The sequence below is a fragment of the Pteropus medius genome, unplaced genomic scaffold (assembly GCF_902729225.1).
Source record: "Pteropus medius unplaced genomic scaffold, Ma_sr-lr_union100, whole genome shotgun sequence".
Classification (NCBI taxonomy): Eukaryota; Metazoa; Chordata; class Mammalia; order Chiroptera; family Pteropodidae; genus Pteropus; species Pteropus medius.
Genome location: NW_024349799.1, coordinates 4019129 through 4160760, shown reverse-complemented (window position 1 = coordinate 4160760; position 141632 = coordinate 4019129). Strand labels below are relative to the sequence as shown.

At 45.7% G+C, this 141632-nt stretch overlaps 3 protein-coding genes, 2 long non-coding RNA genes and 1 pseudogene across 13 annotated transcripts in view; 4 read left to right on the top strand and 2 right to left on the bottom strand.

Annotated features, from left to right (window-relative positions):
- LOC120620799 (uncharacterized) overlaps positions 1-15861 on the bottom strand; it is a 33302-nt gene extending 17441 nt beyond the window's left edge. Inside the window, exon 1 of the long non-coding RNA XR_005657985.1 lies at positions 13304-15861. This is a non-coding gene — a long non-coding RNA (uncharacterized LOC120620799). The remainder of the gene's footprint in view (positions 1-13303) is intronic.
- On the bottom strand, positions 1311-1429 carry LOC120621240 (uncharacterized; annotated as a pseudogene).
- Positions 15862-15977: 116 nt separating the features above from the next.
- Positions 15978-19765, top strand: SRSF1 (serine and arginine rich splicing factor 1). 2 transcript variants are annotated; one of them, XR_005657984.1, is made up of 5 exons: positions 15978-16326; positions 16739-16923; positions 17269-17441; positions 17641-18321; positions 19242-19765. XR_005657984.1 is itself a non-coding variant. In XM_039885737.1 (4 exons), exons 1-4 carry the CDS (start codon positions 16133-16135, stop codon positions 17833-17835), a joined length of 747 nt encoding a protein of 248 aa, XP_039741671.1. In that variant the 5' UTR covers positions 15978-16132; the 3' UTR covers positions 17836-19765. The 2 variants fall into 2 exon arrangements, 1 of the variants encoding a protein (XP_039741671.1); XM_039885737.1 differs by having other exon boundaries at positions 17641-19765.
- Positions 19766-33961: 14196 nt separating this feature from the next.
- VEZF1 (vascular endothelial zinc finger 1) lies at positions 33962-49132 on the top strand. Of its 4 annotated transcripts, none has more exons than XM_039885736.1 (7): positions 33977-34150; positions 36724-36944; positions 38641-39335; positions 40107-40170; positions 41244-41427; positions 42645-42785; positions 45804-49132. In XM_039885736.1, exons 2-7 carry the CDS (start codon positions 36939-36941, stop codon positions 46229-46231), a joined length of 1518 nt encoding a protein of 505 aa, XP_039741670.1. In that variant the 5' UTR covers positions 33977-34150; positions 36724-36938; the 3' UTR covers positions 46232-49132. The 4 variants fall into 4 exon arrangements, with proteins under 4 accessions (XP_039741668.1, XP_039741667.1, XP_039741670.1 ...); XM_039885735.1 differs by having other exon boundaries at positions 34012-34150; positions 41226-41427; XM_039885734.1 differs by lacking the exon at positions 36724-36944 and having other exon boundaries at positions 33962-34150.
- Positions 49133-62248: 13116 nt separating this feature from the next.
- Positions 62249-136958, top strand: CUEDC1 (CUE domain containing 1). 5 transcript variants are annotated; one of them, XR_005657982.1, is made up of 13 exons: positions 62250-62339; positions 116848-117492; positions 121545-121672; positions 126596-126722; positions 126849-126953; positions 127433-127625; positions 128539-128622; positions 130459-130530; positions 131384-131477; positions 132220-132278; positions 133092-133162; positions 133778-133865; positions 135433-136958. XR_005657982.1 is itself a non-coding variant. In XM_039885730.1 (12 exons), the coding sequence occupies exons 2-11, from the start codon at positions 117160-117162 to the stop codon at positions 133157-133159; spliced, it is 1263 nt and encodes a 420-aa protein (XP_039741664.1). In that variant the 5' UTR covers positions 62250-62339; positions 116848-117159; the 3' UTR covers positions 133160-133162; positions 135433-136958. The 5 variants fall into 5 exon arrangements, 3 of the variants coding, with proteins under 3 accessions (XP_039741665.1, XP_039741664.1, XP_039741666.1); XR_005657981.1 differs by having other exon boundaries at positions 133762-133865; XM_039885730.1 differs by lacking the exon at positions 133778-133865.
- On the top strand, positions 123494-124760 carry LOC120620795 (uncharacterized). The gene is made up of 3 exons (XR_005657983.1): positions 123494-123678; positions 123821-124095; positions 124647-124760. It is a non-coding gene; the product is annotated as an uncharacterized LOC120620795 (long non-coding RNA).
- Positions 136959-141632: the final 4674 nt, after the last annotated feature.

The window sequence follows — 141632 nt, the reverse complement described above, 5'->3', positions numbered from 1 at the left end:
TGGGTACTGACCCTAGACAGCTGTTTTAATAACTGGCTGACTTTGGGCTAGAGTCTTAACCTTTCTGCCTCAGTTCATTAAAAAATGGGAAGTAACAATAGGGTTATCATGAGAATTAAAATAAAAGAATGAATGTGAAGCTCTGAGCATTATGCTTTGCCCTAGTGTTTCACAAATAAGATGAATAACCATATCAAAGGCTAATGGTCACCTAGCTTTGCCTCCTGGATAGGGGGGTTGGATAATGAGAGGACACAGAGAGGACACAGAGAGGACACAGAACCCAGGTTATAATTCTTGCTCTCATCTCCTTGCTTTCAACACGAGTTCCAAAGCACCTGCCTCCAGCACCAATGCTATAAAAATCAGAAGTAACATACAGGCAGCAGTATGATTAGTTATTATAAATAGCCATTAAAAAAGGCTTATGTGTAGGCGAAGATAAAATATAAGAACTGGAGGAGCCTCAGAGACCCTGGATTCCATTCACCCTTGAACTCTTTTTACAAATAAGTAAAGAAAGCCCAAAGAGTAATATCGAGCCAATGGTAGGACTAATTCAGGGAAATCTAGGTAAGTTGCAGACTGAAGGAAATATTGCTCAATTAAATTTTAGAGGGTTGTAAAATATTTACTGGTTGTTGGTTTTTTGTTTGCTAGTTTAATTTTAAGTAAGTTTTTACTAAAGGGTAATAAATCTGACTCCCAGACAGAAAGAGCATTTTTTCACTGATTAAGAGAGCTGGGGAGAGAAATGGTCTGGCTTGGATCAGAGAAAGAAGAGAGGAGCAGGTGAGGCAGGCATGAGTCGTGGAAGGCTTCAGCTAAAACTGTGAAGTAAAGGCCAAGAAGGAGGACCCACAGAAACAGCTTGTGCAGAGCCTGGACGATGTAGCTGCTTCAAGCTAGTCTATTTTGCTGCCCCCTCAGCAATCAGAGTGTTGGCCAAGGCTGTCCTATTCTAGGAAGTTAACTTGAGGGTGGCCAGCGGACAGTGAAAGGGGAAGATCTAAAGGGTGTGGTATTTGTGTGGAGAGAGGAAACCCTAATTGCTAAGATGGCGGTAGGTAAAAATCCTGTCGGAAGTGGAAAACATCTAGGAAGTCTTCCAGGGGTGTCCTGGGTAAGGCAGTTTGGGGAAGAGGAAAGAGAAAAAGAACTTTTATTTCAGCCTCTACCGTGGGCCAGGCACAGTGCTAGAGAGCATTGTTTTTAAATAGCAATTCTTTTTTTAGGCGAGGCAACCCTTGGTTGACCTCACAGATTGCAAGGACCTTGTCAGCTTACAATCCCTTATTTTTGATTTTTTATGCCTACAGCACCTGGTCTTCCTAGGTGGTCTCCTATCCACGTACTAACCAGGCCCACCTCTGCTTAGCTTCCGAGATCAGACAGGATCAGGCTTGTTCAGGGTGGCATGGCCGTAGACTTAAATAGCAATTTTAATGAGATATAATTCACATACCACACAATTCACCCATTTAAAATGTACAATTTGGTGGTTTTAGTATATTCAGAGAGTTGTGCAACCATCACCAGTATTTAATTCCAGGACATTGTCATCACCCCAAAGAGAAACTCCCAAACCCACTGGCTATCTAACACCCCCACCACCATTTCCTCCTAATCCCCACCCTAGGCAACCATTAATCTATTTTGTCTATTCTGGACATTTCATATAAATGGAATTGCACAAAATGTGATCTTCTGTGACTGGCTCTTTTCACTTAGCATGTTTTCAAGGTTCATCTGTGTTGTAGCACGTATCAGTACTTCATTTCTTTTTACTATCAGATAATATTCCATTGTATGGATATACATTTTATCTATTCATCTGTTCATAGACATTCGGGTTGTTCCACCTTTTGGCTACTTTGAACAATGCTGCTAACTTGTATATAAACAGTCGCATACAAGTTTTTGTGTCAGCATACATTTTCCTATGTCCTAGAGCGGAAGTGCTGGGTAATACGGTAACCTATGTTTAACCAGTGGTGAACTGCCAGACCGTTTCCAAAGCAGCTGTACCACTTTACATTCCTATCAGCAGTATGAGGGTTCTCACTTCTCCACATTCTTGCCAACACTTGTCATTATCTGACTTTTTGATTATAGCCATCCTAATAGGTATGAAGTGGTATCTTTATAGATTCTAAATAAAAGTTCCTTTATCAGAGGAATGAGTTGCGAATATTTTCTCCCATTCCGTGTGCTTTTTCACCTTCTTGATGTTGTTTGGAAGCACAAGATGTTTTTATTTTTGATGACGTCCAATTTATCTATTTTTTTCTTTTGTCACTTGTGCTTCTGGTTTCATATCTGAGAAACTATTGTCTAATTCAAGGTCATGAAGATAATTATTTGCTACTCTGGGTGTTAAGTTGATGTGTGGCAATTTTGATGAATTACAAAATAAAGACATATTTGATTTATAAATTACTACATCTTTAGTCCATAAAATATATTCCATAAAATTAATCTTGCCTTTATTTCAGCAAAATCACTAATTTTGTTGTTACAATCTAGATTTTTCACATAACTTATTTTCTGTTGATAGTAACGACCTAAAGCAAGGGTCAGCAAACTATGGCCCACTGGACAAATTCTGCCTGCCATGTGCTATTACAAGTAAAGATCTATTGTCACACAATCACGCTCATTCATTTACTTATTATCTATGGCAGTGGTGTTGAGTAACTGTGAAAGAGATCACAGGCCCCAATAAGCTTAAAATATTTACTATCTGGATCTTTACAGAAAAGCTTTACCAAACATTGATGTAAAGGATTAATAAATAAAAAGCAATTTTATTCAAAATACATCCAATTTAAATACATTTCATCAAAAATGTTAAAGTAAATGTCAAATATTGAAAATACAAAATTATATTCATGGTTTCAAAAGTTTCTTCTAAAAATTAAAAACTATTAAAATTAAAAGAAAATTCAAATTATAATGAACAAATATCAACATTTTAAATTAAAAGTCTAAATAAAATAAAGATTTTAATTTAATTTTTTGGAAACTGTAATTAAATTTTTACATTTTTTATAAAAATAAAAGTGTTCAATTCTAGCATTCAATGTCCATCTAGTGACTAATATGAAGAATCTGTACCATGCTTCACACATCATATTACCTACATATATGCACATTTAGGAGTGATATAAATTGTTTAATATAGCAACATATTCCTTATTCACTATGTGCAACTTTCGCAAATACCACTAATTAGCGTGAACCACAATGGAACAGAAAGAGAAATGAGAACATGGATGCTTACCACTACTGGGAAATAACTTCATTATGCAACAATCTATCGCATTTATGCAGAGAGGAAGGATTTGACAAGTTAATTTGTCTTTTCTCTCACCTAAGTCTCTCTGCCACTCAGACCTAAAGCATTCTGTCTCCAACACAGGCAGCAGCACAACCCAGTCTGTTTCAGACACTGGGCAGCGAAGAAGCTTTGCCCTGGAGCCTGAATTGTCCACCACAACAGTGGAGGTTTAAGGTAAGTCATGCTGGTTCCAGGCTTAGTATAAAAATCAGAGTGCTAGAGGTATCTATGTCTTTATTTTTAATTTTTTAATTTTAATTTTTCAATTACAGTTGACACTCAATATTATTTTATATTTGTTTCAGGCGTACAGCATAGTGGTTGGAAATCCATATAATTTATGAAGTGATCCCCCCACTATACATGGTTATTACAATATTATTGACTATATTCCCTATGCTGTACTTTACATCCCTGTGACTATTTTGTAACTACCAATTTGTACTTCTTGATCCCTTCACCTTTTTCACCCAGCCCCCCAAACCCCTCCTAATCTAATCTGGCAACCATCAGTTTGTTCTGTGTGTCTATGAGTTTTGTTTGTTCATTTATTTTGTTCTTTAGACTCCACATATAAGTGAGATCATATGGTATCTGTCTTCCTCTGTCTGACTTACTTCATTTAGCATAATAAAGGCAGCTATGTTTTTAAAATCAGTGTGTTTTGTGATATGTGCGGAAACTTGAGCAGAGGCTCTCCTGCCTGCATCTAATGGTGGTATTTCCAAGACTGTAAGAAGGAATTGGCATGAAAACCTGGAGTTTAGATAGGATCATCCTGAAAGTAGTAACTAGGAACCAGTGTCTCAGTATGGAATATCTTACTATAATTCAAATCAATAACTATATTGTGGTCCTGAGCCTCAAACTAAATAAGTCTAGTTGGTTGGCTTCTCTTGGCTAAGATTTTGCCATCACATAAAGGTGCAGATGATAAAGCAGATCCTTGAAATATTTTAGAAAACGACATACTAGAGAAATGAATATATCAAATTTGTGGTTTTAATTTGAAATGTTTAATATCATTAGACATGATATTTAAATTTTCTTATCAACATACTCCATGCTTTGCAAAAGTAAACTATATTCTTAAACAGTTTAAAAGTAAAATAATGATTTGAGATTTATAACAAAAAAACAACAGTCCTCAGTCAATTCCAATAGTAATCATTTTCAATTCTTTTAGCTCTTCTAGTAACTACCTCCATATTTCTATGGTATACGGTTCTCTTTTAACTCATCAATTGGAAATGGTACGTAATGAGTTATTATTATGATATATGAGAGTGTTTAACTCTCTTACATCCCATCCAACTTCCAAATAAACTTAGATAACAATTTTTGCTTGGATTCATACTTCACATTTTAGTTACCATGACTATGTAAATATTGTTCAAGGCTGAATACTACTTAGTTTTTCCTGGAATTAATAACTGACTCAGTTTTAAAACAGACTTTTCTATTTTTGAACAGATTCAGATTTATAGAACTATTGCAAAGGTAGAACAGAGAGATCCCGCATACCCCATACCCAGTTTCCCTTACCATTAACATCTTACATTAGTGGGGTATATTTGTCACAATTAATGAATCAATAATGATACATTATTAGTAATTAAAGTCAATATATTTTATTCAGATTTCTTCAGTTTTCCCCTAATGTCCTTTATCTATTCCAGGATCCTGTCTCCTTAGACTCCTCTTGGTTCTGATAGTTTTCCAGACTCTTCTTGTTTTTATGACTTTGATAGTTTTGAGAATTATTAGTCAGGTATTTTGTAGAATGACCCTCAACTGGTATTTGTCTAATGTTTTTCTCGTGATGAGACTGGGCTAATTTTTTTAGGAGGATCATTCTCATCACTTCATACCAAGAGTACATGTTATCGATATGACTTATCATTAACCCTGATCATCTGGCTTGAGGGAGTGTTTACCGGCTTTCTCCACTATTAAGTTACTCTCCTGCCCCAACACACACTCATTTCTATACTGTGCTCTTTAAAAGGAAGTTGCTGTGCTCAGCCCACACTTAATGAGTGGGGAGTTAGCTCTATATAACATTTGGAATTATTCTATATGGGAGATTTGTCTATTTTCCCATTTATTAAATCATGTATTATATCAGTATGGACTCATGAATAAATATTTTTTATACTTTGGGTAATAAGCCAATGCAAATTGTTGTTGTCGTAATTGCCAAATTGTTCCAGCTTTGGTCATGGGGAGTTCTGTCAGTTGGCTCCCTTTGACATTATCCCCATAATCGTGGTGGTTGTTTTTTATTTGTTTTTTATTGTTCTTTTTTTGGGGGGAGGGCAGTTTCTTTTTTTAAGCACTTATTTTCTGGCACTACAAAATGCTCTAGGCTCATTTTGTATATTTCCTGCCCCAGTCCTAGAATCAGCTATTTCTCCAAGGAGTCCTGGTTCCTTTTATTGGAAAATGGTATTAGAAACCAAGATCAAGGTGCTGAAAGTGCTTATTACTACTGGTGTGTCTTTTCTTTAGGCAGGCCTTCTCAGCTGACAGAGCAAGGAGATATAAATGTGTATACTAATCAGTGTACACATGCATACCTAGGAGATATTGTGGGTTCAGTTCCAGACCACTACAATAAAGCAAGTATTGTCAAAGTGAGTCGTAATCTTTTGGCTGGTGGAAGGTCTTGCCTCCAATTTGTAAAAAACACATCTGTGAAGCACAATAAAACAAGGTATGCCTGAATATACGTATCTATAAATATTTCTATATGTAGCAATCTGTATCTATACATATAAACATGAGTTCATACTGTCCCCAACTCTATTCCATTACCACATGAATCATCCTTGCTTCTTCTTCTAATATCTTCTTTTTTCTTGGTTTACTTTTTTTTTTTTTTTAAGTGGAATATATTTTCCAGCAATTTCCTGAGAAATAGTAAATGGAAAATACATCACTGAAAATTTTGGCTTCACTCATGATTGAGAGTTTGGCTGGGCATAGAAATATCAAGGAATTGCTCCGTTGTTATTGTTTTAGCTCTGAGTGTTGTTATTGAGAAATCTAATGATATTCTGACTCATGGGAGAGTTTGTATGTGATCTATTTTTTTTTTCTTTAAAAGCTTTTAGAATATATTCATTATCTATGGTATTCTAAAATTTCACAATGATGTCATTTTGTTTGAGTTTTCCTTTTGTTCACGGTGCTGTTTGATGGTATCTGTTAGTTTGAACACTCATATCTTTTAGTTCTGGGAGATATTTTATACTATCTCTTTGATAATATTCTCCCTACCATTCTGCATTTTTTGGAACACTCATTTTCTTATTTTTTTCTCTCCTTATTGTCATCTATTCATTTTTTTGGTTCTAATTTCTGATAAGTCTCCTTGATTTCACCTTTCAACTTTTCTTTTTAGTTTGTTATTTTCACTATCATATTTTGAATTTTCAAGAGTGCTTCTTTCTTATGCTGATTGTTTTATATACATACCACATAAACATGCCAAATCTCCTTTTGTTCCTATTTATTTGCTCCAGTCTCTTTCTTGTTAAACATTTTCCTTAAACATCTGGCATGTTTCCTTTTTCACAACTATGAATGGTCCTTGACTGGCCATTCATAGTATAAGTCACTAAAAAGATGACTGAAAGCACCATATGTATGAGTAGGACTTCACTATAAGGAGATCAGGCTACAATTCATTTACTTCTGGTCAAATTGAATTTTTTCAGAGAGTCTATCTCTTGTGTTAGTCTCACCCACCATGGAACCTGTTTCTGAGCTTTTCATGGGTTTTGAGAAGGAATTCAGCTTGTTGTGTAGGGCACCCAGGTTTGCCTTTCTGTGACTACGCCAATCTGGCAAGTCATCTATCTACTTTCTATTTCCACTTTCTACTTTTCTGTATGGTTTATGGCCTCAGATGTCTTCTAGTTCTATCAGAGATAGAGTTTGTATTTCTGATTTCTGTTCTTGTATTTTTCAAGATGAGAATGGGACAGAAATGTTTATACTCTGCCTCCTTAAAACCGGAAGTCTACTAGAATTATACTTTTATTTGAAAAGGTATGATGGATATTTGTGATTTTAATCTGAAAAGTGGGAAGAATTTGGTTAATTTCCTAAACAGAATTTTACAAATGTTGGGTTGATAAGCAGTGTTACATTAGGAAATTTTTCTTTATATTAGATTTGCATGATGGCCGTGAGTGCTATATATGAGTATCGTTCTCAATAAACTCATACCACTAGGGCTGTGGGTGTAAATGAAGTTACACCAATTAATGTACTTGTGCCCTAATACAACAAACTATAAAACTTTCCATTGTATAAACTATGACTAAACATCTACTATCTGCAGCATAGTAGCTACATAGTAATGCCTACAATGGATGCCTGTGATTCCAATTGCGAATGAAGTGCCAATGGAAATGATCCAGTTCTTCTTTTCCATTTCAATAGTACTTCCTGGGCATGCTCAGTTGCCTATGTTTGGCACACTGGAAACTGAACTGCAAGAGATGGACGATTATAATAATCAATGAAAACCAAAGCATCAAAATGACTGTATCAAATATCATACGTTGAATATCTAAGCATCAATGTATATTTACTGAACGACTTCTTTGTGACTGTGTTTCAGGCTGAAAAAAAATCTTTTTATTTTTCATGACACCTTTCCTCACGAAGGTTTCAATTTACTTAGAAGAATCACAACAATGAGCAACAATGATCAAATAAGACAGAAGATAGAAGTCTGGCAATGTCTATCTTCCTGACGCTTTATAGTGTGTGGTGCTGATGAAACTTAGGGTTTCCAGAGTCATCTCTAGCTTCTTGGGTGTTGAGAAGCAACTGCAGTACTGGCAGCCAGATAGCACAATTCAGTGATGAAGCAATTGTGGTGGCTATTACAGCTTCCTGATCCTGGCTCTATGATCCCTGAAAGGCATCTTAGGCTGTATACTGAAGATTTTTTAATCTCAATAGTTCAGATTCTGGCCTACTGACTTCCACTTTCCTGACTGTAGAAGAGGAAGCAATGCTCTTAATAGGTTGGTTCTGCAATGTTTTGGGAGCCACACCTGGAGGTATGCCTTGAACCCACTCCTGCATTTCTTCCAACAATTTGCAGGTACCTAATCTCCTGGATTTAACCCCTTTCTGCCTAAAACACCTAGAGTGTTTCTGTTTCCTACACTTACTCTGACTAATGTAGGAATAATGTCAGAAATTTGAAGTGTTTGAGATAATCGGATATATTAAATATGTAATTACTTAAAATGTTCATGTTTCTTTAACTTTGTCCCCCTGATGTCCAGCTTAGGGCCTGGCATAGTGAGAGTACTTGATAAATGCTGCGAATAAAAATGAATACACAGGTAGATGAATGGATGGAATAAAAGGGCATTAATTTAGATGCCCAGCATAATATAACCAATAAATGGAAGTGTCAGGATTCAAATTCAGATCTGCTTAACTCCAAAATCTGTACTTTTCCAAGAACAGGCTGCTGCTCAGCACACTAAACAAATTAGCAAATGGAACTTGAGATGTTCTTCCAACTAGTTGGTTGTTTAAAAATTACACAAGATAAGTCCCAAGCAACAGAGAAAAGCATTACATCAATCGAGAGGTTTTTATCATCCTATCAGCTTTCCCACAAGGGAGACATTCTTCAGAAATATACAAAAGCAAAAGAGCTACATCACATTTCCCCCAGTTATATATTTGGGTAGCACTAGAGGCTGTGTCCTCTGTGATTAGGGACACTTTTGTTTCTCTACATGATACCTGGAGGGAATTTCTCAACTCTTTCAGCATTAGCCATATCTTCCCTGTCAAAACCAACCAACAACAAAAAAACCTTAACTTAAGCAAGAACTTCAACATTCTTTTCCACTAAGCTATCTATCCATAATATCAAGTTAGTCACAAGACAGACTAAAGTTTCACTTCTAGAGTAAAGTGAACCAACATTTGAACCTTAAGTGTTGAAAATCCAAGGGCATAGGTAAGTGTTTAGACCCTGAGCAAGAACCACCATTAATTATTCAGAACCTCTGTGTGCAGGCCACTGTACTACATGTTATTTCATTTAATCTCCACAACAACCTTTGAAGTACTATTATTATGCCCAGTTTTAAGATGAAGAAACAGAGTCTTAAGCATGTTAAGGAAGTTGTGCAAGATCACACAGCTAGTAAATGACAGAGGGGATTTAAACCCAAACCTATCATGTTCAAAGGTCATCTTTCCATTACACCAGATTTCCAGATGGCAGAACGATAAGATATGTAGAGTAGTCCCTCTGGTGACACATGGTCGCCAATATGTAACATAAACAAGTAAACCTTGGTTATTCTGTAAGCCACTAAGATTTGGGGGGTTGTTTATTATTACAGTCTTACCTTAAAAAAGCTGGTTGGTATGGGTCTTTAACTACTTACTGTTTATAGTGGTATAAACTTTGGAAATTGCTTTAATAACTTGGTACAGTGCAAACTGTGCTTAGTAAGAGCCTCTATTACTTTATACCATCTCCAAACAAGTATTTACTTTAATTTAAAATAAAGCCTCAAAAATTATTGAAACTCTGCAAGGAAGGCTGTGAATATGTTGGGGCATGGCTTTGCATTCAAATAGTTGAATACAAATTGCTGCATAAACTTCTAGAAAAACATATTTTCTTAAGGGCAATTAGAGAAATGTAAGAGTACATTATCAGATGGGAAATGTAATTAGAGCCCCAATATTTATATGCAAACTTGCAAACTAAAAACTTATAAGAAATTTTCTAGAACTGATTTGATAAAATATTGCTAACAGAAATGCCTATAATTTTCTTAAAAACCTGTATTTAGTTGAGGCTAGGAAAATATATCTTAAGGTAATAAGCGGTTACTGCATCTATAAAGATAGAAGATCTGAATAATCCCTTAGACTGTTTTTGTGTTAGGAAGCCCCTAATGGGGCTCTTTAGTTGCACAAATTTAAACCAATACCCATTTACTCATCTTGGAAAATTTTTTTAAAAAGCTTTTTTCCGAACGCAGATATTTTAGAGTGAGAAGCTGAATATATTACTTGGGTATATAAATTACTGTTTTTGACAAAGACATGCTATACTAGTGCAAAATTATTATGGAGAATTATGAATGTATAGATAGAAATATTTCTTATCTCTAAGTGGATGTAGATCTGTGTTGTGGGAAAGTGTATGTTCTTGTTTAAGCTGTGGCTTGCACTGTTTCAGAAACATAGATCCAGAAGATCACGTAAAGGATTGTCAGACTTGTTTTTCATCACTTACTAGAGGAGCTGGAACTGCAAAAGGAAAAATATATTAGCCCATGTTTGGCTGGCAAGATTCAACCTCGACTATGTACTACATGTGGTGTTAATTGTGAGCAATCCAGATTTTGGAAAATATATTGATGTTGGCAGAGGAAGAGGTTATATTCCTGCAGAAAAGACAGGAAATTCTTATAAAGGCAAACATTCTCATTCTCATTCTCAATCATCTTATACAGAGATAGATTAAGCCAAGGGAAAGAATTTTTTCTCCCCTGGACTCTGGATTCTACAGAGTAGAAATTAACTAAGAAGGAATTCCAGCCAGACAAGGAAGGGTCCCATGGTCATGGGTCTACACTGTAGACTACACGGGTCCCCACATTTAGTAGCCCTCTAGGGCCAGCATGGTAGTACCAGCACCAGCCTGAAAACTGAGGGGATCCCAGAACTGTAGAACATAATCTGCAAATTTTGGAAAGTTCATCTGCAAATTCCACAGTGAGTAAACACTAATAGATACTTACTGAGAACAAAACCTATTATGGACACTTTGCATAAAACATCACTTCAATGCAAGAATGGTTATAGACACCTACACTCCTGCACTGAGCATTATGAGCCAACTAGACTACAAAAAAATAAAATAAAATAAAGCAACCAACTGGAACAGAGCAACAACTCCCGTTCTAGGCTAAGCGGACCAACAGGGGAGTTTGTTTCCACCAGCTCTTGGAGCCTTATTACTAAACTGTAGTAATGGTTGATGAAGCATATGGAGGGAACATTTCACTTGAAAAAGTATATTATGTTTACAACTATTAACAATGTAAGATTTACCCGCAACAAAAATATCTATAAGAGAAACTATGATAAAACTGAATTTTTGAATTAGGTTTAAGCAAAAGTTACAAAAGCAGGTTATTTTCCTCTCAGTCAGAGACTGGCAAACTTTTTCTGAACAGGGCCAGATGGTAAATATTTTAGGCTTGTGGATTGTGTAGTCTATGTTGCAATTACTCAACTCTGCAAGCAAATTTAGAAAAGTAGTTCTGAGAGTTTTCAGCTAATCTGGGGTACCTTCCAAAACAATAAAGAGCAAAAAATAATCATTCTTAAAATTTTAAATAAAAAAATGTTTATTGAAACTCTTTCTAACACACTTGGCAGCAGTATTAATATATAATACCACTAATACTACTAATACTAATAGCTAACAGTTATATAGGACTCATACTATAAGATTAAATTGGCAAAAAAGGTAGCTTTTTTAATCAAATAAAGCATATCTGCCATATTTTTAATATAATTCCTTAAAGAGCCATTTTCTCACTCCAATTAGGAAATGTACAATATAAAGTTGAGTTTTAAGTTTTAAGAGAAAGGACTAAGTAAGAAGAGGGAGAGAGGGAGTAATAATTAGGAAGAAGACATGGTAAAAATATCTCTTTGCAATAGATCATTTTAAGAGCTGTTTTCTGGCAAAATCATATCCTATTATCATCTATAATGGAACAATAAAGATGAGAAGAATTAGCCAAAAACAAAACAAGAAGAATCAAAGAATGAGGGAGGCCAGTCCTACAATAAGATTTTCAAGAATGTATTATTAGATGACTTATTTGGGCTTAAAAACTGACCATCCTTATTATACTGTGAAATGAAAAAACAATCCTTGCACCCATCGTGTCTATCCTCTGACAGCAACATGATGAAATTTCCATAGAAACAACATTCTGCTCATCTAACATCTCACCTTTTTCAAAGAACAGTCAGTAAATTGTCAATATTTGTTTTAACAGAGAATTTACTGGTAATACAGGGAGTTACAGCAGAAATATGTCCTCAGCATAGTTTACTAAGGAAGATGAGACAAACAAATGAGTAGATATATACTATTTCTTCGTTTTTCAGAGAATATTTATAACTAAAACAAGTGAAACCATGGAATAGAGAATTATGTGAGTGAACTGTTCCTAGAGATAACTCCTGCACACAGTAGAATCAAATATTCCTAATCTTTGTGCTTCTTAACCTAGTAAAAATAAGTTATCCCCAAGGAAGACAATAGGCCTTGACACACAAATATTAAAAACAATTGCCAAATTAGGGAAACCATATTTCAGTGCAAATTATTCTATAACACCTCCACCCACAGTATTGCCTTTAGAGGAATGGTACTAGAGAGTGTTTTTGCTGCTTGTGGAGATATTTTTTCCTCATTTTTTAAAACTTTTATTGAGTTATAACTTACATACTACACAATTCACTCACTGTAAGTGTATACAATTCAATGGTTTTTAGTATATTTAGAGTTTTGTATAATTGTCATCATAGGTATAGGGTTTTAAGTGGTCAGCAAATCACTGAAAAACTGGGTCTTCTGATTTCAACACTAACAGTAATCAACTCTTTGAGTATCTTTCTTTTTTTTCCCTCGAGTAATTATTTCCAGGGTATAGTGCTGACACTAGAACATCCTTACTGAATTGAATTGACAACATTTAAAAAGTTTCCTTTTGAGGAAGTAACTTCTCATAAACATCAACAGTGTTGAAAATAAAGCAGCTTCTAGGAATCGAGCTAGTAAAATCCATACTTAATAGATTAGCTAATTGCAGGAACAATCCATAAACCTGCCTGTGTATATATAACTAAGGAGTTTAGAAATATTCTAACCTTTTTAAGATGAAGATGTAATCTCAGGAGGCCAAACTGCAAGAGGTTGTAATTCAGTCAGCAGAAATCTATTCAATTGCCTCGCATGCTGTTCAGAGAAAGTTTGCGTGAAGATTAGCCTACAGAAAAAGAATGGCTAATTTTTACCCAGCTCTATCCAGGAATAGAGACACAAAATCCAGTGGGTATGAATTATGCTGTCACTGAAAAGATATACTCTGTTGTGGGGCAGGAATCATTTATCAGGTCTCACCAAGATCTGAATGAAATATCTCTCAAAACGGTTCACCTCATTTTGTTTTGATTCCTCATTTATTAAGCAATGGCCTGATTTGCTTTCCAGATCTGCCAAAACAGTTATCTTGGTATATGCAATTTGAGTGCCCTCGTTATCCAAAATGAATCTGCCCCACCACCCAACAAAAGAACAAATGGTTTGGTTTACTTGCTTTCTTGTCAAATAAAATATGTTAATCAACTCTGGTACACCAATAATATTAAGATCACAACCTTAACTAGAATAATCACCAAGTCAATGTCATCCTGGGAGACCTTAATAAACAGCCATTCCGACTTCTCCTGCTACGTCCTGACCTCATCATGGACTCCCGAACCTATAATTTGGTTTTGTTCAAACACAATAAAAGAGAGCAACAGAGAAACAAGAATGTCCTATTCACTCTATATTAAAGTCTACCTTGTATTTTTCTGAACTGAACAAAATCAGAAATGACTGCATTAAATCAAAGCAAATTCACAGTTTTATTATTTTTCTGGAATGAAAATGTTTTGAAATTAAATGCATTTGTTTAAATCACTTCAGTTATCATTGACTTAACATTAATCAACAGAAGGTGAATCTGAATAATTCTGTATTTATGGATAAAAGTTAGAACAGAAAGATAACATGCTCAGTAAATAAGACAATGCTGGAAACTAAATAGATTTGTTAAAACGGTATCCTTTTTGATCAGCTACTCATTTAAAATATTATCAGGTTCTTGCCTTTTTAATTAAAAGATCAGTTTTGAAAAATATCATTGAGGATGGTCAAAGGATAGACAATCTGTTTTTCCCTCTAAAATTTTCAGAGGTTCTTTTCCCTCTTGGGATCTACAGACCCCTTTAAGAATCTGATTAAAATTTCAAATCCTCTTTGCAGAAAAAGGGACATGCACATATATACATAATTTCGGAAACCAGCACAGATTGTTCAAGGACTACCAAACATTTGTAAACTATGTTCAATCAACTTCTAGAACTAAGAAATAATACCCTTCTCCTAAACGATCTATTTTTTTTTTTCATCTCAAAGGAACTTTAGATTTAGAACGAATTTGTTTTTCCTTCTTTACTGTGACTTCTGGGATGACCAGTCAAATTTGCAGTTCATCGCTAGGAATTCACCAGGCTATTACTGCAGGCATTTTGTGTACTAACCTTATCCATGACTTATTTTCCCATTCCCCCTCATTTCTTCATCCAGTTTTAATAACGTTTTATGGCAGCTCTACAAACAAACCGCCCCATGTTCTTGGGGAGAGGGATTGTTCCAAATAAATGTATACTATGAAGAAAATCATCCTTAAAGTCAGGGTGCAGATTTGTTTTAGCACACTTATGACTGCAGGGTTTTTTAAGAATTTGAATTCATTACTAATATTTAAATCCCAACATTTCACATAAAAATTCAGATTTTAGATGTCTCTGGAAAGAATGTAAAAAGTTCTTATCTCCTTGGGTGAGCATGGAAGCAGGATCTGCTCTGAGCAAGCAACTGTGGTCTCCAGTAATCACAATTCTCACATATCCATTTTGCTCATTTATATTACCCGAAAGTCTCGATGAGTTAAAAGAAGCGAACTTTAGGATTTTATACACGCACACACTTTGTCTCGTTCTTTGAAAGAGGGTGGGAAAATAACATGCACAATTCGTTCTGTAAACCTTCACTGGACCTCTACTCTGTGCTAAGCCTAATGACAGGCGATTAAAGAGAGAAGCTGAGGTCTCGGTTCCGGTTGGCAGATACCACCAGTGATTGATCAGGGCACGAATCACCTCCACTAGCACAAGAATGAATTGAGCTATACATAGTTAAGTTTTGAACCTAAGGTTGGAAGGACACTTAAAGTTAAATATTTACTGGGTTCCCCTAAATGAGACATTTATCTAATCAACCTACAGCTTGTTCACACAGGAAAGGGAAGACACAGTCAAGCCTTGGATCTTGATTAAGGACAACGCGGTCCCGGACTCTGCGCACTAAGGATGCCCCCGTTTCCGGAGCAACCGCCGGTCCCACCCCCTTTGACCCCGCCCCCGGGATTCTTTCCCGCCAAAGGCCGTTAATGCCGCAGAGCATAGTGGGACAGGTTCTGGACTAGGTTTCACTAAATCCTTTTAAGGTGCTGAGTTGCTTTAAGAGGCTCGTTCCTGAGGAAAGTAACTCTTAAGACTCGACAAGGATTAATAACTCCTTCAAGGAGAACTCTCTATTAGTTTATCAAACGGCGAGTCACTCCACGAGCAAACCACTCCGCAAATCGAAAACGCGGGGAACTTTTTTCCCTTCGCGCGGAGGGTGACGTCGCGCGTGCGTGGTCGTAGTTTCGCTTCACCCGTTACGCTCTTGCGCGTGCGTACTGAGATCAAATAGCAGCTTCCTACCGCTTCTCTTCCTCCCTCCTCCCATATCCGTGCGCCAAGCTGATAAAGGCGCCATTTTGGACGGGCCGCGGGAGACGTGGTGTCGCTGCGGTCTCGCTCTGCTGTGCGCTAGGCTTGGTGGGAAGGCCTGTCCTCGAGTCCGCGCTTTTCATAGCCGCCATGTCGGGAGGTGGTGTGATTCGTGGCCCGGCAGGGAACAACGATTGCCGCATCTACGTGGGTAACTTACCTCCAGACATCCGAACCAAGGACATTGAGGACGTGTTCTACAAATACGGTGCTATCCGCGACATCGATCTCAAAAATCGCCGCGGAGGACCACCCTTCGCCTTCGTTGAGTTCGAGGACCCTCGGTGAGGCGGCCTAGGCCTTGCGGCCTTGTGAAAATAGGTTAGAGTAGTTGGGGATAACTCCAAGGCCTTCATTTGGAGAACTGGGAGGTGGGCTCTTAGGTTGAGAGCCAGACCATATCTCGCAAGAGTCGAGTAAGGAGCTGAGTTGGTGTGGCTTTTCTGGTGGCTGGGGCCCCTGGTTGTTTCCAGAGCTTACTCAGACTCGGAGCGGGAAACTGAGGCGCTGAGAGCTTGTGTACTTAGTGGTCGGGAGCCTGGCGTGCTTCTGGGTGGGGGAGGGGCCATTCCTATTATGTAGCGCATGTGGGCTCTTCCATACTGGGTGCGCATGTGCGGGGAGTCACTAGTTCCTGGCTGTGTTAGCTTCTCCAGGTCCTTTTTCTTACCCCTTTTGCTTTCTGTGATCATGCAGAGACGCGGAAGACGCTGTGTATGGTCGCGACGGCTATGATTACGATGGATACCGTCTGCGGGTGGAGTTTCCTCGAAGCGGCCGTGGTACAGGCCGAGGCGGCGGCGGGGGTGGAGGTGGCGGGGCTCCCCGCGGCCGCTATGGCCCCCCATCCAGGCGATCTGAAAACAGAGTGGTTGTCTCTGGTGAGTCTGCTGTTAATGTGGATTGATGAGAAGGGACAGAAATCACTTAAATTTTTTCTTGCATGACCAGTTTGATAGACGCAGGTTTTTATGTTGGATCTTAAATTAGTTTGTGTGAATTCGGTAAACAAGGATTACTGTAATGAAGATTTATCAAATTAGGTTGCAGTACCTACAACATGAAGATCCTTACCTGTCAAATACTTTGGATTCTGGATTGCAGAATCTTAGGTCTTTACCCAGGATCTTAAATGCAATCATTAATTTTAAAGTAGTCTTTGTTGTAACGTAAATTAAGTTTAATAAGAAGTTTAGGATGATTGGAATTGAAAAACACTTTTTCAGGACTGCCTCCAAGTGGAAGCTGGCAGGATTTGAAGGATCACATGCGTGAAGCAGGTGATGTATGTTATGCTGATGTTTACCGAGATGGCACTGGTGTCGTGGAGTTTGTACGGAAAGAAGATATGACCTATGCAGTTCGAAAACTGGATAACACTAAGTTTAGATCTCATGAGGTAGGTTATACACTTATTCTTTTCTTTGGCCAGAATTGGATACAGTGGTCTTAACAGTGGAATTTTAAGGTAAGATTCAGAAAAGAGTGTCCAAGTAAAGTGCCAGATTTCTGGTATTAGCTACATTGTATTCATTCAGCATGCCTGAAGACAGGTAAAAGCTTAGATCTTTCAATCGAAAGTTCTGTCTATTTAATAGGGAGAAACTGCCTACATCCGGGTTAAAGTTGATGGGCCCAGAAGTCCAAGTTATGGAAGATCTCGATCTCGAAGCCGTAGTCGTAGCAGAAGCCGTAGCAGAAGCAACAGCAGGAGTCGCAGTTACTCCCCAAGGAGAAGCAGAGGATCACCACGCTATTCTCCCCGTCATAGCAGATCTCGCTCTCGTACATAAGATGATTGGTGACATTTTTGTAGAACCCATGTTGTATACAGTTTTCCTTTACTCAGTACAATCTTTTCATTTTTTAATTCAAATTGTTTTGTTCAGAATGGGCTAAAGTGTTGAATTGCATTCTTGTGTACTATCCCCTTGCTCCTAACATCTACATTCCCCTCATGTCTGATAAATTGTATTTTAAGTGATGTCATAGACAGGATTGTTTAAATTTAGTTAACTCTCCACGCTCTTCAGACTGTGATATTGTGTAAATGTCTTGTTCTCCTCTGGTTTGTGTGAACTGGGATGTTGGGGATGTTTTTGGTTATCTTACTTGGGGAAGTTCTTATGTTTATCTTGCTTTTCATGTGTCTTTCTGTAGACATATCTGAAGAGATGGATTAAGAATGCTTTGGATTAAGGATTGTGGAGCACATTTCAATCATTTTAGGATTGTCAAAAGGAGGATTGAGGAGGATCAGATCAATAATGGAGGCAATGGTATGACTCCAAGTGCTATTGTCACAGATGAAATTGGCAGTATTGACCTTATACTAAGAGGAAAGGGTTAAAAAAAATGAATATATGCATCTACCTTAAAACATTTGCAAACATCTTACGCAGTTAGCTACAATTGCTTTGCTCATTAAACCTTGGCAATTGTGGCAAAATTACATTGCCCATTTTGTAACAATTTATTTTGCTCCCTTCCCCCCTTTTTTGTTTTAATAGGGACTAATGTGGGAAGAACTGGCTAATTTGTCACAGTGCTTAGTTACAACTGTTAATGTGTGACCTGCTGTTGGTGTACATGTGGGTACAGGGTGTCTTTAATTCCAATCAGATAGAGTATAATATCAATACTGCTAAATCTGCATGTCCTCTGTGTGACTGATATAGCGTTGCTATTTCATTTTTTTAAAGACAAAATGAAAGCAAATTATAGAATTCCAACATACTGGTGTAGATAATCTAGTTGGGAATACTTTTAAGTCTCACCTTCCCCTTTAAACTAATATTCATAATTGACCGATATGTTTAAAACTTTAATTTACAAGTTAAATTGCAGATGGGAGCATTAGATTTAGTTTAGACTTAGGTGTGGGTAGCAATCCCAGTATACTTTTCAACTACATAACTTTTTGCGACCACAAAACCTGTAATACGCTGTACAGTAACAAGTGTTGGCATTATCAGTTGAACTGTAAATATAAAATGCTTCTTCCAATTAGTCTCTATGATGATTAAGTTTCTAAAATTTATCTGAACACCATTCAGAAACTTGTTTTGGGGAATTTGATAGTTATTGATGTACATCTGTTAAACTGATGACAGACATAACTCATCATTCCCCAGAAACCTTTTTTGATTACAGTATCTAACATTTTGCCTCCTCTTTTTTGGTTTTGCTGGTTATAAAGGTTTGGATTGGAGAGGGCTCACTGGATCCCAATCCTTGGAGCTGGATCATTGGATTCAAATCATAATGTGGATAGGATAGGGAGGATGAATTACAAGGATTCATGGAGCGGGATCAGATTACCAGGAACATAGGAGTGGATTCCTGCCCCAACCAAACCGCATTCGTGTGGATTTTTTTTTTTTTTTTTTTTATTCAACTTAATTGGCTATTCCAAAGATTTTTTTTTTCCTATTTTTGACGATTGGAGCCCTTAAGATGCACGATGGAATTGTGTTTTGCATTTTTTGGTAAAAGGAGCAAAGCGAGGACCTGGAGATAAACGCTGGAGCAATCTCCTTGGAAGGATTCAGCACGAGTAGATGGTAAACATTTAAAGGGGAAAGGGGGGGTTTGTTTAAAATAGTAAATCAGTTAAGTCATTTCTAAATTTAAAGAAAACAAAATTGGAGTTGAAGAATAAGTAGGTTTCCAATTGGCTGTTGCCGTTTTTCTTTGAAAAAATAAACATTTTTTAAAAAACTATGCATGGTTGTCCTTTTTCCTCTTCTAAGCTTTTAATTGGGTGACTGTCAGTTAATACTTTGAATTGATAAGATTCTGACTTTGTATTTTTGTGTTAGTAAATTAAAGGTTCTTGAAAAGTAATCTCTAAAGGTGTTTATTAACCAATTTAATTGTTAATTGTAAAAATATTCAGGGGAAGATAAGGTGAGAAAGGCAATCCTGTATATGATATGGTAAATGAGGGCTGATACAGTCTTTGAAAGATAAGCTTCCCATACTTTGATAAAAATTTATAGATGCTGTTTTTGGTGATCATCTAGACAACAGGCTTTTTTATGCAAAATCAAGTGATGACTCAGTTAATTTGGAGATAGCCTTTGAGATTCTCAGTGGAACTCATCTCAAAGGTGGGTAAATATCAAATGTTTAAATTGAGCCCAGATTAGAACTCAACACAAATTTTATTTTCTTTTTGAAATGTAACTAGCATACTAGAAGATTTAGCTGCTGCTTTGAGTGAATCATTGCTAATAAAGAGCTTGAGCATTCTTTAGAATTTTGGCTTGTAAACCCTTTTCAACCAACTGTATCTAAAACATACCAAACCAGTGATTACATCTTATAGTCTGCTAGCTTTTGTATCTTTATTTGATATAGTCCCTTGGTTTTAAATTTTCTATTTGCTTGAATTGGAGGGACTTTTTACCTAAAATCCCTAATTGATTTCTTGATAGTGAGGCAGAACCATCAATCCACTTTTTCTGCACCCAAAACAAATACCTAAAACATTTCTCCAGGGTGCCACAATTTGGAAGCTGAATTTAAGTCAAGCTATTCAAGTGACATTACAAACCTAAGAGAAACTAAAAATAGTTTGGTAGTGGAGGAAATGGGCCCCAATAATTACATAAGGTCACCCAATCAATATATTTAAATGAATCTTGTGGGATTGTCAGGAGGAAAAAAAGATATTCAAAACTAGTCTTCCACATTAAGTAAAGCAATTGGTTTAGATTCATTAAGGAAAGTTCAAAAGATGTTCAAGATTTACTAGTTAAGGCTAAAGTTCTGTTTTCCTGTTCAAGTACTAACTGGGCCGGACTCTACTTAGCTTCCAAGATAAAATTGAGTGTTTTCAGGATGGTATGCCTGTAGGCAAGTACAGTTTTATGTGTAGAATATTTTTTTAAATCTATTTTTAAATGACTAATTTTGGGAAGGTAAATGTGAAGTAGATTTAAGCAAGCTTGGGTTCATTTGTGTTCATTGAACATTTTGGAAATTGCCTTCAGAAGGCTGAATACGTTTAAGCTAACTTGAAAGATGTACTCTAAAAGTTTTAGTAGTTCCAACCCCAGATTGAAATGAGCTAGGAAACGTTTCTTGTATATCAACTGTTTGAAGATAAGAGGATATAATGCATGTTTGTAAAAGGTAAAGGGGCACAGGTTTTGCAGTTGAAAATCAGACAGCTAAAAGCTGTGAAAAGAGATGCAGACTGTTTCTGTTTTTTTCAGCCTTAGGAGATGGACCTTAAACCTCTACCCGTATTGGCAGCTATTAGAAGAAAGTCACCCTTTTGGAACTTAAAAGCTGGCTTGAATTTTTCCCCCTTTCTCCCTATTTACCCTTAGAATATTGTAGGGAGCCTATAATTAGCTTGTTACTTTCTAACCAAGGAAAAACTTAAGTCCAAGAAGCACTTATTTTCATAACATCAGATTGAATAACCCATCTTGCTGTTCAACCCACATCCTGGAAACAAAAGGTAAGAAACCCATTTTCTGATTCCTAATTGGGAGTTGAATTATGTTTAATAATTTTCTTAAAATACTGTTTGGAATATGAACAAATTTCCCTCAAATTTTTTTCCAAGTTTTATGTATTAATAAACTGCATGTATACATACGTGTTTTAATATGATTCTAGAATTTCAGCTATTTTAGTTTTGTCTTTGAAATACCTTGATCATTAGGGCTGGTGTTTTCAAGTTTCTGTGAAGATGAATTTATATGTGCCTTTTTGCTTTGTATATGAAGTAATGAAATACATAGTGTATATTTACCAGAAAAGGTATTAGAAGGAGAGAAACTATTAGACTGAAGTGCTATTGTACCATAATCCTTTGGTTTAACTTTATTACCAAATGAAGAGTGCAAAGACAGGAAACAATCTCTTATCCAAAAACTCAGAAAACAAAAATTTTTTTACTGAACTAATTGTAAAACCTGACCAGAATTGATGCCTTCATTTTGTACACTGTGACTAAAAACTGTTCCTGCAGAAATATTGATGTGTTTAATTATACAGTTGCCACCGGCTTTGTTTGCTGAGCGTGTTAACATTTCATATAAGGTCTGTATACCATATTTTTTTAAAGTGCGAACAGCTCTTAAATTTCAGATAACATCTGCCTCCAAGAGTTTGGATAAGGGATTGAAAAACTGTGTAATAGACTATCCAGGGCTAAAGCTTCTGTGTAATTTCAGACCTGTGAGTGAAAACAAACCTGTTACTATGAATCCTTTATTAATCGAGACGTAAGTTTTCTATCTTTTTAGGCAGAAGCAGCCACAAAAAAAGTATGACTTTTTATAGTCAGTCTGTTAGTATAGTGGACTCAACATTTGTATCTCACTGAAGGAAATATTTTGCAATCCTGGTATATACGGGGGAATACTGTATTTTTTCAGTACAGGAACGTTGATCATTCCAATTCTCTAGGAAAAGCTGGGATTTGCATGAAGCGGAAAGATAAGGAAACATCTGTTTTATCTCTAGAACAGATAGTAATCCTGGCAAAAACGTTAGACCCAAGAAGTTACAGTATACTTAAATCAGCACTTACTGTGATTTAGAACTAAAGAGATCCTTCTCCCTAACTTTGAAAGATACCTGACAGCCCTGAAGGTGGTTATGATTTTGTTGGGATCAAGGGAAGGATTTTTTTTCTATTAAAAAATCACTTGATGCTTCTGTAGTACACAAAATAAGTTAGTCTTTGTCATATAGCAATTTAGAAACCTCATAATAAACATTTAGGAGGTTATCAGAAGTCATTCATGCCTTTGCATAGGAGGTTATCATTTAGGTAGGTATGTAAAACAGATGAAACAACACTTATTGTTCAGCAGGTCCTGAGTGTTTTGCCTTCATCTCTTAAAAAGTACAAAGGAGTTAACCACTAGATAAAAAGTGTCTTAATTCCAGCTTACAAGTATCTGTCAGCTATTGATAGAACTATCACTATGGTGATAGTGAAAATTGAGCCTCTGTAGGATGCCATACTCATCTTCACCAAATATACTTTGAACAAAACAGCGGATGCCAAATGTCTTTAAGATGATTTTTAAAAAACAATATTCCACTCTATTTGGATAAATGCTAGTGAAAATCAGCCACTAGAGGGAGCTATGATACAAAATCAACCAAGAAATTATCCCTACTGTAAAGGCTCCATACAGCAAGGTGGAAACCAGCTGTATATCAGCTCTAAAGTTAGGGTGTTCTGGGGTAAGTTTACTTCTGTAACTTTACCTCTGTCTTATCTATTGGCCAAAATCCTTTCCGTTTTCAGCTTTTGGATCCATTTAGGTTTCAAATACAACTTCGAGTACTGAATTGCTATAAATGAGAAAAATGGCTCGATCTTAGGAGAAAATGCTGAAGATGTGAATCAGCTTGTTTTCTGCCTACTTTGTACACCTCCAGGGATGGAATAGGAAGGCCAGGAGTTAAGAATTGAGTGCAGGAGTAGGTGTGCTGCAGAAAAAGAATCTTGTCATAAAATTGGCCACATACTACAAAAAAAGTACACTGTCAGAAACCTTTGCCGTTTTTATTTTGTTTCTGGAGCGATCAGTCATTTCTTGGCATTCTTAAGATTTTTAGTTGTTAATGTATCTTAACCTATTTGTCAGGTTGGCTGTTGACATTTCTATTTTCTGAGTCTTAAGAGGTACAATATCTTGTGACTAAAAAAAGTACAGTTCTCTACATATTTAATCAGTGCTGTTTTAAGCTGAAAATTATTAGGGATTAGCACTTCATTTGTCATTCATTCATACCTTCCTCCAACTTTATTGCAAACTTCAACTTGCCTCCTGTTTAAATTGTCATAAGAACACAAAGTTTTTTAGGTCCACTTGATCCAATTTAGTCAAGAAAACATGGGAGCACTTGTCTGCTTTGAAGAATAAGATTAATAGAGGACCGATAATGGCATTTTTCCAGGAGAGAAATAAAAATAAAGTTTACATAATAGAGATTACCTGCTAAACATGTAGCAAGTGAGACTGCAGAAGGTGGTGACTAGCAGCCTAGCTGCAAATTGGATTTAGAGTATTAAATGCACTGGATTGATTATGCCTGTTCTTAATCCTAAAAGTGTTAACTCTAATGTCTCCTTAATTTAACTTGTGGAGAAACACTCTAAATCCAAACCTGTACAAAAGAAAGTCTTAGTAAAAGAAAAGGCTAAACTTGGAGATTGCTAAAAGTGCCAGAAGGAATGGCTGAATAGTACCCTATGGTTGCTAGGTACTAGGGGATCCTTTACGTATGTGTAAGTTTGGGATAAGCTTTCAGGTTGTGGCAGTTATTAAGATTTAATATTAAGAATGGACTGCTGCATCAGTAAAACAAAAGACAACTTGCAGCCTTTAAATAGGACTTGAAGCCCTGGGTCAAATCTCTTCTACCTTTAAAGTGGCAGACCCAGAAATTTGAGTTACAGCATTTATACAGTTAGCGAATGCCAAACTGATAATTCACTGGTATTGTCACCCCAGTTCCATCTCTCTACCAGCTACTGTTGCTAAAGTAAACTTTCTAAAAGTAAAATACCATGTCAACACTAAAATTATTTGAAACATTGTATGGAGGATACACTCCTTAGAAAGGCAGGTGCAGCAGACCTTGGTAATCTGGCCCCCAGCTTACCTTTGAAGTCTCATCTCTATTTCTCCCCATGATATTCTCTATATCAAAGGACTTGGCATTTTCCAGCATTTCTTGGATTTGGTCCTACTGTTTCCTACTCCTGCAGTGTCTTTTGTCTCTTCATTTAGAGAATTTTAACTTACCTTTAGTACCTGAAAAATCACCTCTGAAAACTCTTTGACACTCATCAAACAGAACCACTCCCAAGTGTGTTGGCACAAACTTTGTTATGTACCTCTAGTATAGCATATGTCGCCAAGCTTGCTCACTCTCCATCCATCTACCTTGACACTCTTGGTTCATGAATTTTTATTTTCTAAGGAACCAAAACTGGCACATGATAAATGCTAAGTTGAATAAGCACTATTGGTCCTTCTTCAGTGTTCTCACATAGGATTAATACTATATCTTAAAACTTGAGCCAACATATTGCTTTGATATCAGTGAGTTGTTCATGTATCTGTCTTCCAACAGGTCATAACCTCTTCCCCTTTCCTCCCAGGTGTATGTAGCACAATGCAATTGCACTGAATATACACTCAAAAGATGAAGTATTTCCCTTTCTGAATATCTTAGATAACCAGTAAATACAGGTCTTTATTTCAAAGTTGGGAATAAATCCCTACTCAATTTATACTTACTGTGTAGTAGAAGCTGCTAAATATTTGTAATAGAACATTTTCCATTTTGTGACCTGGGTATTACTAATTTTTGGACACATTAAAATATTTTTGATATTTATAAGATAAACCAAAGGTGACATCACATCTTAATACTAGGAATGTAAATTATTAGCAGTAGAGCAAGCACATCACAATAAAGAAAACAAAATGGCAACTTTGTCTTCTAAAACTAAGTATTAGATTTGTGGCAAGGTGATAGTCAAGTTTTATGACCTCTTCCTCTGCTCTGGTTGATTTGGTAAATACTTTTTACTTACCAAGCTTGTTTTTGCCTCTGTATTTGCTGTCTTTGGACTTATTCCTTCCCTACACTTAGCAGTCACCCTGCGGCTTCAAATCCTGAATCATTTTCAAGTTAAACTTCATTCCAGAAACTGGAAAGCAAGCTGCTAAATTCATGTAATAGCTCACAGATGCATTCGGTCTCAATTTATTACTGTAGAATGTTAATTTTTTCATACCCTATGGAATTTTTATAACATCTGTATTTCCCAATGAGCCAAATACAATGCTGACAGTTTAATAGATAAGAAATGGAAAGAACTTAGTACTCTTTAAAAGCAAAATGCTATGTAGAAGCTTATTCACAAACTTGGTGAACTGAATGGATTAAATCACCTCTGAATTTAGTGGTCCTCTCTCAATAAGGATTCCTGCAGATTTCTGAGTGGGATTGAATCATTTTGGTTCTTTTGTATTCATAGAGGGATTCATATATCTGTATAAAGAGTCACATAGAGTAAAGAAACTGAATGGTATATTTCATTTGAGAGTCTTAACATTAATTCAGTCCCCGACTCTGGTCTTTAGGCTGATAGAAGATGAATCAGCTTCAGCAGTCTCAAAGCCAAGAGACACAGCAAACATTTAACATGCACAACACACCCAAAACCTACAAGCATCCCCATTTCTTTCACCATTAAAAATTCTTCCACCCCTTTGTGATCAGCTAAAGATCTAAGCATTCATGGACTAACTGCATTGCATTTCTGCTTTGCTTTCTTTGCTTATGTGTAGTGTCACATATAATGCATGTACTTACATGTTGCCTCTAAGCTGTGTAGTTTCACAATACTGTATGTTTTTTTCCCCAGCTACATGGTAGACTTTGAGAGCAAGGACTGTGTTAATAACCGACATGTCTTTCAAGATGCCCAGTATGCTAGAATATACGCTGTAATAAATGTTTATGAATAAATGTTCATGAAATCCTAGGTAGGCCCCATAACTTGGACCCAACATGTGGTGTGGTCCTCTAATCAGATTGGGCTTATTCCCAAAGTAGTGACTTCGCTACTTTTTTTTAATGAAAAATTTGAGGGGAAAATACAAGGACAAGACAAATAACTTATTCTTACTGAAAGCAGCTAATCGTTTTATGAAATAATTTGATTAATTTTAATCCTCAAGTAGTAGTAGCCTCATTTTACAGTTTGAGGAGATAATCTCAGTTAAAGTGACTGGCCTAGAATCTGAATCCATGTCTCCTGGTGATAAGTTCTTGTTTATTTTAATACTACATTGTTTTTTTAAAGCCAGCCTGCTGTTTCCAGTGGGGAGGGTAAGTCTTTGAACGTCGCCTGTAATATCCACCTGGTGCCACCAGGGTGTCCCATGGTGCTGTCTGATAGTATTTCTCTGGTTGCCTGGGAGCTGTTACAAAGCAGGAGTTAATCTAGTTGCAGTGGCTGCAGCACAGAGCAAGAAAGTGAGACGCTTAGCTCCTTGGCTTTCCAGTGTACAGTGCCCAGCCAACATCAGAGAAGCCCTTGCCTTCTTTTGACCACTAATCAGGCTGGCCCCACCGAAGGACAGCAGGTCATGCAGCAGTGAGGGCCTGGCTAGCCACTCCAGGCAGCAGCTCCACAAAGAACAGTAACAGAGAAAAGACCCCATGAATGGGTAAATATCTACAAATATCTGCATTTGCCTTGGTATTTGTATTAGTAACAGATCCACAACACAACAGTATTGAACTGTTTTACCAATTCTAGGTAGATGAGTTTTAAAAACTAATATGTGGTTTCTCACTTTCCAGTTGTAATAAAAGTCTGCTTTACATTTAACCCTGAGTGTACAGCCTCTTAGGCATCAGTTTTGATATTCAGCAACCCTAGAGGACAATTCTCAGGGTCACAGCTAACACGTGAGAAACAATGAAGTGAACTCTCAGATTTAGTATTAAAGAGACAGCACCTTTAAAATTTTGCCTCTTCCCAATACTCTTTAAACTTTGTACAAATAACTAGTCTATAGTTTCAAGTTTCGATTACTGGAGGAGATCCTTCAAAGTAAGTCTAATGACTAGTACAGTTCTTAGCATTTAGTAGGTGCTCAGTAAATATTTGTTTACTGAAATAAAGCCTCTATAATGGAGTACTCCTACGCATGAGCCACTTTTCTAAGGAGGGAATCCACATTAGGGTTGTCTTTTGTCTTCGAGCCGATTAGAACCCATTATGAACTGGGAAGTTAGTCCCTGGGGTAGCCTAGCTGATCTTTCAAAATCTTATTCTAGGTTGTAATTAGCACAGCGTGAATTTGGGGGTTTATCTGAGCTGATTCTCTTTAGATATAACCCATGCAGTATCTCTAAGACCGGCTGTTTACCCGATGGCACCTAGAGCCACCAGGAGAGACTAAATTAGAGCAAACATTATTGATTGGAGATGTTGAACTTGTGCCCTTTTCCCTCCCTCCTTTCCTCCCTATTTTCCCAGATTCTGGTTTTAAGGAGATCACAGTGGAGTGAATCCCAAATCTACCTCTAGTAGTCAAGCTTCCCTTTCAATTTTCTCAGCTATTCTCGGTTGAAAGAGCTAATCACAGATTATAGTACCACCTTGGCCCCTTCCGTATGCTTTGCTTAAGTAATCAGAGTGACTGCTTCAGTGTAGTAAACTTATGTATGGAACATATATGGGGCTTATCCCAACTCCCAGAATGCCTGTTTCTGGGATTGCTTTATACCTGATGCTCAGGAAGCGTTTTTTACTAGCTTAGATTGACTACTTGTCATCTGCTCTCTGAGCATTCACTGCTGAATGAAAGAGGAGAGAAAAGGAGAGGTGTAGGGGGAAGAGGAAGCAAAAAAAAATAAGGAAACAGCTGAGGAGTTGGGGGTACTTATGTAAGGTCGGTAAAACAAAAAACGGAGTCAGGCATTGTGGGTAGAGGGCTAATTAACTTCTACTTGTCAAGTAGAGCCTTGCATGCTTTGTTAAAGAGACTAAAGTTACTTCAAAGGAATAATCTAGGTGCTCTGAATCTGACTGTCTTCCTTGTGTGCCATACACAAATTGTTGATGTAGTCAAAATCTATCCTGTCCTCTAGGAATTCTGATCCTTTTTCTTCAGGTCTAGCAAAGAGCTTGCTGCCACTGCTCAGACAACCAAGGGTGAAATGCTTCAACTAGTACTTATGGATAGCAGGTAAGCTTGCTGTTTTATTCACAGCTTAAGGAGGAAGTACTGAGTACAGTGTTGTCCCTAGATTGAGTGTTAACAACCAGCTTTACCTGGTCCCTGCATCTGCTTTTATGCCAAGACCCAAAGACTAGAACTTTAGGCAGCTTCTAGTTCAGAGACTTTTCAGGTTCAAGAAACATCTTTAAAGGAGCTAATTCCCTCTCTAGGAGCCTTCCAGATCTTATGCTATCCTGGCCTTATGTTGCTCTCTCTTGGCACTGCTTTCTAGAAAGGCGCTGCCTTCCTAAGCTTAGTCTAGTTAGTCTTCCAATATCACTTCATTATCTTAGGTCACCACTTCTCACATCCCTTATGCAGGGGGCATACTGCATAGGTTCCTCAAAACCTGTTTCATTGTTCCTTGTTCCCTTCACCGGAAATGGAGGATTCCTTTCAGTTGTAGATCAGAGTGACACAATGAAAAAAAAATTTTTTTTTTTTTAAATCTAGTCCAATGAAAGGGAGAAGGAGTACACTCAGAGGGAGACATAAACTATGCATGTATTAATATGCTAACTCTTTTTAGTCTTCTGAGAACGATAAGTCTAAACTATTTCCAAATCTAGTATGAAGAAATTGAATAAATGTTTCTACTGGAGTTTGTGTAAAGAGTATTCACTCCATATATGTTTTTGCTCTGTCCCTACTCTTCACAAGAACATTTGAACAGGCATTAACAAGTAGTAATTTTTTTTTTTTTGTCATATGATTAGCATTTTTCTGGTAATGTAAATAGGGAGCATAATGCTGTTTAGTGTCATTATTACATCCTTCTAACCAGTAGAATGTATTTGGGTTGGAGGCGATAGCTATTGAAAAGTGCTTTACTTCTGCACTGGGATAACTATATAAGGATTTAATTTGTGTTTTTGGCTGTTAGCATGATGTTTTAACTAAGGTAAACAAGCTTTGTAGTTTGGGTTAGGCCCACCAAATTTGTGTGACCTTTTAAGTATCAACTTTTTTTTTCAAGCCCAGCCATCACCCTGGGCTTGGGGCATCTGAGGGCAGGGAGGAACAGGTGTCCAAAGGAGAAATGTTGGTGCCTTAGAGTATGTTTTCCAGTTGTATTGAATTTCTTACTTGGTGTGTTTTTGACCTGTCTTAGTTTCTTTCGTTCTTGTGTCCTATGCTGTTTTGCTTGCTATTTATTGGATATCCTCTGTCAGCCATTCAGAAGTTGTAAAATGGAAGTTAGTATTTCTACTCACTTTGTAGATGAAACCGTTAGGTTTAGCATTGATTTCTGGCAGCTGCTTTCAAGAAGAGTTAAAGTGATAAATGTGTTTCCCTGGCTTTGGACTTGTTTTTGGCATCTTGTTTTTCTTAGAAACAATAGTATTTAAGAACAGTCAACTACCAGTTGAACTAAATGTACTAGGAAAATGGGTAGATTTGTTCCCTGCCCCTTTGTTCTCTATGACTGTTTTCCCACTGTCAAGGAACTTAAACAGGTATTCAGAAAAAAAGAAATATATATTTGTTTCCCTTTTCTCACCTTACCAGTTAAAACAAATAACTAGTAATGACACTTTAGGTGGTACAATTGAAACACAAACCCAACTTCTGACCACATGGGCCACAGGCAGTTGGTTTAAACCCTTAGGTGTGGTTATGGAGCTTAGGGCAGAGTGGAGGGGGTTGGGGAGATGACTTCTGCTTTCCTCTCAGGGAGGTTTGGTTGTTTTTGTTTTTGCTTTGTGGGGAGGGGGTGTTCCTTTTTCATCTGGTGTAGAGTGTGCTTCCTTTTCTCAATTGCATTGAGGCTGGTAATGAAGGGTAACATTTCCCTCTGGCCAGTGTTTTTTGGTATTTCTAAATATTGCGTCTTGATTTTTACTAGTAGATTTGTGAATTGTCACTTCTAGCTTTTTTGCATAAGAGTCCATTAACTTGCCAATTTAAAGGTTCTAACTAGATATTCTCTACTGAAAGTTTTGAATTTGATTGCTTTTGGTTTATTGAGTGGACTTATGTGGGGACAGGTAGTTGACAACAGCAGAGATGCTTTCTATTTCTAGGATTTTAAATCTAATACTAATCCTTAATGTACTCACAAGATTTTAAAATCCTCTCCAAAATAGGAAAGAAATATCCTTTTGCTTACTAATGTTTGCTAAAAGTTGTTTTTAGAAAAGCTAATCTTAATAGGCATTTTCCTTTCATGTATCATTAGCTGTTTGGCCACCTACCATAAGGACAGGGCATGGGGAAAAACTTGTCACTTTGAGAGAAAATGAGAGGAATAAGTAACTGGCTCAGAGCTGTTATGCAGAGTTCTTGGCCCCAAAGTTAATGGAGGACTACTCAGTAATATCAATAAAAATACTTAGCACTTGTTATATCCCAGGAAATGTTCTAAGCATTTCACACACAGTTCTCATTTAATCCAGAAGTCACCCTTGTGAGATAGGTACTTTCTCATTTTCCAGATGAGGAAACCGAGGCTCTGAAAGGTTAAGTTGACAAGTTATACAACATGGGGCTGGGGAAATGGGAAAGAGGAACCTGAATAGGATAGGGAGGGGATCCGAGTTTTATTTGAGTGGATGTAGGGACAGTGTATTCTTTGCTTAGATACCAAACATTGCAGTTATTTATCATATCTGAAGGTAATACATTTATTCACTCACTGAAAGTTGTTTACAATAAGATGAATGTACTGCCTTTAGAGATTCCTAGTCTTCTGACTGGACCGCAGTATGGTCTGTGAAAGCTGGCTTGAGGAGGGGCTTATTTTATTTTTATTTTTTTGTAGCTAAGGATGTTGTGTGTCCTTAGGATGAAAATGCCTCTTCTAGGGCTGGAGTCTTTGATCTTACTGGTTTCATTATATTCCTCAAAACAGTTGGAGCTGATTGTTTTTGAAAGCCTTCCTAAAGTTTAAAACGTCATCTGAATTTAAAAGGTTGTTAAATTTCCTTTTTAAGACAGTTTGGGAAGCAATCAGGAATTCTGGTTTCATCTCATGGATGGAGATAAAATTAGCTGTTTTCCTCAAGAAAAGAGATACTCCTGAATCCTAGCTCTTCAGTAATGAGGACTGGACTGTTTTCACTTGACCTCTACTTCCTGTTAGTGGGAAAACCCCTTTCCAGAGGTGCTGTGAGAAAGATTGCTGGAGAAAGTTTTCTACATCCCAGGATAAGTTCAGGAGTCCAGCAATGTTGTGATTATAATAATGGTCTTTGAGTACATGTTTTCATAATCCTGAAGCTTTATTTTTACCAGTTTGAAAGGCAACAAAGTAGGAGAGGCTACACAGGGAAGGAGGAAAATTGAGATGAATTTACAGGAATGAAGTGAATGTTAAAGCAGAAAAGAAGCAGAGACTTGAGTTTACTGAAAGAAAATGAAAGAACATGCAATGTCCAAGGTCAGAGGTAAAAGGTTTTTACTTAGTTAATTCCTTAGGTTTGCAACTTAGTTCCCTCCTTATCTTGCATGTATACATAAACTTAGGCTTTCCAATAAAAAATCATTTTATTATATTTTTTTCCAAAAGAGCCTAATGGACATTTATAGGGGACATAAGAGGGCCACAGTAGCAGTTTAGCTGAGGAATGTATTAGAAATTGTTCATCATTTTCTGTCCCCTCCTGTCTTAGGCTGACCAGTTCCTTGATGTGTTATCTACTTCTGCTGCTGATTCAAATTGCAGAAGTTGTCTTTGGTCTCCAAGGCCTCCAGGCGGTATCCAATAGGGAATCAACTCTAAAACGAACCAGACCAGTGTTTTCCAGCCCCTTCATTCTGGTGACTGAGGGAAGGAAAGAGTGAGAAGGGGATATACATGTGTAGTGGATGGGAAGGAAACAAAGACTGTCAAATTACTATACCTCTTCAGTTTAATTTACCAATAGAATTCTTCAACAATATTATGGGAGAAGTTGGAGATGGTGACCTTGATTAGAATGTATGAAGAGGAATAAGTGGAGGGGATGAGGTAGAGACAGTTGGTTGTGAAAGATGTTGAAGTCTTGAAATAATGCGACCATCTGAGGATATTTTTTAAACCAGAGTTTATAAAAATATCACTGATACAGTCAGCCCCCTCATTTCCTGCCACAGGAGACTTCTTGGACTGGAGACACTCGTTTAATAAAAGCTTGTCTCTGATACTCCCAGTAGCTACGTGTATGTGAGTATAGGAAAGAAAACCTCTATGTGAGTAAAGGACAGAAAACATCATCATACAAAGTGCCAGTAGCAGTGACGCCTACACGGAAGACTTGGAACTGTAAAGAGGTTGGGGTCACCTCAGTCAGTGACATCTGACGCTGTCCAACAAGAAGTTTTGGGAGATGAGGAAACTAACTGTACTAAAGGACTAAAGTAGTTTCTTGACTATACTTTATCACTCATTTTTTATTTTTTTGGCAGGAGAGGTGGTGTTCGGGGAGAATATTACAGCCTATCTGGAGTTAAGGGGAGGATGGGGAAGCTCAGCCCTTTACCCAAGAATAACCCAGTTATGACATCTCTAAGCGTGGGAAGTGTTTCCCTCGGCACTGGGAGGATCTGAGGCTGCACCTCAGTGGGATTCCCTGCTTGAGTTGGAAGGCCACTCAGAGTTAGATGCTTATCAGAGAAAGAGTTCATAGGATTTAGCTAACTGGGGATGAAATACCAGGAGAGAGAGATTGGAAGTCGAAGGCTTCCCTCAGTTGGAGGTGGGGGCTGTGCTGCGCATCAGGGACTGGAGAGCCAGGTGGCCGCCTTGGCCTGTGCCTTCTGTTGAGGGTCTGATAGGGACGCGACGCTGCTGGGCACCGTTTCTAAGTCAGGGGAGACGGCCCAGCAGTGCCCAGCCAAGCAGCGCCAGACCCTGGCGTCCTCCATCTTCTCTCCTGAGCTCCCCCTGCTCCAGCTGCCTGAGCCACGGACCGCAGCACCACACACCCCCGCGGGGGGGGACGCCGCGCCCCATCCCCGCCCCCGGCCCCACCCCAGCCCCCCCGCGGGGGCCCTGACCCCACCGCCGGCGGGCACTGGCTGAGCTCCGAGGCGGCGAGCCGGCAGCGGGGACGCCCAGGAGGGGTCCGGGGAACTGGGGGCGGTGGCAGCCGGGTTGGGGCTCCCCCCCCGCCCGCGCTCGCCGCGGCGGTGGTGCGTCCCGGAGGTTACCGGAAGTGGCCGCGCTCGGCGCTGCCATGTTGAGGAGCCGCCGCTGCCGCTGCCGCCGCCGCCGCCGCCGCCGCTTTGTTGTCGCCTCCTCCGGCTGAGGAGGCTCCCCGAGCGGGGGGAGTGGGGAGGAGGGGGGTCGGCTGCCGCAGCTATGGAGGCCAACTGGACCACGTTCCTGTTCCAGGTACTGGGGGCCCCCCCGGGGGGGCGCGGGGGGGGACAGGGGGGCCGGGCCCCGGGCTGGCGGGCGGGCGGGCGCTCCTCCTCCCCTCCCTCCCGGCTCCGCTCTCCGGCCCGGCCTTAATCCCCCTTTGTTTTTCCGCCCGCCCGCCTCGGCGGAGCAGGGCTGCTGAGGTGAAAGGAGGCGGCCTCACGGGGTGCGGGGGAGAGTGCAGGCCTCGGGGTGAACCCCGGGCCCCCAGCACACTCACGCACACACCCTTCCCTCCCGCCCTGAAGGGGAAGGGAGGAGGCCGGCCGCTGTCACCACCCGCGGCCCAGAGAAAGGAGGGCGCCGGGCCGCTGGATAGCGCGGGCCGCTCGGCCACTGCGCGCCGGGCCGGGGCCAGCACTGTGGGGTGAGGGGTCCCCAGGTCCTTCTCTAAGTCCCCCACCACTACCACTTCTTCCATCTTTCGTTCGCTCTCTTTCCTTTTCACCTCTCTCTTTTTTGTGTGTGTTGACTTTCTGACCCCCATCCCTGCGAATAGCGGGTATCCCTGGATTCCCCTGCCCTCTTCCCCGCCGCCCCCCCCCCCCAGTTGTTTACCCAGTTGGGGGGGTGTTGTGAGTGTGTATTCCCTCCCCAAAGTTTTTCACTAGATTTACATTTTGTTTTTTCCTCAAGCCTCTGCCGACTCTTGGCAGCTGACACCTTGTCCCTCTGTCCAGCTCTCCCGCCGTCCCATTCAGTTCGGGGAATCCCCCAGCCGGGTAGGCGGGGGAGCGGCGGTGGGGGCCGGGACTCCAGGAGCGCTTTTCTCTCTCGTCCCACCGCTAACGTTTCCTTCGACCAAGTGGGGGAGACGGAAAGTGGAGCGAGCAAACAAAGTCCGCTTACAAAGCCCCCAGATGAGTCATTCGTTGGGGTGTTGGTCTTCACTTTTTGCAAGAAACTTGATAGTGACTGTAGCCGATACGTTTGGCAATCCTCTTGCTAGACCACTTTAGGTGGGGGACCCCTATTTGGAAGACCTAGGCTGGAAGTTATATTTTTCCTGCTTCGTTTCTATTTGCAAAGGAAGCATTTAGTGGGCAGAAGTGATGAGCTCACGGGGAAAGTTCGGAACCGGAGGAGGCTAGGAAGCTCGTCACTTTAAGTGCGTTCTTCCCGCCTCTCGGAGATATTTTCCTTTGAATAATTTCGTGAAATCTCAGACGCGTAGCTTGGGCGCTTGAGACCTTTTGGAACAAACTAGGAATGGAAGCAAAATTTTTAGAAACTTCTCCCAGCCACTGAACTCATCCCAGTGGATTTAATTTAGGAAATTGGGTAATTCAAACATTACCTATTGTGTAGAGCTGGTTTATTGTTTTAAGATGTATATTATTTCAAATGTGAGTAATTTGGTTTTTAAGTAGTTGTTGAAATATATTCGGGCTTCTTAAAATTGAAAATACCCATAATTATGGAACTCACAAACTTCCCCCTTTCTCATTCTGATCTAGTCTTGTTTTATCAGGCTTTGATCAGCTTGATAATTTAAGTCAACTTAAAAATGCATTGGAAAATAATTGATATATAATTTGCTGGCATCCAGATTGGTGTAAAAGTGGCAAATGCCCTCTCTAGAAAAAGCTTTCAAACGGTCATTTTAAAATATGGGATTAATGGGCCATTGAAGTGATTTTTCATGTCAGGAATGAATTAGAGTTACCATATTAAAGCTGTTGTCTATAAACTTAATAGAGATTGGAAAAAACTAGAGTTCTTTATGTAAAAGAAAAACCCACAACTAATTTTTGGAAAGCTAGTTGAAAAATCTTTTGGAATATTTTTATTATTTTCCGGGATAAAGCAAATGCCAAGTATTTATTGACCAACTTTTTAATTAGATTTTATATTATTTAATTTTTTTCAGCTATTAAAATCTTTATCCACCTGATGGAGAAGTGTGAAAAATAATATTTGATTTTGGGCTTGGTAATGTATGCAGTGAAAATTGTTGGAAAACTTATAATTTAGAGCTGAGGACAGTCGAATGGGTAAAGAGAATATTTCAGTCTTTTCTATGGAAAAGTAGACTTATATCCAGTTTTAAGTAATTTTCACTGGGGAAAAGGAGATTTAAACTGTTTACTGGAGCATCCTATTGAATTCCTATTTTAGAACAATTTAATACCTGCTTGCTTTCCAGATAACCTGGTGGAAAGTGAAAGCCATAGGTGTTAAAATGTTTGATGGATGATTCTCCTAACAGGACATTCAAGATATGACTCACTGATGCTAATTTGTTTCGGTACAAAATCTTTTACCCTCTGGCACTGGAGATTTCATGGTGCCATATCCTACCACCCTGGGTGATGAAATAACATTTCTGTTTTATTTTTTGCCAGCCTCAGAAAAAGGAAAGCTTGGGAGGGTTTAAAAAGCCTTGCAGTTGAAAAAGAATGAGAGATAACATTAAAACTTTGGTTTGATGATGTTAGTCAAATATGTGTCTACCCAGAAGTTTCTCATATATATACATATATATTTTTTAAATCACTTATCTGAAGGCAGGCCATGTTTGTTATTTTGCTCTGTCTCTCCCCCAGAGAACAAGTTGGGGAAACCCAGTTCCCCTCTTAGAAGGCTTCATGTAGAAGTGTGGGGATCCTAGGAATCCTCAGAGAGAGATTTCCGTAGTGGTCAAGGCATTCTACAGCATTTCACCCAAGAAGCAGGGACCTGGTGTGACCCTCGTGTGAGAGTGAGCTTCAGCAATGCTGTAAAAATACTTTATGTTGCCACAGACATCTGAATTGGTAAAATGGCAGTAAGTGCTTTTAGTACTCCATCAAACTAATGGTTGTTTAGAATTGAAAAATGCTTCTAAACACTATAAATCTGAACTTTGTCCAGAAGATTTGCATTCCCTATTATTTGATCTGTTAGCTTTTGAAATTGTATATCTTGAACTATTTTCAGCTATTAACCATTTGTATACTGTATGGAAACTTGGGTATCCTACAGCCAGGTTGGAAAGGGGGTAAGATTAGAGTCCAGATTCTATAGTTTCTACTAATGTCACCTGGGTAGACACTGACATTTACAGGAGCTCCATAAGTTAAATTAAAAGTAGACTATAATTCAGTATGATCACTAAGTCCGGAAAGATACTCATAAGTAAGCACATATTTTCTATGAGTACTTCCAGGACTTAAAGGAAGATTCGATCAAAATTATTAAATTGAAACTGGTAACTCTGGATACCACACCTAATGATTTAGGGGAGACTGGTTCCAGGCTTAGCTGTTGTGCTGTCATCATGTAAGTAAATAGGGAGCAAAGTATTTGGAGCTCTTAACCGTAGTGCATATATCTTTTTAGGTTTATAAACTCAAACATAGGGGCTTATGCTCACTGTGAAGAGTTTCAGAAATAATGTTTGTAAAGTACAGTATATTAGGAAGATCTATTTCAGGAATTTTTTTCTATCATTTCCTAAATGTTTATCGGTATGAAGATATGGAGAATTTTGAAAGAATCAAAACTAAGAGAGTAACTACTCATAAATACCAAGAACTTGATCCATTATGAAATTTGGGTTTCAGTGCGGTGAAAGTAAATTTTCAGACAGTGTCCAGCCCCCAATTTTGGAGTGGAGAAGCACATTATAACAGCAAATGTCTAATACTTGAATGAAACCTAAAATTGTTGAAAGAAGATGAAAATGAAAGGAATTTTGATTATTTATAGTTTGTTTTCTCTTTGTCTTTGAGAGTTTAGGGTTTAAACAGCTAGTGTTGCTAAGGATGCAAACTTCTTGTGTAAAGTTAAATGAACTGAGTAACAACTGACAGGTGTTTTGCTCTGGGCTACCTTCATGGATGCCTTCCAGGTTGATTAATAGCAGGTTTCATTTCAACCAAATCTTGTAGTAGAGTTAAGTGAAAACTTTAAAAGTAAACTTAACAAATAGCGTATGTATTCAGAGAATTAGATTCCTTTTATTGCTTAGCAACAGCCTTCTTCAATCACTAGGAGTTCTCTGATGGAAAGGGAGAGACATAATGCCTTTCTTTTTCTAAGTGATAGACAAGTAGATGATTACATTTGGGGGGTGGGTGGTTTGTGCATTACTGCAGTAAGGTACTGTTCAATACTTAAGTCTGGAGTGTAATTTTTTTGACAAGTTATTTAAACTTGGTTTCAGTCGGCAGAATAATGCAGACCGATTTCATCAGCTGGTATATCCCTTATGAACCAGGGTGGTTTGTAGTTAAGTCAGCTGTTTGAAAGCAAGATCACTGTCAGGAACTTAGTCACGAAAGTTTTGTATCTGCACAGTGATTTTAATGCTTTGTATTGGGAACTCTTAAGAGTAACTAGATGGTTGGTACCTCTCTGCTATAGAGGGTAGCTTACAGACTATTTTATTATTTCTTCTGGTCCCTGTTGTCTGAAGCATGTTGAATTTTGAAGGTCACTGTGAGAGGCTGAGTTTCTGAAGTGTAAATGTTTGGTTTTAGACCCATGAAGGCTCTCATCACCAACAGCAGGCAGCACAGAACAGCTTGCTGCCCCTCCTGAGCTCTGCTGTGGAGCCCCCTGATCAGAAACCATTGCTTCCAATACCAATAACTCAGAAACCTCAGGCTGCACCAGAAACATTAAAGGATGCCATTGGGATTAAAAAAGAAAAACCTAAAACTTCATTTGTGTGCACTTACTGCAGTAAAGCTTTCAGGGACAGCTATCACCTGAGGCGCCATGAGTCCTGCCACACAGGGATCAAGTTGGTGTCCCGGTCAAAGAAAACCCCTACCACAGTGGTTCCCCTTATCTCCACCATCGCTGGGGACAGCAGCCGAACTTCGCTGGTCTCGACCATTGCAGGCATCTTGTCAACAGTCACTACATCTTCCTCGGGCACCAACCCCAGCAGCAGTGCCAGCACCACAGCTATGCCTGTGACCCAGTCTGTCAAGAAACCCAGTAAGCCTGTCAAGAAGAACCATGCTTGTGAGATGTGTGGGAAGGCCTTCCGAGATGTTTACCACCTCAATCGACACAAGCTCTCCCATTCAGATGAAAAGCCCTTCGAGTGTCCTATTTGTAATCAGCGCTTCAAGAGGAAGGACCGGATGACTTACCATGTGAGGTCTCATGAAGGAGGCATCACCAAACCCTATACCTGCAGTGTTTGTGGGAAAGGCTTCTCAAGGTACTACATTTTGCTTTGCTTTTTTTCATTATGGTATTCAGTAAACTTCAATTTTGTTACTGTGTGTTCTAGAAGGTTTATGTGAAAATGGATGTGGGCAGGCCTGCGTTATTAGAGAATGGTGATAAAGTATTACACCTCCAGGTCTAATTTCAGTTTGTTGTGGTTGACAAGTGATGACATATTGATTAACTTATTATTTCATTTAAGGTGCCTTGGTGGACTCAGGCCTATATTCGGCACATAAATACTTATTACTGCAAAACCACCAGAATCCAGTTAATTCAGTTGGGTGACTAGTCATGAGGTTCACTGTCTGCACGAATCAAAGAAACTTATTTTCTGGAAGTTAGGATGTCCTTGGATACTCATAATAAAATTTTTGGGAGAATAATTTTTCATTTTTCTGTGATTACTAATGTTTCACTAATTTTCATTTTTAAACGCTTTTAAAGTATATATAAAGTATATATAGTAGTAGCTGTTTCTGGCAAGTGTTAGTACTAAAACTTTGGATATTTTGTAATCGTAAAGAATCAAGACCTAATATGATTTGATGTTGACTAGGAGAGAAAACAGGTAAAGGACTTTTGTTTATGGTAAGAGAGGTAAAGATGCTTGGACTAGGGGGGGAGGGGGAGTTGGTAATTCTGCTAGCTTTCTTTAAAATGCCCCCCACCCAAATCTGCCAAGCATGTAAACATCACAGTAAGTAGTAGCATTTCTCTATATGTTCCATTATATCTTCTGTTGAAACTCTCTCTTTCACAGGCCTGACCACTTAAGCTGTCACGTAAAACATGTCCATTCAACAGAAAGACCCTTCAAATGCCAAGTAAGAGTTAAAATGACTTATCCTTAGTGTAGCACTTAATGCACATTATCCAGAAAGTCTGAGCCAATCAGATCTCACCGTTCTTTAAAAGTTTTAAAAATCACTGACTTGAGTAAATGTGGTCCATTTGAATTCTAGTTTTATAAAATATAAATGACAGCTTCTATTTCTGCAGGGCAAGATCATTTAAAAATGTAAATGTGTTTGTTTTTTGTTAAGCTACATTTCCCTTTCCTTGGGCAACAGCATTTATTGCTATAAGAAAAAAAAATTATAGTCTTGCAGAGGTCGCGTATTGAAATGAGTGAATGAAGTGTTTGAAATTAATTTCTGGGTTGATGGTAAAGATTGTCTTAACTATAATAGAAAAAATATGCCTTTTCTTTCAAATGTTATCACTTATTGGATTTTTATCTATTATTACCAAATTAGAGCATTTTCTAGTTGTTGGAAAATCTATTCATGTTGATGATTTTATTCAACATAAGTTGTGATAATGAAAAGGTTAAGAATATTGCTAAATCAAATTACTGTTTTACATATCAGTAATTCTAGTTTGTTGCTGGAAGTCTTTTTGTGTTCCTTTCAGTGAAATTTGTTAATGACTGATTTTATTAAGTAAATGATTTGAATTCTAAGAAAAATCCAATTGGAGAAAGGAAGCTAGTGTCATTTTGAGTGTCTTCTATGTGCAAGGCCAGGCTCTTAATCTACCAGTAATTTTGTGAGGTAGGTATTATCATTTTATAGATAAAGAAACAAATTCACATAGGTTAAGTAACTTGCTCAGTGTTACACTTGTTAGTGAATCGGGGAGCTGGATTTAAATCCAGCTTTAACTGACTTTAAAGCTCTTCTCACTACTCTGTTTACATTCTTTCTTCCCCTAAAATGTAAGGTCTAAAATTTGCCAAGTGTTTTATTATGATTATGATTCTAGGTAACACAATTAAAATTCAGCTAACTCAGTCTGCTTGCTGATATGCATAGGGTAATGCCTAGAATATAACATACTTTAAAATGAGTAGAACAGGATAGTCTATATTTAAAAAAAGTTTTCCTCCCTCATGCAGACGTGCACTGCTGCCTTTGCCACCAAAGACAGACTGCGGACACACATGGTGCGCCACGAAGGCAAGGTATCGTGTAACATCTGTGGGAAGCTCCTGAGCGCAGCATACATCACCAGCCACTTAAAGACACATGGGCAGAGCCAAAGTATCAACTGTAATACATGTAAACAAGGCATCAGTAAAAGTAAGTGATGCTTCAAGTTATATTTCTTTGGCATTTGATTGTTGAAATCTAGATGTTTTTATAATGTATCAAAGGGATTTTTGCTGTGCTCTTAGGACTATTATTGTTCATCTTACATTCCCCACTGTTAACTAGAGTGTGCAGTACTGGAGAATGAATATTAGTATTGGAAATATACTTTATGTGCGTGTATGCAGACGGCACTGATTTTGCTTTCAGTCTGTGCTTGTCTACTGTTAGCCCCCGTGTTAGAAAAGCAAAATTTCCCTACAGCTATTTTTCAGTGTGTCCTGTCTTCTTTGGGGTTGAATAAAAAGCTCCAGTGTGTTAGAATTGTGGCAGTATAAACCATACTAGGAAGTTGCATCATATCCAGACAATTTTAATTGTTTTTATTTAATGTTAGAAAGCTTCTCAAGCCTGTGTTTCCTTACTGCTGATGGTATTAATAATGTGTCCTTAATAACCTTAAAGATGAAAGCAGTGTTAATAAGCTTCCTTTTCTAACCCAAATCTGTAGAGAAATGGAATATCAAATCCATTTTAAGATTTAAACACTTTGTTTACCTTAAATTCAGAGTTGAAGATAGAATATTCCAGGGACTTAGGGATGAAATTCAATATTTGCATTTACCCAGGCTTTTTCTTTAAGATCTCTCTAACCACCAGAAGAAAGTGTTTTCCTAATTTTGTATTGTTATGTATGTACTTTATGCAGCAGAAACATCAAATTCTCAAAATAGGTGGACAAGAGTGAGTAGCAAAGATTGCTTAGTGTGTTTTAATCTCATCCATTTTTTACTTCTTTGTAAGTACATTGGGTTTATTATCTAGCACGTCATTCTTTAAGCTCATAAAAATTTACTTTTAGTGTACATCATTGTGGTCCAGTAACCAAGTATTTTAGATATTTTAATGAATATTAATTAGTCCATGATAATATTACTCAAGTTCCAGTCTAAAAGACTTGCTTTTTACTATAGCAAAGAATCCTTTTTTATATTGGTTTTCTCTAGCGCTCTAGTTTTCTAAATTAATTTGTCTGTTTTGACCAAAAAGACACAAGCACCAAAAAAGATGCACTGTAGTAAAAACTATCAAGTTAAATGGTAAAGATCATAGAGGCACAAGGAGTCAAAAGTATCTAAGTTTCAGATTTTGAAAAAAACGGCTGCATTTTTCAAGATAAATGTGTTTCTGGTTTGTCTTTCGAGTAGCATGCATGAATGAAGAGACCAGCAATCAGAAGCAGCAACAGCAGCAGCAGCAGCAGCAACAACAACATGTGACAAGCTGGCCAGGGAAGCAGGTAGAGACACTGAGACTGTGGGAAGAAGCTGTTAAAGCAAGAAAGAAAGGTAAGATGAGGCTTCTAGTGCTCCAAGTATGGCTAGAGAAGTGTTTCACTCAATATGCCAAGTGATCAAAGTAAAGAAGCCACAGCTTAGGGAATCCAGCTTTATGGAAACTTGGAAATACTATATGCTGGGAAGTGTAAGTTATTGGCAACAAAGCTTTCAAGCTTACCAGATAGGTTTTTTTTACTAGGAAATAAAGATTCTCAGTATTTCTTGTCATGTTCCTTCTTTTGATTTACTTTTTGTTACAGATTTAGAACCAAATTTGGTCCTTTGCTTTGTATGCTCGGGGGTCCGTTTTTATGTTCACTTTTATGTCAGCCTCATGCGTTATGGGCTCCTTTTTTCTTCCTGACTCAAAAATTCCCACTGTTAGAGGTGGGTAAAATGTCCTTATGTGTACATAAGCTCTTTTTTTTTACAACCATGCTAATTTCTGCTGTTTAGTGTTCTTTCTGTATTGTTTTATTTATTACATGTTCAGGCTCTTTATCTCTTGGTCTTACCCTTAGTCTCATTCAGTCTGTCACTGGGGCTGGCATTAGCTTAACATGTATGTACTTCAGTTGTTAGAGACTTTGCCTTAATTGTTACCAAAATCGAGAGTGGTTTGCTTTTCTCTCATATATATTTTATAAAGAATCAGTTGGAATATCAATTTTCAACATAGATTTTTAACTGACTAGTTGTAGCTTTGCTTCTGTACTATTGTGCAGCCATTTCAAGTACATCATTTTGTCAGTGTACCAACAGCTACAGCATAGATTTCAAAATTCCTTTTCTCCCCCACCCCTGCCATGTCTTACTGTTTTTTAAATCCATAAGGAATCTTCTGCATGTAGGCTCCTCTGTAATTCCTTTGCTGTATAGTTTCTTCCATCCTTTGCATTCATTTGGTGTGGCTGTTCCCTTCCTGAGATCTCCTCTAAACATTCTGTTCTTGGATAAAGACAAAAGGAATAGCATCCTTTTCATACATCTACTGGCATTGGAGGAAAAGAACACAGCAGTCCAGATAGGCCTTTTACCCTTTCTCAGGTCCAGGCAGGTCCTGCTCGTTTCTGTCTTCCAAATGAAGATTTGTCATTATTTTGATAATTTGTGTGTGTGTGTGGTAGGAGGAGGGTGAAGAAATGGGGAAAGGGGATAGAAAAATTATATGTGTATATACACTATGATAATTGCATATTAGGTTGAAAGTATAATGTGAAGGTTGTTTTACTTAGAGAAGGAGTGAGAGTAAATGTATTTTAAGTTATAGAAAAGAACAGTGTTAGATTAAAACGAAAACGTGGGAAGGCGGTAGGGAGACGGCGCATGGGAAAGTGAAAACTCCTTTGGTTGATACTGGAGAATATCCTTAGCAATGCTACCATCACCTTAAAAGTGAATTGGTTTTCTCTTTCATTCTCTTTTTCTTTCTGCACTCTTCTGTTTGGTATTGTATTTCAGTTTACACAATAAGACTCAGTTGTTCAGCTCCTAAATCTTCTGACTTCCACGAAACAAAATGTTATTGTATTCCCACTCATAGCCTAAATCGCTCTGGAAACGACCACTAATGTTAGAAACTTCTGTATTCATGTTAGTAAATGTCACATTTTTGGGGGAGAGGAGACTCCTGGCCTAATAAACTTGAATCAGCACATTTCTTTTAAATATTGGGCTTAAATAAGGTAATATAAGTTTCCAAACTTGGATGACAATCAGATCATTTTTGCAGCGTTTAAAAAAGTACAGACTTCCCAGGTTCCATCTAAATCTCACTGTTGAATTTCCTGGGAAGCCATTTTTTTTAAAAGCTCCCTAAATGATTTTGATCATTAGCCAGGTTTGGGAATCTCTGATATGGAGTACAGAGTATGCCAAGTTACATCATATTGATCAAGGAAGGGCTGCTTAATGGCCCAAGGTTCCATCTGAGGTGATTTGACCCACACGTGGAATGTGCGCAGACCTTCATCTTTAGTCTCAAATGTGTTTTTCCATTTTGACGGCCAAGTCACTGCCAGCCCACCCATCTGTCTTCTCATTACTGTTTTGTGACACACCAGCAGGTGGTGTTGAATTTTGTTCAGTGGTGGGGTGCGGATGTCACCTCTTAAGGAGGTTTTCATTAAGAAGACTTTGCTGGATAACAAGAACCAAGGCCCCCCAACTCATTGCAAGGTCTCCTTGCCTGATTAGTCATCCTTGGTATTGGTGGTGGTGTGTGTAATATGTGTAGTTAAATGACACCAGGCATAAAGTAGGTGATTGTGTCAGCATCAGAAAGAAGTAGGAATGGGAGTGGGGAAGAAAACATAAAGATATATTTTCTTTTTTAAAATAGATAAGACACAACCAGAAACAATAGGGTTATTTAACTAAAACAGTTTTCTAAGACTGAAATAAATAGGTGATATTAAAATAGCTTGTTTATCAGTCTCTGTTTACGGATTTTTAAAACCTTAACAGAATGTGTCTTCACCTGAGAAGGCTCAAGAGTACCTATAGCTTTGAGGAGACCCACCTCTTTCTGCTACAGTATGCCTTATGAGAAGATTTCTCTGATTATCTGTTATTGTATAACCATCAGCCCAGCTCTGTGTAAACAAGCTCTTGTTGCCTGGCCTGCCTATAGTCGGCTCTTCTCAGGAAAGTCTTTAGAACTCAGAGGAACTGTGTGAAGTGGTAGTAAGAATACTCTAGCGCTCCTTGATCTCTCTGCCCCCCACCCCGAGTGTCTTGCAGAAATTTACTCATCTTCTCAGTATCACTGTGATGAAGGTAAGTAAATCTAAACCAAAAGTGCCAGAGCTAAACAAGTTGCCTAAATCCTTGAGGGAGCACACGTTGGGATTCCTGGCCCCCCATCTTATACTCAGAAGGATCCTCACTTCCTGTTGACTACTTGGTAGAAAATTAATTGAATTTATTAAATGTTCTTTTTAATTGAAAGAAGTTGATTCAGAAGCTGTTTGTGAATTTTGTTCCCTGTTTTGAGAGTCTAAAGGTCCTTTTGTCTTCTTATTTTAGAAGCTGCTAACCTGTGCCAAACCTCCACGGCTGCTACGACACCTGTGACTCTCACTACTCCATTCAATATAACATCCTCTGTGTCGTCTGGGACTATGTCAAACCCAGTCACAGTGGCAGCTGCAATGAGCATGAGAAGTCCAGTAAATGTTTCAAGTGCAGTTAACATAACCAGCCCAATGAACATAGGGCACCCTGTAACTATAACCAGTCCATTATCCATGACCTCTCCTTTAACACTCACTACCCCAGTCAACCTCCCCACCCCTGTCACTGCTCCAGTGAATATAGCACACCCTGTCACGATCACATCTCCAATGAACCTGCCCACGCCTATGACGTTAGCTGCCCCTCTTAATATAGCAATGAGGCCTGTAGAGAGCATGCCTTTCTTACCCCAAGCTTTGCCTACATCACCACCTTGGTAAACAGTATTATAAAATCAAAATATAAGTTAAAGTAAATATTTACCAGCAACTTTTAGTTTATTAAAGCAAAAAGTAATGATGAAATTGGGAGATTTTATCATATTAGTTAATAATAGTGTAGTAACATTTTTCTCCAATTTGGCTGGGATTGTTCAAAGTAGGGTGTGTGTTTTACTTATCACTGGACCACTTTAGTTTAATCAAATTCCTTTTAGCTGACAGCATTGCTTAAACAGGATAGTAGTTGGCAAGATGAAATGCCAGAATTAAAACCAATCATAAAAAAGCAAAACCCATTTCAAAATAAAAAAACAGCATTAGTTTCTAATTCCAAGAAATCATTTTATTCTAAACACTAGCAGAACTCTTCTCTCAGTACAAGGTAGATGGCTGATTTTAACCTGAAGTTCTAAGTCCATGGATTGAGAGCTAGTGTAGAATTGTCTGTGTTTATTGTTTTTGAGTAAATACATGCATTGTCATAATAAAATGCATTTCAGAGAATATGCATTTTACCTTTGGGAATATGTTAATTTCAGGCAGCATTCCCTATGGGAAAGGTGATACCAGCTCTGATATGCAAAGCATATGATAATTTATCATTCTAACTTCAACATATAATAGGGATTGTGACCTGATATTTGGAGATGTAAATATTGCTCAGCATATTAATCCTGATGGAATATAGCATTGTAGTTGACTTTTTAAAAAAATTTAAAAATATATATATACAGATTGTGTTTTGGTAAGAGAAGGCCGCAACTGACAGAGGAGAAGTCAAGCGTGTGGACAGGCAGACTCCTAACAAATGGAGGCCAATGGGACTCCTATTCAGGAGCCAAGGAATACTTTGGAACACTTAAAATTATTGCTTTAAATTGGAAGACGCTGGAGGCACTGGGATGTGATATGCCCCTCTCTCTCCCATTCAGAGCCTGTTGATATTACAACAGGGAAAGGTGTGTTAGTTGCTCACTAGAGTTTATGTCTTATATTAAATTGTATACAGTTATTATTCTAACCACTAACTAGGTAGTATGCCCCTTCAGAACAAGCAGAGTGTTTTTTTTTTTTATTTCTCCTTTTGTTTCTTAATCAAGTATTGTGCAGATTTGTTCAAGTTTGTAAATATGGACATCACTTTTTTTTTCCTTTGAGAAAACACTTGTATCAGCTTTGTGGTGTTTTCAGGGAGACAGCTGTCCACACTCCCTGTAGAAACCCAGCAATGATTGTGCACGTTAAGACATGTGCTTTTTATTTCTTAGCAAGATATCTTATTTCTGTACATAAAGTAGAAACCAAAAGCTAAGGAAACAGATGCTCTTTAAACCATCATGCCACACATTGTTTTTAAAGCATTGTGTTCTAAAAAATAATTACTAAAACCAAGACGCCGTGATTTTTTTTTTAAGTTGCAACGTGTTTTTGGTTTCTTTCCTTTTTCAACCTTGCAGTTAAGTGAAAATTAGTTGTGTTAATCTTGCAGAATGTTTGCAAGACTCACTATCAAACTGGATGACTTCCGTTTATACCCCACTGTGTCAGTTCAAGCATCAAAATACCCTGCATCTGAGGCAGACTTCCTACATCAGGGACAGGTATCTGTGTGTCATTATACAAAACAGTTCGAGGGGGTTGAACTACATAGTAAAAAACAAAATAAATAGTACTTAGTGTAAAATAATTTTATAAATGATCTTTTGTACTTTAGGACATTAAATTGTACAACTTTTGTATATATAAAAGCTTAGGAACTTTCTGTTTAGCAGGAAGGCAACACATTCCTACACTTTTAATGTATATGTTTGTTATAATGTCCATGTAAACATGCCCTATGTTTGTGCCTTTTAATTAGTTTGTCTCAATAAACAAAATGTAGAGAAAAATATGTAGCTATGACTTTGTTACAACTGTTCCTATCCACAGTACAAAGATGGTTTGTTTTTAAGATGTAGAGCATTATGTGTGGACTACTGGAAGGACTTGTATAGGGAAGGCCCATGCGTGGCCCTGCTGAGCCTGAGATTAGGCAGGTGGTGGCCATATTTGGAGGAAGCCCACATTTATTGGCATGCAGCCCCGAGACAGTTCTGGTTCTGCCTGCTGGGATCCATCATCTCTGGCTGGGCTGATAATCACAGTCCTTCATGATTCAGACAGCCAGGCTTCCTTCACAGTGGCCCAAGGAGCAGTACTCTGTGGGGGCAGGTATGGACCCTACCCCCAGGTTAGAGTGTGGTCGTCAGAACCCTGAAAGTATTAGTTCTTAAAAAAAAAGATATATGCTAGAAATGATTGTTTTATCAATTCATTGTATAATAAACAGGAGTGATTTCATTGTATGACTTCAGTTAAAATGCTATTTTGTATGCATTCTTTATTCACTTAAGAAGCTTGTCTGCAATAATAAAGCCACGCCGTGTCTTCTTTTGGGAGGGAGAGAGTTGGCAGGATGGGGTGGCAGCAGGCCACTGAAAGGGGGACGAATAGGTTGTGTGGTGAAATTCTCCTGTGTTTGGAACTGGAATTGAGTTTTGATGCTGATGAACTGATTCGACCAAGTGTTGAAGGCACAACGGCCACCGCTCTACGAAAAAGCAGAGTTTGTTTTTCCATCTGGTTGTAACCTGGTTGAGAGCACCCCCTTTATCAGATTGGCAGCTGAACAGTTGTATTAGATAATCCTCAAATCTGACATCAGCCTGTTATACTCTAGGGCTCACTGCTTGGCCTGCATTTGCCTTTTATTGTGTATTCATTTCCCTCCTAAGGTGTGCTCCTAAATGAAGGTTTCTATGTAAGCAGATGATGATTTTTCCTGTCAATACCAGCACTGTATTACTAACATGCAAAATACTGCAGATTTATTTTGACAAATTAAAGTTAACCAGTCACAAATGCTATGATGGATTGCTTAATACCTCAGAAGCTTGACCAGTTCACTATGACGATAGAGATGTTTTTGAAGCACTGCTTCTCCAGGTGTACACATAATTCTGGGCTGGAGAGAGGGAGGGACTAATTTTAAGCTGGTTGGTATTGAAATACCATGAACAAGGGAGGGTGGAAATGCTCCAGGCTGACTGCAGGAGAGGTACCCATGCCAATCAACTTGAAGCCAGGCCTCCAGGCAGTGGCTACAAGCTTAAGCCTCTGTCCTACCCAAAAGACAATATAGATTTAGAACATTTCTTTTCATGCTCTAGAACCCAGTTTCTTTATTTGAAAAAGACATTAGACTAGGTCCTCGACTGATTTTTGTTCAACTAGATTCATCATATGCGTAGAGTACCAACGTCAGGCACTGCTAAGCACTAAAGGGCATGTAAAGGTGGCAAAGACATGGTTGCTGCCTCTAAGGAGGCCATTAAGAGAGAGACGACAAGTACCCAGGTGAGAGTATCACCAGACAGCAAATCAAGATGAACCTGACACTCCATTTTATGAAAAAGTTTTGGGTACGTACATCTGTTTTATATAGAACTGAGGCTTTCCAAACTTCCTCTGGTAATTGCTTTAGTGTCTGTTGACTCCATGAAAACAGCTGGAGGAAAAGTGTTCCTTGGGTTGCTTTTGTCAGAGAACAGGGAGTGTTATTTCACTGAGTTGTTTGTTAATCTTTCCAGTCCTGGCTGTCCAGGTGTCTCCACTCCTCTCAGGGGACCCTGCAGTTTGGTCCTCTCTGAAGAGACCTGGGTTTGAGATGTAGATGGGATAGTGGAGGTTTTTCCTGTCCTATCCTCAAGGACCTTTGGACAAGACAGTACAATGTGTTCATGGGATGTTGATCACTTTCTCTTCCCTGCCCTAATCTGGCCCCCAGTCCTACACTTTCCATTTTCTCCTTTAAAGAGTTGTAGCCTCAAAGAATGCCATTTGACCCCATTTGAGCCTATAAATCTCCCCCCATCCAGCTGGTCTAACCCATCCAGTAAAAGGTGGTAGGCAGGTCAGTGTGTAAGGCTCAAAACTAATTTTGTGCATTGATCTGGATGCCAGCGTTTTTTGGCTGCCCATTTTGGGCCAATCTAAAACTCAATTAGTTCCCAAGAAAAGAATGGAGGCACGGTTAAGGGCTTTGCTTTGGATATTTGTGTGATCTAGCCTTCTCCTTGGAACAGCTCATCAAGGGTTGGCTAGCTTTCCCCATCCCAAGACAGGCACTTGACCTAGATCTTGGCCCTGGACCATGAAGGTCAAGTATACTTCACTTTACAAAAACTGCCCTGTCATGGTAAAGGAATAGATTACACTTCAGATTCTGTATCACCACTGATTTGCATTATAATTTCATACATTTTCTTCATTCCTAATTATCTTCTTTAAGTTGACATCTCATTTCCCTCCCAACGCCAAATATCTCTTTGAAGAGTGCATAAAATAAGAATTTAAAATCACTATTCTTGTTGAAATGAATCCTTTCCAATTCATGTAACTGCCAAACAAATGGGGTGTTTTGGTAAATTCACATTGTTTACGGAGTTTTTTCAAAGTGCGGTCTACCTGCATTTGGCTACATCAGCCCTATTACCTGAATGTCACTTTTTCCGATGAAAACATCTATAAAGGGCCTGGAGCAAGATCTAGTAGGCTAAAGATGGGTGTGAGGACCATGTCGTGTTCTGCCCGTGAGTCATCTTTTGTCATGGCAGCTGGAAAGGATGAGGAAACCAAGGGAATGGAAGGGACATCCCCTTCTAGTTGGTCCCGTAGCTTTGTCTGGCAGTCAGTACCCAGGTCCAACAATGGCAGCAGATGTGTCAGTTCTAGAGGCTGCTCCTGGACAGGGGAGGCAGTCTTGGAGACTGGGACGAGAAGCTAGTCTGTGTCAATCTTAGGGTCAGTTGGGGACCACCAAAGCCACAGTCCCTACCATGTCAGCCTACATACACTCAGAGATCTGACTTGAAGGATCCTGGATCTCTAAAGCCCTTGCTCATGAGCCAAGAAATTCCTAACTCTCTTAATAATGGGTAAAGAGCCAGAGAAAAATCACCTTTGTTTGTGGGGAGAGAGGGAGGAGGAAAAGGGAGAACTTTGATTTTGGGAAGAGGCCCAGGGAGGGAAGAGAGATTTTGGAGAAAAAGTCTTTGTGCTTGCTGTGGTGTAACTTCCATGTTAACACCCATCCCTCTCCATGCATCTGCCCTAGAATGGACACAATTACTCAGAGGACTCTAAGATAGCCTGCTAGTCCAAGCCAGCTGTGATATTGTCAGCTTCAGTAAATGGGCATGAAAGAAGACGTGTTCTTCTAAGCAAGAAAAAGAACAAAATCAGTAGCTGAAGAAACAGGCAAGATGCAAGTGATTAAGGAGGGAATCCTCCCTGCAGTGGGGACCCATGAGCGCCTTCTGGTGAAGAGGTGGGGGGCTCCCTTCCTGGAATCCCTTCATCCCAGGAGAGTAGGTTCTGACTCTAGGGTGTCTGTCCTGTCCAACACAAGGGAAGTTCTGCCACCTTGTCACCCCCAGAAGCTCTGTGGCTGTCAAGCATCTCTGAGAGAGAAGAATGGGGCAAGGGTGGAGTTGGGGAAGGAAAGGAGACAGAGCCTTTGTGCTGTTCCCTAGGCCTAGAATGGCCTCCCCACAAGCAACCGTCCAACACATTTTTTCCATCGTGTATCCCTAGATATTCTGCAAAGTCCAATTTAAATGTTGCCCCCTCTGAAATCTTCCCTACAAATTTAGGCAGTTGATTCCTCTTTGGTATAACAGGAGGAGTTGGGAGGTATCCAAGTAAAGTGGAGGTAGTCCAGCAACCCCCAGAAGGAATGCTAGTTCCTAAATTCAACTGGACTAGTTCCAAATGATTTGCCACATCCCTTAAATCTTTGGTTCCAAATTAGTCAGGCCACGGCAGCCTGTGGTTTTTGCTGACTTTCCCTTGTATTGATGAGTCCCAATGTCCAGAAAGCCTGAAATACAACAAGGAACCAAGCACCAAGGTCAGAAACAGCAGCAACAGATCAGTGAGGACCCCAGAGGACCCAGAGCAGGATGGGACCTGGCATAAGGGCCAGTGGCCAGGAGGTGCTGTGATACAGGGTTGCAATCAAGAAGAGCAGCTTGGAATCTGACAGGTCCAGGTTGTGCCACTTGGAGCTAGCTGTGTGACCTTGGATAAGATACGTGACCTTGCTGGTCTCAGTTTCCTCAGCAGTAAAATAGGGACAATAGTAGTTCCAATCTAGTAATGTTTTTGAGGATCTAATTCATGTAAAGTGCTTAGCACAGAGCCTAATATAGGAAAAGGAGCTTCAAAATCAATGTACACCCCTCTTACTACCACCTGGGTTTCCTGTTCCCTATCTCAGTAACAGCAGCATCAGTTGGCTCAGAGGCACCAACTGCACTCTCCAAAAGACCTGCACAGGAACCAGATACCTTCCTGAATGGCTTCCCCACCTCAGATTTTGAGGATGGGCATCTAGTGTGGGAATCTAACCTCATCTCAGGAACGAGGAAGTAAGACGGAAGATACATCTCCTCAAAAGCAGCTGGCCAGGGATATTGGGCTGGCAAGGAGGGTTCAGGTTAGACGCATGCAAGAATCACCAAGTTGGAGACCTTGAAAACGTGCCATGATATGTGCCTATCTGGGGATGGTGCATCCTGCTTCCGAGAAGTCTTCCCACCCAGCTTCATTCCCCCACATGCGCTAAATCCAGAGAAAGATATAGCATACTTCCTCCCTCCGCAATCTCACCATCCTGGCATAGTTCTTCTTAGAACTTGCTGCAAGCCTTCCCAAGAGGACAAGAAGCGCCACCGCCTACCCAGGCAGGACAGGGAAGAGAAGCCTGACACATCCTTCTCAGACCTGCTCGCTCCGGAGTAAGCCCTCATCAGCCCTACTGGCTCTCCCAACGGTGTCCTGGACTCCCGCCCTCTGAGAGAGGGGCCCCGCAGAGTGAGCAGCAAAGGTGGGTGTTGCCAGGGCTGGATCAGTCAACCTAATGTGGTACGTTAGCATTACTACTGCCAGGCCTAGCTTCCGATGTCCTCCACCATTTAGCCTAACCACTTTGCCTGTCTCCTCTCCACTAGGGAAGACTAGAGTTAGAGCCCGGCTGCTGGGGAGCGGCCAACAAACAACTCTGGGCTTGTCTGCCCCGCCCCAACTAGAGCATTGCCGAGCCGGGATTGGTTGATATCTTCTTGTTCTGATTGGTCAGGTGAGGGTGCTCATTCACAGAAGGCATTGCTATCCTCCTGCTGAAGTTTCCATCTCCTATGCGGCTTCACTTTCTACACCCTGCACTATAGTTGTACGCATTCTATGTGAATAGGTAAAATTCAGTTCTGTGTTTTCCACAGATGACGTACCCCCAAGAACAGTGTTGACCCTCTGAAGGATGGCTAAATCGGTCTCTTTACTGTATCCTATATCCAAATCACACTTGTGTGGGTGAATAGGAAGAGCCTTGTTAGGGAAACTGTGGGGGCCTGCCTTTTGCATCCCGGGCGAGACCACACTTTATCTAGAGATACCCTTTGCTGAATTAGCTTCTCAGAAGACCCACTTTCGCCAGAACTTGTCTTTTCTATCATCTACACTTATATTTCACATTTGCTTGCCTTCATGCTGTTCTGTATGCTAGAGATGCTTTTCTTTCTCATTCGCTTTTTTTTTTTTTTTTTAATGTGGTTAACTATTTCTGCTCACTAAGAGCCTCTGGAGAAAAAGCTGATTACAGGGTTTGGGCAGGGAAAACACAAAGCGAGTCTGGAACATTTTTTTTAAACTTTTTATTTGTAAATAATTTTAAACTTACCAAAAGTTGCAAAAATCAAAATAATGCAAGAAAAATCTGTATACTCTTTATCCAGATTCACATATTGTTAACATTTCATCCCTTGCTTAATCACATATGGGCTCTCCCTTTCTATTTTTCTAATTTCTTTCCTAAATCATTTCAGGGGTTCATACATCATGGCTCTTACCTCTAAATACTTCTGTATTTCCAAAAAATATAGTTATCCTCTTACACAATAGACCAGTTATTAACTACACATTTACATTTGTATAATACTTTTATTTAATCTACCATCCACGTTCTAATTTTGTCAGTTGATCTAATTATGTTCTTGTTAGCATTTTCTCCCCTCCGGTACATGGTCTAGTGTTGCATTTAGTTGGCCTGTCTCTTTAGTCTCCTTAAATCTGGAACATTTACATAGCTGGCTTTTTTTTTTTTTTTTTTTTTTTTTTTAATTACAGACCCTGTCTCTCTCTCTCTCTCTCTTTTTTTTTTTTTTTTTTTGATAAGAGACATTCCATTTTTGTTTGATGTTTCCCCATGATTAAATTGAGGTTATGCATTCTCAGCTGGAAAACTGCTGAGGCAATGTGTCCTCAGGATATCATATCTGGAGGCACACGATGTCCCTCTGTTCCTCATAGATGATGTTAATTTAGATCACTCAGTCTAGATGTTGCCCAGTTTCTCTATTATATAATTAATTACCTCCCCCTCCTTGCAACTAATAAGAAGTCTGTGAGGAAATACTTTAAGACTATTCAAATATACTGCTCATCAAAATTTCCCCCTAGTTTTAGCATCCATTGGTGGTCTGATGCAATCTTTACCATGATGACAGAAAGTTCTCTTTGCCCAAGAAGATAGGGTGGGAATGTATCAAAGAAGATGGGAATGTATTCAAACAAAACAGCAGCCAACAAGTAGCCAAATCTAGAACAATCTAAGCATCAAAATAAATCATGATAGTAATAAATTATAAGGTATTGAAGGAAAGTAGGAACCAATGAATACATGAATAAATGAAGTAATGTATTCTTCTGCTCCTGTAAATCTCAGTTCAGTCTTCCGATGAACCAGTCCTGAAGTGGTAGCTGCGCCCCTCTATGCTATTATGCTGGCTGTGCCTCAGGTCTGACCAACCATCATCGTGTGACACTTCCCTGAACTGAGCCCTGGCTCCACGTCACCTTCCCAAAGGGAGAAGGCTCTGCAGGCACAAATGTGAGACCTGGGGCTGAGGGTTTGGACCCTGGGAACCAAAAGTCCCGTCATAGCCTTAGGGTCTTCTTGCCCCAACAGACAGTCCTGCCTCGGGAGAGGTTTCTGTTTTCCCTTTTAAAGAGACATCAGTAAGTAAAATCTCCCTCAGCTCTCTAGGGTCCTCTGCCCACCATTATCACCCTCGAAACTGGCTATGATACAATTCTAGGGACACTCTCCTGCCACAGAATAAGACATTTTTGCCATTTCCGCTAGTGCCCAGAGCCCCGCTCAGGGGCTAGGCTAGTGAGATAGAGCCAGTTTTCTCTCCTTCCTTCCCCGGACATTATTATTTATTTACTTTTTTTAGGTGAGGCAACCCTTGGTTGACCTCACAGATTGCAAGGACCTTGTCAGCTTATGATCTCTCTCTCTTTTTTTTTTTTTAATTTTTTTACGCCTACAACACCTGGTCTTCCTAGGTGGTCTTCCATCCAAGGCTAACCAGGCCTGACCCTGCTTAGCTTCCGAGATCAGACAGTATCGGGCTTGTTCAAGGTGGCATGGCCATAGACCCTTCCCTGGCCATTTACTGGCCCAGCAAAGGGCCCCTCCCTCCAAGCAGGAAGGAGCCCTTCTCAGTACACCCAAGTCGAGAGGCTCCTCCACTGGTGGCTTTGCTCCCCAGTGTCACTCAGGAATATTCATCCTGCCCCACCCTCACCCTCCTCCATGGATCTTCATCTCTGGAAAGAACCAGATCTGAACATCTGGACTAAATTGTTTCCAGGCAGGCCTCCTTGGAATTATAACAATGACAATAAGTAAAACAGGCATCATTCATTGAGTGTATTAGAGTGAGGAGGAGCAGACTCTGCAGCCAGACCACCTGAGTTCCTATCCTGACTCTACAAAGAAACTTGGGCAAATTACTTAATCTCTCTCTGTACCTCGGTTTCCTAACCTATAAACTGGGCTAATGGTAGTAACCACCACAGGGTCACTGAGGAATAATGAGTCAACAATGTCAACGTTAACTGGCATATAGTAAGCGCTATGTATTTGCTTTTATAATTATTGTAATTGTGATCTCCTGGGGGATAATGAAGTGTGTGGGCTCTGGAGTCATGGAATAGGTTTGTATCTTGGTTTTACCACTTATTGTTGACCTTGCTCAGCCTTTTTGACTTTCCAGTGTGGCAGTTTCCACATCTATAAAATAGAAATGGGAATAATGCCTGCCTCTTAGGGTTTTTCTGAAGATTAAATAAGATAAAATGTGTAAAAGTGCTTAAAACAGGGCCAAACACATTGTAGCTCAAGAAACTTTATTATTTGATTTTACTATTTTTCATCTAGTGAGGAGAAAGGCAATATTCTTATTATCGTTTTAGAGATTGAGGCAACCGAGATTCAGAGAGGTTAAGTAATTCACCCGGTTTGTAAGTGGGTACAGCAGGGGCTTATTTGTCCCTTTATCTGACTGGCATGAAGCCACCACACTACATGTAGCAGATTTACAAGGAGTTTAGGAGGAAGAAAGAATCTGCTGCTCTAAGCAGGGATTGGGCCTCTAGACCCTGTGAATTATTTGTAGCAAACTTAACTTCAGGCTGGCTTTTGCCAGGAACTGGTATGGTGCAGGACCGGGGGACCTCATGACCTCAACTCTTGGTGATATCAGTAAAGTCAAAGCCAAAGTTAATATTCCATTTTGAAATTCAGGCCTGAGCCTGAAACACACTCCTCTGTAAATTCTTAAGTTTGGTGTTCCAGGCCATTTACTGTCACACCCTTTTCACCTTCCCAGACTCATCTTGCTGTGTCACCCACCCCACGCTCTGGCCACAGTGGATGTTCACTCACATCTAAACATACCTGCATTTATGCTGTGCCCTTATCCATAGTTAAAACCCTTTCATCTCCCAGGCACAAATCCAAGAGCCAGCTTTTCAAAGGTGCCCTCTCTGATTTTTCCCCATAAGAATTAACCACTTCCTTCCCGTGTAGCCTCCAGCCCCCTGCTTAAACCTTGATTTCACTAAGTTCACACTCTGCCTTGTATCGCTTGATAGCTGTTCCATATCTCCCTTTAGACTTGGAGGTTGAGGGTGGATACATATCGTTCATTTGGGGGGGCTCGGTATAGAGTTCAATTGAAATAGCCTAAGTTAAACATAATTATGGAGGAAAAAGTTAGTTATGTTTAACTTTCCTCCTTCCAGTCAGAATGATCTCGGTTAAATATAGGCACACATAAATACAATTATAAAGGAATGTATGTTCAATGGAGGAACTTAGAAAATCTAGAAAAATATTAATAGCAAAGTAAAAGTTATCTATAAAATCCTCACCTAACAATTGTTAACATGTTGGCATATTTTCTTCTATGTTTATAATTAAATAAAAATAAATAAATCGGCTCATATTGCATATGCTGGAAATCTCCCTTTCCCATAACATATCGTAACATTTTTATAGGCTTTAAACATTCTTTAAAGGCAATTTTAATGGTTACATGGAATTCCATTTATCTATGCCTACTCTCCGCCCTAAAGACATGCTGGGAGCCTCTGTACTGGGGGCAGGACTCTTGGAGCCTCACAAACTATTACCAGTGAAGGGAAGACACATGATTCTGTGAGGGCAAACCAGGCATGTCTCACCTACCTGTCAGAAGTCAGACCTTTGGCAAATATTTACTCACTCATGAGCCAGCCATGCCTTTAGGCTGGAAGGTTCAGGCACTGAGACAGAAGACACCCCCCACCTCCCGGGAACACACACAGAGACCAACTACAATACCAGCGCTATAGATAGGCTGGCAGGATGGATAAATAGACTGCCAGGGAGCAGTTTGTTATGCAAGGGAACAGAGTCCAAAGAAAGTGCCATAGGCATGACCTTGGCGCTGGCACTCTGGAGAAGGATGAAATTCCCAGAAATCCTTCTCTAAAACGGAACTGAGATTACCAATCCCACAGGCATCTACCTGGTTATTGTCCCAGAAGGGGTCGTTTACTCATTTTTTGGGAAGGTCACTGCCTCCATATGTGACCCATGTGTTCTTTCAGACCCCTCAAGTGATAGTACTAAATTCTTCCAAAGTTTCCTCTGAGTTTCTTGGTCAAATTGGTGAAGACGGGGAAAGGAATAGGATTACCCAAATTATCTGGATGTTTACACCACTTTCTTTTCCACCTTGGGCCTTGTTAAGCTGCCTTTGGTGGTTCGAGGAGGACGGGGTCTCCTGGTGGCTAGGACAATGTGGTTGGTTCCAAAGCCGCAGCACATGCTCTTGTCCACCATTTGTGTCTCAGTGTTTGTCTTGGGCTGGGGGAAATCCCAGAAGGGAAATGTCCTGTTTTCCCTGTGGTCCAGCTGGAACCCACTCTTTCTAAGCCTGAGCCCCAAAACTCCCCATCAGCTTCAACCTCATAGTGGAGGTGAGACACAGCAGATGCACTCTCTACTGTCTGTGCTTACTGTAGCCAGAGCCTTAGCAAGAGACTTTCCTCAGATTCCCACGTACTCTGTGGGAACATCAAATGGTCTTAGCTGATCTAGCCTGGGGGTGGGCAGGTGGGGAGAGCATAGGAAAGGGGAGGAGCTAGATCATAGGTCAAGGGCAGGCTGGGAAGGGCCTCTCTAAGGTGTTTAAAGTTCATTCTTCGAACAGTGAGGTGTCATCTGTATTTTTTCAACAGGGCAGAGACATCCCTCGTCCATGCTGTAGAAAATAACTGCTGGTATTGAGGAGGATGGATTGAAAGGCAGAGGCCTGGTGGCCTGCAACAGGGCAGAGCAGTGGGAATAAATAGAGAGGAGGCAGAATATATGGAAAGTCCAGAGAAATTCAGGAAGTAGAAAGCCCCGAGTTTACCTAGGGGTTTGCATGTGGGAGAAGAGGAAGGCAGCATGTGAAGTTGGTAGCACGGGTGAGTGAGAGGTACCCTTCTCCAAGACAGAGAATTCTGGCAAAGAAGGATGTGGAAATGATGGGTTCCAGGCTTGCCATGCTGAAGGTGAGTTGACTGTGGGACAGCCTGTCCAATGGAAAGGACACATTCTAGTCAGGAGCTCAAGAGAGGGAGCAGGTTCAGGAATCGGTCATCAGCAGATACGGTACTATTATTATCAATAACAATACTAGAACTTCCTGCACATTCAATGAGGCAAGCACTGTTCCGGGCATTTCACATGTGTGGATTTGTTTAATTCTCACCACAATCTTTTGAGGTAGGCAGGCACTGTTGTGTGCCCCAAATACAGATGATGAAACGGAGGCACAGAGCATCGAGAAACTGGCCCAAAGCTGTGCGGCCTGCAAGTGGAGCATGCAGGAGTGGGTATCCACTTTGCCCTAATCCCTTTGTGAGAACATCCTGGGAATTGCGAGACTTGTGAAAAGTTAAAAGGATCGTGCCCTGGAGAAGCACCTGGGGCAGACAGTGCTGAAGAAATGAAAGAGTTGGTAGGAAAACCAAGCAGGTCAGACCTGTCGTGAGAATGGGAGTCATTTCAAGGAGGTGTTAACTGCACCCAGGGCTGCAAGGGGGCCAAGAAGTGAAGTAGGGAGGAGGCCATGGGTTAACCCACTGGGAGGCCTCCTTTGAGAGTCATTCCTGGAATGACGGGGAGAAAGCCGGATTGTAGGAGATTGAGGATTAAATGGGGATTGAAGAAGCAGAGAGAGTAACGCATGGTTTATTAGAGGAAGTCTGATGAATGGGCAAGTGACTGACAACTAGGATAATGGCCTGAGTGCAGGGTAGGGTTGGGGTAAGAGTTTCTTAGAAGGGGGAATCCTATAGTCCGTAGGTCTGAAGCAGAGAAAGAGGGAGAAAGAAAGAACTGATAGAGTATCTGGAAGCAGACAAGAGGGTAGGTCTTGAAAGTGGGAGACAGCTCATCCTCCGAGATGAGCAGAGACAATAAGGAGCCTGAACCAGGGCAGAAGCTGAGGGAATAAGGGAGCAGAAGGAAATGGAGGGATGAATAGGACCTGATAACTAATAGAATGCAAGGGAAGGAACACTGAGGACCGAGGTTTCTAGCTGCTAAGCCAGAGGATGAGGAGAAAGCTTGGGGAGGCAAGGGGTTTAAGTTCACTTTTAGCCTCCTTGCAGGTGAAGTGTCTGAGGAACCTGCAGGTAGAGAGTTTCTGTAGGCAGCGTGTATGAGGGGCTGGAGCACAGGAGGGAGATTTTACCTGGGACCCTGGGGAACCTGCAGCTCAGAGGCAGTGGTGGGAGTGAGGGAGGTTACCCAGTGGGGTTGTAAGAGGCAGGAAAAGAGTCTGAGGAAAGCTTCCAGGAAGACGGCCCTGAAAGGCAGAGTATGTTTGCAATGCCTAAGAAGAGTCTGTCAACAAAGAGCGTCCATTACAGTGACTGGTTTCATTTGATAACTATATTAATAATGTATTAAATGCTTTTATGAGCACTCAGAGATGAGTATAAACAGGGACATCTCTATGTTTGCAGGTTCATTGCTTGGTCCCTGAAATGCCAAGGGAGGAACTGCAGAAGGATCTTGCAAGTAAGCAGAGAAGTGGCAGATGACAAAATGTAGATGATTAGCAAGGAGGATAAATCCTGACCTCTCAGTCACAATTTCAGGACAAGAGTCAGCATGGGTCAGTTCCTCTAGATTAAAAATCTTTAACCTGAGGTTGAGGGGACCACCTCCTGGGGTTTCAAGGGTCTCCCAGAATCGAATGTACCACCAAGTGAAGGAGCTTAGGGAGCTCCTTCCCCCGGAAGGTCTGGGAGCCCATTCTTAGAGCTCCACTCAACAGGCTAACCTAATGTGGGGCCTCCCCAAGGAGGGTGTGGTTCTAAGGTTTTTCCCCCTCCCAGGTTCCCAATTTGCAGAAGAAACTTACCCTTGACATGCAAATGATGGAAACACATTGGTGTCTGGGGCTCTTTGGTTTGTGGTTTTTACCATCAGATGTCTCTGTGGCTGAGCATGTTGATTTGCTCATCAAAGCTAGAGGACTGCAAGTCCTCAGAAAAAACGAGAGAGGGATCTGGGCCTATGGGCAAGTGGGTCTCTAAGGCAGGCTTGTCCAGGAGGAAGGCGCAGACCTTCTGCAAGAGGTCTGGGGGCAGAGCTGGAACTGCAATTTGGCCTTGCCCTCCTCAAATCCCCTAGCGCCTAGGTAGCTCCTCTTCCAAGCAGAGTGCTTGGTGATCACCACCTGCTCCACCTACCCACCCCCAGAGTGGAGCTGGAAACCAAACTACATAGAAAAAGACTAGCTAAAATTGATTTTTTCATTTATTGAACAAGTTTTTCGGTGGAAAATGTTCTCAGGTCGCAGAAGCCCCAGAAATGGCCAGGGATGTCGGGGAGGAGATGGGGAGATGGCAGGTCGAATCTAACCGTGTGAATGGGTAATAGCTTCGATTTCCTGACCTACTCCCCACCGTCTCCTCTGACCTCGCATTTTATTTTGTTTCCTTCCCGACTCCTAATTCCCAGGAGGCCGCCCCTCCCCCACACCTCAGCCATCCCAGACCTTGCTCTTCTCTTCTCCTCGGAGCCGAGGTCTCGAGTCTCCCCGCCCCAACCTCTCAGGGGTGCGCCTTCCCTGCGCCGCTCCCCAAGCCTGGAAGGGCAGAACCCCGGCACCCTGCTCCGCCCGGGAGACTGAGGCTTCTCTCTCACGCCCTCCTGCCCGCCAGCTGGGGAGTCACTGCGGCTGGTGCCTGGAGGAGGGGTGGGGAAACGGCGGGGATTTTCCTGATCGTCACCCGGCGCCCCCTATCCCCCGCCACCGTGTTGCTTTCTGCACCTACTCCGGCGGTCCTCCTCTCTCGCAAGGGGTCGGGCACCCGGAGAGGGTCGGGGGGCGCCGCCGCCTGGCCCCCGCCCCGCCCGCAGCCCGCAGCCCGCTCCTCCCCGCGCGGCCCCACTTGTAGCCCCGCCGGCAGGCGCGCAGGGACAGCTGCATTTCTCGCCGCCCGCCGCTAGGAAGCTGGCCTCGCCTCGCTTTCTCCGCCTCCCGCTCCCCAGCCGCGCCGCCGCGCCGGGCCCGCCGCCGCCGCCGCCGCCGCCGCGGAACTGCCGCCCCTCCCCCCGTCCGCCGGCCCCACCGGCCCGCGGGGCGCGGACGCGCGTGGCGGCTGCTCGGTAAGATCCCCCCCGCCGCCGCCGGCCGCCCCGCGCGCCTTCCGGACCCCGGCCCCGCGGCCCCACCTTCCCGGGCACCGACCGCCGAGGCGCCGCCGGGAGGGCCGGGCCGGCGCGAGTTTGATTCCCGGTGCTGCCGCTGCGGCTTCCCGGGAGCCCGCGCCGCCCGGCCGCGTGCGGCAGGTCCCGGCCTCGCTTTCCTCCCGACCCCCCACCTCTTCCCCCGCCGGGGGCTCTCGGGGCGTGCGGGCGTTTGGGGGCAGGGAGCGGCGCGCAGGATTAGGGGGTGGGCTCCGGCGGGCGGCCCCAGGCAAGGCAGCGAGGCCTCCCCGAGCCAGTGCCGCCCGGATCCTCCTCCCCGGCCGCTCCCCCTTTTGTGTGGGCGCCCCTCTCGGCTTTGCCCCGGCCTTGGGGGCGCTGTCTGGTTGGCGACAGCTGGTGGGGACGCCTGCTGGGGGCAGAGCTCGTTTTAGGAAGAGGAGAGGTTCGCTTCCTGCCCATGCCGATGTCCCAGGTCGCCTCAGCCTGTTCTGGTCCCACCCTGTCCCCTGGGAGCTGCATCTCCGGGCGTCTTGGCTAGGGAAAGTTCAGAACGTACTGTCCCCGCCCCTGCTCCCCCGCCCCTCCGGCTCTCTGTGCTGGGGGCTCTAAGCTCTGGGGAGTTGGTGTTTGCGTTAATTCATTCTTTCCCCTTCATTTTCTCTTTGCATTGTTGCCTTACACCTACTCCTGGCTTGCCCATTTCTTTTCCCCTTAAAAGAAGTTTTAGCTCCAAGAAATTTATACAGAAATTAAATTCCTAGAGAGGAATTCATTTTAGGGAGGGAAGTTTTAGATTTTTCTTCTTTCTTCTCTCTTTTTTTTTTTCTTTTGGTAAAAGTGGAGAGTGAAGCAGAATGACTGGGAGTTTAGAAATAAGGTGTCCTAGAGGTGATACAGGATACAAGACCATCTCACTCCCCACCTGACCCTCAGACAGGAACATCACACAGGATGCTGTGTGAAGGGGTAGGGGACACAAGCCTTCCTGTTGGTTATTCTGCTGCACCCTGAGCCACCTGGCCCAGGAGAAAGGACTCAGGGAGATTTTCTGGGCCTTTTATCCCTCTCCTTTGCCAGGCATGCTCGCCTTTACAGCCTGGGCAGAGTTATCCAGGTGTGCCTGAAGGAGGTAAGGGACATCAGGAATCCTCTTGTGCAGAAACTCATCTCACTATGAAATTTGGCCCCTGTGGGATTAAGTGTGAAATTGGGCCCTCTCTGCTGTTGGGGGTCGATGCCCTTGGCACCTCAATTTGAATGGAAGGTGGCATCTCTGAGATGGAGAGAAAAACCTGGTGCAGGTCACCAGGAAGCTGGAGGGTGTGGACAGGAGGGTTGCCTTTGAAACCCCCTGTCCACTTTCTGATGCTGGAAAGAGCAAGAGACAAGGGAATAGGGGTGGTGCCTCAGGCCTGGGCACATCCATGAATAGGAGAGAGATCTTGGACAGCTAGGATGGCCTAGGACTGATAAGATGACTAGGGGGGAACTTGAGGGCCAAAGGCTAGGGATGGGCTACTCTGAGAATCAGATGAAAATTCTAACTCCTTTCCCCCTCAGAAACATGCACGTGTGCAGGAACACATTATGTACACAATATCATACCTCTTGGAACTGAGACCCCTATAAAGAGCCCTAATCTAGAGTCTGTGGTCCAGCCTAGGCTGTTCGGAACAGTTTTCTCCTTTGTGGCAGGTCAGCGAATGGTCCCAGGGTGCAAAGAGCAGATCTCTCAAGAGGTCTTTTCTCATGACCTTCTGATGCCACTTTGGGCTTGTGGTCATGGAGACCTGTAAACTCTGGACCAGATCCCAGTTGCCTATAGTGAACCAGGATGGGGCAGATGGAGGACCTTTTTCTAAGTGCTGATTTTACTGTCCCTGTGTGGGATGGCTCTGGCACTGGGCCTGGGCCTCAGGGCTATTGACTTAAAGGTAAATACAGGGATTAGGGTAAGGGATGGGTATTCTGGTGTTTCAGCTGAGAATAGGAGCCAGGTGCTTTAAGAGCCCAGCTCATTCTTTAGATAAAGGGGTTGAGATGGGAGCGGGTGCTTTGGTGAAGTTTAAGTGTGAAAGATGCTCTTCCTCTTGAGGTCTTGGGACAGAGTTGTCTAAGGCCAGGGTCTAGGTATTGTAGGTTCCTTAGATCCCTCTGGACTTTAAAAGGCAAGTGGGGGCCAGAGGGGATGGCTGTCACTATCCCCAGAGTATCCCTGAAGAGGCCTGGTCTACCTTTTCTTTCTTAGTCAAAGCTCACTGGGCCCTGGCTGCTGCTCAGATGTTTGTGGCATCTATACTTCCTGGGGATCTGGATGAGCCTTTGGTAGAGTCTGCCTCTGCCATCTGCAACTTCTTTGCCTTGGTATTGAGAAGCCTTTCTTCTTAGGCTCAAGTGGCCCCAGACTATGGTAGCTCATGGGATTTTTCTTTGTTTAACTAGCGAGCATAGTGTTTGTCATATAGTACCATTCGCACTTGTTTCTTCCTGCAGAACTTCCTAAATTTACTCTGCCTGATGCATTATTCCCATCCTGACAATGAGCAATTTAGGCAGGAGTATTCTAGAGCCTTGGGGGCAGGAAGCTGAGAGTCAGATAGGGATCACTTCTGACTATACAAGGTGGCCTGGAGGAGGTGATGCCTGCATTCTGTTGATTTCTTACACTTATGGGAAGTAAGAACCGTAAAGGGCCTTGGAGATGCAGTGGTCCAGCAGTCCCTGCCTTGGAACTTGGAAGTTGTCTTGGGGTAAAGGGTCCTGTGGCAGTGACTAAGGATTCACATTCCTCAGTGGCCAGGACCTGTCTGCTGCTGCCATGGCAGCCACACATTGATGAGTTTAGGTTGCTGGTTGTGTTGGCTCACTCAGTGCTTCTCTGATCCCCCTCTGCTTCCAGACTCCCAGTAAGTACCTCTGATGTGTCACAGCAGTATATGGACTCCTCATAATGCAGCCATTGCTCTTATCTTTAAAACAGGCCATGATGATAAATATGATAATAATTTCTGTAAACATAAACTCTCTTTTCATAAAATGTCACCATTTCATTTCTGTTATGGTGGCACCAAGTGTCTTTGAGGAATGGGATAAAAAAGTTCCAGTTCCACTGGTCTGACCTTCACCCCCAGGAGGCAATCTGGCCACTTTGTGCCTGTTTCCACATAGCTTAGTAGTTTGGAGTATAGAGTCTTTAGTTCTATATTCCCAGTTAGAATCCCAGCTCTTACCCTATGACTTTGAAAGTACCTCAGTTTCTTGGCTCTAGAAAGAATTCAAGTAGATCTAATAGGTGTGCCAAAGAGTAAACATTCCTTAGACGCCATATTATTATTTCTGCATATGGATGCTAATGTTCTGAGGCTCCTTATTGTTAAGGAAAATCTTTGGTAAAATCCATAGTGGCTAAGGCTGGCTTTTGGAGGGGTGAGACAGGGTGGGGTGAGACTCTTAAATCATGAGCAGAGGAGATCGCACAGTGAGGAGCTGGGGAGCCCGAAATATCAAGAGTGATGATAGAGGAGCATAGTTAGGGGCAGAATTACTCAATATTTGAAGCACTGCTGTGGAACCAACTCTTCTTCCTTTTCTTTGGAGAGTTCGCCCTATAAGTTTGTGGAGGTGGGGTGCGGGGAAGAGTGTAACTGGTGAGGAGGGTGAGTGACATATCAATCTTGACACTGGTCCTTGAGGAACAGGGCCCAGGGGACATGGAAGAGGGGAGTCTACTAGGAGGGGCAAAATGTAGACACTGGGTGGAAGCTGCAGGGGGTAAGTAGGGGGGGTTCTGTGAAGTAATACGCTTAGGAGATAATAAATCCAACACTCAGCACTTGCTGTGGGTCAGACCTTGTTCCAAGTGCTTCTCATGGACCGGCTCCTTTAATTCTCACAAGACCATCTGAGATATTATCTCTAGTTTTCGGTGAAGAAATAGAGACATAAAGAGGTTAAATAACTTGCCTAAGATCACATGGCTACAAAGTGGCAGAGCCAGAATTTGAACTTAAGAAGCCTGGCTACAGACCTTACATCCTTAGATTCTCAGAGACCTTTACTGAGCTAGGGGCGGGGGAGATGGCGGTGGAGAGAGGTGGAAAGCTGGGGTTGGAGGGACTGGGGGCATTTCGGTGCTTTGCTTGGAGGGCTGCCAACCCAGTGTTAAAGCATCGCTGGAGCATGCCTGGAGGGTTCAGGCTAGCACAGTCTGCTGACAACCCCTGGCCAAGTGCCAAACACCTTACTGGAGCCGTCCCCAAGAACAAAGGTCACTAAGACATGGCCCCTGCTTGCAAGATGCCTACAGTCTAGTAGAAACAAACACGTTAGCCTAGAACTCCAAACACCATGGCAAGTGCTGTGATGAGGCAAAGCACTGAGAAAAGGGATGCTTTGCCATCCAGAAGAGGAGCTGGGGTGGGGAAGGCTTCTTGGAAAAGGGGGCACTTGAGCTGAATGAGGGTCAAGGTGGCTGCTGTCTCCGGGACTTTTGATCTGGCTATGTGACCTCGCTCTCCTACTCTGTGAACTCGGAGTGCAATGGAGGGTCATAGTTTCAGGGTAAGGCAGGAACTGGGAAGTGTGGATGGCTTCCTTGATGCCTTTGTGGTTTTTAATAGTTACCTCCTGTAATGCCTGCAATGAACAGGCCAAAGAAGAAATAAAAGTTTTGTGAGAGTACTGCTCAGAACACAGTGATTCACTCTTGTGAATCTGCGTATTTAGAAGCAGAAACAGAGGCAAATTAACGTAAGCTGTGGAGGAAGGACTCAAGGCACAGGGACAATATTCCAGATAGGATGTGAGAACAAGTGACTCATAGGAGCAGAGTGGAATGGCTTCCCCTGAAGGTCTTTAGAAATGGGAACCAGTTCCATTTAGCTTTGTGGTTTAAAAGGTTTCTTCTGGAGACAAGAAGATGAAATAGAGGCCCCAAGAGGTTTGTGTCAACACAGTAATAGGAAGGTCAAAGGAGCTGGAATTTTTGAGCTAGAGGGTTATTCATATCTGGTCTAACCCCTCATTGTACCCTTGAAGTGACTGAAGAATGCCCAGTAACGTTGAGCGACTCACCCTTAATTAGTGAGCCAAGACACAAATCGCATCTGCTAAACAGCCGTGTGTTGCCCTGCGTTGATCCCGGCCAGAGCGATGCTTCCTGGGAGTGCTCACAGCCCTACAGGGTGGTGTCCAAGCTTTGTGAAGAGGGTTGCAGGAAACCTGCAAGTATTGACCTGTTGTCTGGCTGTTGGAACTAGAGAAAGCATCAGCTCCTACTCGGAAGATATTCCTGAGAATGGGATGCCCAGCAGGTCATCTTATTCACCCTGCTTGACCAGCACCTAGAAGGTGCCTATACAGAGCCCTCAGTAAACTTTGTAGGGTGAAGAGTAAATAGCAGATAATCCAGAAGCTTTTACTCTTACCATCCACTTGTTGGGCCAATGCATTTACCCTTCCAATTCTGTTTTGCTTAAGCCAGCAGTAGAATCATTACATGATGGCCCCAGCAACAGAGAAAGATTCCCAAAAGTGTGCTGGGGGCAAGGGTAATTAACAACAACAACAACAACAACAATAGCTGGTTATGCCTCACCCACATCCAGTCAGGGGAGGAAAACTGTTTAGGATCTTTCTTAAAACAGTTTAGGATCTTTCTTAAAATTTATAATTTTTTTGAAAGATCATCGAGAGCTGATGATATGTTCATTTATCTTGACTTGCTTTTTTTGCTTGTTTTAGTCTTGATGTTGTTGTTTCTTGCACAAAAATAAAGGCTGCATTTTTCAAATTTAGGAAAAGCATGTGATATAGCAATCTAGGGTGCATTCAGCAAGATGGCTACAGAGATCTCCGAAGAGAACAAGGCTTGCTCTCAGAAGAGAATCTGATTAAGAATGAGCTAAATATGAACTGATGCCGGACAATGAGTTTAAATTACCGGGTGGTGAATTATAGCTCCTGGGGTGAATTTAGATCGACTTGTGCAAATTGAAGAGAAGCAGCCGCAGAAAACACTATGGCAAGAACTCTTGCTTCCTCCTCTAACCCTGTCATCTCCTATTCATTAAGGAATCATTAGGTTCTAGAGGGGCACCTGAAGAGGCCTGGTTTTATTTTTTGGCCACCAGCGAGCTGGATTTGGAGCTCTTTTGAGGAGAAGATTCTCTGTGGTCACATAGGGTGATCGGGAGTAGGAAATGATTTCACTTCATTCAGGCCTGAGATTAGTTTCAGTTTCAGGCAGTACCAGGAGCTGAGAGAGATGGAGCTCGGGAGAGCAAGAGGAGGGTGAGCTAGGAGAGAGTTTCACCATTGGCTGTGCCTGCTAGTGGCAAGGTGGTGGGCAGTGAACTCCTGTGCTGAGAGAGAGGAACAAGATGAATCAGAGATGGAGTCCAGGAAGGCAGCCATTGAGTGTCTGTGTGTCTGGAGACTGGGCTAGGTGGTGAGGGAGGCAGCTTATGATGTCAGCATGTGTGCATAGGACAAAGCCCCGTACAAGTATAGGACTACTGAGCCACGGGCTAGGAGGGTATAAGGAACCTGTAAAGCACAGATTATTTGATGAGGTGGGTTTTCCGTGAGCAGGTGTAGACCTGAGAGGAAAGCAAAGTGTAAATATGCCACAAAGCCTACATATATCTTGTACTGGCATCCTTAACACTAGTCCTTACTATGCAGCATTTTCTTATATTTGACTTTCCTGGGGGGAAAAAAAAGATCCGGTTAAGATTTGAGAGATGATAGTTGAAAACTTGCAAACTTTTGCAAGTTGGTACATCCTTTAAGAACCTCAAGCTGTCATTTTTCCTGAGGTGGTTTGGGGCTAGTCTGGTTGTTTCACAGGGCATCATTATCCTAGAAAATCATCAGTTTTCCTCCCCTGACTGGATGTGGGTGAGGCATAACCAGATGTTTCATTCCACCTTCACAGTGTAGAGCATCATTGCATTTTATTTCTCACATCTATAAATTCGTTTTATTTCTAAAAGTGAAAAATTATTGAATTTTAAAGCTGGAAAGGATTTTGAAGATCATGCAGACGGCTCCTAGAGGAATATATGGTCCTGGGTCATAAAGCACCTTGAAAAGACCTACGGTTTGTGGTTAAGAACACCAAGTCAGACCGTTCTTGTTTGAATCCAGCCTCTGCTAGTTGCTACTGTGTTCTTACGGCAAGTTACTCAATCTCTCCAAGTTTCCTGAGCCATGCAACGGGAGTTATAATAGTCTCTAATGGTTGCTAGTGAGGATCAAATACTTATTAAGCCCATGGCACAATGTTTGGCATATTATAAAGCCTAAGTGAATGTTAGCTGCTCTCGCTGTGGTTGCTATCATCATCATCATCATCATCATCATTTCATGAAATCATGTGGCTAGTTAGTGGTAGAGCCAAGGCTGCAATGCTAAACTCTTTATTCCTAGTTCTCTCCAGCATGGCCATAAGGTGATTTCATCACAGTCTTTAAATAATGTGAAGAGCATTTATGAAAGTGCTTGTATAGAACTCTTTTAATGAATGTTCATAATACAGCTAGAAGAAATGGGCTTAATGCATTTATTAGATATAATTAGACTTTGGTCATGAAGTCATATGTTTGCCAAATAATTCGTTTCCATAGATATCATTTACTAGTGTTTAGAGGATTCCTAAATGCCAGATTGGTTACCTCTGCTGGAAAGGTTGGGGTGTTTTTAGATATTTTTGTTGAGAAGTTCTCAGACTGGGAACATCCACTTCAATGAGTTGTGGCACACAGGCTTTGGGGGTTAATGGAAATATTTCTGTAGCCTGGCTGCTATATATCAAGGACGACAGTGCATATTTAAAAAAAAAATATGGGCTTGGCCAAAGTTCACATATCTCAGGCCATGCCTGCACAATGCGCTCCCACATGATTTGCACTGACCCTTTTTGCAAATTGTTGACAGCCTAGGAGCCTCCCAAGGGAGCCCTTTTAGCCTGTAACATTGTTGAGGCCAGTGTGATCCTCAGCCCTGTGGGGTCTTTTGACACTTTAGATGGGGTGATACCCTCTCCTTTAAGTCCGCTTTGGCATATTTTCTTGGAATATGGAAACAAATAGAATTAATTTTGTTTGGCGAATCTTGCAGCACTTCCTAGAGATACTGCCACTCTCTGGGGTTACAGGATTGAAATGCGTTTTTGATGGTGATCCATGGGACTTCTTAAATTTCCATGCCTGAGGGAGGAAGTGTTTTGAAGTGTGAAATTTGTGAGTGTGCAACTTGGAGTTTAAGACCAGAGATCTAGTCTCAGCTCAGCCACATATGGACTGTGTCATCCTGAGCAGACCGTTTAACTTCTTAATTTTTTTTTTGAGGTTAATCTATTATTATCTCCACAATAAGAAGTGGCTACTGAACAAACCTGTTAAATAAAGCTGGTAATAGTCAACCCTACACACAGGATTGTTGTGATGGTCTCATAATATTACGTGCTTACTGCATGCTAGGAATCTTTCTCAGCATTTTAAGATTATTAATTTATTTACTCAATCCTATATGAATACAGTATTATCACTGCTTTACATATGAGGAGACTGAGATGCAGAGGGTTAAGTCGGCTTGCCCAAGGCCACACAGCTAGTGAATTGAGGAGCTGGGATCAGAACTCGGCCAGGCTGCTGAGGTGTTTAGAGGAGGGCTTTATAACATTGCAGTTGTACTTCTTATTTTGTGACTGTTCCTCTTCTTACTTGATGAGCTGAGGGAGGGATAAGCTGAGCCTGGAGGTAGATTAAGTGTACAGATCACAGTGTTGGAAAGAATGAGGAGATGGAGCATATGAGAGCTTTTTTTGGAGTTAGAGGGAAACAGCTGTTTCTAAGTTTGGGACAGAGCTGAAGAGAGCCGGCAGGGACAGAGAAGGGCATTTTCTGGGTGGATTTTTACTACCTGCTGTGAAGGATTGCGCAGTCTGCAGATTTAAGAGCCATGTGTCTTTTTGTGTCTTTTCCTCTCCTATCCCATTTTATTCGGAAGCCTGTCTTTCAATCCCAACTCAGCCCTCAGCTGTGATAGCTTTAGAAACTTCGAAAACTGCCAAGCGTAGTGAATTCTTGAGACATGAAAGGTGAAGGATGAGCTTTTTAGTGGAATTTCTGTTATTGAATTTCTATGAAGTACACATGGGGATGAACCATGGAGAGGCTTGCGTTCAACAGAGAGGATTGGGAACTTGGGTGACTTCTCTTTTTCTCATGAGTCGACTTAATAAGAGAATGAATCATCCTATTAGCTTTTATCCTGGAAAAGAAAAAAGAGAGAGCGAGTGAGAGAGATGGCATTTGACTGAAACTAGAAGCCTTCTGTGGCGGCTCCCAGGGCACAGGCCAGGCCAGGCAGACTCACAGGGTCTTGGTGGTTCAAGCCAAGGTGCAGTCCCTCAGGGGGCTTTGAGAAGGGCTATTAGCTTCCTGTCACTGCCACCCTCAGCCCTCTCCACCCCTGTGAGCCTTGGGGCATGAATAGACCTTAAGGGGAAATGCATAGGGAATGTAAGTGTCATTTTCTGATAACAAACCACTGGTGAAATTCGCACATGAGCAGTGATAATTTTGAAGATATTAACATAAAAAATTTACTGCATTATACTAGACAATTCAAAAATAGCTTTTGACCTTCAAGAATGTAAATGGCTACTCATACTCGTCCCAGTGAAGGTGGCAGGGGCCCTCCCTGTGCTAATGCTTGATCCCTAGACATCTTTGGGGACCTCTGGTTCTCTTCTAGTACTCCAGATAGGAGCCTTCCAGGAGTGAGCACTTCCTGCCTGCCCAGCCCCACCAATCCGTTGCCCTGTTCTCGGGAGGCTGGGGACACATCCTTTACTGAGCCACTCTGTGACCTTTCTGTGGACCATAATTTGGATTCTGAGCTGAGGCTGAGGTCCCTAGAGGAATGTGAAATCTCCCTCAGGAGAGCAGAGTTGCAAGAAAACTCCCTCCAGCCAGCCCCTTGGAAGCCCAGTTTAGGCACATCAGTAAGGTGGTTGTGTTTTCAGACTCTAGCTGGCTTATAGCACTTTCTTTTCTCGACAGTGCCCCTCTGTCCCCATTTTGCCTCATTTTCCTTCCTGCTCCCAGCCATCATCAGCAGCTAATAGCTCCCATGTATAAGAGGACTTTCTCTGTGTCAAGCATTTCACTTAATTTAGTTGAGTCCCTTTACCAACCCTGTGAGCCCGGGATTATTGTCTTTTGCAATGTGGGAACTAAGACTGAGGGCTAAGGGGTAAAGTACAGTAAGTCCTCACTTAACGTCGTCCATAGGTTCTTGGAATTGTGGCAAAACAATGTAAAACAAAACCAATTTTACCATAGGCTAATTGATATAAACAAGAATTAAGTTCCTACAGTATCTCATTGACGAAAGGACATTGAACAAGGTGTCAGTGTTATCAAGGACCACCTGTAACTAGTTCAAGTAACAGCCACTTACTGGGTGGGACTTTTTTTCATTTGTTTGTTTTAACTTTTTATTGTGAAAAATTTTCAAATATACACAAAAGTAGAGGGACTAGATAGTAAATTCCCATGTACCCATCACCAAACTTCACTCCTAATGGAGAAGCCCCAGCTCCGGTGGTTCTATGGCTGCAGCATACAGCAGATCCTTGTGTATATTAGAAGAAGGGACCCTTCCTCCTGGGTACACAGCTTGGTAAGGAGAGCATGGGCTGGATTCCAGCCCCATTCACTCCTTTGGATGGATACCTTGTGCAATGAACAGGCAACACAACTGTATATAGTGACTCTGCCTGCCTAACTTCTCATTTAGCTTTTGGCATAAAGTAGAGAGTAGCCAGACACCAGTTCCTGACTGATGATTTCTCTTGTTGGCCCTTAACTACATGGGGTCAATGGAGAAAAGTGCAGTCATTGGGGACTTTTGAGGCTAAAATAAGTTAAGCAGGGGGGGTGATTCCCAGAGGAAATACTTCTGCAGAGGAGGTAAGGGCAGCTGAGCTGCGTCTTTTGCTACTTCTGTTTTCTCCCAGCCACCTGCTTTCTTGATGACTCCTCCTTGATGCCTTCTTTCCTCTGTTCTGTGCCCAGGGTAAGGGAAACACTTGTGTGTGGCCGCGAGGCTGGTAGGCGGGGAGCTGGCGGAGGCCAGGGCACGAAAGCCTGGTATGAATTCACTCTTGGCTGCCACCCTCCTGGAGTCTCTGGGACAAGCTGTTTTTGCTTCCTGACAGCTAACCTTTTCTTGGGGCTCAATTTAGCCAATGGCTAGGTAGGAGGTCCTGCTTTCACATCTGTAGGACTATTCCTTTTAGTCCCGAAGTGGGGACTGGGGGTCACCTGATAGGGAGCTTCCTAGGAAGGATTGGATCTTTCTTACTGCTGCGCTCTTGGCTATACCCATTACAGCATCTGGTGTTGGTGCTCTAGAAATATTTGTTAAATAAATATTAAATAAATAAATGTAGCATCCTGCAGACCAGAGCAATGTGTTGAAGGGTCCAGGTTGAATAATTGGTATGCTTCAGTCAGAAAGGACTATGCTATGCTGTGTTAATAATTAAATCCTGACTTCCCAGTCGCTTGACACAGTCTAGGTTTAATTTTGCTCATGGAAAATCTGATGTGGGTTAGGCTGTTCTCCTGCATCTGTAGCCACACCATCTAGAATATGGGGCCTTCAAGGTTACCACAAGAAGGGGTGAGAGAGATGGAGGCGGCCCCTGGCGTTTAACTGGTTGTCAAGGAACTGACACCTGTTACTTCTATTTGCATTTTATTGGCCAGAACTAGTCAGTGGCTCCAAGCTAACTGCAAGGGAGGGTAGGAAATGCAGAGGTGCAAAGCGTTGTCTTCAGGGTTTCAAAGGAGAGAATTTTGTATTTTTTGTCCTTGGCTTTAATCTATTGGAATGCCTCTGGCCTAATCACTTAACCTCAGTTATCATTTTTTCACACTGCAGGAAGGGAACACCTGCCACTTCCTTTAATATGGGGAAGGAAGCATGGGATGACATTGAAGGAAAGTCACATAGTAGGGATTTAACTTCTCCTTTATGACATTCTGGTCATGTGGCATTCATTTAGTCATTTCACCTCTGTGAACCTCTTTCCTCATCTATAAAAGGAGGATAATCATCCAGCCCATCTTTTCATTCAGACTCTACTGATTGCAAGTAGCAGAAACTAGCCTGAGCTATTGGAAGCCACAGGGGAATGGAAGAATCAAGGGCAAGAAATATGACTTGCCTCCTAAGTGCCTAAAACTGCAGGATGCCATTGCTTCTGTAGATGTGTGTCAGATGTCATGGCCTATGAGCTCTCAACTATACCTTCTTCCTTTGAGACTGAATAGTATCTCAAACTTGATTCGAATTCCTGGGGAAAGAATTTGATTGGCCCATCTGTGTCAGCTGTCTCTCACTGGTCCAGTCAGCTATAGCCTGGAGGACATGGTCATAAAGTACCACTATGAGTTGGGGGGCCTTCCACTGTGAATGGAGGTGGAGGCAGTCTTCAAAAAGGTGCCCACGCTTACCTGGTTTAAGGGTCATCTAGTCAATTGGATAATGTCTGTAAGACAGCTTAGAGAACTGTAAAGTGCTACATAAATGTGAGCTGGCATGCTGGCGTGGGATTTCTCTTTAGGAATCTTGGAGATTGCACTGCACTGAGAGGAATGGGAGAGATTATGACACTGTGAGAGAGAACTTAAAAATCTTCATGGAGGCAGGGGAATTGTTCGTTGGAAGGTCATGAAGGAGGGACCAGAGGGAGTGGACAGGGCTAGCAAAGGGCATTGCCAGGGCTCAAAGTAGGTAGGTTTATAGGCCACTGCACCATAACATTGTAAAAGAAAGTACCTTGAGTATGCTCTCACCTGTGTAAATATTGATGCTTCTGTAGTTGAAACTGTGTGATGTGGAAAGGATGTTAGCCCAGATTATGGGACTTCAATCCTTATCCAACTGACTGCCTCAGCCGGCTGTGTGGATATGAGCAAGTCACTTCACTTATCTGGGCTTAGTTCTGCCTTTTGAAGATTCTGTGTGTGCAGCAAATGCATATGACTAGTAATGTGGGAATTAAGGCGTGGAGTCTGGAATTAGACAGCTGGATCTGAATCCTTGTCCTTCACTTGCTATCTGTATGACCTGGAGAAATTTCTTAACCTCCTTCCGAGTCGCTTTCTTCATTTTTGAAATGAGGATATTCATAGCACCTACCTCATATGGTTTGAAGATGACATGAAATGAGTACTTAATAAAATATCAGCTAATATTGATAAAAGGCAAAGTCGGCCAATTCCAGGGACCTTTGGCTGTGTAGTGATACCTTATAGGGGTGGGTGGGGGGTGCAGGAAGAAGTCTGCGAGGGCTTAGGAAGCTGGAGGTTGGGGAGACTGCTGACAGGCAAGTCTAGCAGGATGCCCTCGGTTCTTTCTGTTCATTCAGTTCTGCCAGCACTGAGAGGTGTGGCATGTAGCAGATACAGCCCTTGGAGTGCCTGTGGCCTCTCTTCCCACTGCCTCATCTGCTTCCCAGTCATTGTCCCTGGGCCTCAGCAATTTGTTGAATTCGGTATAACTCTAGAGAAGCTTAGAAGTTTAGTGGCTCATTCACTTTAGTGCTGGGCTAGGAGCTAGGGAGGCTATGGGTCTCAAACCAGGTCCAGGTTTGAGATTAAAGTGCTTCCCCATTTGAAACTGCAGAGCCTGGAGACTTAAAAAATAAATGAAGAAACCCTTCTGACCGCAGAGCAATTTGAGGGCTGAATTATTTAGAGGCTCGGCACCCTCTGGCTTATCCTGGGGGAAAGGACAAAGGGCGTAATGTGGGGTCCGCGAGGGCTGAAGTCCTCTGGGCCGGCCGGTGCCTTCAGGCCGGGTCCTCTGCCTCCGTCCCCGGCAGCCCACAGGTTCGGGCTGAGGCCCCGAGGGCGGCCTCTCCCGTCCTCCCTCGGCTGCTGAGGTCTCCCCTCGCCTGCTCCTGCTTGGATCCAGGACATAGCGATAATGAATTACATAAATAAGTCATAGCCATTAGCAGCCGGGAGGAGGCCGGCCGCGCGGGGAGGCGGGCGTGGCCCGGCCCGGACGCCTCCCTCCCGCCCCGCGGTCTCTGCCGAGAGGCCAGTCAAGTCCCCGGCCTTTCTCTGGGGAGCTCCTGAGGGAGGGGGCCGCTTGGCCTGCTCTGGGAGGAGCCTTAATCCTCATTCCTTCCCTTCAGGATTATGTTGTCAACCGAGGACTTGATGAAAATCAGCGTTTCCCCCACTTGCGGGGGGTTCAGCAGAGGGATGTTAAGGAAAGGGGTGTTGGGGGCCAGTAGGGTCCTCTAGAATGGGGTCAGGGCGAGTTCCTGGCACTGAGGCCTCATTTGGGCTGCCAAGATGGACCGTGGCCATGGCAACCCCTGCCTGAGTTGGGGTAAACACAGGCTTTCAAAGGGGGCCTTGTTCCCTGTGGGAGCCCTTCAGTTCCAGCCCGCTGGGGCTTTTCAAACCTGGGGAGGAAAGGGGGGGCAGCGGAGAGGGGGCGGGCCTGTTGTGAGGAAATGTCTCTCGGGTTCTCCTCCTCTCCCCTGCCCCCAAGGCATGTTTCCTGGAGGCCCCAGTTTCCAAAGCCGTAGCTTCTGAAGAATGAAAAGAAGCATAAGCACCAGGAATGTGTTCAGTCTCTAGGCAACAGTGTGTGTGTGTGTGTGTGTGTGTGTGTGTGTGTGTGTGTGTGTGTGTGTGTGTGTGTGTGTGTGTGTGTCTGTGTGAGAGAGAGAGTGAGAGAGAGAGTGTGTGTGTGTGTGTAATTGAGGGAGGGAAGGAAGCTTGAAAAAAATCGCCCTCCTACTGGCCACCTCAGAATAGAAGGTGTCAGTGCCCTAGAAGGATTACAACAGCTAGCCAGGGCCACCTGAGGGCTTGTGCATCCTGTTGGCAATGAATATCAAATAAGTATAATCTCAGAGAAAACTCTAAATCATTCATTAAATATAATGTAACCGCATTGGCAATTTGCACTCTTATATATTAGCAAGTGAATTTTAGTAGAAAGCCGACCTTGGGAGCTTGAATAGCCTTTGCCGTCCTTTGGGGAGCTTGGTCCCTGGATTCTCCCATCATTTTTTCTTTAACCCAAGTTCAACATCAGGAAGGATGGTGTGTCTGCCCTTTAAGCACCTAGATCATTTTTAAGGTATTCTCTCTATATTTGTTACTGAAAGAGTGAGTGATGAATGCATTTCCACTTCTTAGAAAGATAGGAGTTAATAATACTCTCCCTTGACACTGCATTCCTCATTGGCCTTGTCTGAAGAGGTGGCTAGTGAGGGCAGTCTCAGGGGGAGGAAGGAGGGGAGGCAGGACACAGACCTGACTACATCTGTCAATGTTGGCCAGGCTTCTCTCAGTCAACTCTCCAGCTCTTCCTGGGGATCCTTATGGGAGGTGTGGAAAAAGATCCTAGACTTTTGGGCTCAGAAAGGAGCTGATTTTGAGCTTGTGTATGTTTATTCTCACATCACTGTCAGCCCGAGGCAACTAGCAACATCCTTTGTGGTAGGCTGGAGTTTTTACTACTGCTGCTGACCCCCAGCCTCATGCCTTAGATTCTGGTTGGGCGGGGTGGGGTTCAAGAAACTTGAGTATATATAGCTGGCACCCTGGCAACCTGGCAAAGTTTCCTCGCACCCAAGGGAGAGCATGAAGGGGGACTTTTCATGGACACTGGGACCAAAATCAGATAGCTGGATTCTCATGGACCCCCATCTCTTCTGTCCCTTTCTCCTTTTGAAGTTTAGAAGTTTGTAAATTCTTCCTTGTCATATGCTGTTGAATTGGGGCTTATGTAAAGGGCTTCTTCATCTGAAATTGGGGTGAGAGAGGCTCAATTACTTTCCAAAATTTTCTGATTAGCATAAAATAGAAGGAATTGCATGGAGCACTGTCTGGAACTTCTGGAGAGATTCTTGATGACCCAGCCAACACATTAAAAGAACACCAAGGGCTTGTCAAGTGATAGAAATTTTTGTTTACCTGTAGAATTTAGGCCAGAATCACAGTGTGTGTGGAGTGGGGGCCCAGGCATGGGTGAGTTTTATAAGCTCCCTAGGTTTTTCTCATGTGCAGCCTAGGTTGTGGGCCATCCCTCTAGTGCAGTATTCCCAAATGGGAATACTTTTGTCCCCCAGGAGACATTGGCAGTGTCTGGAGACATTGTTGGTTGTCACAACTGGGGTGGTGGTGCTACTGGCACTTGACAATAGAGGGCAAGGATGCTGCTAAACATCTTTCAATAGACAGGACAACCCCCAAAACAGAATTATTTGATCCCAAATGTCAGTAATGCCCAGAGCTGAGAAATCCTGCTCTAGCGCCTGGGCCAGACCTTCTGGAGATTTATTTTAAGCAGAATTCTGAGAGAGGGAAGGACACGGTTGGTTGGAGGAGCAAGGTAGGGGCATCACATAGGGAAATAGCACATGGCAGGGTTTGAAGGTAAGAGAATGTGATTGGTTTTTGCAAAAAAAGAAAGAGGCTCATGGTTTCATGAGAGTCATCCAAGATCCAGAGGAGGTTTTCAGCCTGGTGCTCTCTGGGGTTGGGCTGGCAGACCCTTGTGGTTGGGGCATCAAGCCCTTCTGACTGTGTTTGCTGTCTGTGTGTCAGTAACCCGTAGGCCTTTCTCTGCCTTGTGTGAGTCAAGTGAAGGAAGGCCTGTCAAATACCAGCAACTTCAAAAGCCCAGTCCCACCTTGGGGCTGACTTTCCCTAAGTCCATGCATATGTGAACTCACTTTCCTTCTGGCTCCAGAAACAGGCAGTGCCCTTTGCACTAGTTAACAGCTCTATGGTCCCTTCTATCATGTATTCTCTGCTTCTTACAGAAGTGGGAGGGAAGCGTCCTTGGCTTCCAAGTCCATGCTGTATGCCCATGTCCTGATGGTTCCTGGCTTGTGACAGTTGCTCCATAAATGTTTTTTGAATGGATGAGTGAACCCCCCGAAGGAATGGGAGGTCCGGGGCTCTTACTGCGAATTGCCTCTTTAATAAGTATAGTCCTTCAGTCCGTTGAATTAGGAGAGACTGAGGTCGGTAATAAGACTAAGGAAGGTCTCTGTTGTCACGAATTCCCGGGGAGTAGAGTGGATAACCTGAGGGTTACCTGTGGGAAGTGAGCATCATTCCCCTTTGGAGATGAGCTGCTTGTGGCTCTTTCTGGCTGCACGAGTGGCCAGGAAGGGGCCATTTCTGCCCTCCTGGGGTGACCCACATTCCTTCCTCTTAGGCTTCCAGCTCTAAGATTTCTTTGCTCTCACAATAGACACAAATGTCCTTTTATAAGAAGTAAAAAGGGCTGTCCTGATGCATGTGTGTAGCAGTCCTCCCAGGGAATCACTGTCCGAGATCCAGGTATAGTCTGGCATGATCAGGGTGAAGGCAGTAAGCACAGTTTTCTCAGAACATCATCTCTTCTAGCAAATGGTTGTAGGTCGATTCCCTGATGTTTGCAAATGCTTCTTAGCTGCTCTTCTCTGCCTTCTGTTAAGCTCTTGGGACAGAGAGTCTTCTGTTTCTTCAACTCAGGAAAAAAGGGCCCTTGGGTGGCCCAAGCTCAGACTGATGTGGGAAAAGCTGTATTGGAAGGGCTGCCTGTGAGCTCAGCCCAATCCCACGCAAGGCCTCCTGTCCTCACAGCCAGTCCTGACTGATGAGCCTATTCTTGGGCCCTTTGCTGGGCTCTGGCTGGCTTTGTCAGGTGGACTTTCTGGCACCAGCCTCATCTGCCTCAGTGAGTTTGTACAGTTCGATTCTTACTCCTCAAAGTCCGGTCCCCAGACCAGCCATCTATCACCTGGTTAGAAATGGCAAGTCTCAGGCCACACCTCAGACTGCCCAACGCAATCTGCATTTTAAGAAGATCCTGGATATTTCTTGCCCATTCAAGTCTGAGGAGTGCTTTGCTAGAAGATTTTGCATGCTGAGGGGACCACTGAGGAGATGGCTGGAGGTCTCTTTTGAGTGTCATATATGCCTCTGTCTTTGCAGAGTCCTTTAGAACTGGGCTTCTCAAACTTCCTGAAGTGAAGAACAGGTTGTTTTCTTCATTCATTTGGGGATGAATTTTCATATGTGGTCCCAGTGAATATGGCCAATCTGCACAAATGTGACAATGTCCAAATTGGTCTGTATGTACCCTGTTCAAAGAGGCAAGTCCACTGTCACATGCTTGGATGCTGTGGCAATGTTAAATTGCTAGAAATGTCTCTAAATCCTTACTTTCTTTTTCTGGACTTATCTTGCCAAATACCCTTAACTAACAGTGTGTGGGTGGACTTGCTTTCAGTGGCCCTGGTCTAAAGCCCCATCTTTTAGGATCAGGTAGACCTGGGTCTCTCACTTGTTGTGTTTTCTTGGGCTGCTGTTTAACCTTTCTGAGCCTTAACATTGTCATCTGAAAGTTGGAGATAATAACGCCCCTGACTCCTAGGGCTGGGGTGAGGATTGAATGAGGTCAATGTAAAGCACAGAGCCCAGTACACAGAATGTGCACTTGGTAATACTGGCTGTCAGATGTGGGCAGCAGCACCACTGCTATTGTTTACTGTCTCGGAGCATCTGAAAACGAGAACAATGGCCCTAGTTAAAGGGTACCCTTGTTTTTAGACAGACAGTGGTGGGGCGAAAACTAGAAAAAAAAAAAAAAAAAAAAAAATCTGATCGTTTCGAGTTGCTGGTAATGAATTTTCAATCCAAGCAAAACCCAGGATCAGAATTAGGACAATGTTAGAACTTGTTTATAAGTGATGGGAAGGAGTAATCAACACTGTAGGAAATTCCTTTTATTTTCAGAGTCCCCGCTGGTAACCCTTTCCCTCCTCCTCCCATAGTGTATCTTCTGGTAACCTCTCTCAAGCAGGTCTGGTGAGTTTTCTGAGCCATGTTGCCTAATTCTAAACTGCCAGTGCATCCTCCCTTTCTGGAGCAATGCAGCCAGCCCTCTTGGCTATTTCTTTAGAGTGAAGTGAAAAAGTAGAGGACTCAAGTCAGAAGGTCTGTGTTCTTGAGTCAACTTAAGAAGGCATTGGGGTGTGGCCTCATTGGCCCATGGTTCTTAACCTCTTTTTGGGTCCCAGAGCCCTTTGATAATCTAAGAGAACTTCGACACTCCCTGCCATCCTGAAAAGTGCATGCACATGTAAACACATTAAATTGTACATTTGATTTGATTTGGGGGGTGGGTTCCACAGACTGCATCAAAACCTCAAGGACCCTTGACTAAGAACCTCTTACCAGGTTGCAAACTCCACAAGGCTTGTTTCTAGTGTACTAGAATATCCGAGTGACCCCCAGCATGTAGGGGTTAAATGCACAGGCTTTAGAGTGAGGGTGCTGGGGTCTGAATTACTCCTCTGCTACTTGCTAGTTTGCTGACCTTGGGTAATTACTTATCTCATCTAAGCCTTTGCAGAAGGGATAAGGATAGTACCTACCGCATAGGGTAGTTGTGAGATGAGATGACGTAGTATTTGTCGGATGCTTACGTCGCATTATTATTGTTTAGTCTACAGAACATTCCATTGCACTCTGGAGGAGTCCCACCTTGGTGGCATTTGGACTGAGACCATGAGGCTTTCCTTTAGATGGGTCGAGGAGTGGACCTCTAGACATATCTCTGGGAAATTCGGAGAGTTGGAGAGCTTTGGAGCAAGGCTCCTTAGAAGCCCTTTAGATCCAGCTGCTCCTGTTCAATAATTTCCATGCTGTTGGTTTTGGCTCCCAGCATGGAGCTCCCTGCCTCCAGAGCATTCCTGAAACTAGACGCCCAACCCAGAGTGTGGGGAGGAGGGAAATGAAGAACTGAGAAGCAGACTTCTTTTTTTTTTTTTCTCCTTAATTAACTCTGGCTTTTTCCTCCCCGGGCTTTTGGGTTCTCTGCAGCCCCATCAATTAGTGGGTGTGTTAACTGGTGTCAGGGCAGTGACAGGGCTTCAGGGAACTCCTGGGGACAGTGCCGAGGAGGAGGAAGTGCCTCGCAAGCCCTGCATGAAGGCTTCCTCTCCTGCTCTCCTAGCCCTCCTGTCCCTTGCTGCCCCCTTTTAGCTGAGCTGCCCAGAAATGCAGTGCCGCCCCCAGTTACAGCCTCACGCTCTGGCTCAGCTGTTGTGTGAGAATGGTGAAGAGTTAAAGGATTCCAAACATTGGCCCCCACTGGGCCCTTAATTACATTAAGGCACAAAGCGGCAGTGCTGGATGGCTGCTCCATTGTGGTGCCTGTCCTGTCCTAGGGAACAATTGCTGTTCTGTTCTCACGGCCTGTTTTCCCCCAGCTGCGCCTCCCTTTCATCTCGGCCTCTTTCCCAGGGACGGGGGCTCATTTCCCTGGAGGGTGGAATCTCGGTTCTAACCTTCTTGCTTCTTCCCTGGTTTTGTTGGTTTTGTTTACTCCTTTCTTTCGCCTTTCCCTCCTGAGCCATTGCTTTCCCTCTGGTTTTGGAGGCCCCGTGCAGACTGCAACCTCTGAGCCCCATTTCATATGTTCCCGAGAAAGCCCCATCCAATCCTGTTTTAGAGTGGGTGGGTGATGGTTTGGGGAAAAAAAATTAATGTGCTCGTTTGATTTTGCTTCTAATTTGCATGTTGTCATGAAAAAGAAACAAAATGCCCCACTTTATAATGACACCCCACTAATCATAATGACACCTTCCATTTGTTTAGAATTTGATAGTTTTTAGAAGGACCATCCCATACATTCCTCATGGATCTGCAAACTTTTTTTATGCAGTAGCTAAGATAGATACCACTTGCACCTTATTCTGGGGAGCGAGGGACTTGCCCCAGCCCTCCAGCTAGCAAGCCACGCAACAGTGACAAGACCAGGTCTGACTACCAAGCCCTTCCTGCCTCCTTGGCTTCATGAGTGTGGGTACTTTTCATTTCTCCCCAGTGTCTCAGCAGGAATGCTGGCAGCAGGAGGACATCCGGGAGGGGCCTTGTCAATGATAGTGAACTTGAGCTCCTTGCCCTGAGTCGTGAGTGAGTGACCTCTAAGAACTTGGATTTCTAATCTTTCTATTTGACTCTGTCTTCTCCTCAGCTTCAAGGGACGAAGACATCACCCGCCCCCTCTACGCCCCCACCCGCCCATTTTAGTGTTGAGCTTTTCCAGACGCTTATTAGTTCTTTAAAATTTCCAGAGAAGGAAATTCTCTAGTCCTTTCCACATTCCAATGTCTTCCAGCCTGGCGCTGGCACAGGCCTCCTGACCCTATGCTATAGACTTCTCGGTAAGCAGGACCTTTGGAAGCTGTTTTCTGGACCTGGGCTTCCCCATCCAGCTGGGGGAGGTGGCAGGCCTGTAGCCCCAGCCAGTTTCCTGCTCGCTGCCTCTGGGCCAGCCACAGGCAGCGAAGCACAGGTGGATGGGCGACTGCTGGGCCCTTGGGAGGATCTTTGCTTGAGTACCAGGCCTTGTTCAGGCGGAGCAGCCCCTGTAATTAGTGTTTTTTAGACACAGCTGGTCTATTTCCTTCTCTTGAAACCCCCTTCCTTTTTCACATTTGCACATGGCTTAGAGACCTGCCATTCTCTCACCCCTAGCATTCCCAAAAGGCACCTGAGCCCCATATGGTGAAGCTTGTCTTTTTTATATCTTTGTGGGGGTGAGGGGGAAGGAGGGTCATGTAGTGGGCAGGAATCATCTGCTTGGGGTCTCTGAGGGACATTGGACCCTACAGTGGCAGATGTCTTCTGCCTCTCTGCCTGGGGCAGAGCACCTGACTGGAAAGTATTTCACTTTGGTGTTTTCCCCGAAATCCTTTTGAGCATTTTAAGGGCTAATGGGCTTTCTATTATGTTCCCTGGAGGATTTCAGCCCCTTGGGAAGGATACCCCACTGACTTGCTTATCCAGGTGTGACCACAGCAGCCTTGCAGGCCTCTGGATTACAGCTGTGTTTGTTCCATTTCATTGCTGTGGGCTGCTTGGGGTCGGGGGAGGGCGGTGGGGGGAACTATATGCCATCACAGTCTTCATTCCGACTTCTCAGACACACTGATTTTAGTCAGAATGTGTTCCTCTTGCCCCTGTGTAGTTTACATGTTCATTAAATTAAAAAAGGAAAATGCTTAATTTCCAAAACAAACTGATCATTCTGATCATTTAAACACTGCCACTAATAACATTTGGTTGTATTTCCCTATGATCTTCTTTTATGTGCATAGATTGAAAAAAATAGGTATGATCTTACTGATTACATACTTTTGTATATAGCTTTTCAATGTAATGCTACATAATGAGCATTTTTAATGACCCGGTATGGTCTTAAAACGTTATTTTAAATGGCTATGTAATATTTCTTCCAGTGACATATTGGCCGTACGATTGCAAGCCTTGGAACTTTAGAGAGCATGACATTCAGGAGCCATTTGTTTGGGTTCTATTGGTATAAAATTAATCCAGAGTAGGGCCTCTGCCAAGACCAGTGCCTTGGCAAGAAGTGGCCTGGCTGTGATATAGGTCTGGGGCCTTAATGGGACAGAGGCTCTTAGCATGGTCTCTTCAGCCCTCAGCTCCATAGTTCTTAAAATGTGCCACTCATTCGAATGGCCTTTGGTGGCTTCAAGAAGCTTCTTGTAGCTTATGCAGGGGTGAGGTGATGGGATACTGGTTCAGGCTGGCTCTCAGGGCTCGTTGGTGCATTGGTTGAATCTCATTTCCAGCCTTGGGCCTGGCATAGTGGGCCAGGTGTCAGGAACATGCTACTGTGACCCAGCTCTTGTCTCCTTCCTTGAACTGTTGGTTTTTTGGACTTGCTATCTCACAGCCAGGGCCTTCCCCCAAAGTCTCCTGGTATTTACTCTGGAGTTACAGGTGCTGTTCCCCCTTTCTCAGAGGCACTGGGGACTGCAGTGGCCTGGGCTGCTGGAAACTGCCTGAGGCTGGTGCCTTGCTTAGTCACCCTAAACATTAGGATAAACACCAATTTTTTTCTCCCCGGATCTTTTAATTATACTTCAGATGATGATAATGATTAATAATCAGTATAATGATAATAAGCATTTCCCTTTGTTCTTGGAGACCCAAAGCCATTTTCAGTTCTGTTGATTTATACCCTTTTCCCTGCCCTAGCGAAAGGGTAAATTGAGGCACTGAGCAATTTAAGAGTAGTGAGCAGCACCATAAGGAAGTGAGAAAGACTGGCCAGGTTTGGGTTCTAGTCCTGTCTCTATCCTCTGTAAGTTCCATTGTCACTTATCCACAGAGCCTCAGTTTCCTCATTTACATAATGAAAACAATGATGCCTGACTTGCAAAGTTGATGTGAGGCTCAAATGCGAGTATTTCTGTAAAATTCCCTGGCACATAGTAGGTGCCCAGTCCGTGTTGTTATGTTGATGTTGTTCAGGGTCACAAAGTGCATCAACCTCAAAGCCAGAAGGGACTTGCCAGCCCAGCCTCCTCCCTGCTCATGTTTCCCTGGAGTCCCTTCAACTGTGCTTACCTAGCCAGCTCCAGGCAGGAAGCTTTCCTGCTTGGCTGATCAGAGGAGTCTGGCTGACCAGAGTTGCTATTGTTTTCAGCTCCTTCTGGCTGGGACATCCTGCCAAGTCAGGCCATGTTCTCTTACACCCCGCTCATCCAAGTGAAAGTAAGTAGGACCCTTTCCTTCTGACTTTTCCCTTGGATGGTGTTGAGAAGGCAGCTCCACGTGAATGCAGGGTGTGGTGTCATGTTTAATTCGCTAGTGCATCTTTGTGGCCCTACTTATCTGCAGGCTCTTGTTAGAATTCAAAAAGCTAACAGGAAGCCAAAGTGAGAGTCATCTGAGGACAGGCTTTAGTTCTAGGTCCTTGCGCCCCAGTCTAAGGTCATATAGTTGACTGTCTGTTTCCAGGAGGCAATGGACTCTGGCTTGGCTAGACAGAGCTGGCCTTTGAGACTGTGCAGAAAAGCAGCTTATAAACTTTCCAGTCATCTGCCCAAGACCTCGAGTTTTGGGTGTTGTTCTTCCTGAGTCCATGGACCAGCAGCATTGGCATCCCCTGGGAACTAGTTGGAAATGCAGAGTCTCAGGCCTCACACCAAACCAACTGAATCAGAACTTGGATTTTAACAAGATCCTTAGGAGATTCATGTGCACGTAAAAGGTTGAGAAGCACTGATTTAGATCATAGTTCTCAGCCACAGGTACATATTAGAATCACCTAGAGAGCTATCAAAAATGTACTGATTCCCTAGGTCCCACCCCAGATCACTGAATCAGAATCATTGAGGATAAGATCTGGGTATTGGTATTAAAAAAAGAAAAAACTTTCCTAGGTGATTCTAATGTGAAGCTGGAATGGGGAACCGATTTAGACTCCTGTCTTTGGGATGGATGGTCTCCAATGACGATGGTGGTAATGGTGATAATAGTTGCTCTTTGAGATCTTACTCTGTATGAAGGGCTTTATTCTTATCTAGGATCTTCTTTCCAAACCTGAAAGGTGGTAGTCTTCTTACTGTCTTACATATGAGAAAACTGAGGCTCAGAAAGGTGAAGTGAGGTGTCTAAGGCCATGTAAGCAGTGGGGCTGGCACTGTCTGCCGCGAGGCATCTTTTGCCATTACTTTACTGTAACTGAAGCTCATAATGGTTTAGAAGGGCCTGGTTCTGCTTGGAAAGTCTGGCAGGGGATTCTTTTCTGGCCAAGTTTCAAGGATACTTTGAGATTGTGTGGTTTTAGGATTGTTCAGTTTGACGAAAATCACAGCAGCTTTTAGTCCTCAGATTCCTATGTCCTAGAATGGAAGGGCAGAGGGGTGAGATCAATGACAGACAAGTCACAAACGAATGATAGTGAAATCTTATGTGAAGGCTGGATTCTCAAAGATCATAGAGACTTGATCCAGCTCTATTTATTTTAAACTAGCCAAATGGATTTCAGCAGTCGCGTTATCCCTCTGTACCCATGCTCCACACCCCTCAGGTGAGAAAGGGGTGACTCTCACTGTTCTTTCTGGTTCTGCAAATCTGAGTTGTAAGACGAAAGCCGGGAAACTAAGGCATCAGCCGGAAGCGAGCCAAACTGCAGACCTCAAGTCTTTTGCGCTAAGAGCAGCTGGGAGACAGCACTGGGCATGGTTGCCGTCGGGTGTCATGGAAAGCAAAGGAGAATACAGCCCCTGTGCCCAAATGCGAGGTACACAGAACCCTGAAACAGAACTTCCTGGGAGTTGGGAGCCTGCAGAGAAAGCTGGCAACAAACACAGAGAAAACGAGCTGGAGAAGTAGCCCTTTCTTTTCCTGTTTTGAACCACGTCCAAACCTAACTTTTAAGTTCGAATAAGGATTTGAAAGTCAGCCTGAGGCTCCCACAGAATCTAAATCCAGGTTACTCTGTATATCTTCCTTATAAAGTCATGGAATAGTTGTGTTTAGGGAATGGAATGAGTGAGGGTGAATGTTTCATTGCTTTTTTCATTGCTTTTCTTTTCAAGGAAACACTTGGCCCTTGCGTTGCATAGCATCTTGCAGTTCATAGGGGCCTTTTATGCATTTTATAGCACGGTTGGTCCCTGCACCAGCGCTATGGGGCTGGAAGGGTGTGTGGGGTGGCCCCCATTTTACAGTGAAGGAAACACAGCCATACAGATGTTAAGTGAGAGCCTTGAGGTCTCAGAGTAAATAGGGGCAGAGCCTGGACTTGAACCTGGCTCTTCTGATTCCAAGCACAGCACTCCTTTTAATCTATCAACCCTTCCCTATGGACTCCTTCCCTTGGCCTTGCAAGGCCTGGAGTTGGGAATGGTCAGTAGCTTCGGACAGATGTAGTTCATAAAGTACAATCAATTTCCAGTGTTCTGTACTTGTGTTTTGAAACATTGTTTCCTTTTTGATTACATAACCAATATACAACCACATTATTTTTATTAGAGATTTCAAATCATACAAACAGCCCCTTTGACTACCCCTTCTTCCCATCCCGTCCCATTCCTCAGAGGTAACCAGTGATGAATTTGAGGTGAATTTTCTTAGCCCTTTTAACCAAATGCATTTTGTATGTGTTACTGATGGATTATTATAATCCCTAACCATCTTGCTTGCTTTAATTACCAGTTCAGTGTGTATGTGTGTGTGTGTGTGTGTGTGTGTGTGTGTGTGTAGAAGCAAACATTCTAATATTACCTTCAGCAAGATAAAACCAGGATGGTGAATCAGCTGGCCTGGTGGTTTAGAACAGTGATTCTCCATCCTGGGATGTGCATACGAATCACAAATTTTGCTAAAATGCAGATTCTGATTCAGTAGGTTTGGAGTAGGTCCTAGGACCCTGAATTTCTAATAAAGTCCCAGTTGGTGCAGACACTGCCAGTGGTAGGCCACTTTTGGAGTAGGGAGGGTTTAGAGCTTATTGAGCTGGGAAAGTGTGTAAACCTTCCACGCTTGTAAATCGGGAATAACACCAACACCATTATGTATAGAATTGTGAAAACAAAATGAGCTGGGGCCCGTGAAGAAACATTTAGTCCAGTACCTGACACGTAGTGAGTGCTCAATAAATATCAATTATTAGTATCATCTAGAGACAAATACCATAAAGTTGTCTGAGTCCAACAGAAAATGCTTGCCAATTAGCTGCTTTTGGGGGCTGTTAATGCTGATTCGCTTCTCCATTATCCATTTAATGTCATCATCATTGTTGTAATCATTATCATCAAGATTTTTAATATGCCTTATATGGTATTATTTCCATTTACTCTTGGGAAACTGAGGCTCAGGGAGTTTGGGTTACTTAACCAAATCCACACAGCTAAGAAGGAGCAGAAGCAAACTTACACCCAGGTTTCATGTCTAGTGCTTGTCATATACACTGTAGCTGCCTTCACTTGAGAATTTACTACATGCATGGTCCAGTGGGTCTGTTGGTGGCATGGAAGCTACAGCCTCTGAGCGTAGCTCCAGGGAAGTGAAGCCACAAGCTTCAAACTTTTTTTTGCTCCCACACCTGTCAAAATAATTTTGAAAAATCGTATCCCTTTACGCGTTTTAAAATTCACATGTAAAATTTATTTATCATGACTTTAAGTAGAGTATATTTCCCACCTTATTGTATGTCATATACTTCAAATATTTTGTCACAGCCTTAGAATGGCAAACTTAGTCTATGCAGTTATGGAAAATGTCTGCCATAATTCCTAATTGAGAAAGCTGGACCTCGTTGTTTTAGCCGTCAGCCAAATCATACTTTGTGTCAGAAAAAGTCTGGACTCCATTTTTGATTTGAATAAATGTGTTTAATGGGTGTTCCTCTGTCAGCTTCCTCCCTTCCTCATTCTAATCCTGAAGTAAGCAGATAGATAGATAAGATAGATAAGGCCCCTTCTCATTTAGAAGGGCCACTGTGAAAGGACTGCTGGTAGACCAGACAGTTCCCAGCACAATTTAAGGAAGGACTTCACATGGAAGAGGAGGTTTTTGGAAATCGACTCCCTGAAAGCCAGTCATGTGTGAACACCTCCAGGAAGTCCCTGGGCTTCCCAAATGTACCCCAATGGGAAGACCATTGAACCAAATACGTCCTGGAGGTTTTGCTCTGTGAACATTACACGTCTCGCTCCAGAGCTTGTGGATCTCTGGGAAACTTTTGCTAGAGCTAGGACTGAGCCTGTTCCTTCTACGGGCTCCCTGGTGACACCTTGGACCCAAGCCCCATGTTCCTTCCCGGCTCTTCTCTCAGTGAGATGGTAAGGGTTCGCACTATGCTGATGCTTCCTTGTTACAGGAGAGTGACTTCATGGTCACAGAGCAGTCCACGTACCCCACCAAGAAGGCCAGCTGGTCTTCCCAGGGGAGGTATTGCAGGGCAAAAAGGCCTTGGGTGGGTCAGGAGAGCGGATCTTCAGAGTCTGTCCCTGGCCTCAGTGCAAGTTGCTTGTACTCTGTCATCCTCAGCATCTCTTTCTGTTAAATGGACTGATGTGGCAGCATTTAGCTTAGTGTTCATGCTTTGAAGTTGGACAGACGTGTGTTTGAGTCCTGGTTTTGCCACTTACTAGCTGTGTGACCTTGGGCAGGTGAATTGCCTCTCTGCCTATCTCCCCATTGGTAAATGGCGATAAGAATAGTATCTCCCTCATGGGGTGGTTGAGAGGATAAATGAGACAATGGCTATTTAGTGTCTGGCCCACACAGATGCTCGGTAGATATTATTGTTATGCTTGGTTTTTGTTCTTGTAGGAATCGTAGTCAGGAAAAGACTGGAGTGAAGGCTTGGTTGAGACTCTCTGAGGGCAAGGCTGTGCTAGTACGTTGCGTTGTTCCCAGGATGACAACATGTGCAAAGAGGTGCTTAATACATGTCACCTGATGAATAGGGAGAGCAAGCCAAGAGGCTCCTATTACTGCTCTTGAGCCCCTGCTGTCTGCAGAGCCTACTGTTGGCCTTTTCTTCAGGCTGGCCTTCACCAGGGAGTGTTTCAAGCCTCTGGCCTTCCTGATGCCCTGAGGGGATGAGGGCTGCTCCCTTCTGCTCCCCACATTTCCTCTTAGCTTAATGGCTTCGAGAGTGCTGTGCTTTGTGGAGGGGCACCATGTTAGAGACCTGTTGGAAACCTGGGGCTGCCCAGACTCCTCCGCTGTAATTTAGGTTCTCGTGTCCTTTGTGGTGATCAGGACGCAGGCATTCCGTTCACTCTCCTTTCTGTTTTAAAGCGGCCCTGTCTCAGTTTCTTGTGGGCCACTCCCAACAGATGTCTTATAAACAGATGCCTTGTCCCCACCTCCCCATACCTTCCCTTTAGGAATTTTGTAATCTTTTCTTAAAAACTTTGAACTGGAAATTACTCCTTTGTCTTCCTTCTCCTCGGCCTTGGAGAGGCAAATAATGAAACCAAATTAGCCTCCAGTCCAACCCTGGGGTTTGGCAGTTTCAAGGAATCTCTTTGTCAAGCAAAGAATCCTTTTGTAAAGTGAATAATTTTACACTTTGGATTTCTCTTCAGGATTTTTTGTTGTTGTTCAGGATCTTTCTCAAGAGTGGGGGCCTCTCTCTATCAACTGAAAGGGCTCCTGGTATGGTTTCTAGATCTTCTGATTCCCTTAATCTTCCTGCTGCCTTCCTGTCAGGGCCCTGGCCCGCCAACATCGATCACATTAGCCCCGGAAGGTGGTGACGGATTTGTGTTTCTCCCTCTGTTTTGTTCCTTTGCTTCGTCAATCACGTCTCCATGGAAACAGGTGCAGCCTTTGTGTTGCCTTTGCTTTGGGCAAATCAATGCTGAGTGAGGGTTTTTCTTTGCTCTTTACCCCCTCCCATCTTTGGGATCAAAGGGGGAGGTGGGAGCAGTGCAGGGATTGACAGGAGGCCTTGTGGTGTCCCGGAGCTCCCTGGGTGTGGAAGCTATGGTCAGTTCCTGCCAGGAACCCCGTGGTTCCTGGCCTGGCCTGTTCTGTTCTGCGTGGTCACACCTGGTGCATAATGACAATCTTGGATGGATAGCAGTGTGCAGTTGTTTATAGACACTCTCAGTGTCCCCCTCCCCCCAACCCTCAATTCTCAGAGTCAGCTGCTGGCCACCTGGGACGGGAGGCTGGGTGAGAGAGCTGGCACCAGCTTTGCTTCTTTGGCGGGACCTCGAGGGCGAGACCTTTTAATCTTCCGAGCCTTGGTTTTTCCTGCGGGGGTGAGAGGTTTTGAACCTCTTTGGTAATATGATATCTTTTACCTTAAGGAAATCCCATATCTGAGTAAACTCTGCAAAGTTATTGTCACATGATTGTTCTATGGTGAATAGTAAATCCTGTGTTTGATTCAAACCAGTGAGTTGCCTGGTTTGAAATGAAACATTTAGAAATAAGAACCTCTCTTTAGACTGAGCCTCTTGCTTAAGCTCCAGCTCCACAGGCGCCACCTTCTCTGCCCAGGGTGTTCTGCATTGGGGTTGATCATAGCCTATCAGGGGAGCCTTCTATTCCAGGCCAAAGCACAAGTGTTGGCCTGAGCAGCCCGGGGCAATCCTGATCTGCCCGGTGTCCTCACAGGCATCCCAGCGTCTCAGCAGTGAGGCGGCGAGGGTGCCCACGTGGGATGGGGCTTTCCGAGGCCAAGCAGCAGTTCTCTGCCTGAGCTGTTTGCCTGCCACATGTCTCATAGTCGTCTCTGTCACTGCTGGTTTCACAAACTATGTTATCCAAGGGTAGACTTTTAGCAGTACCACACTCATGTTGACTTTAACGCAGTCACATTTCCCTCATTGATTAAATCAACAAAATACTTCATTTTAACATCTGAACTTTCTAGACTCACCTGCCTGTTAAATTTAGCAAAAGATATGTTTAGCCTCAGATTTTGCATTGTTTAAAAACCTCCCTTGACCCCGGCGTGGAGCCAAACTGACTGAGGATACCTCTAGCATGTTAGGCGAGGTTCTCGTGGTGGTAAAGGTCAAGCTGTCCAGACTCCTACCTGCAGAACAGGCACTTGATGGAGCTGCCACCTTCTGGGATCTATCCCAGAAGCGAAGTCTGTAACATCTCTTTACAGTCAAGAAGTTGCTTCTAGAATCTAGCCTAAATCCCGTTTCATTTTGTCTGTCTTGAAGGAAGATGGAGAACAGAAAGCAATTATCTTCAGTGCTTTACTCAGAAACCCTTAAATCTCCTCAGCCTTGGCCGAACACTCCCAATCCTTGAGGACTGCCTCCTCACTTTCCCTCCTTCCAGTAGAACAGTACCCGAGTTTCTTTTTGGTAAGACCAGGAGAATATAGTAGCTGCCTCATTGGGTAGGTGTAAAAATTAAATAAAGACTGTGGGGACAGAGTCTTTAAGCGCCTGGCATATGGTTCACTTTCATTCACTTGCATTTATTCAGTTGGCTCTGAATACATTTTATTTCCTGCCTACTTGTATGCCACTCAGGGTTCCTGCTTTTCTTCACAGCCTCTTAGCAAAGTCCCTGAGCTAGTGGAACATCCTCCTCACTAGCCTCTTTGTGGGCCCAGAGGAGGGGCACGTGGGACCGGTGCAGGCCACACACCTCTGCTATTCCCGAACCAGCAGACCAGGAGACTCGGGCATGGAAGAGAGAAGCCTTTTCAAGCTCAGGCCCTAGATGGCATTATCCCGGTCCCTGTTTCTAGATTGACCTGAAGAGCTCCCAGCTGGGAATGCTGATTCCCCAGCTCCCCCATACGGATGCAGCCGTATCCCTGGTACTTCACTGAGAGGGGCCTGCGGCAGAGACAAATCGGTCCTGCTCCCGTGGACAGCAATCTGGATCTGTGCTTTGTCCAAAGGATGAAGTATGGACTCATTGTGACCCAAAGCCACAGAGAGCAGGGACTTCAGAGGTAGCTATTTTTTCCCCCCCAAATTAAAAAAAATCTTCCTCGCTTTGAACCACATATACCATAGCAGAGTGGCTGAGAGCGAGCACTGTGGGGTCAAGCTGCCTGGGCTCTCGCCCAGCTCTGCCACTGTAGGCATGCTCTGTGTTCTCCGTGGCACATAGGACGTACTTTAAAAAAATATTTGCTATAATTCCCCTAGAGTTTTGAAAAATTTGCATAGTGGAGCTGTTTGATTTAACATTTCCTCCTCTCCCTTTCTCTTGATCAGCATAAATATACATATCGCTTGCCTGCTCTATGCTGGGCACTGAGCTTGGTGTTGGGGACAAAGAGTTGAATGAAAAAAAACAGCAACGACCCTGCCCTCCAAGTGGGCACTGTCTGTTGGGGCCACCAACTGGCACACTGGCACATTAGTCATTGTGATATCGTGTGACTAGTGCTGCCATGTTGATTGCGCAGGAGGAGTAAGAATCTAACATGCTGAGGCTGTGTGCAGGTGAGCCAAGGAGTGCATCTGGCAAGACTTCTCGGAGGAGGAGGTCTGAAGTCTGAATCCTGAAATAAAGAAGCACAGTTGGTCAGAGAGAGGCTGCTGGGGCTAAGGCATTAGGTTGAAGGACCAGAGAAATGTGCTGGGTGTGGCTGCCGCCACAGTAAGGAGAAGTCCAGGATGAAGCAGTCAGTGAGGACATTCCTTCCCCAACCCCGCTGGTCTCTGGGCACCCTCGACACTTAACAGCCCCTGCAGTCACTGCCCCTGCCTCCTCCCTTCTTAAATGATGATTTGCTACTCACCTCTGGGGTAGTGTCTTTTAAGCAGGAGTGGCCCAGACTACTGGAACCTCTTTGACTTGGTCGGGGTTTGGGGAATGGGGATTCTGTGATTCAGTAGGAGGCCCCGGACTTTTGTCTTTCAGAAGCTGCCCAGAGATCTTGTTGCACCCCCTCCAGCTGTGATCACTGCTCCAGCCTGGCCTGTATATGTTTCAGGTTTCCCCGCCAGATGCAGTTTCTTTCTTTTACTTTGACAGAGTGGCATTATTGTTTTTTGTTTTTTAATCTTTCCTTCTTTTCTTCCAAATGGGATCTCTATCATCTCTCTCTTTCTCTCTCTTTCTCTCTTTTTCTTTTTCTTTTTGGCTTTACTACTTTTAAAAAAGATATTAGATAATGAAATGGGGGCACAAAGAAGTAAAAGTTGCCCAAGGTCCAGGAGAAGCCATGGTCTCCTCAGCTTGCTCAGAATGCCTTGCTGGGCAGAGGCCTAAGTGTCCAGAGCCCCAGATGTTTGAGGAAATGGGGCAGGGGTCTGCTCCTCAGACTTTAGATTTACCGCCTTGTCATTAGGAGGTGGTGTCACGATTTCCTCTGGTGGGCCTGGGCCTGTAGCCACAACCATTGCTCCCAGCTGCTCTGTCCTCTTGCCTGGACATCTGTTCTCCTAACAATATCTGCCCATAAATTCTGTCTCTGAGTCCAGGGTATCTTCACTGGGGAACAGCGAAACCTGCAACTGGTGGCCAAACCTTTACCATGGCTACGTGAGGGTGTGACTACAACTGTGTGCTTGCTGGCGGGCACCGACATCTGCACACCTCGCTTCAGAGGCCGAAGATGACCGTGTGTATTGATATTGTGTGTCTCTCTCTCTCTCTCTCTATCTCTCTCTCTTTTTCTCTCTGGGGCTGGAGGGGTGGCGTGGCATTTCTCTGCAGTTGGAAGCATCCCTTACAGAGCCCCATCTGCAGGCTTCTGTTGTAATTCATGCTATAGTAATTCTTGGTCTCCCTGAAGAAAAGAGATTTTTACCTTGTGCGCCCTGACATACAGTTGGTGCTTACTAAGTGTTTTTTGACTGAGAGTGAATGAATGAGTGCATAATTACAAGTCCGTGTATGGGTGTCACTGGGTGCTGTGAATGAAACATTTAGTTCACCTTTGACATGCAGAATACCTCCCGGGTAATGTGGGGTCGCTGAAGTGTCCCTTCTAGTCTCTGCCTTTAAGAGCTGATGTGATGGAGGAAGACAGCAAATGATGAAGTGCCACATTGCCCATCATTATGGCCACTAAGCAGTCTCTTCCCTCTTTCAGACCACCAGACCAGGTTTAAGTGTGAGGTGGTTTGGAAAAGTGGAGAGAGATCAACATTGGCTGAAGTTTCCAGATACTGCTTCGTGGAAAGGAGGAACTCCAGCTAGGTCTTGAAAGCTAAACAGAGCTTGAAAGGAGGACAGAGGAGAGGTGAAAATCGGTATTTTAAAGTGGTCCCTGAACTAGTGGCATCAGCACCACCTGAGAACTTGTTAGATACGCGGATTTAGGGGCTCGACCCCGGACCTAGGGAAGGAGGATCTTTGGGAGTGGAGCCCAGCAATGTGTGTTTAGCAAGCCCTGCAGGTAACCTGATACTCTGGGATCCTGGTGACCGCTGATGCAGAAAAAAAGTAAAAGAGTCTCTCATCTTTACTGGAGAAGCTGGAGAGCTGGGAAGTGACCTGGCTTGTCTTAGGTGAGAAAGACAAATGAGGAGGCATCAAAGGAAGCGCCTGGGATGCCGAGGGTCTCAGCTGGATTGGCGGAGCCTGTGGGAACAGAGAGCAAAGGCAGGTGGTCCCGTGAAGGGAGAGTGGACAAGCCTGGTGACACATTTGATCTCGTGCCACATTTTAAGAGCACTCTTTTCTTTAAAATGTTTTAAGATGACTTGTCCCCTATCGCATTTTCATATGCTAATTGTGGAAAAATATAAGAAAGAAGAAGATGTGGGGAGAGGGGCACACAGAATCCCACCGTCCAATACAACTATTGATATATTGGCCCATTTCCTTCTGGTCCTTTTTTCTATACATTTTGTTTTTCTTTCTGTAGTTGAAAGCACACCCTATGTATCAGTTTGCATCCTGCATTCTTTGCTTAACAAAATATCACAAGCATTTCCTGACGTGCTTTCAGGTTGTCTCTTTTATTGTCACAGGAATCCCATCAGTTGGGCAGGGCAGTGTTGGTCAGGAAAAAGTAACAGGATCAGAGAGCAAAAGAAACTTCCTGCATGAACTCCAGATAGTAGGGGAGTCTGTAGTCAAATGGCCTGGGTTCTTCAACTTGTAAATTATAAGCGGGGGGAAAAGAAAGGATGAAGGGGGAACCTGTAGGTTAAAACAGACTTAAGAGACAAACAATGTGCAAGTCTGTAGTGTCCATGGGGGTACATTCGAGTGACAAAGAAATGCAAGGGAGTGGTTACTACAGGAGTTAGCTGGTGGCACATGGAGAGAGTGTGGGAGTGGCTGGCAAAGTTTTATTTCTTGGCACGAGTTGTTACAAAGGTGTTTGCCTTATTCATTAAATTCATTCATTAAACTTACATCTGTTTTGTTTAGTTTTCCATATCTGTTTTATTTTATTTTAAAAATAATGGTCAAAAGGAAAAAGAAACTTGCTCAAGGGTCCATATGGCAGAGCCAGGACCAGATCCCAGGTCCCCGCCTCAGGGCTTCGTTTCCCGTTGTTCCCACGCTTTGTGGGTTGTCCGCTTGCCCACCTCCCAGCCCCCAAACTTTGGCTAGCTGGAAAAACTGCAGATTTACAGCTCACTTTGGTTGACTTTCAGGGCTAAGCTGAGACAGCTTGGGAGGGAAATTGGTGATGCCCCTTTGACTCATAAGGAGAATTCTTTAAGAGATGGGTTAAGTTAGGAGTGAAGAGATTTCATACATTCATGTGTGATGGGTTTTGCAGGGGCGGGAGGTGACTTGACCGATTTTTCTATCTCCGGTTAGTTCAAAAATACAAGCCCAAACACCCAGTCATCATTTGCATACTCAGAACCCCTTTCAGTTTATTTCCTTAGCCTGACCCATCTGATTCCTTGAAATGATGTGTTTTTTCTTTAATAAGCACTTACCCCCCCTCCCCACCCCCACACACATACCCCTGCCTCAGCCGTCATTTTCCTCTCTGACTCCTTCCTGTTGCTCTGGAGAAGCCCAAAGAGGCAGTGCCAAAGCCAGTGCCAAAGCCATCATGGGACCCAGGCAAGAGGACAGTGGATGAGCCCTGATGATGCTAAGCACCCCATTCCCCCCTGGCAAAGCAAATTGGAGGGCCTTTTCTGAATCTCCTCTGAGAGGGATCCTAAGGGTGTTGAAACCAGAACTCGGGCTCCTAGCTGGACTCCTGCTTCTTTCTGCCTGGAGTGTCAAGTTTCACTGGCAACAGGCCATAGCTTTGATCTCCTCTGAGGCCCTAGGACACTAGTGGGGAGAGTGCCTAGTGTGCACCCCAGCTCTGCCTGTTTAGGATAAGAATCATTCTTTGCACTTATCCGCCCGTTCCAAAAGGATGTGGAAGGGCTCCTCTGTTGGGGATCAGTGGTCCACAGTCCTTGGTCTCCCCCAGGTAATTGTAATGAAGCCCTCCAGTTTTCATACTGCTAAGGAGGAGGGCTCCCCTGTAGGCTCTGAAAGCACTGTCTGATAGAACTTCCTGTGATACTGGAAACGTATATACTGTTCAGCACGATGGCCACTAGCGTAGGTGGCCATTGAGCACTTGAAATGTGGTAGTGTAACCGAGAATCAAAATTTTAAATTGTATTTAATTTTAATTAATTGAAATTTAAATTTATATTGCTGTGAGTGACTACTGGCTCCCTTCTTGGACAGTAGTTCTAGGAGTGGGTCACTGAGAAGGCCGTAAGTGACCAAGTTGAGATGTTTCAGAACTGCCTGTCCCCCCCTTTTCATACGCATACATATACACTCCTTACACAGTCCAAGAAGGTCTTGGATACAGTGTCTGTTACAACAAAGTTCACTGTTTACATATTCTTATCTGGAGCGAGGCAGAGCTGCCACCGACCACAGACGTGCCCCAGCGCACAGCTCCGTCCTTGGCACAATTGGAGATAAACCGGGTGAGACCTCAGGATTACGTGCACCTGGGAAGTTTGAATTCAGCTGTCACAGGCCCCACAAACCTGGTGTCCCACCCCGGCATGCCCACCCTTCTCTCTTTTCTTCTCCCCTTTATGAAGAAAGAATCTGGTATCGGTCGACGCCCGGGAACTGGGGGCAAGCATACTTGTGTGACTAAGGCCCAGTCACCAGGGAGGCTAGCCCACACTGGCAGTTTTGATATTATTTCTTATTCTGGATGGAAATGCTTGGCCTCGAGTGAGAAGGGGTTTGCCCTCTGTGAGAAGGTGGAGGTGGGGGACAGCTCTCAGTTTCTTTTTATACATGTACACATTTTGGGGCAAGGTGGGTGGTGGGACTGAAAGTGCACTAAGGTATTTACCAGATGAGTTGGTCCTCCTATTCCCCCCACCTCCGCTTTCCCACTGCCCAGCTCCTGGGAGTGCTCTGTGATGTTTGTTGAATGAATGATGAATGAATGAGAGATTTCTGCCTGCTGGAGTGTCCTCGAGGATGGACTTCTGCTTATCCTCCCCTCTCCTCTGCCCTTCTCTTCCTCTCCCCCTGCAGTATAGGCGTGCCATCTCCCCTTTCCCCTTCCCTTTTAATCAAGGCTCTTCGATGCGTGCTTCATTTTCCGGCACACTAACCTTTGCTAATAGCTGTTTCCTGATGTAACCCAGCTATCCCAAATGTCCCAGGAAGTAACCCTGCACCGCCGTCTCCCCCGAGCCCCATGGCATGTGTGACTGTGCAGACCATGTGAACAGTCTTCGGCAACAGGGGTGTCATTGTCCCCTCGCCCGTCCTCGCAGATGGGGACAGAGCTTCTCTGTGTAGGCAGGATTTCCTGTACGCTGGTTGCCCTGTCTCTGAACACTCCAAGCAGTGCCCCCTTCTGCCTGGTGACTCATGATCTCTTCTGCAACCCAGTGCCTAATCCTGCCTGATTTCTCTTTATTTTCGTTGTGGTAAAGTATACATAACAAAAATTTTACCATTTTCACTATTTTTAAGTGGCAATTCAGTGGCATTAGGGATATTTACAGTGTCGTACAATCGTCACCACTATCCATTTCCAGAAATTGTTCATCATCCCATACAGAAGCTCTGTGCCCGGTAAATAATAACTCCTCATTCCCCCGTCCCCTCAGCCCCTGGTCACCTCTATTCTAATTTCTGTCTCTAGGAATTTGCCTATTCTGGGTACCTCATAAAAGTGGAGTCATACAGTACTGTCTTTTTGTGTCTGGCTCATCACATAGCTTGCTTTCAAGGTTCATCCATGTTGTAGCATATATCAGAATTTCATTCCTTTTATGGCTGAATAATATTCCATTGTTCCATATGTATATACCACATTCATCTGTTTATTCATCTGTTGATGGATGCTTGGGTCGTTTCTACCTTCGGGCTATTGTGAATAATGTTACTGTGAACATGCGTGTGCAGATATCTATTCGAATCTCTGCTTTCAGTTCTTTTGGGTATATACTTAGGAGTGGAATTGCTGGATGATATGGTCATTCTTTGTTTAACTTTTCGAGGAATCGCCCAACTTTTCCACAGCAGCTGTGCCATTTTACATTCCCACCAGCAATATACTTTTAAAAAAATTCTTAATTTTAAGCTATAGAAATAATGTGTTCACTTTAAAAACTTCCAAGGATGTAGAGGTATGGAAGTGAACAGCAAGACCCTCACGTAACCCTACCTCTCAGGTAACTGCTATTTAGTATTTGGTGCATATCCACACGGACATCTTCCTGTGCATAGCCAAATATACAAGTATATACCCGGATACTTCAACAGAAATCCTCCTGAACACGTGGCCCTGCAACTTGGTTTTTCATGTCAGTCCATGTTGGCACCTGAAGGTCTCGGCTGCATGCTTTTCCATTTTGTGGACGTACCTTGTGTTATTTATTAATTACCAGGTATTGAGAGATAAATAGGAGCTTCTCCTTTTTGCTGTCACAAATCGCACTGCACTCATGGCTTTGCACACATGGACCACCGTTTCCCCAGCCCTCAGCCCTTTTGGGGAATGCGAGCTGAGCTTGGCATTGGGGAGACCACGCAGCCCGGAACCATCTTCCCCACCAGTCTCAGCTTTTCCCAAGTTGCTCTCCACTCTCAGGGCAGCTAAACTAAGCTGAGCTGTGAGCTTCTTTGTGGAGGAGGGCCACCCACCTGGCCTTAGCTCGCTGGCAGCCTCACCAGGCACACCCTCCGCTCTGGCAATTAGGGAGTCAGCTTCCTCGGAAGTAAGGAAGTAATTTAGAGGTGGGCAAAGGGGTGAGCAGGGGCTGGGGCATGGTGGGGGCGGGGGTGAGATAGCCAATAGCAGGCTGGGCTCTAGTCATGGGGCACACAAGTGAGTTTTCTCTTTGGGGCTATGAGAGGTGTTTGTGGAGCCATCAAAGCAGGTGGTGGAAAGACCCAGTTTAGTCCTGTCAAAAGGCCACCTTTCAAGCCAAGGACCAGCCTGTCTTTCACCAGCACCTTTCTGCAGAGCCCCAGGCAGCTGGTGAGAGTGTACAAAGAGGCCTGGAAAATCCATAAACTGCATAATCAGCCTCTGCGTCTTGGCCGCTTGACTCTGTTTATTACTTCCTGTCCCCGAAAGCCCTTTACAAACAGAGAGGCTTTGAGCGGGGTGAGTTGGACCTGGTGGGTGGCCTGCCCCTGCCAGGCAGAGGTCCCTAGATAGGCCCCCACCCCTATGTTGTTTAGGGAGGGTGGGAAGGAGGGGTGGTCTGAGAGTGTGAGGGGACCCCCTCAAAGGAGGGAGATCCCACAGAGCGCTGTTTACTTTGTTCAGTTGACAAAGGACAAGGATCCCATTTCTCCCAATTTCCTCGAGGGCCTGGAGGTTAAGCTCTAATGAGGTGCGGGAAGAGAGCAGAGTGAAACTTTAGCCTCTGATTGACCCCTGCAAGGTGGGGAGGGGAGCAGACCCCATTCCCCGGGATCTAGGGACAGTCCTGGTTCCAAAGGCCTGTGAGGCTTGCTCAAAGCCTGTTTTATTCTTGTTATTTGTATTACATTTTTAAAAACGGATTTTTTCCTTGTCAGTTGACTTTGCTCCCTGAAAAGTTGCCCTGGACAGTGATTTGAGGCCTCATGGGCATGCCTGTGGGGGCTGTTTGCTGTTCTTGCCTTGCATCTGGGAGACATGGGGGACATGTGACACCTGCACGGTTGGAAGAGGTACGCCATCTTTTGAAAACGGGGGTATAGGAAGGCTGTCTTCCCAGAGCTGGGGCTGCCCATCCCAGCCAGATGTGGGGGGCATTGTCCATCTCTGGGAACTGGGGCTCCAAACACGGCTGTGGTCCCGTGGCCTGAATGCCCACCCTCCCTCTGCTGCCTTTCTGCTTCCTTCCTTTGCTTGGTTTCCCTGACTTGGAAGATGAGTGACCATAAAGCCCCGACATACCCTCTGTTGGAAGGCCTCTCTGATTTGAAAAGCAGTAGAGTTGTGTTGGCCTGCAATCTCTCTCTGCATGGACCTGCCAGGTGTGAGGGCCGTGGGTTTGCTGGTGCTTTCCCTCAGGGGCCATCTAAGCCGACTTCCACATGGGACCTGTGTGTGTCTCAGCCTGTGTTTTTGATTGTGCAATTCTGAGCCTGCCCCACCCTCCCAGCTCCTTCCTGAAAGTGAAATGCTTCAGTCCTTGCTCAAGAACAAAGGCCCCAAGCTCAGCCCTGCATGTTAATGATTTTCAAGTGTGGCCACTTCCTCTTGCCAGGCCTTGACTCACTCAGGCTGCTGCCCGCTGTGGTTGGGATGGAAGCACAACTTGACGAGAACCCAGACTGGGACAGGCCCTGCTGGGGTGGGAGTGGGAGGCCGCAGAGGTCCCCTCTGGGCCTGGGATGGCTGTGGCACGGAGGAGGCATGTGGTGGGACTGGCCTGCCCAGCTCTGAGCTGGGTGCATCCACTTCTTTTCTACCTCCTTGCTGCTGGGCCTGCTCCATACATCTGCTTTACTCCTACCCCAGGATGCCTGGAAATGGGACCATTGCCAGGCTGATCCCATGTTCCCAGCCCTCAGTTTCTCTCTTCGCCCCATGTAGAGCTGGAGTGGCTCACCGCTGTAAGTGGGGTGTCAATCTGGTGATGGTTAGGAGTGTGGGCTTTGGGGTAGAATCCTACTCTATCACTTCCTGGCTGTGAGACCTCGGGCAAGTTATTTAATTCCTTTGCTCCTCAATGTCTTTATCTGCAAAATAACACTTCCTACCTCATACTTCTGTTGTGAGGGTTCCACATAGGTAGAGTACCTAGTATAGTGCCAGGAGGAATCTCCCCTGCTGTGGGGTACATGCCCAGCCTAGAGTATGGCTGAATGGAAAGGACTGTGGGCACTCAGCATCGTAAACTGTTAAGTGCTGTGCACATAAAAATCACAATCATTTGGGGCAGTCAACATGTTCAGAGTGCGAGGATGATCTGTTTTGGGATTCTTAAATGGCTAGCTAGCATCAGCAGACTGTGGGTACAATTCAGATGTTTCCCACTGGCCGTTCTTCCTCTTTGGTTATTTTGCACACGTGCTTGCACGCAGATTCACCGTACACAAAGATAGCATAAATCTGAATTCACCCGGTGTCCATGGGCTATGGGTCTGGTAACTGCCATACTCCACACTCAGAGATTTATAGACCTTGAAGGATGAGTGAGTCATCTTTTGCCACTAGCAAGCAGTGCTTGAGCACTGGCTGAATACGTAGTGCTTTAACGGTGACATCAAGGAGACAAGGAACCGAGGAATGTCTAGCTGCTTTTGGAGGGGCCCAGCTACTGCCGCGTGCTCCCCCTGCTATCTCCTCAGACCCCTTCAGTCTGGATAACCTTGTAACCCATTCGTAGGCTGGGGCCACTCTGGCTACATCGTCTGTCTGACCCGTCCCTCGTGCCCTTCTGTGATGGCAGTAAGGGATAGGGTCCACACAGCCCAGGCTGGCTGCTTCCCTGTGAGATACAGAGCAGGATGAGTCCGGGCATGTGGGGTGACTTGGCAGTGCCTTTGTTTGATGACTGTTGACTAAGCCCAGGTGTGGGACCCAGTGTTTACAGAATCTGGTTGGCTCAGTCTGGAATGAAGAAAATAGATATTCAGAGGGGCAGGGAGGTGTCATGGATAATCCAAGAGGTATTTGTTTAGGGCCTAGAGCCAGAGATAAGGTATTTTTGCAGATTTTCCTAAGTCAAACAGACAGGAACTCTTTTTAATGTGTACCTACAGTGTACATTGGCTGCTACAGGGACTGAACAGTCCACAAAACTCGGCTCATACACCTATGGATCATCTAGGGACTCAGGGCAGATGCAGTGGATGTCAGGGGTGAAAGTGGTCTTAGGGATCACGTAGTCCTCCCTGCCCATTTTTCAGACGTGAACCTGAAGTTCCAGGAGGTAAAACGACTTGCCCAGTGTCACTCCAGTGGTTCAGATGGAGCTAGCACCAGAATCCAGGGCTCCAAACTGCATCACCCTATAAAATAACGGTCCTCATAATTTCCTGGGCATCAGGCTGACCTGGGGAGCTTGTTGCCATGCAGATTCTCAGGCCAAACCCCCAGAAATTCTGATTTAATAGTGGGGTGGAGAATATGTGTTCTTAGCAGACACCTCATAGGAGTCTGATGAAGCATTACCATGCTCTGAGATACAACGTCGTAGTGCAAAGAGCATTCGCTTGTTAGACTGATAGAGAAGTACACTTTCATTTCCAGAAGAGCAGCTTGGTAGCAGCGGAGGGGACAGGCAGAGGTGCAGGCAGCTTGGGAGATGAGAGCATGTGGGGTTAAACCCAGGCTTTAAAATACTTGCAAGTAACTGATGTGTCAGGAGACTTGACAGGTACACTTGTCTCTGCCCTGTATGGCCGTGCAGTTTGGATGTGGCACAGTCTTGGACAGACTCTAGGTCACATATAACTCAGTGTCCCCACCTGTAAAATGGCTCTGATAAAGGTAGAAGGTGATAATCTACAGTACTAGGTTATCATGAGGATTAACCGACATCATGCATCAGTAATACTGCCTAGCCTCAGTAAATGGCAGATTCTCTGATTACAGATAATTGCTGGATGAGGAGGGTGAGGGCCGGCTTCTGTTTAATGTCTTTATAGAATGGACTTCTGCTGAGGGTTTCTTTGGAGGAAAGGGGTCTGATTCTATAGCTAAAGAAAGGATACAGGTCCTTCCAGCACTGGGGGACCTGGATGTAGTCACCTCCTACAGAAGCGTCATCATGGTTTATACCTAATACAGTGCTCTATCTCTGGCCTTGATCCATCCCCCACCCATATCCCTGCATCCCTGGGAGATTTCAGTGATGGGAAAGGTCAGACTGAGTAGGGACTATTTCTCTCCATTTTCTAGAGGAGGAGCCTGAGGCCCCCTCGAGGCAAAGAGGGCTGGTTATGGGACCCCCCAGGAGGTCCTACCCCCTCCCCCTGACTGTCATATTTGAGGGCCAGGCCTGGTAGCCTCAGCAGCCTGAGACTTTTCCCTGCACTCCTTTCCAGGAGCGGGTCCTACAAGTAATCAGGAAGCTGGTACTTTGGCTAGGGTGTGCCGCTTCCAGATTCTGGTCTGTTTTGTTGCAGGTCAGGTCAGCCCGACCTCACTGTCACTGCACCAGACACTGTAAAAACCATTCCGGGCAAAGATGGAAAAAAGATTGGGATTGGGAGCCACATCTGGCCCTGCCATCAGCATAGTGAAGAGATGGACCTGCAGGGTGGGCTATGGGAGGGTCAGGGTGCTGTTAGTGCACATTAGTGTGTGTTTAGGAGAGTGTGGCTGTAATTTTAAAAACACAGCTTCAGAGCTGGGTGGAAAGAGAAATGGATTGAGTGCCTGGGCTGGATGGGAGAGTTCAGGAAAAATCTGAAGAAGGTGTCTGTGTCCTGTGGCTGAGGGCCCGAGATGAGCATGTGGCACTCTGTGAGTGAATGGGTCCGAGTGAGCTGGTGCTTGTGGCACACTGAGGCACATGAGCTGTTTCGGAGTGTACTAGTGTGTATGCCTGCACGGGGAGAGCGCGCTGGCCCAGGAGTCTTGAGAGCGGGGTTCAAATCCCAGCTCTGTAGCTATTGAATTCTGTGACCTTGGCAACATGCATCTGAAAGTGAGAATATGAGGTTTCTTCCTGCCTTCCTAACCGTGGTGTCTCCAGAGGCCATGTGTGGGTGTGTGGGTATGTAGAGGCAAGGCCATGTAGATGAGTGAGGGCCTTAGGTGGGGAGGGGAGGCCTGGCAGCTGGCCTGTAGGCGCCTTGGTTGTGACTGCGCAAGGGAAGCTTTGCTGGTTCACAGGCCAAGAAGGGACAGAGGTGGAAAAGAGGGAGCAGCCTGTGGCTGGGGGAGGTAGCTGGCCTGGTAAGTGGCTCTAAACAATCCCATCTGCTGTGTGGGCTGGGCCCTTCTCCATGGGGTGGAATTTCTGATGGCGTCCTGGCTGCCTGGTTGGAGGCGGGGCGCGGGGGTGGGCGGCATGGCCCTCTAGCCACAGCTGCTGCCCGCTCTTTTGAAGCTCAGGACCAACCACCCCCTCCCCAAGCCTCTGCTCCCAGCCCTTAGCTTGCATTCCTCAGCTGCCAGAGGTGGCACTTCTGAGAAGGCCACTCTGCCTGTGTGCCTGTGCTCCTGCTGTCCAGAGCCCTGAGAGGGAAGGTCCCTGTTACACCACTTCCTAGCCCTCAGCCACCCCACCCCGCCGCTCCTCGCGGAGTGGGAGGCCTGGCAACCCAGGGCCCGTGCAATATTCCAGTCGCTTCACTTCTCCTCCCCTAGGTTGGTTCTCTAGGAGTAGAGTATAGGAAGGAATGGGGCTATTGGTCCAGCTCCCTGCTCCACTCAGGGGCCCTGGAGCCCCCAGTCTGAGGTCCTGGAGGCCCCTGAGGGGAGGTCTTTGTGCTGCACACACTCCCCCTTCAGGGCTGGACTCAAGATCATAACCCCAGGCCTGACTCCAGGGCCTGGCCAGAGACTCAGCCTCTGAGAACTATGTGGCCTTAGGGCTTACTAACACCTGCCGCCCACTAAGAGGGTCCAGATGTGGAGCGTGCTGCCCATCACGAGTCCCCTTCAGGAGCCCATCCGAGGAGGTGTAGATATCCTGTTCTACCGATGAGGAAACTCACCTGGAGAAGGTCCACTCACATCCTTCCACCCCTCCAGTGGGGATCAGGATGTAAGCTGAGTTTGGCCCTGAGCTAAAGCCCCCGCCTTAACCGCTGTGCTCTGCGGCCTCTTACCTCAGACTCAGCTCCCGTAAAAACCAGCTTGTGGTTTCCCCTCCACTAGGAGCTTCCTGGCCAGACCTGACCCTGTTGTTCCCCAGTGGGCCCTCCATGCTGTAGTCCGACCTCTGAAACAGCTGTAGCCTGGGCCATCACCTTGCCCACCGGGTCTTGTTGTCCCCAGCAACTCCACCAGGAGGTGGACAGGCCCTGACCATAAGGTTCAAGGAAGCACCAGAGGAGGGGCGGTGCCTGGTTCCCACTGAGGCAGGACTGAAGAAGGCCTCTGAAGTGGTGGAGGCAGGGAGGATTGAGTTGAATATTCTAAAGATTAGAAAAAATTTTAAAGCCCTGGAACCTCTGTGGTTCACTTTTTTTCTTAAGATTTTTTTTCTATTATTCAGTTTTTTGTTTGTTTTTAATTTGATAATATAAGGTGGAGGTTAAGGAGAGCACCGACTCTGGGGCAGATGTTGGAATTCAAATTCTGGTGCTCTCACTGACCGTGTGACCCACCGTACGCTATTTAAACTCTCTGAGCCTTAGTTTCCTTTTCTGTGAAGTGAGTATAATAATTGCTTCGCTGTAAGGCTTTGATGAGATGATACATGCCAAGTGCTTGGAAAGTGCACGGCACACAGTAAGTACTCGTGGATACCTGCTCTAATTATTTTTAAAAAGTAATTCATGTCCTTCGTAGATAGTATACATATGTAAAAGGAGCATTAAAAGCCACTGGTAAGACTGTCACTGATACTCTTTATAGGTTATTTGCTTATTTTCTTTTTGAATTAATAAATGAATATGAAGCAAAATTTAAGATATACAAAGATTTACAGAGAAAAGTTTCCCTGATCTGTTTCTTATGACTTAGTTCTCCCCTGTAGCAACCTGTATCATTCGTTTCTTGTGAATCTTTCCAGAGTGTTCTCTTTCTCCCTCTTCGTACGTACAGACACACACACACCACAGTGCACGCTAGTGCACAGGCACACCTTGTTTTATTGCACTTCGCTTTATTGCACTTCACAGATGTTGCATTTTTTACAAATTGGAAGCAAGACTCTTCACCAGCTAAAAGATTTCTACTCTGTTGCGACACTCGCTTTATGACAGTGTCTGGAACCGAATCCGCGCTATCTCCCAAGGTAGGCAGGCCTTCAGTGATTATACTCACGTTTTGTGCCTCGCCTTGTCCCTCTGAGTGATAAGCCTTGGGCATAGAGACATACAGAGATGCCTCGTTTTTGTTTACCATTGCGTAGTATTCCGTTATATATATTATATGAATTCCATAGAAGTGGAATTAGGATCAGTAGGTGGGTGCGACGTATGTGTTAGTGTGGGGGGAAAGGGGTCAGGAGTTGGGATTTCTGTTCCCCAGATCCTCCTCTGCTCACCCTGAGCACCCCTTCCTAATCTTGATTCCTTGGCCTGCATTCCTTGAATGTGCTCAGATACTAAATTAAATACTAAGTGTGGTGTCATTGACCGACCACCTGCCCGGGGGCCCAGAGACATTTCCTATGGCTGTCCAGACTTCAGGGCTGAGCCCCAGACCATGCAGACACCACCTGTGGAGGAGCCTTCACCCTAACTACCTGAAGGCGAGGCCCAAGGGAAGGACAGCTGGCCCCTCTTTCCCAAGGGGCTGGACCTGGGCCAGCATGAGCTCATGCCTGGAGCCAGCCCAGCTCCACTGCCATGTACCTGAGCTGCCAGAGGCCCCCTTCCCCCAGTTCGGGCCATTGCACTCAGTCCCAGGTACAAACACATTCAGGCCAGCCCAGAACCCTCCCCAGGGCTTTGGCCCCATGTGGGGCAGTGGGGAGCAGCACCGCTCTGTCCACTGAAGTTTGATCTCCTCTCAGGCACCTGGGTTAAATGTCTTGGCTGAGCTGGTGGTGTTTGTTGATGGAGAGAGGGATTGTTGTGGAAATAGTCCCGGTTCAACCAACTCAGGTAGAAGTGGAAAACAGTTGGTTGCCCAGGCTACTTGATAACCTTGGCGGGGTGGGAAAGAGGTTTTTGTAAGAAACTGCCAGGGTTCTGAAGTCTTTCCTTTTGGATGAGGCTTTGCCTGAAGACTCCTCCTTCTTCCTCTCTCACTCCACCTGCGTGGGCATGCACCTCCAGCCTCTCCAGGGGCAACTCTGCCCTGCTAGGACTCAACTCAGTTCAGTGTGCCCTGCTCTGTGTGCTGTGTGCCCTGCTCTGTGCTCAGCTCCAGGGAGTAACAGAGAGGTGGTTAAACCCATGGATTATAGAGTGTCAAATCTGGAATCAGACTTCCTGGGCTCAAATGTCAGCTTGGCCACTTAGCTGTGGGGCCTTGAACAAGTTACTTGACTCTTTTATGCCTCATTTTTGTACCTATAAAGTAGAAATAGCAGTGGTAATAAGCGCCTCATAGGGCTGTAGAGAGAACGAAGAGTTAACATGCGTAAGGCACTTGGAATAGTCATTGGCATGTTAAGAAGTAGGCAATAGTGTTATCATTATTACTATTATTACCGTTATTCACCAAGATGAGCCAAACAAATGACATGTTACTCATGCCTGAGGAGCTTCCTCTTGGATCTTTTCAACTGGAAGGCAGAGTTGGCTTCTTGATGGCGCCTTTCATGGCAGACAGGCCTAATATTTGGGCCTCAGGAGCAAAGATGAATGATAGTGTCCTTATGATTGAGGCTCTGGGGCCAACCCTCCCATAGGGGAGGGACCTTATTAACTTCCTTTGTAACCTTTTGCCCTAGTCCTTGCCCCACAGCCTGGATTGGCTACAGACCTGGCCACAGAAATTGAGGTGAGAGAAAAATTAGGAAAGAAAATGTGTTTTTTCCCTTTTTTTTTTTTCTTCTACAGATTTTTAAAAGATCTTTGGGGGGGATTTTTTTTCTGCCCTAGCCCTAGATTAGACTAGATTACATTGGCCCAGAAAAGTAAATGGCTAACTCAAGGTCACACAGCAGGGAATGGCAGAGCTGAGTCGCATCTCCCTCTTTCTTTCCTCCTCCTCTCAGGTCCTGCCAGGTCTCCTTTTCCCAGTGGCTGTGCCTGAGGGTCCTCTCTGTCCTTCCAACCCCCACCCCCATCCAGCAGGTGGGCACAGGTGTGGCTGCCCAGGAGCTCCAGGCACCTAGGGAATGAGGCTGGCTTTGTTGCAGTCCCAGCAGCTGTGGCCGTTTGAGTTTCCATTAAGCCATTTCCGAGCCTTGGGCAGGAGCTGGAGGCTCGACATTTAAAGGTCACTCGGCTTTTGAAGCCACAGCGACATTAATAGCTTGGGAGGAAAACAAGCCTATGCAGGGGCAGGAGGACAAGGCGCCTCTGTCAGGGCTGCTCCCTGCTCCTCCCTGCTGGAAGCTCACACACGTACACACACACACACACACACACACACACTCACACACACAGACCCCTGAGAGTCTCATCATTTGTTCCACCCCCACCCCAATTTTCTCCCCTTTGGGGCCTCTCCAGCTCAGAAGCCAAGAGGCTAAGCAGACGTCCCTGTGCCCCACCCCCACCACGTCTGAGGTGACAACTGGACAAGGATGCAGCTGCCCCTGGCCCAGCAGCTTCTCCATTAACGCTGCCATTACCCACTTGAGGTTTCCCCAGGACTTAACCATGGTTACACAAGCGTCCCAGGGGTCATATGACCTCATTCTGGCCCTGCTGGCTTTTGCAGCCTGGATTCCTGATGAGACAAAGTTAGCCCAGGCCTACTCTTATACGGGAAATGAAAGGGCTGGCAAGCAGGTGTGTCTTCCTTGCCAGTTCTAATCACCCGGTAGTGGCTTGCCCAGAGCACAGTGTTAAAAAGGATCTGAGGCTGTGTGGGCGCCACAGGACAATAACACCTGGATGGATTAGTGATGCCTGCCAAGGACACGGGATATAAATATGTGGTCTGTGTGCCTCATGTTTACTATCTTGGGAATAAATTATTTTGAAATTCTTGAATCTTGGATTCTAAGACCCCTGGGGTGGTTGGGTGGTTCCTTTCCCTTTTAGAGTCTAAGGGTGGGGGTGGGGCAGATTCTTGGGTTCCGAGAAGCTGCCGTTTGCCCTTTCTCTGGGAGCAGCCATGGCCTGAGTCCTGGGACACCACCTAGTGGCCTGGCATGGCAGTGCCACTGGACTGAGCCCAGATCTAGACAAGAGATAGCGAGTCCTTCTGCAGGCTGTTATCAAAGCAATTGCAGATGGATCACAAGATGGGATCTGTCCATTTGTCCCTCCAGGATTTTCAGAGAAGGAAGCAGGGATGTGTAGGGACACAGCTGGCCTGGGGCAGTCCCACCCACTTCCAGAAGAGTGAGAGATGGGCAGGAAAGTGCTAGCAATTGGGATCTCTGGCCTTCCAGCCCCACCCCCACCTTTCTAACCCCCACCTCTCAGATGTGGGTCCTGGTCCTCATGGGGCAGGGGGAATGGATTTTGAAGGGGATTGACCTCCTGCCCCCTGAAGCTGGAGCTCACTTCGAAAGGGGACCAGCCTGATATCATACTATGGGCCATGGAGGAGGCAGGCCCTCAGGCCAGGTGACAGAAGGCTAATGGGACTTCAACCATGTCGCTAGACTGCCTTGGCCTTGGTTGCTTTGTCTGTGAAGTGGGATAGTAACGCCCCTGTGTAAGTGATAGGTTTGTTGTAAGGACTGAATGAGAACATAGAGGAGAAAGGGCTTTGGAAATGAAAACGTCCCCCACCCCCCCACTGCTGTGAAGTCGGAGGAGGAAAGGAAGGGAAGACAGTCCCGTTACTGTGCCCCTTAATCTCTCCTTCCCTTCTTTACTTACCCACCTAATAAATACCTGTTGACAGAGCCAGGCACTGTTGTAGGCACTGGGGATACCACAGTGAACAGAGCAAAGACCTTGTCCTCACGGAGCTTACATTTGAGTGGGGAAGACGATCAATGACAATTAAATATGTAATCCCTCTGGTGATCTGTTTCATGAGGATAAAGGGTTAGGGGAACACTGGCAGATGGGGCGGGTGGCGTTGTCTCTCTGATGAAGTGATGCTTGAGTGGGGGCCAGAAGGAAGCAGTCACGTAGATATTTGAGAGAAGAACTGGCAGGTGGTGGGAAGCGTAAGTTCAGAGTCCCCTCGGTGGGATCTTGCAAGGCTTGTTGGTGGACTAGCAAGGATCCAGGGTGGCCAGAGTGAGTAGGAGGAGGAAAGAGAGTGAGGGTCTGTTTGTGCGTGTGTCTGTGTGTGTGTGGCTTGATGGCAAAGTCAGAAAGGGGGTGCAGGCAGGACCATGTGGGGCCCGGTGGGCCACGATAAGGCTCCGGAATGTGTTCTGAGGACATGGGGAGACCCTGGGGGGTTTGGGGCAGAGGAATGACCACCATGATGAGTAGTCTGTAGGGAGGCAGTTGGGGAGACAGGGAGACAGGCAAGGGGTGGTAGCGGTGGAGGTGTCAAGGAGGGGCCGGATTCTGGAATAATTTTGAAAACAGGGAAGACTGGATTTGCTGCAGTTTGTGGGAGTGTAAGAGAATGTGAGCACTCAAGGATGACTCCCAAATGTTTGGCCTGAGCCACATGGAGTTGCCATCGACAGAGATGGAGGAGAGGAGATGCAGGTTGGGGTTGGAAGAAATCACGAAGGTGGACAACCTGTCATGTTAGAGCTGGTACTGGACATCCAAGGGAAGGCAGCAGGTCAGATGTGCAAGTGTGGAGTTGAAGGTCATGTTCTCAGGAAACCTTAGGGCAAGAGAAATTTGGGAGCCAGTATTGCGTGTAGATGGTATTTAAAGCCATGGGACTGGATAAGATCACTCAGGGTGTGGATGTAGTCTAGGAAAAGGGCCAAGGCCTATGGCTGAGGCCACGCAAACCTGTCTCATTGGGGGCTTACCATGCTCCAGGCATCCTTATAAGTTCTGTCACAGCACTCCTGCTAGGTCGGTGTTATCTCTATTTTTACAAATAAGGAAGCTGAGGTTCAGAAAAGTGAAAAATTTCTCCAAGTCAAAAAGTCTTAATGGGAACCCAGGATTCTGGCTCCTGGGCCCTCACATCACCCATGTGGCCTCTGCCTGGTTCTGCAGGAGACTAGCTAGAGTGACCTTGGGCAAGGTCAAGAGAATAACATTGGGGCAGCTTGCCCACCTCTCTGGGCCAGGAGGGAGTGACTCAGGCCTTGGCTGTCTACTCAAGCTTAGAGTGAAGGTTGGCCATTTGCGTCCCCTGCCAGGCCTGGATTGTTTTATGGGGAAGTGGAAGGCCTGGCTGCCTGGGACCTGCAGGAAGACAGGTATGGGGTTTCTGCTTCCCAGTCCCCGGGTCAGTCACAACTGTGAATTCAGGAGAGCCTTTGAGTCAGCCTCCAAGATTTCTAACAGGCTCGGCGGGTTTGATTCACTTCCTGCTTCAGAAGCCGGTCAGGGGTTATCTCTCTCTGTTTCCCTGCCAGTGCCCAGCAGCTGGGGTTCAGAGCAGTGAAGTGGTTTCCCCAAGGTCACAGAGCCAGCTCTGGGGCAGAGCCAACAGACACCCCCTTCCCTCCTCCCTTCCTCAGTGCTGTCTGGGTCACATTTCCTCTGCTGGAATGTCAGCCAGGCTGTGCCCTGTCTCTTGAGCCTGGGGCACACATGGCTACATTTCTGAGGCTCCTTGGCTCTTCGCCCTGCAAGCCTGACTTAGCATTTTTGGCTCTTAGGTAGTAGATTCCTAATTCTGGCCTCTCTACCTACTGGCGATGTGACTTTGCGCAAGTTACCTGACTTCTATGAACTTGTTCCCACAGCTACAAAATGGAGACGATAACATCTATCTCTGGAGTTGTAATAAAGATTAAATGTGAAAGCGCCTGGCACAGCTCATAAACCTAAATCTCCTGCCATAATTCTTTCATGTGTTTCAAATTGCTTTTCATTTGAGTCTTACTAGTTGCAAAAGGCAGCCTGGGAAAGATGACTCTGACCCTGAGGACAGTCCTTCTGCCTGCTACCAGCCATGCTAGCCATACCTCAGCCCTGGCCTCAGATTGCACTTGAGTTTAGTTGGGGGAGGGATGATTCTGAAAGGTGGGGGCCTCACAGCCCCACCTGGTGCTAATTCTAGGCAGCCTGGCTTGGGAGTCTATGAGTCCCTGCAGAGCCCTGTGAAAATGGTATTTCTCTACATTAAATCCTGTTTCCCTGCATTTCCCATTACCGTTTCTGAGCCACTTTCTCCTCGTCCGCAGAACCACCCTTTGATGGAAAAGTCTGGGCTTTGCCACTACTGGCTCTGTGTCCTTGGGCGACTCCCTCCTAGTCTTAGGTCTCCTCTCTTCATCTGTAATTTGGATGTGGCTGGCTTAGAGTTTTCAGCCATTTACATGTCATGGCACACGCACAAAATACTATCTTTCAAGGTTTGGCATCTGGGGTAAATGGAAGAGGCTTCTTGACCTGTTGTGTCTCCAGCTGCCCAGGCCAGCTAGGCTTTCCCTAGGGCTTCAAGGACCAGTATCTCTTTCCAGAGGAAATTCCAGGGGTTGACATCCAGATGGTGGAGAAGGATTCTCTTAGAATCCCCCACCCTATCTATTCCTGTAGCAGCACAGCCAGTATTACTGACTGCTGCTGGCTTCTTGCCAGCCTTCTGGGGCAGTGGCAACAACAGTCACACAGCTAACCATGTTCTAGGCACTGGGCTGAGGATTATCTTGTTGAATTCTCTTTGAAGCTCCATACATATAAGTGAGGGCACTGGGCACAGAGAGGAGAAGAGGTTTGTATAAGGTCCCATAGCCAAGGTGTGACAGAACAGGAATTATAGCCTCGGTCTGAACTGATCCACTTACTGTAAATGGTAGGCATGTGAGAATGACTCTCAGAGAAGCCCAGAGGCTGAGGGACTGGTCCAAACGGGAAGATATAAACCTCACCATTTTCCTTTTTCCTCCACCAGGGGTGGGTCAGGTCCTGGCTTCTTTCTTTAAGGGACTGCCCTTAGCAAAGTGAAAGCTGAGTCCTCCCATCTCTCTTACTAAATTACTCCGAGGGGCAGGATGATGGTGGCTTTACTCCAAAAGGCACTGACCCCTATGTGCGACAACACCAGGACAGCAGGTGACAACCCAGGGCACGGGCTTCTGGGGCCTCTTGGCCCTGAGGTGTGTGTTAGAGGCCTCAAGGCAGGTTTCCAGGGCCCAGGACAAAAGCAGTCCCCAGGGCGGAGCTCTGTCTTGTAGGGCATACTGCCAATCAGAGTGGCATCCTCCAACTTCTCAGTGTGTCGGGGGTGGTGGGAGATGTGGGTGTGGGGATTTGGGGCGTCTAAAGCCAGCTGCGGGAGGCCATGTCATACTTGGCTACCTTCCTGTTCATTCTCATAACAGAAGTCTTGAACTGATCATTTGAGATCACCCTCTGTGTTTCCTTGTGAATGGCTTTGGCCCCTCTGGGCTGTGACTTGCTCATCTGGGAAGTGATGGAGAGGAGGAGGTTGACTAATAAATCATGCTTCAGCCAGTCAACAGAATACTACTCAGGCATTAAAAATGATGAAATAGATCTATATGTTCTAACATGGAAAGATGGCTATAATAAATTATGAAATGGAAAATACAAGTTGCAGAATAGAATTTATGCTTTGATCACATTTCAGTAAAATAAATTCATACATACAGTAGTATATGCATAGAAGAGGAATATAGATATAGATATATCAGAGTTAACCAGTTTTCTTTTTGGGAGTGGGAGGGGATTATAGTTCTGTAACATCACTGTCAGGGGGCTGCATGGGATCCATGTGCTTCTAGTTTCTATTCTTGAATACAGCCCACGTCTCTGGGACTAGGCAGACGCCCGCCCAGCAAATCCCAGAACATGAGCCCTGGAGAATTTCCATGTCCCTCCAAGGAAGTAGAGGTTTGAAGGAAGTTAGAATCTCAGCATGGTGGCTCCAGAAGGCACTAGGGGGACAGTTTGAGGTCTTATTTTACCTGCGAGGGGACTGACCTAAAGAGACAGAATCGTGGTAGTGATGGGTCTTCTGACTCTGGGATGAGAGAGGGTCACCCCTTCCTCACCCTTGTGGTCTCGTCTTCCTTACATCATCAGCTATTTGACTGTTGAGATTATGGCTAAGAAGATCATCACACTGATTTGCACACACAAACATTTCTATATCAGCTGTTGAGATTATGACACAAGTCCTAGAAAAGGGAAAACAGGTTTGCACCTGTTTCATCAAACTTAAGAATATCCTTTGATAGAACAGTCCCTTAAAATAAAGCTGCCACTTTTCTATAATTAGCAAAATTACTGTAAAACTTGGGATAAGCATGAGAAAGTCAGAACTTGATTTTAGACACACACAACTCTCGATTCACTGCACTAACAGAAATGCAACCTCGGCAGTGATTTACATGCCTTGATCTGAGTGGGCTGGATGGTTTTCCGTCACAGATTTAGTGGAGCTCTGTACAAATTGGAAGCCATGATGGTGGGACCACGATGTTGGGACTGTGATGTGAGAAGATGAGGAAAGCAGGAACGGGGTGGGGCTGGAGGCCAGAGAGGCAGGACATGGCCTATACAGAGCCCCTCCTTCTTCAATCAGATCCTCAAGGGTTTTGTCAGTGTGTGGTTGAGACCAGGGGCTCAGAGACCATAGTCCTGGGTTCAGATTCCAGCTCCTCCACTTCTTCAGCGTCTATACTTCGATTTTTTCATCTCCAAAATGGGGATACTAGCAGCCACCTCATAGCAGTGTCATCCGTTAGGCCCCTCAGAACACTTAGGATGGTGCCTGGCACAGAGTAAGCCCTTGCCAACTGATGTAGCTGTTAGTGAAAAACTGTGCCTGTTTGATTGTCGCAGCTGGAGAAGGAAGCAGTTCTCCCCTGGGCGTGGCAGGGGGTCGCCCTAATTCCCTTGGGCATCACCCTGAGCTTCAGTTTGTTGCGTTCTGTCCCTGACTCTGTCTACCTCGGTTTCAGGTGCGACCGTCTGTGGAGCCGGCTTCAGGATGTCCCGGGGGTGTGGATGACCAGCCGTCCAGCCCCCCAGGGCCCAGGCCCGGATGCCGCCGGCTCTCGAGGATCGCTCCCCGAGGGCCGCCTGTGGCCCAGCGGTCTAGTCTCCTGACCCGGCGACCCCGCCCGTCTCGTCCGGTCCCGCCCGGCCGCCCGGGGCCGGGGTAGGCGCGGGAGCAGCTTCCGGAGCCCGCCGAGCGTGCGGCGACGGCGCAGGGACCCGGGGGAAGGGGCTCTGCGCCGGCGGGCAGCACTTTCGCCCAGCGGCTCGGCAAAATGACCAGCCTGTTCCGCCGGAGCAGCGGCGGCAGCGCTGGCGGCGGCTCCGCCGGGGCGCGCGGGGCCGGGGGCAGCGAGGCGGCTGCCTCGCAGGAGCTCAACAACAGCCGGCCCGCCCGCCAGGTGCGCCGCCTCGAGTTCAACCAGGCCATGGACGACTTCAAGACCATGTTCCCCAACATGGATTACGACATCATCGAGTGCGTGCTGCGCGCCAACAGCGGCGCCGTGGATGCCACCATCGACCAGCTGCTGCAGATGAACCTGGAGGAGGGTGGCGGCAGCGTCTACGAGGACAGCTCTGACTCTGAGGACAGCATCCCCCCAGAGGTAGGGGCGTGGCCCTGGTAATTCCTGGTAAAACCTTAGAGGACTCGGGTTAGGACCCTATCTGGGTTCTAACTAGCGAGCAGCCTTATTTCTCCTGGGGAAACCGTACCCAAGTCAGTCAGTGACCTTATTTTACCGGCAGAAATCATGCAGTATTCAACAAGCACGGAGCACTTAGTGGTATGCCGAATATGGTACTAGATCGTGGTTAAAGACTCATCAGAATCAAGGAGCTTGTTAAAAATGCAGACACCTGGGCCCCATTCAACATAGTAAATGCCAGTCCAGGGTGGAGCGCTGTAGTCTGTATTTTTCAAAGAAAGGCTACTGTTGAACCTCTGGGTATCCATCCACCTGGGCCGAGTCAGACAAAGTTTCTGCCCTCGAAGAGTTCACAGTCCAGTGGGGACTAGAGGCAAGAGTCAGGCATGGACAGCTCAGGGTGGTAAGTGCTATGATGGGAGAAGCAGAAGCAGGAGAGGAGGGTACCCGCTTCGGATGCACATATACTAAAATAGGAGAGGAGGGAATGGATTCCAAGAGGACGGCTATGCTGAGACCCAAAGGAAGAGCGAAGAGTGAGGGAAAGGGTGTGCAGGCAGAGGGAACAGCTTGTGCAAAGGCTCAGAGGTGAAATAGACCATGAATCCCTACGGAACTGACAGCAGGACCATCTGCCAGGATCCTAGAATGAATGGAGACTGAGAGGTTGACGAGGCCTAACCACTGAGAATGAGTGGGGCTGTGCTCCCAGAGCATAAGGAGCCACAGAAGAGGAGTGACGTCAGACTCTCTCTAACTGAGGCATGATGGAGGGGGTAGTGAGCAATAGATACCCAAGCCGTTCTCTTCTCACTCCAAGGAGGTGGTTGAGGGATATGTGACCACCCCACAGCATCAAGGCCCACCTGCTGGGCGTGGCCAGTCCTCTGGCCCCATTCAAGAGTTTAGTACATATTTGGACCCCAGCCTCCGCAGGACCTGTAGTGCTGCACACAGAGTCCTTCAGTGAAAGAGTCACTGCCTGCAGGAGCATGTGGCACATGCAGCCATGGACAAGACAGAAGAAGGACTCAGTGGATGGGATTTAACTCTGCTCTTCATTGAGTCCCAGCCTGTGCCAGGCACCATCCTCATGCTTTAGATGTTATCTCTTCTAATCCTCACAAACTGTATGAGGTGGCAGTATTATTACTCTCATTTACCGTGAGAAAACCTAGACCCAGATAAGCCTTCAGAATCCTACTCTACACAGCCCTGCAGGCAGCCACGGTCCATCCATCAATCAGAGTCATCCTGCAGGGTGAAGCTCACTTGCTCTTCCTCCCTTGGTGGATGCTGCCTCAGCTTTCTCTCTCCAGGTAGAGAAGTTTTGTGGACAATGACATCTTGTTCATCCCTGTGCCTCTTGCAACACCTGGGACAATCCTGGCACATCACAGGCACTCAGGGAATGTTGTTGAATGAATAAATGTTGCTGCTGTCTTTACACAGCTTTCTTTAGTTTCTTTCCCCAGGAGACCATTCCTGTGACCTGCCTGGATTAGCAAGTGCGTGGGAATATTGGAAAACCCAGATTTTCTTTGTGAAAAGGAGGGGTGAGTGTGTGTGTGTGTGTGTGTGTGTGTGTGTGTGTTTGCAGATACATCTTTTAAGTGTGAGCTGGAAGGAAAGTTTTCTGAAAACTCTGACCCTTCTACAGTCTCCTTTGTTCTGGCAGGCTGGCAGGTAGGATACTATTTCTTCCTTTGTCCATGGCACCCACAGCCCTGCGAACCTCTGCAAGGCTTCAGCGTCCCTGCACTGTGTGTGCTTCTGTTTTTCTAAGAATCTTGCTTTCCAGATTGAATCCCTTCTCAGCACCCCTCTTTGGCTGTGTCCCCAACCCCCTACCTTTGGAGTTCTGCCTGAGCCCATCGGCAGGCAGTTCCTGAGCCAGCGGAAAGTGCTTTGGAAAATTTATGAGCAGCAGCTGGAATGACAATAACTGCTGACTGGAAAAAGCCCCCTCTCTGGGGGCTGATGGATGGTGGGCTGGCCTGAGGGGTAGCTTTGCCACAGAGAAACATCTTCTGTCAGATAAATGGCCAGACCCTGGCCCCCAGAGCACCTGGCAGGCATCCATCACCCACACTGAATTAAGCCAGGAGGCCACAGAGCCGAAAATTTCAGCACCTTTAGAGCCAGAAGAACAACCTCATTGTGGCTGGCGGGATTGGGGGGAGAGCGGTAGGGGGAGGCCAGAAACATGGCTGGGGTTGCTCTCCCTGGAGACGGGATCAGCCTTTCTGGAGCGTGCCTGGCCCGCTGCCTGCCTCCTTGGCGTTCCCTCATTCTGCTCCAGGAGTCTCTTATGAGTGTCTGGTTCTTGCAGCCCCAAGAGGCCACACTGAGGCACAGGAGCTGCCGAGAAGCCAGGGTACCTCCTGTTGTGGTCATGGAGGCCTGATCTCCCTGCGTCTGGGGACCCCAACTGCTAGGCCAGTTATGGGAAACCGCAAGCAGCATTCTTCTAGGAACAATTCCCACTAAGCTCACCCCTCCTCACCCAAGTAACTCAGACCAAGCTCAGTGTGGACAGACTAGACCAGCCACTGAAGGTGGAGAGGCTTATCCTCCAGCAGTTGGCCTCAAGGCCCCAGCCTGGAACCCCGTCTCTCAGAGCAGTGGGGTCTAGGGGATGGGGAATAGGGGCTGAGGGACAGTACCAGTGTGGTCTCTGGGTGTGCCAGGTAGTTGCTGAGCCGCTGTCCTGTGCCAGACACCTGAGGCTCACCGGTGAATAAGAATGGAGCTCACAGTGTTCTCTCCTTCTCTCTTTTTTCCCTCTTTTGGAAATTTGAGGTAGGCAGAGCAGTGGCCTGCAAAGCAGCTACATTCTTCTCTTTCTGCAAAAGCATCTGTTTAAATACTTTCCGCCTCAAAGGAAAGAACGTTAGTGCATTCCAGGGCAAGAGGCCTCCTTGGGTCAGGCTTGCTGTATATGCACAGAGCGTGGCAGTGTGTGTGCGTGTGCGCGCGTGTGTGAGCATGTGTGCACTCGTGTGTATGCTCACTTACCACCTTCCCATCTGCCAGGTGTCCCTGTAAGATTCTAGGCACGGCTGGGCTCAGGGCCGGGATGTGCCAGTACAACCTGGCCCGGCCCAGGCTTGCAGAGGCAGAGCAGAGGCAGCTTAGCAGTGACTTCTGCAAACTCACTTGAGGTTAAAACATGGGGTGTGGAGACTCTGGGGCCAATTGACAGCCTCTGAGTCCTTCCTAGGTTCTTTGATCTTGAAGGAGATGGGAACAGAGCTGGGGAGGAAAAGAGAGGAGTGTTGGAGGCTAAGGTATAGGCTGGTTGGGGTTGTGTGTCCTTGGATCTCTTGGTTGATGGCTGCCTCCTGCCCCAGACTTCTCTGTGGACCTCTGGGGAAGGGTCTAGGTCAGTCCATGGAGCAGGAACCCCAGCCTTTGCCCAGCCTTTGGCCTCTGCCTGCTCCTCTTTCTGCCTCCTAGATGAAGCGAGGAGTCTGGGAAGGAGGGGCACCCCGAGTACTTTCCTTGCCGCTGTGCACCCTGAGAATCCACTCCGGGAAATGCAGGCACTGTGCCTGAGGGAGAGACCCTTGCTGCAGAGACCATGTTCAAGTTGAAGATTCGGTTCTAAAAACAGTGTGTGGCTTTTGCCATGTCACTTAGTCAGCTTGGGTCTCAGTTTCCTCATCTGTATAATGGGGTAACAATCCATATCCTACCTTGCCAAATTGGGGTCTAAGTGAGATAATCTACGTAGAAGTACTTTGAGAGAGGGTGTGACTGATGTTAAAGTTAGTTATCAACAATAACACATGTATAGAAGAGTTTGTCCATCACAAGTGTGCAGCTCAGTGGCATTTCACCAGCACTCAGATCAAGAAATATTTGCAAAGTGCTGGTCGTAGCAATTTATATTCCCACCAGCAAAGCAGGGTTCCTTTGCATCCTTGCCCACACTGGGTCTTGTGTAAATGTTACTTAAATTCAAGGAAGGGTTGTTAATATACTTTTCTTTATTCTCTCTGATGCAGATCTTGGAAAGGACTTTGGAACCTGATAGCTCCGACGAAGAGCCCCCTCCTGTGTACTCCCCACCAGCCTACCACATGCACGTGTTCGACAGGCCTTACCCTTTGGCTCCCCCTACTCCACCGCCCCGGTGAGAAGCCAGCTCCTCTCAGCACAGGGCAGTATGGGAAGGGATCAGAGGTTGGGACTAGGTACAGACACAGTGGGAATCTTGGCTGGACCCCTCAGCATGCGGCAAGAGACATTTTAACTAGATACCAAGAACTTTCAAACTGTAAAGATTTTAAGAGCAAACGTTCCCTAAATTCCTTCTCTAGGCTGGGTGCTATGCTGAACATCATACTGGACACAGAGTCAAATAAGGCTCGGTCTCTGTCTTCGGGGGGCTGATAGTCAAGGAAGATACAGAGTGGGAATGACGAACCCATGGAATGGGACATTTCCTATCCCGAGCCCATGGCAGACATTACTAGTCCATCACTGTGCTCTTTCCTGCTCACTTGAGACAGACCCTCAGAATCCTCCTTAGCACAGAACTCCCAGATAGCCATCAGTCATTGATGGAATGAATATATATTTGCCATCCCTCATCTAGGGATGTTGTGGGGATTTTTAAGCAATGGGAGCAAGTAAGTTTCTTTTGCTGGGATAGTTTGATAACTGGAGGCAGAAGGATAGACTGCTAGGTCCTTGGAGACTTATTCTAGGCCAGGGACTCTGTAATTTGGAGATTAAACGTAAAATTGGTTGCCAGTTGGGTCCCATGGATCTCTGAGGTGCTTGTTTTTCAGGGCTTTGTGTTTATCGTGGGGCTGCTGGAACCCAGATGTCTCTTTATTGTAGAGCTGCAGTTCTAGTGGATCTTCCCTTCTGAAGATCTTGGGAGCCTCAGACAGTGGTAGTGGAGAACTTTGTTCTCACACAGAGTATAGACAATATATAGATATAGACAGTAATATCGGCTACCATTTACTAAGCGCTAGAAACCATCCCATTCGAATCCTCTAACAACTGTTGAGGTGTAGGCACTGTCATCCCTTTTTGACAGATGAGGAAACTGAGCCTAAGAGAGGTTTCATAACTTCCCCAAGACTGCACAGCTGGGATTCGAACCCAGGTCATTTTGACTCCAAAAGCAAGGCTCTTCATTGCTGTGTCTTGTTGTTTCCCTAATGAGAAAATTCTGTGATTGCAGTTGAGGTTGCTGATAGAGGCCTAGAAGTTTACGCGGGGAGGTAGGGGAGCAATGTTTTGAGTCAGGGACAGGAGTAAAGCTGGGCTCCTTCTTTTGACACAGTGGTACCAGGAGGTTGTAATGGGGAGGGGTGCTGGAAGTAACTAGGTAGGTCTGAGTGTGACCCTGGTAGGACTTGGAGCCTGGAATGAGGCTAAATGATTTTCCATTGACTTTTTAAATTTATTTACTTATTATTGTTTTTTTAATCCTAAGATGCTTTTGCAAAAGGTTCGGTTTCTATTAGGCAGAGTGGTCCTGCCTATTTTTCAGAAGGGAAAATTGGAGCCCTAAGAGACAGGATCCCAGTGTAACCTGGCATGAATATTCTGGCCACATCCTCCCTTCCCTACTCTGGCTGGGTGTTCAGCTGCTGTGGGTTGGGTAGGCCTGGGGGCAAGGGCAGTGCAGCCCAGTAATGGGAGCCCCACATGGGGGCAAGGTGACCTCAGCACTAGACCAGGGCTCAGGAGGCCTCAGTGACTTTGGACAAGTCACTACTCTTGCCTGAGTTCAGAGTCCTGACCTAGAAGTGCTAGAAATGAAGGCTTTGCTGGCTGGAGGTAGATGCCGGGGAAGAGAACTTGAGTTGTGGAGTTAGGCAGAAGCTCTCCCCACCCCCTTCCTTCAGCTACCTAATTTCTAATTCTTTAGGTACCTTTGCTGTGCGGCCTTTGGCTCACCACTTAACATCTCTGAGCTTCGTTTGCCTCTTCTGTGAAATGGGACTACAAATCTCCTCCTCAGCACTGTTGTGAGGATTGACTGAGAATCGTTTGTGGAGTGCTTAGCATAGTGCCAGGCATGATCAGACCTACCATCAGTGGTTCACTGCTCCTCCCACCCCTACCCCCGCTGCATGGCTGGCCTCTGAGCTCTAACACTGAACCCTGAGACCAGTGGTGAGGCTTCCTTTCAGAGACCAGTGTTCAGAAGAGGTGGGGCCAGCCTTTGAGCAGGAGCCCCTTTGTTCCAGGATGGTCCTGCTAGGCCCAGATCCATTCCTAGGCTACTTCCACAGCCTCATTTAGTCTCTCTCTCCAGGACGTTCATTTCCAGCATTTATTGAGTCACCTGCAATATTCAGGTGTGTGATGCAGAGATGAATACAGCACTGCCTTGACCCGTCCCTCCCAAGAAGTTCAGAGTCTGTGGGACACAGGATGCAAGAAAGGCTGCCTAAAGGAGCTGATGTCCGAGCTGTGACCTGGTGAAGCAGAGGACAGGAGGGCAATCCAGGCGAAGGAAACAGCACGTGCAGAGGCCTAGAGGCAGGAACCATCTGGGGAGCTCTAGGAAGTATGGGACGGCTGGGCGAGGTAGCAGAGGCGAGGAGATCATGGGGTCTCGGTGGGTACTCCCAGGAGCTTTGACCTTATCCTTCAGCCAGTGAGTTTAAGCTGGGCAGTGATGTGATCAGGTTAGTGTTTTAGAATCTTCCTCTGGCTGCTGGGGGAGATCCGATTTGAGGAGGAGTTTAAGGGAGGAACGGCCTGGCCCCTTTCTGCTACCTCTAGTCACTGGGCTGCCTATGAAACTGCAGATAGGGCAGGGTTTAGGATATTGTCCTACTGGGGCACAGGGAGGCAGGGTGATCCCAGGGTAGCACACCTGAAAGGCCAGGATCCTTGGTTTAGCCTGGATGCTCTGTATGCCCTGGGACAGAGCCTGACCCTATCTGGGCCTCAGTGTCCAGTCTTTACCAAAATCCTGCCTGGAAGGTTTGTCTCTGAAATCCTTCTGGGCTCTGATATTCCGTGGGTAAACCTGGAGGTCTGATGGGGTATGAAGTTCTAGTGTTGGGGTCTCTGGGTAGGCTCTGGGCCAAGAGAGCCTCCCCAGTCGTCTCTCTCCTTCTCCCCTCCCCCAGCCGGTCCTGCCCTCTGTCTCCTGAATGAAAGACCAGCTCTGAAGCTCAGAGGCACCCCTCCGCACAGGCCACCTGCTGTTTTTCCATTGAAATTACAGCCTTGGAAGTTTTTTATTTGCCTCTCGGCTCATTTCTGACATTCCGTTCCAACCACAATGGAGTTGCCTGGGCTGACTGGGCCCAGGGCCCCCCTGTCTCTCGCAGCTGTGGGCTGACCTCATCTTCGCTGGTGCCAGGGCAAGGGGCCCAGAGGGGGCTGGGCCTGCCCTTCCTCGAGGACTCAGGCCCAGAAGCAAGGGAAACTCGGCTGAGGATGGGGCTCCTGCTCCTTGTCCCCCTCCCCTCTTGGGTTCTGAGTTAGGTGGCTAGAAGGGTCCAAATGTGACTCCAGGGCTCTCCACGGTGAGGTGTAGCTACGATGGGGTGGATACCCATCCCCCAGATGAAGGCCTTGAAGCCAAAGAAAGGCTGGTGACCTTGGGGAGGCTTTCTCTATGCTTGAACTCACTAAAGGTAGTCTTAGGGTCCCTGAGAGATGGGGGAGCCTCTTCCCTGCCTCTCAGGCCCTTGGGAAAAATGAAGCCTCCAACAGTGACAGGAGGTGGCAGAGTGATGTGGAGAGAAAGCCGCCTAGGAATCAGGTCCTGGGTTGTGATGCAAACTCTGCTCTGGACCATCCCCTCATCTGCACAGCGAGAGGGTGGACGAGGCGTGCCGGGGTTCCCTTGGCTCCAGTCTGCGTGTGCTGCTACCACCATGCACTTAGCAGCTTGTTATCCTGTCTGCTGCCCCCCCCCCACCTCGCCCCCGCGAGGCCGCCCGCCCAAAATAGAAAAGGAAAGGAAGTTATTTCCACAGGCAGCAGCAGCCCAGCCGGAAAAGCTCTCCTCCAGTGAGGGGGCGGCGGGATTCCTGGAGCTGGAGACCAAATCAAAGCCAGGCTCCAAAGCCAGAGTGGCCCCCACCGCCCCCAGGCCTCGGCTGCCTTCTGTGCGTGTCACTTCCCTGATTCAGCAGAACACGTGTCCTGCGGTTGCCACGCTGCAGGCTGCTGAGGAGCTGTGGGGAGCTCCTGGCTTGGGCCCAGGCTGCCCTCGGGCTCAAGGCGGCAGAGCAGGAGCCTGGGGTCAGGGAGGGCGGGTGCTGCCTCTTCTCTTCCTCTCCTTCCCTCCTCGTTGTTGGCCTCTGCCAAGGCACAGACCTCACACCAGGCACCTTACCTATGAAGAAAGGTACCTTGCCTATAAAGAGCAGAACTGAGTGCCCCCAGAACAAGAACCCTTCTGCTCCCACATCTCAATGTGCCTTTTCAGAACATTGTTCGAGACAGCCTCATGAGGGGCTCCCACCTGCCTTGGCGGCGAGGCAGGGGCTCACCCAAGACCACCCTGCTGGCTTGCGGCTGCATCAGAACAAGAACTTAAATATATTCTACTCTCTGAGGATCCTGGCCTTCCAATATCCCCTTATCCAAGCAAGCCAGCATTCAGGCAGACCGGGCTGTTAGTAGCTTATGTGCTTGTTAATTTGGAGCATACTTATTACTCAGCAGCCATGAGCCCATACTGTGCTAGGTACTAGGGACAGAAGCATGAAAGGACACGACCCCTGCTGTCTTTAGAGGGTGTTCGTAAACATCATCTAAATCCACACCACCCAACCTGAGTGCCATGATCAGAGAGCTCTCTAGGCCTAGAGACCTCGATGGCACTGAGTGGTTGGAGAGCAGTGAACTTCTGGTGCATCGAGAACCCATGCCCGGGGCTAGAGGTGGGGGTTAGCCAAGGCCTGGTGAAGAAAATGAGCTAGAGCCCTGGGCCTTTGTGCTGGAAGCAGTGGAGGGCATGAGCAGAAGGAATGCCATTCTGAGCAGGATCCTGGCGTGATGGGCCAGGATGCCTGTGTTTGGGCCTGACGGTTCCCTCCTCTTGTCACTTTTCGCCCTCCAGCATTGATGTGCTGGGCTCTGCGCCCCCCTCCAGCCAGAGGCGCTATCGGAACTGGAACCCACCACTGCTGGGCAACCTCCCCGATGACTTTCTCCGCATCCTGCCCCAGCAGCTGGACAGCATACAGGTAACGGAGGATGCCTCCGACCTGCCTGTGCAACATCTCCACTTGCCCACAGAGTTTGTGCCAGCCAGTTTCACTTCCTGATGTTTAAGTCCCGGCTAAGCTATTTCTGTTACCCTGGGTTTGTAGGGAAAGAATGCTGAACCAAAAGCCTCATTTCCTGTCCGGGTCTGGAGATTTCCTGTTCCACCCAGGGAAGGTGACAGCCCTGAGGATACTCTGGCTGTAGGAGAGGTGGGCATGTGGGCAGCCAGTGGCAGAGGGCCAGAGCACCTTCCTTCCCTCTCCTGGGAAAGGGCCAGAGGTAGCTTCTCCCCAGATGTTAGCGTATCCCAAGGGGCTCTCGCACAGGGTGGGGGTCTCACCCTGAGGTAGCTGGTGCAGGGAGAGTTTCGAGTTTGGGGATCCTTGTGTAGGCTCTTGAGCAGTTTGCAGATTACTTTTCAGGACTATTCAGGTTGTAAATAAAGGGATAGGATGGTCCAAGGGGGAGGAAAAGTCGTTTTTAAGCCCTTGCTGCTTCCTCAGTAGAGAGGGATCTGGCCCGTTCAGTTGGATTTTGGCCTATGACTAGATCTTGAAAGGAGGCTCAGGCCCCAGGATGTGGCTGGAGGATTCTGGGAGAGGACATGTGTACCCCTAGATGTGCATGGATGTTTGTACAACATGTGCCCTTGTGAGTAGGCATTCAACATGCTCGCTCCCCTCCTCAGGGCAACCCTGGGGGTTCCAAGCCCAGGAGTGGAGCTGGCGGCCTGCCCGCTGTGGCTGGGCCTGGCACCCGGGACCAGGAGAGCCGCTGGAAGCAGTACCTGGAGGATGAGAGGATTGCACTCTTCCTGCAGAACGAGGAGTTCATGAAGGAGCTGCAACGCAATCGCGACTTCCTTCTGGCCCTGGAGAAAGGTGGTACACTGGGTGGGGACCCTGTGGCCACTTCTCCATGGCTGAATAATGGAACTGATGTTGGCTATAGCCTTTGGGGTCAGGAGAGGCAGGGAGCTAGAGGCCAAGGGAGCTGGAGGTCTCTGAACTGCTGAGACATGGCCCTTACCACCTTGTCCTTGTGGGAGCCAACGGAGACCTGAATCACCGGGAGGAAAAGTGTGCCCTCTTGGGCCCTCTCCTACCACCCCACCCCACCGCCAAAACACACACACACATCTGCTCTATGCCAGGCACTGGCCTTGTGTCTGGAGCTCCAGGAGCAGAGAGACTGGGTCCATAGGTGTCAGAGAAGGAGCCTGGCTGAGTGGAGGACATTAGAGCAGGGGTTCTTGAGTTTTGGGGGTGTTTAGATTGTCTTTGGCCCGGGGACCCTGCTCTCCAGCCTGGCCGCCTTTCCCCTTCAGGGCTGGAGTGCGTTTGAGGTAGAGTACTGCAGGAGAGCTGTGGGACATCTGTCTTGTGCTGGTCACAGTGGCTACGTGTGTGTGTGTGTATGAGACAGAGAGAGACTGACAGCTTGTCACGTGGGAGGGGCAAGAAGTACAGGGAGAAGGCTGAGCTGAGACAGAGGCCCAGGGTTAGCCCCAGCTCTGTAGCAAAGGTACTGGGGGTCTTGGGGCCTCTCCTTTTAAATGAAGGGGTTGGACTATATGATCACTCAGAGTCCTTCTAATTCTGACATTCTTCCATTCCAGTGCTTGTCAGGGAAGGTGTGTTTCTGTGGTCGCTGGTTCTTTGAGAGCCAGCAGACATTGTGTGTGCAGACACTTTGTGTGTACTCGTATGCATGTCTGGGGGTTTCGCCTCCAACAACCACCTGCATCTCAGCCCAGGTGCTACCTTCCCTGACTGGTATGTGGTCCTTTTCCAGATCGATTGAAATACGAGTCCCAGAAATCCAAATCAAGCAGTGTGGCTGTGGGAAGTGACTTTGGCTTTCCTTCTCCCGCTCCAGGTAACCTTGCCTTCCTGGGAGAGAGGCCTGGAGGGCACAGGGGCTCATACCCAAGCCCTGCTTTGTGTTCTTGGAGTTGAGGGTAGAGTGAGGAGATGGGCTGGTGGGGAGGGTTGTGCTTCTACCACTGCACTCACCGTGGAATGAGATGGCTCCTCTACTTAGCAGCCCTGGGTTCTTACCAATCCAGCGGCTGCTGGAGCCCAAGCTGGGGTTGGCTAACAGGCTGGCTGAACTCCTCAGAGGTGCCTGGAGCTCTGGCAAGAAGAGGGCATGCCACAGCACATAACGTACCATGTGAGAATGGGGGAAAGAAGGAGGCCTTAGAGACTTATGAGGTTTGGTCTTGGCCCCAGGGGAGCTTATGGAAATATATCCAAGAAACAGTAGAGCAGACCAGCAAAGCTGACACACTGGTTGAATACAGCAAGCTCATGGCGAGGAGCGGGGCAGGATCTGTCTGGGAAGGAATCACTCATTCGCTCACATTCAGTAGCCGGGGAAAATCTGTTGTGAGCCAGGCCCGGCCCTTGTGTTGGAGGAAGAGAATTTTAAGCTTCATGTACAAGATAGTGAGAAGCAAGAATTGCCTCAAGAGAGGGCCAGACCTCTCCAGGGGCCTCAACCAGCTGAAGGAAGGCCAGGGGTGGACAGGAGCCTGCTGGGATGCATGGACGAGGGTCAAGCTGGGAACATGGGGCAGAGAGACCCAGAGGCCCTGGTTCAATACTCGACATATATGTGTGGCATAGTGGCCCCTCATCAGCCAGAGCCCTCCACATACGCACACAGGCTGCCCTCCTCAGAGACAGAATCAGCAGCTTCTGCCCGAAACAGACCTTATATCACACAGTGGAGAGGGGACTGGGGAGCAGAAGGATGGGGAGCTCAGCTGTCCCAGCTCGAAGAGAGAAAAATCCCATGGAACTGATTCATAAGCAATAGGCTGGGAGCTTAGGCCCCACCAGATGTGCAGCTGAGGGTTTTAACGGCAGCCTCTGTCCTTGATCCTGAATTAACTATAGATACCAGGGCTGCTGAGATGGATCAGAATGACTCACAGAGGACTTAGCAAACAAGGTGACTCGGGATTAGCCAAGCTGCAGGGTAGACAGCACGGGCTTTAGAAGGGCAGTAAGAAACCCAAGTGGGTGCAGAGTAAGTGGGGAGACTCTGGGTGGCCAACTGGGTTCTGACATTGGTACCAACCCCATTCTCATTCCTATTCATTGTCTAATGATTCAGAAACTCCACGTCTGGGGGGAATAATGGATGGGGCTGACCCTGGGGAGAAGGGGGCAGGAGCCATCACGGATGAATGCCTCTGTGCCCTGCACCTTCCTTCCGTTACCTCATTACCTCTCACACCCCGGGGGACGCAGGCAGGCAGACCACTTGCTGGTGAATGTTTAGCAGCCAGCTGGGTTGCAGGATAAGGCCAGGTGCAGTGTCTAATGACTTGTATGGTGTCAAAAACCCCAGCCACAGCTGATTTCAAGCTACCAACATGACTTCACGGAAGTGGAGTTGGTCCGAGAAGCAGACAGTTGAGAGCAGGTTCTCGTCACATATAGCAGGCCACAGGACTGTCCCTCTTTTTACAGAGGAGGAAAGCCAGGCGCGGGTGGGGACAGACACACTCTTTGAACCACAAGTGTCGTCCTTGCTCTAAGCTGTTTCCTAGTTACAGAAGAAACCTGCTCTTCGCCTCCTTCCTCAAATAGCAGGGTTGGGCTGAATCCCTGTCCTTCAGGGTAGCCCCAACCCGCCTCCCCGGGGCCTTGGGCAGCCACTGTTCCTCTCTGGCTGGCCCTCAGAAGTGTCTCCTCCTTCCAGGAGTCAGTGACAACAACTCCACTGTGTCTGAAGATGCCTTATTCAGGGACAAGTTGAAACACATGGGAAAATGTGAGTCCAGTGCATGTCCCCCTTCCAGCTCTTCTAAGACAGGCCCTGTGGCCCCATGGGAGGGAGGGAGCCACCCAGAATTTTTAATGCAGTTGACTCTTGGTGAACTGAAGTGACATTTTAATCGCAGGCTACCTCCCTCAGCCTTCTTGCCTCATTTCTCTGTGCGGCTGAGTCTGGATACAAATTAAGTTTTAAATCCTCTTGAGCCAGCTGTCTGCAGAAAAATGACGTGCTATACCTCCCTCCCCGGAGTTTTAATGTTCATGTTCTCCATGGCTTGAGGGGGCCTGGCTGGGCCTGACTGAGTGGGGGGGCTATTGCTAAACCTACTTTCTGCAGGTGGGAGGCCTGCATGGTTGATGACCTCTTCCCACAAAATCCTGCCAGCCGGTACTTGCCTTCCCCTCCCCATCCCACAGACACAGAACCATGTGTGAATGAGGCTGCTATCCTTTCAGGCTCCATTTCAGGGAAGATCTGGGATTAGTCACGGAAATCCCAGAACCATCTCTGGAGGTGGCAAGGCGGGTGGAGGTAGGCGGCGGGAAAGAAAGCCAAGATGCACTGCTGTTTGTGTCAGCTGAGGAGTACCCGGATCTCGGGCTGCCAGCTATCCCTGGTCTGGTTTGCAGTGGCCTGTGCTGCCCCTGCAGGCCAACCCAGGACGGCAGCTTCACTCCCCCAGGGCACCAGCCTGTCATCACCTCTCTGGCTCCCTGGGCTCTCACACCAGCCTGCCCACCTGCCTCCAGCCCTGGTGGGGGTGGGGGCCTGCCCCAGCCCCTTCTGAGCCCTGGTGGGCAGCTATCTGGTGCTCTGGCTGCCGGCTTACAAGTCTCTCTGCTCCCAGCCACCCGGAGGAAGCTGTTTGAACTGGCCAGGGCCTTCTCAGAGAAAACCAAGATGAGGAAGTCAAAGAGGAAACACTTGTTGAAGCATCAGTCGTATCCTTTCTGGCCCGGCACTGGGTGGGGGCAGTCGGTGCTAAGGGCACTGAGACCCTGGGCTGGGCTCCCCAAGGCTATACCCTCCTCCAAGAGTGGGGCCTGGGTCTGTGGCCCTCCTTTCTCCATGAGCCCTGCTGCCAGTCTGCTGTCCCATCTCTCCGTTCCAGTCTTGACCACCATGACCAGGCTTGGGGAGAAGGCCAGCATCTGACGTCTTCCTGCTGCAGGCTCAGAAGTTGTCCTACAGCATTTGTACTTTTTGTCTGGAGTAATCTGCATCTTGGGAGAAAACTTGGTTCTTCCTTTGAATTCAGCAAACCTTTCTCTAATTTCTCTGACTGAACTGACCCTCAGATCTTTCTGCCTCCTCATATAAAGCATGTTGGCCTTGGCTTCTCACTTTCAGTCCCTTGAGTAAAAATAAGGTTTTCCATATTTTTAATCATCCAGGCTCCCATCCTTGCTTGTCAGACAGGGCCCAGGACATGAGAAGCTGAACAGCCAAAGAACAGGGAGAAAGTCACTCCTCTGTCCCCAAGATGGGAGCTGGCTGATAGGGCCTGGCTGCTCAGGTGACTCCAAGAAAAGGAGCCTGGGTGAGGTACTGAGGAGTATTGGGGGGATAAGGCTGGTGTGGTAGAAGCCTCCTGAGCTTGGAGTGGGTGGTGGAGGGCTCGGGACAGGGAGCGGGAGGACGATGGCGGTGCCCACTCATCAGTTTTCCTGAACGGCTGGGTAGGCTGGGGGCTGCTGCATCAACTGCCAATCTCCTGGACGACGTGGAGGGCCACACTTGTGGTGAGGCATGGAGGGTGGGGAAGCTGGAGTTCTAAGTTGCCTGTGGTCAGTGGCCCTGCAAGAGGAGGGCCTGAGTTTTTCATGGTGGACCCAGCCTGGGGGACACATCAAGGGTTGGTGGGCAGGTGACCCAAAGAAATGGGCCCTTCCACTTGGACCATATTGCCTCTCCCTTCCTTCCACTCCTGAAAGGGAGCCCCAGCTGCACCTCCACCTAGATCTCCACCTGCAGCATAAAGTGCCAGGTGTTTTTTCTGGGGAATATTCTCTTCTCTGGGGTGTGAGGGGGCAGACAGGCCTACCTACACAGAGGGACCTCAACTTGAGAACAACCTTAGGGCAGGTTCAGTTTCTGGGCCCAGAGGCCTTTCAGTGTTCATTTATCCAGTCCCTCCCAAAGGCCACATGGGCCAGAAGATGCTGCCTCAGAACTTGTCAGGCCTGTAGCCGAGCCCTGATCCCTATGCCTCAGAGCAGACTACCCTTCTGTGGTCAGGAGATATCCACAAACAAGGGCTTGGAGGGCCTTGGAGGTCATCTGGGTAGTCCAAATTCCCCATCCCACTTCATAGGTGAGGAAACTGAGGGAGGAACGTGTCCGAGGTCTTGGAGCTCAGTCATGGAGACAGGCTGGCGGTCAGGTGTCCTAACCTTGTACCGTGCACTGCTGCCTTCTCACCAGACCCACACGTCGCCCCCCAGGGATCAGCATGTGCCGGAGCAAACAAGGACGCTCTCTTGCCCAGCCTGGGGGACTTGTCTGAGCGTAGCCCTGCAGGGTGGAGGATGAGGCAGCTTCCCTCTGCTTTTCAGATGAAGACTTCCGGGGAAGGCGGCAGGAGGTGTCCAAGGCGGAGGAAGCCCTAAGGGAAGGACAGTAAGAGGTAAGGCCTGGAGCCACCGCTGCCCAGGGACTGTCCAAGGCTGGGGCTGCCACTCCCCACATCCCACCTGTCTTCCCAGGGGTCCAGAGGCATTGGGCTCAGGAGACTGGATAGTGCAGGCTCTGGGTTTCTTCCCTCATCGCTGTGGCAGGGGACCTGGGCTTCTGCATGGGAACTAGTCTTCTGCATTTCTTTTTCTTGGTTATTCATTCATTTGACAAAAGATAATCACACCGACCTAAGCCAGATGCTGAGAACAGGAAAAAAAATCAGCTTACACCCTGAATAGTTTACAGCCTCATTGAGAAAACAGTCCAGGACACACACAGCCCACTATGAGGAACGATTTAAGAAAAGCCGAGATGGCCTCACCCCGGCCGAGCACACACAGGACTCTCCCACTGCCTGCCTGGGTTGGGCGGTGCAGGATCTGCCACAACCGGAAGAGAGAAACTGCCCCTTTCAGGGCAGCTCTGTTTCTGGCTGGAGCCCTGGCCCCCAGGCTGCTTCTCCTCCTCTCTTCCTGAACACCCCTGGGGGAGAAAACAGGGAATGTCAACACCTCCTCCAGGACTCGGTTACTCCTGTCACTCTTTCAGCCCCTCCCCCCATCAGGAAGCTGCCTGCCTGCCCTCCCCGCAACTGTTGTCCTGGTCCCAGTGGTCAGCATCTACAAGGCTGTATTGAGCTGACGATGTGGCAGGTATGGCCCTGTTTCAGACTGTAAAGAAATACTTGCTACCCTGAAGACAGTTGTCATGGAGGTGAGGTAAACCAAGTGCCCGCTCCCCTTAGCCTCTGCGGCTGGCCTTCACATCACCTCTAGTTGACTCTTCACCACATCCGCCACCAGGCACATCCAGACTCCTTTCGTGCTCAGGCTTTCTTCACCCATGGAGTTGCACCCACACTTCCCACTTCTCTGGAAAGCTCAAGTAAAGCCAGCCGGGGGAAGGGCCCTCACTCCCATTCAGCGTTGCTGCCATCTCTATCCTGTGGATCCTCAGGGACAATGTGTCCAGTCCAAAGCTACCCCTGCATCATGACCTTGCCCATTATTTATTTCCCTCCTGAGTCTTCCGGGTTTTCCCTTTCTAGCTCCTTTCCCAAGTCTACCTACATCCTCCTCCTCCACCCCATCTTTAAAACCAGGAGACCTCAACATTTTCCTTCATCACCCAACTTGCAAAAAAAGTTTCACCCATTTGCAGGCTGGCAGTCCCTCCTGCCACCCTCAGACTGACTCGAGAATGTCACCTGCCAGGTCCAGGGCCTTTTCCCGTTCTGTCCTCTGGCGCTCTCTCCTGCATGCCGTGCCCATCATCTTTCTTGAAACTGCCTCCCCTTGGCTCCTGTGGCCCCAGAATCCTGGACTTTTCTTTCTCTCAAGTCTTTATTCTCCGGGTGCTTTTCAGGTTCCTGTTGCTCCTCCCATTCCCTCAACCCCAGGTAGCTCCGCCCTTGATGTTCCTTGCCGTCTTCTCGCTCCTTACTCTCTCTGGCACTGAGCGATCATTTTGTGCAGTTGGCTCCAAAATCTGAATCTCCACCTCAGTCAGTCCTCCCTGCCTGCTCCGTATCCCCAGCTGTGCCCATGATTGTCTTTCTAGCCCTGGATTTCAACTCACTGATGGCCAGACGGTCTTTCCTCCTGACTTCCCCATTTCATTTCTCATTTCCTTCATCACCGCCCTGGTAGACTCTCACCACCTGGTTAATAGCCCCTAGGCTCTTCACTGCCCCTATTCCGTTCACCCCATCACCTAAAAACTTTGCTTCCATTTCTCTTGCTGTCTGAGTGGGTCTTCTGAGAACTAAAGGCTTAGGAACGTCTCACGCTGGTGAGTGGGGCCCACCAAATTCTAGTCCCAATTTACTTTTCTGCCACCACAGGTGCCTTGAGTCTGGCTCACCTGAGCTATTACTGTATCACAGAATGGGCTGGGTACGTCCCTCCCTTTCACCCTTTCCCACCCAGCAGCTTCCACCAGAATTCCAGCCCTCCACTCCATCTCTAGCTGCCAGAGTCCCTGCTGTTCTGCAAGTTGAAACGTTTCTAGGAGCTTAGAATGTGTGTGTGCATGTGTGGATGCGCGCGCGCGCGCATGTGCCCCCAGGCAGAATTCCAAGGCTGACACAGAGTCCCAGGAGGAAGGAGAGAGTCTCCTGTCTTTGGTAGCTTCTGCCCAAAACCATCTCTCTAGAAACCAGTGATGAAAGACCACCGAGCTCCGTTGAAAAAGACTCCTCCCATCCCTTTTCCTTACCAGATGCCAGCAGCTCCTCCTCGCTGGAGATGATCTGACATGGCGGAGGCAGCCAGAGAGCAAAACTGGCCCCCAGTTGAAGAGCCCAGCTGCAGCCAGACAGATGGTGCTCGAGTACCAAGGCCCAGTGATTCTCCGGCCACAGTCCAGCCCAGCCACTGCCACTTTCCATGGGACTTAGAACTTCGGAGTTGCTGTGATTGGAGGAAGGACCTGGGGTTGGGGTGCAACAGCCAACCAGGGCCCCTTTTTTAGCCAGGATGTTCTATGGGTAATGGGTGGAAATGCAGGATCCAACTTCCCTTCTTATAAACAAAACAAACAAAAAAACCCTGATCCCCTACCCCGGTCCCCAGCTCCCTGCTGGGCACCTTGAGTTTATTTCCATGGCCTCCTGCATCTCACCTTTTTCCTGGGGCTGCTGACCTGCACAGCCCCTTAGGCTGCCTTTGTTAGGGGCTGGCATGGCCCCCAGCAGGGATGGGGAGGGTGGCCCACCCCCCCGGAGCTGGAGGACTCTGGCTAGGCAAGGGTAGTCTGTACTTTCATAGAAGACAAAAGCCAGTTTTGGATGGGGCCCTGCAGTCTCAACAGTGGGATCTCAAAGGGGCTCTGAATCCTGAGCTGGACTAGAAGATCTACTATAGCCAAGGGTATACAGCAGCGGGTTCTGAAGTGACCCTTGAGAAGGTACAGGACTGAGGAACAAGGTGCAGAGGCTGCCAGCCTGGTGGGAGCACCCGGGCCAGAAGGGCTTCTTGGGTACCCCTTGCCAAGAGCGAGTAGGTGAATGGTCAAGAGGAGACTCCGGTTCTACAAACCTTACCTGGCACCAACCACTGCCAATGGGAGAGAGACTGCCTAGTCTCTCTGGCCGCACCATCGGGATGGGAACATGCTGACCTCTCTGGAGACCCTGTAAGCCTGAGCAGCCCGAGGCTTCGGTGCTCTCCCGCCCCGCCCCGCCCCGCCCCGCCCCCGGAGTGTGGAACCAGCCCAACCGCTGGGCTGAGAGTGGGAACCAAGCCTTGGCGGGGCCCTGGTGGCCTCAAGTCACCCCGGCATAATGAGGGCGTGGAGGGCGCTCAGGCCGGCGAGGCGACACTGCCATTGCACCTCTTCCCACCCCCGCCCCACGCGGTGCTGGCGGACCGCCTGGCCGGACCCAGGCGGGAGGGGTCGGATGCGCTACCGCCTCTGCGCGTGACCAAGTTTGGAAGCGCGCGGGGGGCGCTCTAGCCGGGGACCCGCTACCCTCCGCTGTGCCCTGCGGCCAGGCTGTGCCTCCGAAGAGCCCCCCGGGCCCTCAGCCCAAGCTCCAGCAGGGTCTGACCCTCAGGGTTAGAGGTGGGGGGGCCTCTGGGCTGTGGCCCTGAACCGGGCGCACCGCGGGGAAGTCCCAGCCCCATGTCTGTGTGTTGCTTTGTTAGTGGTTTGTTTTTTTTTTTTCTCTTATGTGTGGGTTTTTTCTTGGGGCTGTTTCATAGGAATTCCTGTAATAAAGACCTGGTGTTCTCTTGGTGCTCTGATGTGGCCGGCGGCATGGGCTGGACATTCTCTGTTCTCTCTTCTCTCCCCTGGGCAGGGTTTTGGCCCCTCGAGCCCCGCGTCTAACCCGTGAGCCACCTGCCTCCCCCGCCCCCCCTAAACCGCAGCATGTGACGCCCAAGGGCCCAGCCCTCTCTGCAATGCACTCAGAAGGTGACACCTGCTGCCCCCTCCGCCACCCTGCTGACCTGCTGGCTTTGCTCAGCATGGTCGCCTTCCTGTTTACCCTAGGAAAACAAACTGCTTGCTGATAGGCAAAGGAAACACCGACAGGAAAGTCAGCCTTGTGAAAGCTCCAGCAGGTCACCTCCCTAAATAAACAGAAGGCTTCTGGAGTAACGGACTGGAGGCTGGATGGATGTGCAATCTCAGACTTCAGAGGCCCGCAGAGATTTCCCAGTTCAAATGTCTCTAGTTTTCCCCTACTCCCCAGCTCAGCTGGACTACCTCCCAAACCAGCGAACTCATTGCCAAGAGAGGAAGCTGGTGCCCTTTTCACATAGGGCAGTTCTCAAGGTTGAAAGTTCTGGTGTTGAATCCCAAGGCCTCCTTGTTGGTTCCACCCACACATCTTGATTCTGGGCTCCGGGTCACCCAGGCCAAGGCTACCACTCTTCCCGCAGATGCCAGGTTTGAGCTCAGTGGCCCGACTCTCTCCTTTAGGACAAACACGCAGGTTCCTCCCATCCTCCCTACAAAGAAGTTGTCCTCACACCCCCAGTTTGACCGAGGTCAGCTTATAAATTGGCATACCTGAGACAGCTGGTGATGTTCCAGACATGCGGTTTGGATCTGGGAAAATCAGGATTATCCTCTAACCCAGGGGTCCCCAACCCCCTGGCCTTGGACTGGTATTGGGCCCTGAGGGCGCTGTTAAGAAACAGGCTGCACAGCAGGAAGTGAGTGGGTGGATGGGCCAGCGAAGCTTCATCTGTTTGCAGCCGCTCCCCAGCGTTAGCATCACCGCCTCAGCTCCCCTCAGATCATTAGGCATTAGATTTTCATAGGAGCGCCGGTCCCTGATGCCAAAAAGGTTGGAGACCACTGAACTAAAGTTTGGGAGCCACGGTGCCAGGCTGGTACCTAGTACTGGCCTCACGGTAGAATAACCTGAGTAGCTTGAAAAATCCTGATGCTCAGGACCCTGATTAATTAACAACCATGGTTGGTTTCTTTTAAAGCTCCTCCAGTAATTCAGGTTTGCAGTCAAGGGATTGAGGACCAGCACACAAAACAGTCTGTTAGGTGTTTCATATTAGCTGAATTAATCTTGCCCAATAATGGCTACTTTGCAGATGATGCTATGACAATTCAGAAAGGTTAAGTAACTTATACAAGATCACAGAGTTGGCAAGGTGTGAAGCCAGAAAATGTCCCAGGGCTGCCTGACACTAAAACCTGTGTTCCCTCCTCTCTACCCCTGCTCCTCAGTGTGCTCCGTGGACAGCAGCACTGACAATTACCTGGGAGCTCATTAGAAATGCATGTTGTCAGGCCCCATCCTAGATCTCCTGCATCTGAACCCGGGGTGTATTTTAACAAGCCCTCCAGAAGGTTCTGATATCTGCTCATGTGTGACAATCACAGTTCTACAGCCTTGCTACTCAAAGTTCGGTCTGTGGACCAGCAGCAACTGTATCATCGGGGAGCTTGTCAGATGACTTGTATGCACATGAAGGTTTGAGAAACAGTAGAACACTGGTTCTCAAACTGCTGTACACTGGAATCATCTCTGATGCTTGAGGTCCTGTTCCCAGAGATTCTGGTTTAATTGGTTTGGGATTTAGCCTGGAAATCAGATTGTAAATGCTCCTTGGGTGATTCTAACGTGGCAAAGTTTAAGAAACAGTCACCATTTTGCCTATTTGTATAGATGAGACTGACGGTGACTGGAACCAGAGAGGAGGGTGTGGGGAGAGAAGGCAAATATTACCGGGTCCAACAGGTGTGCAGAAGATGAAGACCCTTCTCCATGACGAGTCCCTCCCTGTTGAACAGTGTGTATAGGACCCAGGGAGGAGTTCGGTTGGGCCAGATAACCATCCTAGCCATCTACCCTCATACACCACGCTCCTCTGCAAATCCTGGGCTCTTAGTATTTATAAGGTGATAGTCACATATTTAAGTCCTGCAAAAATGCTGAGCCGGGCTATCTGGAGTCTGGTCCAGGCAGTGCCCCTCCCTAACTTGAGAAGATGGCATGGGTCTGCAGAATGCTGTATCCAGAAGAACTGGCCTGGTTATTACCACACTGGGTCTCAATCCTCCCTCTGTTCTCATGAACAGGCAGCTGACAGGGGGTTAACACTGAAGGAAAGACAAAAGAACTTGGTTTGAAGAAGGTAGGTTAGGTGTGGGGTGACAAAGACGAAAGCTGCTTGTGAGTGCTTACTGTATGCTAGTCACTTTTCTGGGGTGCAGTCAATGTTATTTTACCTATTTCCCACAACTATTGTATGAAATTAGTATTATTATTCCCATTTCACAGATTAGAAAACCGAGGCACAGAATCGTTAAGGTCCTTACTCAACATCACCCTCAGTAAGTGGTGGTACCTGGATTTGAACCCAGGCAGCTGAACACTAGAACTGGTGCCTAAACACCAAGCTATATATTGGGGTGGGGAAAACAAGTGGTAAGACCCAGAACCCCTGCATAGATGGGAGCTCAGAAAAGGCCACCTTCTAAAACACATCACCGTAATGATACATGATCCAACAGTATGCCTGGAACTCACCTATTAGCATTCTTTAAATGGTTTTAAAAACAATCTCTTAGTATTTCCACTAAACAGCAAATATTCTACTGAGAGAGAAGCACATGAACTCCTTTTGTCCATTATCACAGCCTAGATTAATTTGTTGGATTAGCTGACTGGGCCAGCTGGATGGAGGAAGATTTGGAAATTTCTGGAGACAAGGAAGGGGTTGAAGGGGGCCGTGTAAATCTACTGCCACCTGGTGGTTATCTCAGAAATGGCAGTCGCTGGCCACTGAGAGGCCAATCGCCATTTTCCCAGGAGAAAGTGAGCACCTGCTTGGCCCAAGGCCAGAGGGACATGTTTTGTAAAATTTGCAAAACAGAGACATTTTTTGCACTTTTTTTTTTTAAAAGGTCCACTAAGGTTATATAAATGTTAGGCCCCACAAAACCAGCATTCACCCTGCCTATCATTTCTAGAGAGTAAAGGGTCACAATTTCTTATCAGGTCAAGAGGATTATTCTAGGGACTCTGAAGTGAGGTGCTGTGAAACTCAGTACAAACTCAGCACGAACCTGCTTTGCTATAACCTTGCTATTCAAAGTGTGATCTGTGGTTGTTGGCATCAATCTGGAAGCTCATTAGAAATGCAGAGTTTTAGGCCTCACTCCAGACCTATGGAGTCAGAATCTGCATTTCCCAATAATAAAAGACCAGAGTGTTACTCCAGGCCTACCTGGCATACAGACCTCTCAGGGCAGGTATAGGTGTAAAGTGCTTCTCTTTCCTTTGCCAGAACTTGATTCTCCTTGGGGGGCTGAGCTGCTGTCTGCTGAAGAAGTGAATGGGGAGCCCCATGAAAATGCCTTGCAAATTGTTAGGTATGATTTAATTGTAGGCGTGATTCAATACATTGTGACTTATTGTTCTTAAGCATGGAATGGTCAGAAATCATTATCATCACTCCTGTTTACTGAGCAGTTACTCCACTATTACTATACTTACTAGACTGTTACTATACAGTTACTACACTGTTACTACACTAGCCCTGTTCTGAGTACTCTTCAGGTATAAGCCCACTGACTCCTGACAACAAAGCTATATGGTGGGTGCTACGATTATGCCCATTTTACAGATGAAAAAGCTGAGGCCCAGATGTTTGTAAAAGGGATCAATCCATCCGTGAGGCACAGAGGACAGCCAGAACTGGAAATGACCACAGCTTTTTCCCTAGGGGTGTACCTGGGGGAAGGCCTTCAGGAAGGAGGGCTGGATATGAGCAGGCAGCAAAGGAGGGATGAGATGGCTGTGTCCTCATTTGTCCTAAACTGGCTTTGTTCACTAGAAAACTTTCTAAAAGCCAGCTCTGGGCCAAGCACCAGGCTGGGTGTGGGAAGCAGACAGAGCCCTGGTTCCTGCCCTCAGAGAGGCTTGGTTAGACAGACTCAGACAAGTAAACAGTTACTACACCAAATTTTGAGGGCGATAAGATTACGGAGGGAGGGAGTAGGTCCTGGGGGCACATTCATCCAGTCTGGCTGAGTAGGTGCACGCAAGAGCCTGGAGGGGAGAGATGGCACTCCCACCTCCTTGAACACCTCCCTCCTTGCCCTCTGTCCTCCTGCTCCTTGTACTATGCATTGACTATATGTTATTACTTTCCTCCTCTTTTAAATCAACAGCTGATTGCCCCCTGATCCTGGCTCTCTGCCAAAGGTGAATAGCAGGAGTAATGATTTCATCAAGATGCTGGGATTTTCACTTAAAAAGTTGTTCTCCTATTGGGGGTGCTTTTCCTCTTTTTGTCTGACAAACTCTTGGGCTTTATTTAAGGAAATTAGTTACAAAGATGTGGGTTGAGTGTAGGGAAGCCACAAGAGATGGCCTAGACCTCAAGGCCAGTAACAGAGGGGCACGGTTTGCTGTGTCTAAGCCCAAAGGGCAAGGGAAAAAA

Coding starts and splice junctions, on each gene's coding strand:
- SRSF1 (XM_039885737.1), top strand. CDS start 16,133: ATGTCGGGAGGTGGTGTGATTCGTGGCCCGGCAGGGAACAACGATTGC. Junction 16,924..17,268: donor AAACAGAGTGGTTGTCTCTG/GTGAGTCTGCTG, acceptor ACACTTTTTCAG/GACTGCCTCCAAGTGGAAGC. Junction 17,442..17,640: donor CTAAGTTTAGATCTCATGAG/GTAGGTTATACA, acceptor TCTATTTAATAG/GGAGAAACTGCCTACATCCG.
- VEZF1 (XM_039885733.1), top strand. CDS start 34,118: ATGGAGGCCAACTGGACCACGTTCCTGTTCCAG. Junction 39,336..40,106: donor TGTGGGAAAGGCTTCTCAAG/GTACTACATTTT, acceptor TCTCTTTCACAG/GCCTGACCACTTAAGCTGTC. Junction 42,786..45,803: donor TGTTAAAGCAAGAAAGAAAG/GTAAGATGAGGC, acceptor TTCTTATTTTAG/AAGCTGCTAACCTGTGCCAA.
- CUEDC1 (XM_039885730.1), top strand. CDS start 117,160: ATGACCAGCCTGTTCCGCCGGAGCAGCGGCGGCAGCGCTGGCGGCGGC. Junction 126,954..127,432: donor ATACTCTGGCTGTAGGAGAG/GTGGGCATGTGG, acceptor TCCCCTCCTCAG/GGCAACCCTGGGGGTTCCAA. Junction 128,623..130,458: donor CTTTCCTTCTCCCGCTCCAG/GTAACCTTGCCT, acceptor TCCTCCTTCCAG/GAGTCAGTGACAACAACTCC.